The following is a 134,252-nucleotide window of genomic DNA, read 5'->3' as shown; positions in this document are numbered from 1 at the left end:
AGAATTTGATTAATAAACTGGATAACATTACAATTTTATTTGTTTATAAATAAAAATAAAATAGTGTAAAACGTCCTTATGTATCAGAAAATTCTGTTGCAGACCATTCACACATGTTGCTGGGACAGTTAGCTAAATTAACTCATCATAGATACTAGGATTGAAATTTCCATCGGTATATCACTGTGCATTCAATATACATAGCGATGCTTTGTATATAATCAGCACTTCCTTCATGCCAATCAGTATATGAACTCGCACCAAATGTTGACTAACAGTACAAGTTGCATGGATCACTATCTTATTAAATGAAGGCAACAGTAGTATACCGCGGTTCAAAAATCATAAATCGATTGAAAGAAAGCAAATCCGACTTACAAACTACAACCGCGAAAAACATATCAATTATAAGAGGAAAACAAGGAAACAACAGAAACACTGAAGTGCAACAGAAACAAACGACAATGCAACATACATAGAAACGAACTATTAGTTAACAACTGCCGTTATTAAGCGAACTTAAATAGAAAGATTTCAAAGATGTTTCTAGTTACAATTTAAAGATAATTTTACATTTGAAAATATCAGAAATGAGAAAAAGCAGATGAGTGGTAAGACCAGTGTTTCTTATGAATTAAAAGTAATAATATTTGATACTGTCCTTTCACGTTGTTATTTGATTTGGATCACTAATGCACAGAAACTATGCGCATGGCACAACACATTAATGTGGCAGCTTTTAATTTGGTACTTAAACTTTTGTTATCTGTAAATTTCATTTTGAAATTACAGTAAGATAATTTAAGATAAGATAATTTTTATAAACCAATCATGTTGCCCAAAATTTGAGCTATACAATTGAATGAATTACAAAATAAAGCACAGAAAATCATTAGAATGATTACAGTACATTTTAACAAAAAATAACCTGATATAAACCAAGTTATTGACAAAACGTATGTACACATCATCGTAAAATATAATTAATAAGGCCGTGTTCACATTGAACTAAACTCGGTGTTGTGTTAGTGTAACTCACACATAAACTAATCATAATTACGTTCCCATTGATAAAACTCAATGTTTACATGTAGTGTAAATCATGTTTTGTCTACATGCAGTCGATAGTCGATGTAGGCCTTGTGTACAGTAGGTTAAGTGTACACAAAACTATACATTCAGAACTTTAATTTTCCCCATGTATATTTGAAAAAGAAACAATTTTTATATAAAATTGATACTTATAACACTTATTAATAAAGTTCTTTACAGAAATATTTGTCTAAACTTGATATATTTATTTGTTATAAAAACGCTCTTCATAGCCTTATTAACCTCTTATCAAGACTCATCCATCATCACTGCCGATCAAATTAATTTGAAAAGGTCTTTCCGAATCGACTAGACGTACACACTGACAGAAATATTTGCCACTGGTATTTACTCAAACAACGATTCACTCATAAATGCATTACTGAAAAAGGGTGAGGTTAATTGTTTGCTTTTGTAGTATCTCAGATCCGTTAAAATTCAATTAGAAATAATAAAAAAAAAACATTACCCCCTCCCTTTGCCAAATACTCATTGGAGAAAAAATACCATTTGAAACAAAAAGAGAAGATAAAAATGTAGTGATCCTTAACATCTCAATTCTTTTTTTTCGTCTGTAAGCAAGCTGATGCAGCCTTCGTTTTTAATGCGTAATCGACACATCTTTGAACTACTGCAAATCATCCAAAATGACTTTCTTAAAGGAGCAACCACTTTACTTTTTTTTAAAGGGGGGGGGGGGTTCTGAGTCAGAATTTTTTCTCGCGCGAAAGTTTAGATTTAGTTTTTTTCTCGATGATACCAATTCAATATTTAACACTATAATGTATGGGGAATCTTTGGATTCAGAATAATTGTTCATTCTAATCATCTGTATGACCCCATTTTTTTTAAATCAAATTGTGGAAAATCCATCCCCCCTTTTTTTTATAAAGTCAAATGGTCGTTCCCTTACTGCTAGAAAAGTTGTTTGAAAATTTGAATTCGGTTCTACGTAATGAACATTTAAATGACATATAGTTTACAAGTGTGAACAAATCTTATGTACAGGTAGCTAAACAAAGTGTATAAATGTGAACAAATTTAATGTGAAACTAGTGTAGATAACATTAAACCAAATGTAAACATGTTTACTGTACACGGCATTTGGTGTGAACACGGCCTAAGACAAACTAATGTTAACGTTGTTCTATTGTTCGATGATTAAAACCGTCCTGGTATCCCATTAAATAATAAAAATTCTACAAAAGCAGTTGAAAAAAAATATATATCTTTATCCACTAAATCAGAGAACTGCAAAAAGATTTCAAGCTTTTACATTAAAACTTTGATATGTTGATTCTGCGAAAGTCAACACGAAGTCATGAAAGGGACTGCGTTGGAATAATCAGTGGATTGTCTCAATGGTTCAGACAAAGGATATTAAATAACAAAATACTAGTAGTTTAAAATTCAAATTTAAATTGCAATAAATAATTCGAGTACTGAAACGAAATGTAAATGTAAAAAAAACAATTGTGTAAACATTAATTAACTTTATTTCTAAACTAAGTATGTAACATATGTCTAAAGGTTAATGTTTAACTGCTATAATACTATGTGGTTCAGTTACCTATTGTTTAAATTGTAGACCTATATTGTAAAAAGAAATGTCAACCAGGTTTCATAAATGAAGGTGACCGTGGTATACTGCTGTGCAAAAGTCCTAAATCGATTGATAGAAAACCGGGTTACAAACTAAAACCGAGAGAGTCACATCAATTATAAGAGGAAAACAACAAATCAACAGAAACAATAAAATGCAACAAAAATCAAATTGCAATGCAACATACATACATAGAAACGAACTCTAATTTAGCAAATGCATGCCATTTTCCTGACTTGTTACAGGACAGTTTAAGAAAATATGGTGAGTTGTAGATAAGGGAGCAATAAACAAAAGTAATATAAATTAACGCGACAGTTGTTTTCCGATGTTCAAGTCTCGTAAATCGATAAGAAGGACAAATCAAGGTCAAAAATAAAAAACTGACAAAATCCCAAAAAATCAAAAAGGAGCCGGACCGAGTGCATCGACATGGCAAGTCTCCTATGTTATGCATGCATTATCCGTCTTGCGAACTTACACTCAGTAGAAATGTGACAATCGGAAAGAGGACACAATCGATAAAACTGCAGATCAGGTTACTAGACTGGTATATATTTTTGTTGTAATATGTCTTTTGATTGAGTCACGCTATTTCAATTGAACAGATTTTACACTAGTCCTTTTTGGGGCCCATTATAACTTGCTGTTCGGTGTGAGCCACGGCTCCGTGTTGAAGACCGTTCTTTGACTTATAATAATGGTTTATTTTTACAAATTGTGATTTGGATGGACAGTTGTCTCATTGGCACTCAAACCACATCTTTTTATATCTTTAAAAAAATCTAATCACGAAAACATGCTACTAGTAAATTGAGAAACGTATCGGTCTAATTATTCGTGAAGGTGACCGTACGACATCATTCTGTAGTTATACTTTAAAATAAATCTGTCGAAGCAGTTTTTGTGTGAGGAGCACACCCCTATTAATGCAGTACGTATAGCGTGAATATGAACGAGCGTGACGCGTACCGAGTTAACAGATAACAAAGTATATATGTATATTGACACATTGTGAACAACAAGTTGTGAGTAAGTTCGATAAACATGACTCCAATTGAATCGAACAGATGACATATTATTACATATTTCGATTTGTTGATATCACTACACATTGGACTAGACATAATTGTAATTTGATTTCAACATAATTTGGGTAGTTTTTTGTTTGAATTGTTTCACATTTTGCTATGAAGAGGCAATTCATAGCTCAATCACGATATAGAATTATTTTTGCCCATTGTTCAAGATCACATGTTGAACTATATTCTTACATTCATGTACTTTCGTCTATTGGGAGGTCGGTAACACAATATTGTGGGATTCTACTGACTTTGAACAGTATTATGTTATTTCTAGTAATGATGATATTTTTTTGTTTGAGAAACATAACCCAATAAGATTCATTTGATTTTCATAGAGTGCTCCTCTGTTGTATATTCTGAGGTGAACTGCCAGTATTTGGAAAATTAGGGTCATTCGATCTTTAAAAACACAATCGATAACACTATTCACGGGTAAAATATATTAAAAGCATTAAGACGAAGATTAAAACTTCGGTTTAATTTTAAATTAACAATACCTTATAAGTGTGTTAATACATACTAGAAAAGATCCTTTACATAATAATCTTAAGAACATGCATATTGTATACCAAAAGTCACAATTTCTTTTTTTTTAATTGGTTAGGTGAGATGGAGTTGTCATATCTGTTTATGTCACTCACGGCATTGTTTCCAAGAATAGAATAGACCGAGAAGAGGTTTATTTAATGCAAAATTTACAAACATTGCATCTTTAAGATTTTATGATATAACAACATGACATCAGGACTCCCTATAGTAGTTGGAGGGAAAGATCAAGCAAACAAGTATAGGAGAGCCCAGAGCCTGCGATGGACGTCTTTGCTCACTTTGAAGGTAAGAGTATACTTTTTTAAACCCAATCTTATCGAATGCATGAGCAAAGACTGTTACAGTCTTACCATCTTCTTGTTACACACTTTCCAGGTATGTTAAAAATGCAAACAAGACAGATGACGTGAATGATTTTCCAAATTTCGGTGCCATTATTTTTTAAAGATCCCCAAAAGGATCTTTTCATCAATTATTCGGAATGCTCATAGCCAAAACTTTAATTTTTCAATTTTAATACCACCATTCCTCGTGTGAATTGAAAAATTGTCTACATGAAATAACTAACTTTTCAATATAAATATGGTCACATACGCTATAAATGCATTTCTTATGATACTACTAGGCATATTTTGCTAATAGGAAACAAAAAATTAAGACATGCTACACAAAGCATTAATTCATCAATAGGTCGGAGTTCTTATTGAAAACATGATTTTATTTCAATTTGGAGGTATTCCAATGGGAACGAACTGTGCGTCTCTTCTTGTCGACCTCTTTTTATTTCCATATAAGACGGAGTTTCTTCAGACACTTGACAAAACATGAAGATGAAGGAAGACAGGTCAATCGATTTCACATGCAGATATATTGATGATGTTCATTCCATGATCAATCCAAACGTTGCTGATTGGGTTCCATTAATATATCTAATAAAAATTAAAGCAATAACAGAGATGGCCTTTTCTCCGCCACATGTTTAGACTGATTTCTCGAATTGGACATAAACGGCCATTTCTGTAACAGAATCTATAACAAAAGAGACGATTTGAATTTGAAAATTGAACATTTTCGCTCCATGAACTAGAAACTTACAGACCAGATATAATATGGAAATCAGAATTCAAACGGTAGCTATCGGGTAGATGTAACCCTTTGAGACTGATTGTTAACCTGCAGCGATATCGAATTTGGGACTGATAGTCAAATTGCATCGAAACGGACAAAGTGATAGTCAACCTATAGCTCACCCGACTCAATGTTAGTTAACAACCAGTGATACCGACCGTGCGGACTAATAGTCAACCTGCACCGATACTGACCCAGTGATATATAATCTGCAGCGCTATCGACCAAGTGATAGTCAACATATAGCTCACTTTACTAAGTGATAGTTAACAACCAGTGATACCGACCGTGCGGACTAATAGTTAACCTGCACCGATACTGACCCAGTGATATATAACCTGCAGCGCTATCGACCAAGTGAAAGTCAACCCCAGCGATACCGACCTTGGGGACTGAAACAGTAGCTACTAGGCAGAAAAAAACATTAAGTCTAATCGTTACCTGCAGCGATATCGACGATGTGATAGATAACATGCAGCGATGTCGATCATGAAAAAGTTAATACCAAGCAATACCAACCTTGGAGACTGGAAGTCAACCTACAGAGGTACTGCTTTTGGTGCATTTTGCAATACCGACCTAGTGATAGTTAACTTCAGCAACACTGACCTAGCTGAATGACAGTCAACATGCTGGCATAAAGACCTTGGGGACTGACGGTCAACCTGCAGTAATAGTCAATCTTGACGGAGCCGAACCAGTGCTAATCAATCTCGACGGTAGTCAATCTGGACGAAAACGAACCAGTGCTAGTCAATCTGGACGAAAACGAACCAGTGCTAGTCAATCTGGACGAAACACACCTAGTGATACCATCGTCAATCTGAACGGAACCACCCAGTGATGGTCAATCTGGACGGATCCGAATGCGTGCTAGTCGATCTGCACGGAACCGAAACAATGCTAGTCAATCAGCACAGAACCGATTTAGTAATAGTCAATCTTGACGGAGCCGAACCAGTGCTAATCAATCTCGACGGGATTCAATCTGGACGAAAACGAACCAGTGCTAGTCAATCTGGACGAAACACACCTAGTGATACCGTCGTCAATCTGAACGGAACAACCCAGTGATGGTCAATATGGACGGAACCGATCCAGTGATAGTCAATTTACACAGAACCGACAAAGGAATAGTCAATATGGACGGACCATATCCAGTGCTTGTCAATCTCCACGGAATAATTTAAACATTTGTTTTCATTTACAGTCGTATTCAATTACATTGTCAGATATTCTGTGTACTACTAACATAAATTACAAACAGGAGATAATATTGAGATTACGATAGAAGAAAAAAAAATATTGAGAAGTTAAGGATTATTTCTCATTGATGAATGATATGGAAATAAAAAAGGAAAAAAATGTTGATTGGATAGCAATTATATTTTAAGCCGAAAACGGTATTATACGTTAGTGTTCGCAGAGCACCATTTTGTGTTAGGCATTCACCAATCAGTCAACACCCCGGAGAAAAGGAACTAACGGAAAACTTACACTCATATCAATATAGGACCTTAATGCGTTAATACCATTATGTTAGAACTACAGAATAGTAACATCTTTTAAGTATCTAAAACTGTTTAGAGTAAGCGTAATTTGTTAAAAAAAAATGCTGTGAAAATGTCATAAGTTCCGGTGGTAGATTATTCATCAATATAGATATCTTGTTGTATTATCCACCAAATAATATCATCATAGATATCATGTTGTATAATCCACCAAATAATATCATCATAGATATCATATTTTACGTCTTGTATTCGCATTTCGTTTTAAAAAAAAATCACCAGTGATGTTAAAAAAATGTTGAAAAATGCCAAATTAAGTGCGAAGTTGAAAAAAGTAAAATAACAAAAATACCGAGCTCTAAGGAAAACTCGAAGCGTGATTCCCTTATCAAATGGCAAAATCCAAAAATCAAAATACAATGAACGATTATAAAACAACTGTCATATATATGTTTGACTTGGTAAAGACTTTTCGGCAGGCAAATGGTGGATTGAATAATGTTATATAGCTATCTAAACCTATTATGTACGTACCAATTGGTAGAATTTCATTATATTGACAACAATGTGCAAACAAAACAAAGAAAAACAAGGAACACTGTAGAAAAATATAACATTACAAAGTATACTCCTCGTATCAATTATGCAAGAAAAGGATAGATAAAAAATGTTCATTCTCTCTCTCGAAAGATTTTAAACAGTACATTTATACCAAAATATATATTACTCGTGGTTTAAACGCTTATATATATTAATAGGTTTTGTAAGTTTTTAGACTTAACGACCGTACCCATAATTGCCCTCGTTTTTAAATTTCTTTTTAACATGGAATATAAAATGTATTTAATTTAGGAACAATTCAAATCTTTAAAACTATTATGATCAAGGATTTGTCAAAACGAGATCAAAGTATTGTATGTGAATCGATCAATTTTGTAAAATCATTCTGTAGGTAGGAAATTTATTATTGAAAAATTGGATATACATACAGAAAAGATTTACAGATTTCCCTTTCAATGTTTGTTTTCAACTTACGTAGATACTTCGTTCATCCTGTTTGTTTACATTAGATAGTAAATGAAGTAGACTATAATCGTCGTGATGGATTAAAAACCCGTTAAATCTACTCTGAAAATATTCTTTGTGAGTTGAATATTGATGACATTAGTTATATCAAATCTCTAATCATATGTTAACACATTTACTTTAAACCTGAAAAGAAAATGAAGTGTGATGGAGATATATATCATTTTTAAAAACTTGGATGGAAAAATAATCATTCAGTGATATCAGAGAACCTTCTTTCTATAAAAACTTAAATAATGCCGTCTGGGGTGATGAGCTCTCCAGAATCTCCAGTGCGTCTTAATTCGCCAATGGCATATGTGCATCCCAGACTAACGGAAAGAGGATCTTATGTTCAAAGATGGAAAGCTTTACGAGACAGAAACCGGAATCTTCCTAAACTTGACTTCAATACACAAATTGCTGCTAGTCTACAAGTAGGTATTTTGATTAATTGAACCAACAGCAGTCCTTATTTTCGGTTTTATTTTGATTATATTCTGTATTCAGCTTATATTTAAGAGTGGGAAAATATTTATGAAATTCGACGCGTGAGATAATTTTCTTATCGATATTTGTTTCTTTCTAATACAATTAAAATTATAAGAATTCAATAAATCTTTTGCTTATTTAAAATGTCGGTAATTTTATTTTTCTAGTGCACATTTGTTTTGTTAAGAAAGCATTTAGTGTGTTACTTTATGGTAACAAGGACAATATGCGCATGGCAGCTTACTCAAAATTCTATGGATAGTTTATGAAGAAAAAAAAACAGCATAATTTGAATTTTACTGGAATAAGATATGTCCAGAAGTTACCTACAGTGTCATCATAACTACCACTACAATTAACTTCAAGATTGATTTATGCATTGACAATGAATAAATTCAACATATCAAGCTTTCTCTATAACACAGAATCAGATTGTTAAAAGGTCAAAGGCGCTATTTACAAATTAATGAGGTAAACCCCGTTAAGGATGTTAAGCTTTAAATTTGGTACAAATAATAGGTTGTACCAAATACGACTAAGGTTATCTTTGCCCCTTAGTCCTTAAAATGATTAACATGTTATACCGATATACAGTATTTCAGAAATGTAACGTATAAATGAAATTAGTATTTAATTCCAACACAAATAGTGTTGACTATTGGGTTGATGATACCCTCGGGAACGAAACGTCCATTAACAGTGTCATCGACCAAGTGATAATTATAACTCTGCAAAGACATCCATATTATAAATTGGTACGCCAGATGTACTCCTGGTCTACGTTGGACTCAACAGTGGCAATCGAAACAAAAAAATTGAAAGCTTACATTATTCGAAGTTGACGAGCGTATAAAATTTAATTTTCGAAGTTGTAACACATACGGCTACCATATCCCAATTGTACAATGTGTTTTCGCCTGACGGTGACATATTCAATTGTGTTCGTATTCTGAAGAGGACATGCTTAATTTACAGCAACTGTCAGTTATTCTTTTATGGACAGTGTTTTATAGATTCTTCAGAATGTATCAATATTTACCTCAAGTAACAATGCTTAATTTACAATACGTGTTACATTCTCTGACTGAATATAACACTTTGTCAATCTCGTTCTTTGGGTTTACTTGCCTCAGGAACGTTGAAATCATAAATTTGAAAGACAAGGATGTTATCGACCTTAACACGTTGTGACATCATTACCAAATGTGAAAAAATCTACAGTTAACTTGTTTTGTTTAGGGTGTTGAAACCTTAGTTTTTCTTAATCATGTCTGTGCCAAAGCACTGATTACTGTGCTGCTGCTACTATCATGACTAGTATTATCAGTTGTATCAACCTATTGCTGGTAAATAGAAATACTACTTTACCAATTTCGTACTACCTAAGCACTTTCCAGGATTTACTCTAATCAGGAAAGATCAAAACCAAACATGTGTAAGTCATGAAAGTATAAGGAGTTTTACATGTGAAAAGCAATATAAACAAAAGGGATCTTAATGATAATTACATTCACCTGTAGTCGACTTCCCTTTCATGTCTTAATTATTTCTTTGATTATCAACGGAGAATAATTTCTAATATTATATCAGTACCGAAGCAGTTCTAAGTTGATGATACCAACGATAACTAAGAGTTCACCAGCAACGGTTTCGACCCATTGCGTGGAAATGTAAATATGGAAATAACTCTTTATTGAGTTTATTCGTTGGAGTTTATCATCATAAATATATACATATTGCTGGTAAATGGAAATACCAATTTCGTCCGTCCGAGCCGCTTTTTTTAATTAATCTTCATCCAGAATGATCAAATCTGGAATTCGTGTTTTTGGTCTATAGGTTTCTGGTTTTCATTTAGTGGAATGACCATTGTTTGTCTTATTTAATTTTTCTTTTTTGTGCCACAGCACTGTCAATTTCTTTTCGACTTATGAAAATGAATAATCCCTTTGTATCTTTTGCCTCTCTCTCTTTGAATATGAAGGATGAAAAAACTTCTGTATTTACGATATATTCTATTCATTTCTCCAGTTCATGATTTCCTTTGTTCCTTATGCTTTTGGAAAGGGTGATCTTTCACTTGGTCAAGTAATATATAACAATTGAACAGTAAGTGCTGTACTGACGAAGCATTACTTTGGCTTGTATATAATACATCAGTTTTGTATCTGAACGTCTATTTACAGAGACAGAACACTAAAGCTCATCTTGGTATAACAAGGTCATTAACACTGGACAGTATGAAACTTCCTTCTATTTCTAATGGCAGCATAGCAAATGGTTCAACATATACTACAAAGAGTAACAAAGAAAGAGGATCAAAGAAAGTCGGATTACAGGTATCTTAATTTCATTATTTTCTATAAAATTTTTGTTAGAAAGAAATCTAGTAAAGAAATAATTACTTTCCGGTACCAAATCATGAATAAGACAGTTGTTGTCCATTCTTTTGATGTTTTTGAGCTTTTGATTTTACAATTTGGTAAGGGACTTTCCGTCTTGAATTTCCTGTGGAGTATTTTTTTTATTTTACTTTTTACAAGTACATCGGAATATGTTCTTAGTATTCTGTATTCGGAAATAACCAGTTTAATTACCAAAAAAAAAACCAAATTAAAACCAAATAAACATACGGTTAGTTGTGACATTCTTTCAATGGATAGATTTAATCATTTTAAAAGAAGAAAGGTAATAACTAGGATGAAGTCAATAATATTAAATGGTCTGTATGGAAATGGCATTATTTGCGAGTAGAATAAATCATAATCTAGTTATTTTTATAACCGCTAATCCTTCAATCATATAAAATAAGCTGGTATATTCAGAACTCCACTTTGTTTGTTATGTGTTTGTATTTTGATTATTCGAAATACAAGTTTTAATCGTTTAATATGATTACAATTTTTATTACATTGAATAAGTGACCTTATTTACAATTGTGTCGACATTATGTCATTTTAATCATAATTTTACATAAAGTGTTGATTTTATAAAGGTGCTGATTCATTATACGAGATGGCGGTATAGTCCAGTGGGAAAATCGGTATACGTTTTACTCTTCTTGTATTTTATATTGACTTTATTCATCTTTTTTGCTGTTGTTAGCTGGGAAAAGTATATCTATAGTTTCCCGTTTTTAGTAAGGACGTATTTGAGTGTCTACAAAGTATAATTATTGTACAAAATCAGTTTCTTTTGCACTTATCATTATTCTTTTTTTTTTGAGAAATAAACACATGCATAATGTGCAATTGGTCAATATTAATAGGTAGCACTTGGTATAGGCTTTAAACAAGGTCGGGGTATGATAATTCCGCGAATAAGAAACACCACTTATGTCCTTTCAGAGTACCATAATATGTACCAGTATAACACAAATCAACAAGCGCTTCCATTTGAAGACTATCAATATAGTGTAGTTACCAAATTAATTTTATTCTATATTCAAATGATTTTATATCGACGTGTCACTAACGATCAACATAATAACTTTTCTAGAAGAAAATTGACCAATTTTACATATTTAATACTAAAGGTCAATAAATATCGTTATACTGAGACATTTAATACCTTCAATCATAATTATCATTTTTAACGAGGTTTTGCAACTAAAAGTGACTATTTTCCTCACACATCTAAAAAAAAATTTGATTACTAGTATATAATAATTAGATAAATGGGACCCTTTAACAAGTTGTTTCCATGTATTCATATCTTTATAATGATTTGCTTTTTCATGTTTTCTATTTAGTATAGTTCCTCTCAACTCTCCTTCATCAAGAGACAAAATAGTTTCGTTATCTTTTGCTGACTTTCCTAATCTGCTTTATAATCCAGCATGTTTACTGTTTCTGATTCCCATATATCTGGTTTTTGGCAATATATTTTATGCTATGCATCTTTGTTTTCTTCTTATTTATATCTACCTATAAATTCAACATAGATACCAGGATTGAAATTTTATATTTGCACCAGACGCGAGCTACATCTACAAACGACTCATCAGTGACGCTCGAATAAAAAATGTTAAAAAGGTCAAATAAAGTACGAGGTTGAAGAGCATTGAGGACTGCAAATTTCTAAAATTTCCTGATAATTTAGAGGAACAACATGTTCATCTTCGGGGTTGAACATATTTCGCCAATTTTCAGCCTTTTGCAAGTCATTTATATTTCACAGATTTGCTTGCCTCTTTCTAAACAAATTTAGGTCTAGGACGAATATTTTCATCTCAAATATCTGAACATAATATATGTCCATTTTTCTAAAAGGTTCATAAAGTATTTTTTCAGATAATATTATCCTTGCGGTAAATTCAATATTCCTAAACATTTTGCTTGTAGTCAATACTGTACTTTTAAGCTGTTTTCAGTCGAATTATTTTGTTTAATTTTTGCGATTCTTTCAATTGTTTCATTAGTTATCAAAAATACCAGGATTATAATTTTATACGCCAGACGCGCGTTTCGACTACATAAGACTCATCTGATTCAGTGACGCTCAGATCAAAATAGTTAAAAAAGCCAAATAAATACAAAGTTGAAGAGGATTGAGGACCCAAAATTCCAAAAAGTTGTGCCAAATACGGCTAAGGTAATCTACTCCTGGGGTAAGAATATCCTTAGTTTTTCGAAAAATTCAAAGTTTTGTAAACAGAAAATTTATAAAAATGACCATATAATGTTACTTTGATGTGTCTTCTTGTCGATTTATGAGTTTTGAACATATTTAAACTAATGCTGCATAAATTTGACAGGTAAATAGCAGGAATTGGGAACCTCCAAAATGTAGATTGATTACATGTGTCTAACAAGTACTGATATTTATGAAATTGATAGAAAGTTTGGATACGACATATAGTTACTATACTTTAGGATCAAAATGGAAATTTGCCTTTAAAAACTTCAAAGATTAATTTACTTAAGTTATAATATATAACTGTTGTATAATGAAACATGATATCTATTGAAAATAAATCTTCAGTCAACAAATTAATGCAATATCTAACGCATAGTATATTATTGTAGGAAACAGAAAGTATTTTATCCGACACTAAATTAACGAATGGTACACTGTCCAAGTCATTACTGAATGGTACATTGTCCAAGTCATTACCAAATGTGGCTGATGTTGATAATGAAGTTAACAAACCAAGCAATAATTCTTCAAAGCACAGATATGAAAGAATAACGCAAAAGAAAACACTCATAAATCGGAAACCAGACAAAACAGAAAATGAGGACAAAGAAGGTCAGCCATTAGAACAATCTGGTATTTATCAATTTGACATTACTGGGGAATTCCCTACTTCTGGAGATGTTACTCAACGATTTTCAAAAAATACGATTGGAACAATTTTAGAAAATGAAACACTTTCGGGTCACAATTCTCGACAGACACGGTGCAGATTAGAAAATGATCGTATTGGACGTCGCAGTCGAAGGAAAAAGTGGCGAGATAATTGTAAATGCATGAGATGTGAGATTATGCATCGGCAATATGAAGAAAAAGATGACCATTATACAAAATGGGGAATTTACCCATGCCAACAACATTTAGCTAGACAAAAATATTTTAAACAATATTTTTACGATAGTGACTAATGAAATTTCCGGATTGATTTTAGTGCCAATAATGATAGGCAGTGCGAATTTTTCTTAACTACTGTATCTTATTTGGGTACTTCTGGATATTGATAGCATTAATTCATATGTAATTTGTTCCATTTACAATTTTTCTCAAACACTCGGAATAGATGATATACCGCTGGATTTGTGTTCCAATTTCTGACAATTTGATTAATTTCTGACGGTTAGGCATTGCCATTACTGATTTATAACTACTCAGATTTATACAATTCCAACTTTTATATCGCTATACAGATTTACGTATTTTTGGTACCTGATTCTTAAGTGATCAGTGTAATATGATTGGTTGTGTTCGATGTTACTAAGTATATACATTTTCAACGAATGGAAATTTAACAGACCTTTATCTCATTTAGTTCTTTTTTAAGAACCAAAGATACATATTGTTAATGTCCTTTCACTTTATTTGTTTATATATATATATATAAAGAAGTACAATACGATCATTGTATGTTTTTCGTGATTCGCTTATTTATCAAATGATAAATGATATCTATAACGATAATATTGTGTCGCATAAAACTGGGTTATGCTATTGATTTTTTTGGGTCAAAGTTGATAATCTTTAAAGAAATTTTTGATTTGTATTTTTACACGTATGAAATATTGATTATAAAACAATATCAATTGCTGTACAGCTCAGCACACTCTAATCGTTTATATTAAACTGTTAAGCTTTATGACTTGTATTAATAACCATAGAAAGAATAAAACCAGGTTTAATCCACTATTTTCTACTTAAGAAAATGCCTGTACGAAGTCAGGAATATGACAGTTGTTATCCATTCGTTTGATGTGGTTGAGCTTTTGATTGTGCGTTTACTTAGGGACTTTCCCTTTTGCATTTTCCTCGGAGTTCAGTATTGTTATAATTTTACTTTTTATCATTCTGTCTTTCACAATTAATCGTTTCAATAGTTTAAAAGCATTTAATTATTTCTATTACATTGATCTAAAATTAATTTTACTTTGAAATCTTTTGCAGGTACCTGTAAATAGGATAACTCTAACATTGATGTAACTAACAATCCTGCAACAAGGCACGAGGAGAATAATCACACTACTTAAATTTGTGCAATATTTAATAGAAACTCACACTGATTACATGTCATGCATCAGTAACTTCATATTCTACAAGTACATACAGTACACTGAATCGGATATTTTTGTGCATGTTCTGATTTTTTGTTCTCGAAGTTTATATATATAGTCATGTTAAACCAAAGTAACATGTAATGAAATTAAATGATAGTTATATGTTTGGTTTAGGTACTGTAAATGGTTATCAAAGGTACCAGGCTTATAATTTGATACTGTAAATGACACTCAGTCTTGTTGAATTGTGTGGAGTACCATACAAATACTCTTTAATAATTGCACATGCTCTTTAGAAAATAAACCCTACAGGTGAATAAATATTTACTGCGCCTAGAAACGAAGAGGAACATAGTCATACTTAGTCTATAAACAAGAATTTGTCCATAGTACACGGATGCCCCACTCGCACTATCATTTTCTGTGTTTAGTGGACCGTGAAATTGGGGTAATAACTCTAATTTGACATTTAAATTAGAAAGATCATATCACAGGGAACATGTGTACTATATTTCGAGTTGATTGGACTTCAACTTCATTGAAAACTATCTTGACCAAAAACTTTAACCTGAAATTTGCACTATCATTTTCTATGTTCGGTGAACCGTGAAATTGGGGTAAAAACACTTATTTGGCAATAAAATAAGAAAGATCATATCATAGGGCAAATGTGTACTGAGTTTCAAGTTGATTGGACTTCAACTTCATCAAAAACTACCTTGACCAAAAACTTTAACCTGAAGCGGGACGAACGAATGGAAGGACAGACCGACGGAAGGACGAACGAACGGACGCACAGACCAGAAAACATAATGCCCCTCTACTACCGTAAGTGGGGCATAACAATCATTTTAGATGTAGAATGTTCATGTAATACAATTTAAAAACATTTCTGTCTTTTTTAGTAAATTATTTTTTGTTAACATCTCATGTTTTTGAATATACACAATCCCCATGAATCACCGTAAGCTTTGGAAGGCAAGTGTAGTTCTAACCGTCACAGTTTCAACTATTTTTTACAGAAAGAAAACTGAATATCCAAAGATACCGATGTTTAACGAACGTGGTAGACCTCTTGTAATGGCAAAAATGTCCCCACAGTTAATGGATGTCACAATTTTAACATAAATCGCAGTTCATTATTCATTATTCAAAGACTCTGATGATCTGCAGGAGATTACTTCCCCAGTTTATTAGCACGAATGAAGAGCAAAATAATTAACGTTTTATTTTCTTTAAAGCACTCTTAATGAATATGACCTACCGAATTAGACTATTTACCGGATTTGTAATCACTTAAGCAACACGACGGGTGCCACATGTGGAGCAGGATCTGCTTACCCTTCCGGAGCACCTGAGATCACCCCTAGTTTTTGGTGGGGTTCGTGTTGTTTATTCTTTAGTTTTCTATGTTGTGTCGTGTGTACTATTGTTTTTCTGTTTGTCTTTTTTATTTTTAGCCATGGCGTTGTCAGTTTGTTTTAGATTTATGAGTTTGACTGTCCCTTTGGTATCTTTCGTCCCTCTTTTAATCTTCTCACACTGAACAAAATAGTATGATCTACAGTCACATAATTATCTTATTCAAAGAGGATGACAGCATGTCTGACCTTAGAACATTACGTTCATCCTTTCGACTCAACTGGTCCCTTACCTCCGTTTTTGTTTCTTACCTGTATCTGTTTCTTCTTCTTTGATTTATTAATGTTGAACATCGGTAAACTACTGCTGCCTAAACCCTTCATAGCCTGTACAAATGGAAATGACAAATTTTTGGTTACGTAGGCTCATTTTGTAATACGAGTACATTAATATTGTAAGCCAACGGAGATTTATATCTTATAAAAATAAGATGTGGTATGATTGCCAATGTGACAACTCTCTACAACAGACTAAATGACACAGACAATAACAACTATAGGTCATCGTTCGGCCTTCAATAATGAGCAAAGCCCATACCCTCCTGACTAAGGACAGACACATAAAGAATGTGGCGGGGTTAAACTAGTTTGAAGGCGTCAACACTCCCCTAACTTGGGACAGTGGTGTAACAGTACAACATAAGAACAAACTATCAAAAATATGTTGAAAAAGGCGACAAATAGAATTACATCTAACAAAAACAGAGTGGACGTGGACGGATACTTGAAAATAGCATAGAAAGATGACCTCTAGTATCATTCTGTAAAATCGGACGGTAAGGGAATACGCCATTTTAACCACAGCATTTTTATTTGGATTAATACCAATATGGTGTGTTCTATCATATTCCTTCGGAGACCACAATGATAATATAAAATCTTATTAAAATGAATTCAGGGTAATGTATAGTAGGGTACGTTATACTATATAGTTAGTATAATAGTGCCAGTGTGTTGATTTAAGTAAAAGAATTATCAGCACACGCCTTACAGTGAAATTCACACGAAGGGGATCTGACCTGACGTTTCATAGCAACGTGTTTGAGATACATTTAAATTAGCTGCGGAACCGCAGCTCTTAGGTCCTTATGTTATTTTTTGACTATTTGCGGACCATAGACTATTCTATGGTCCGCAAATAGTCAAAAAATAACATAAGGACCTAAGAGCTACGGTTCCGCAGCTACATTTAAATATGCTGATTGATGTGTTTACCTTAAGAATGAGAAACTTACAATTAGAAACCTATAGTAGCAGCATTTGTCATAAAGTATATTTTTCAATTATCCATCTGTATAAAAAAGAATTGCGATATGTTTTTCAATGAGAAACCCATCCAGCTGATCCCAAGAGACATAGATTGAAGAAAGTTTATGTCAAACAATAAACGGAAAACAAAAAAAGACTTGCTTTAACCAACGAAGATCCCAAGATGGCAGGCTCTTGACATTTGGACAGACACATACAAAATGTGGCGGGTTATATATGAAATAAGAGAAGGTGGTATGATTGCCAACAAAATAACTACCAACAAGATATCAAAAAGTCATCGTTTGGCCGTCAGAAAACCCCATACCGAATAGCAAGCTATAATTAAAAGGCACAAATATGATAAAGTTTAAAACAATTAAAACATGAACATCATTGACCATTTAATGTTCAAAATCAAAACGAAAACAAATAAGTATATATGACTAACAACAACAAACGACAACCAATGATTTATTAACTCTTAACTTTGGACAGACATATTTGCAGACGCCAACCTTCCCATATCCTGGGACAGTGGTGATATAGCCCTTAATAAAAACAAACTGTAAAATTAATTGAATGACTCAATATGATCGATACATAGTCCACTAAATCACAAAGTTCAAAACTGAGACTAATCGCAGTAACTGTGAAGCTGTTTTCAAAGCCAATAATAACTGTATCCAAAATATGTTTGATAGGGCTTATACCTCACAGCGCAATATACCAAACTGTAAAAATTAATTGGACATTGCTTGATTCATTATATTTGCACGAAACAAAACAAAATTAAGAACAAAAGACACAAATACCAATCTAAGAGTTACTGGAAGTTAATTTAACGTCAAGTACAATCAGAGGAGGTGGTATGATTGACACCAAAATAATCCCTTGACCTTAATGGTTTACTTTTTACTTATTGCAACTTGGATAGAGATTTGACTCATTTACACTCATACCACATCTTCTGATAACTGTATATAATAAATTATTTTGTATTTCTTACAAGCCATACTTTTTGATTATGCAATTGTGTGTCTTCAACATAAGGCACCTCAAATTGTGGCCAACATGTTTTGCACCATACTTATAGATATATAGTCTTAACAAAAAAGTAATACAATGAGGTATATTCCTACTATTGAGTTCAAGTAACTCCAAAAAATATTATTTCTTTTTTAATAGCATGGTTTATGTTTTCTCTTAATTTTGAGTGTAAATTCACATTGCGATAAGTTAAGTAACAAATTATTTGATCATTAATGTGTGCAAAAGTTTCATAGTCAATAAATTACTAAGCAAGGGGTCAAATTATCTATACTATTAAACGAGAAGACCTCATTTTTGGTGTCGCTTCTCTTCTTTCCAGAATAAATTAATCAACACGCCTCTGTGTCCTATAGGTGCAGTGCATAGTCGCATTTGTCATACATTCATATGATTATTCAGATTGACTTATTTTAGGAGAAAAACGAGAAAAAAGGCATCCGGATATTGTCCCGTCATTGTACGAAATTTTAAGTCAGATTAGTCTTCCGGTTTGCGTTTTTCTGTATACTTTGAACATACATATACTACGAATAAAGTGTATTTTCAGAATTTTATCTGCTATCATTTTCAAGTTTACTATCCACGGCGGTCACAGAGTTTATTAAATAGAGAGGGTCTGTATACTATATCAATGATCACCATGGATCGATTAGTAAACTTAGAATTGAAAGTAAATACGCTTTATTTATATAGTAATGAATGTTCATAATATACAGATAAGCGCTAAAATTATTCATGTGTCCTTTTGATACTTTTTCTGAAATTCTCCAGTCATTAAATGTTTTACAAAATTCATTGATTACATAAAAAAAGAAGATGTGGTATGATTGCCATGTTAAGACAACTCTCCACAAGAGACCAAAATGACACAGATATTAACAACTATATATATATATATATATATATATATATAGGTCACCGTACGGCCTTCAACAAAAAGTAAAGCCCATACCGCATACTCAGCTTCAAAAGGCCCGAAATGACAATGTAAAACAATGCAAACGAGAAAACTAGCGGCCTTATTTATGTAAAAAAAATGAACGAAAAACAAATATGTAACACATAAACAAACGACAACCAATGAATTACAGGCTCCTTACTTAAATAAATGTTCATAACATACTAAATGTATGTTCATATTGAAATTGATAGAAAACCAAAAATTGGGAACTTTGGAAATAAAGGTGGAGGGTAAAAAAACATTTTCCTGTCCCCAATAACCTATGACTTATGATACTTTTGCTGAAATTCTCCAGTCATTCTGTATTTTACAAAATTCTTCCAACAACACTTTACATACTTTAAACTACGCTCTGAATCGCCGCGATTTCGCGGGTGTGTTCTAGCAATCGTACAGTCCCTAATCAAATGGCAAAATTAAATGACAAAACACATCAAACGAATGGACAACAACTGTCATATTCCTGATTTGGTACAGGCATTTTCAAATGTAGAAAATATTTAGTGCGACAGCATGCCTTCAAGCACTTTCAAGACCTTTTAGCAGGTGAGACAAAGCCAGATACAGCATGCCTGAGTCTTGCTTTAATCTGTTTGTGGCTAGGGTGGCGAATCTAGAAAACTATATACATGTATTTAGCAAATAAATTTTTAACAAAATAAGTCTTTTTTATGTTTGCAAAATGTAAACATATAAAAAGTTAAATATAATCAAAGAGCTGAAAGCTCTGTAGAAAAATGACGCCACTGTCTCTAATATTGGGATAGTTTTTATGCAAGTCTTGATCTTCACATACCGTAATTAGTTTAACAATGCAACATGTCTCGTAAGCATATAATTGATATTCGTATATATGTGTGTGTGTGAAGTGAAGGTGACAACTGGCTGTTTTTTTTAAGACAAATGAATAGGTCAAGACTACCTGAATTGTACAAATAAATACCGTAGAAAGGCTTGTATATTTCTCACTGGTACATAGTCTGAATCCGGGTCCGTTCGGGCCCTTTCACTTTCACACCCTAAATGTTCGCACCCAATCTTAATTGGTTTTGTGTTTAATAACTCTGTAAGCAAGTGTTTTCTTATAAGTATAATTGTTGTCATTGTCTCAAAATAAAGTGAGACAGCATTTTTATTTGTGTTGAATAAATCTTAATCATGTTTTGGATAGCGTATTGTTAAAAATAATAATAATCCTTTCTAATTAAAGTGGTATAAATACGTAAGCGGCCTCAAGCTTATCCAAGGAGAATTTTGAGCTCTTACCAAATCTACGAAATAATCGTAAATACAAGACTTCGAAAGACTGTTTTTCGACAGAACAAACCTATGAAAGTGTAGTGACGTGCATATACTATTTAATTAGTTAAATTGAACTTGTAATTCATACAAAAATACGTTGAAAAAAAACATCCAGTAAATTCAATATGGCTACTGCAGGTAAACCACAAAATGACAGTGATGTTAGCCATAACACGAATTCATCCAAAACTTACAATGATGCAGTTAAACTAGGTCTTATACCTAAAGATTACCTGAATGGTGAACCTCATGTCAATATTCACGAAACTCTTAGCTCTGTAAAACCTGTATTTATTCTGGAAACTGACCTCTTTGGTGAGGTGAAACCCAGCCCAGATCAATTCCTTACACACCTCGAACTCTACAACTCCATTGACTCATGTATACCAAAGAGCCATCTGAAAGGCCTACAACGAGTAAGAGGTATGTGGCGCATCTACCCAGATTCTGATAATGACAGAGAAACTCTCATTACCAAAAAGATAATTGTACGTAACAAGCTAATTAACGTGTATAGTACAAACCCTAAATCAAGTGAATACTCATCACTCTTGTACCTACGTGTCAGAGTCAAAGACGTTCCGTGTTCTGCAGACGATGGTCAGATTTTGAGGGCCATTGAAAATGAAGGCAAATGTACCGTTCACAAATTAAACAGAGAACGACTCCGAGTAGATGGGTTGCTGACAGAATGCCAAACAGGTGACCGCATTCTTTTTTGCGACCCGTTAGAAAAACCCCTACCAAGATTTATCAGAATAGGAAAGTATAGAGCTACGGTCTTCCATAAAGATCAAATGCCATCAACAAACGAAAACTTAGTATGTAATAAATGTTTTCAAAATGGTCACAGATTTCGAGACTGTCAAAATGACTGGGTCTGTAAACAATGCAAACTTCCAGGGCATAAGCAGGCTGACTGTCCAAGTTTTGAAGCTCAAAACAAGGAGAGTAACAGCATGCCTCATGAAAATGAGCCAAAAAGCAGCAGCTCTTCTCAAAGTGATACTGACAGTGACGAATCTAACACTGAGTCAATTGATGATACACCAGAAGAAAACATGCATGTAGCAGTTTCAAAATCAGCAACAAAAGTCAATCCGAAAAAGTTATCAAATGTACTCGGAAAGGCCTCGAAGAAAATCACCAAAGAGACATTTTCATTCGAAAATAAAACCAATGATATTTTGGAGGAAGTGGAAAACCCCAAAAAGAAAAAAAAGAAAACAACAAAACGAAGGAAAAAATCAGGAGACGCTACAGCAAAAAAATCAAATATTCAGACAACAATGTTTCAATTTGGCGCGGGAACACCAGACTCTCGCAGTGAAAAGCGTCCAGCAACAACACCGACTGATGAAGTCCATGAACGATCCGTCCCTATTCAAAAACCAAAAGGGCATTAACTCATTTGAAGACGATATAATTCAGGTCAATGTATTATGATTAAAGAACAAATTGTATTTTTAATTCCCCCCTTTTTTTTGTGTGGCCAACACCCAAATATTTCTTTGTAAATATTCATGTGTGTATGTAAATTTATCTATGTTATTTTTGTCTCTTTTGTTGTTTTTATCTATATTATAAAAAATGAACAAAAAAACGGATATGGTATAATAGTAGATTATACATATTCCCATGAAAGAGTAATACAAAAATATATGTATACATGTAATTTATTTTTGATATTGAACATGTTGAAAAGCACTCATCTTTTAAAAATTCACAATCTATTTAACGGCAAACAAATTTCTATATATTTATCAACTAAATGTCATAATAAAAGCTGGATCACAACTATCAAATGTTTTGTAAACGTTATCCGCCAAAAAAACATTATGCATAAAAAGAGTTATGATACATGTACATCAGCAGTTCCTTATGCTAAGACACTCAGATTAGATCAGGAAAATTCTAGAATCACATTTTCACACAGACATAATCCAAATACTATCACAAATCCAATACTTTTATGCTTGTTAAATCCAATCAAATGTACATTATACACTGCACAAATATTTAATTTTCTTGTACACTTCCTTCTCAATATTCATAGGATATTCAAAATCAACATATTGTTGAGCAAAGAGAACAGGAAAATCCAGTCATCATGGTTAAGTTGTCATATCATTATGCTTCTACTTTATATCCAAAATCACAGTCTTCATAACGCTGTGAGAAAAATACTCCTATTTGTGTATCATGAAAATCCCAAAAGTAAATTTGCGCAAAATACAAAATCTCTTCTACATGTTCTATGCAACAGACACATCAACCTGAAAAAGAAAATAAACGTAATAATGATTTCTTTTTTCTTTTTCTTAAACAAACATGTGAACAAGTATATGATTATCACACACAACATAAAATTCATCATCATGATTAATGTTGGTTTTAAACACATGATACATGTACTATGTAATTTAGAAATAAAATTCAACTGTTATCTATATTATTTATATGTGTATAATTTATATGTGTATAATTTATATGTGTTTGTAAACAATTTCAGTGTGTATATTAACAATATGATATCAACTTATTTACTTTTTAAGTTCAACCTTCTGTCTCTATTGTATAATTCTGAAGATACGTGTATGACGTGTAATATAAAAATAATTAATCTCTATAATGAGTGAAAAACTAAATATATGTTCCTTAAACTGTCAAGGCTTAGGGCAAAAAGAAAAGAGAGAAAGATTAAACCTATGGTGCAAAAACCAAAAATGTAATATTTTATTCATACAAGAATCACACTTTATTGAAAAACATGAAAATGTCATAAACAATGAGATGAAAGGGAAACTTTACCATAGTTTCGGAAATTCACAATCAAGAGGCGTAACAATTCTTATAAAAGATAACGTAAAATATAAAACTATTAATGAAACTAGAGATAATGATGGAAGAATAATACTCATTAACATAGAACTTGATGGTAATATTTTCACGCTACTGAATGTATATGCTCCGAACATTCGTCGAAATAGAAACTCTTTTTTCAAAAAAGTAAACAATATCATTAACAATAACCGCTTAGGAATATTAATAATGGGGGGTGATATGAATGAAAGTTTAACTTCATTTGATAGAAAAAGTATTAGCCCTAATAATCAAAATAAACCTGTTAACAGTTTAAAGCAACTTATAAAAAAATATAAACTTATTGATATTTGGAGAGAACTAAATCAAAACAGCAGTCAATTTACATGGAGAAGAAAAAACAATAGAAGTGTTGCAAGCAGAATTGATTTTTTTCTAATAAGCCCAGATATAAGACCTCACATAATATCAGCAGACATAAGACCTGCACTAATATCACATACAGATCATCAAGCAATCTCTGTACAAATAAGACTTAAAGCTCAAAATAAAGGCAAAGGATTCTTTAAGATAAATAACAGCATACTGAATGATACAAAATACAAAGAAATAATAATTAAACTAATTGATACTCATCAAGAAAAAATACTCACCAAAAATAATGATCCTCGAGTTACTTGGGACATTTTCAAAACTGAAGTAAGGGAGGTAACCATTGCATACTGCAAACAAAAGGCTGCTGAAAGTAAAAATGAAATTAAACATTTAGAAAATAAGTTAAAATTCTTAAATGAAAAATCAAGTAATTCTCAACATCTTAAAAAAGAAATAAATAATGTAGAAAACAATTTACAAAATTTATATGTAAAAGAAACTAGAGGTGCACAAATTAGATCCCGAGTCAGATGGGCAGAGGAAGGGGAAAAAAACACAAAATATTTTTTGGGTCTTGAAAAATCAAGACAAACCAAGAAAACCATTTCCGCCCTTAGAAATGACCATGGTAATATTGTTACAGACGCGTCGGATATTCTTATTCTAGGGAAAAATTACTACCAAAATTTGTATAAAAGTACTAAACCGGACCCTTCAGAAATAAAAAATTATATAAGTCAAACAAAGATAGATCACTCACTATCCAATAGTGACAGTGAACTATTGGGGGGCAACCTAACATTAGAAGAATGTACAAATGCTATATTTAACATGAAACTAAATAAATCCCCTGGACTAGATGGTCTCAGTGTAGAATTTTATCGAACATTTTGGTCATACCTAAAAGAATCTGCAGTGAAAGTATTTAATACATGTTATGAAAAAGAAGAAATGACAACTCTCCAAAAAATAGGTGTTATCTCCTTATTATATAAAAAAAATGATCCATTATCATTAGATAACTACAGGCCAATCACTTTATTAAATGTAGACACTAAGCTTATGGCCTATGCTTTAGCGCAAAGATTAAAGATGGTGTTGTCCAAAATTATTCATAGCGATCAGAATGGATATATAAAAAATCGGTACATAGGTTTTAACATTCGCCAGATTCAAGATATTATAGACTACTCAGAAAAATTTAATATAGATGGGGTTTTATTGTTCATAGACTTTTCCAAAGCCTTTGATTCTTTAGAATGGCCCTTCATGTATGAATCTCTACTAAAATTTGGAATACCACACTCCTTCTTAAAATGGGTTAAAACGTTATACAATGATACTAAAGGATGCCTGTCTAATAACGGCTGGATTTCAGAAACCTACAGTCTTCACCGTGGTATAAAACAAGGATGTCCGTTAAGTTCTCTTATTTTTGTTATGGCAGTTGAAATCCTGGCCTGTAGAGTAAGACAAGATTCAAACATTAAAGGGTTTCAAATTAAACTTGATGAAAAAACGCACAGTTTAAAAATTTCCCAATTGGCTGATGACACAACACTCTTTCTCAGTTCAAAAAATGAAATACACCAAGCATTAAACCTAATAGAAATATTTGGAACACTTTCTGGTTTGAAACTGAATAAATCTAAAACAGAAGGTATATGGTTAGGTAGACTTAAACATTGTAAAGAAAAAATTGAAAATATACACTGGAGCAAAGAACCAATTAAAAGTCTAGGTGTTTACTTTGGATTAGATAAAAGTGAATGTGACAAATTAAATATTGAAAAAACAATGAAACAGACAAAAAAATTAATACTTGATTGGGAAAAAAGAAATTTAACCATGATAGGACGAATAACAGTTGTTAAGTCGCTTATTTTACCTAATCTTACTTTTTTGGCTTCGGTTGTTTCAATACCCCAAATGTACATAAAAGATTTTAAAAAACTTGTTTATAATTTTATATGGAATAATAAACAAGAAAAGGTAAAACGTTCAACACTTACCAAAGATTACACAAATGGAGGTCTAAAAATGACAGACATTGATTGCTTCTTAAATGCACTAAATATTTCATGGGTTAAACGATTAACGGCAAAAGAATTTGCTAATTGGAAAGTCATTCCAACATATTATTTCAATAAATTTGGTAAAAACAACCTTATATTTCATATGATGCCTGACAACATAAAATCATTACCTAATTTAAGTAATGTTCTACCTACATTTTACTTGAACATATTAAAGAGCTGGTATGAAGCATATAATACACCAACAAGTAATACACCTATCATAAATTTTAGAAATATTAGGCAGCAAATGTTGTGGGGTAATAAAAATATAAAATTTAAAGGAAAATGTTTAGTTTACCCAAATTGGATAAAAGATGGTATTATTTTCATTAATGATATAATTGACCAAAAAGGGCACATATCACAAAAACTTATATTGGAGAAACTAACCTCAAAAACCAATTGGATCTCAGAACTTTTAAAATTGAAAAATTGTATTCCAAAAGAATGGGTTAGTACATTAAAATCTGACAAATCTTTGAAAACTTCTGTAAAAACAAAATTAAACTTGTCCTTGATTGTTAACAAAAAAACAGAACTAATTGAAAACATGTCATCCAAAGATATATATAACTATTTAAATAACAAAAATGAGGAGAGACCACTAGGGTTCTCCAAATGGAAAAACATCTTCAATCTAGAATCAATCACTCCAATAAATAATGTGCTTCAATTTACTTTTACCTATTTAATTAATAACAAATATAAAATGTTAAGATGGAAATTACTCCATTTCATCCTACCATGTAAACAATTATTACTACAATGGCACATACAAGAAACAAGTATGTGTGACTTGTGTAATGTGACTGAAGATTACGAACACTTTTTTCTCAAATGTCAATTCTTTCATGAATTTTGGAAGAAAATATATGTACTTGTAAGCAAAATCAAAATTGGGTCACATATTTTTAATTTTAAAACTTTAGTACTGGGCTATAAAATACATGATCCTATGTATAATGATATAAATCTCTTCCTTACTGTCTTATTATATTCCATTCATAAAAGCACTCATATATCAAATTATAAACAAAAAGACATAGACGCTTATACAGTTTTCAGAAATGAATTTTTAAACACATACGAAATTAACATATATATTAATGCTAAAAACAGCAAATTTTTAAATGATGTAAAAAGATACATATGATCATGAATAGCTAGATACAATATTTTTTTTTATGTATAGAATTTGTGTAGCAAAAGTTGACAATATATCTGAGCACGTGGTAATATACCAAAACAGCATGCTTTGTGAAAATGTACAGAATTTTGTCTCAAAATACTTTTATACACACTTTATCACTTAATCAAATGAATTTCCAACTACAACGTCGAAACTTACCACATGTAATTTTTAACTAAAGTTTAAGTTGTTCGTGTGTATCAATAAACCATATAAATTAATCCGGACAATTGATCAACAAGCTTCAACGGTTTTCATCACTAAGGTTAAAGGTCAACGATCATAAAGTTTTAATCTTTAGAAACAAAACCGGACAAAACTGTACACTTTCCGTAATTATGAAACAATATAGTTTGTAAAATGTATGTAATAACCATGAACTGTAAAACTAACAAACTATGATCTTATATATTAATTCACTGAATAAATTCCCTGGTTATCCAGTGACTAATTCACAGGGATACTCGGCCAACTGCTGTAGGTCGAGTAATTTGTTACAACAGCAAAGAAAAGTGCAATAAAGACATTATTTTATTAAAAAAAAAAAAAAAAAAAAAAAGTGGTATTTTGTCAACGTTTTATTTTGTGTTGAATAACTCTTAATCATGTTTTGGTTAGTGTATTGCTATAACTTTGTTTCATCGACTTCTTTCAAAATGAAGTGAGATTCTGACTATGTTTTTTTCTGTGTGTTGAATAGATTTTATCATGTTTTGGTTATAATAGTGGATTGCTATATTTTGGTTCCTATATTTTATTGTTTCGTTGTTTCAGATCAAAGGGACCAAGCTGTTAAAAACAATTATCTTTTGTGTTTTTCCTTTAAAATCTTCAATGAATTACTCATACCAAGCTATAAATACATTCAGTATTTACACCAAAGCAATTTAAAACAACAATCATGATTTTCCAATTATTCAACTTGAATTTGAATTAAAATTGAGCGCGAATGAGTAGAGTGCGAACGGACCTTGGGTGCGAACGTGCGAGGTGCGAACCTGCAAGGTGCGAATGTGTATTGGGCGCGAACAGACCTGATACCACAAAATATTAAGTAAATAATCTTTTTGTTACTGTTATCAAAGGTCTAATGAAACTCAGGTAATTTCAAACATTTGTCAAAGAATTCTAGTCAAACCGGCACCTGGTTAAATTGGCACCTGGACAAATCAGCACCTGGTTAAATCGACACCTGATATAGTCAATTCGTCACCCATGTTAAATATATATTTTAACAGTATTTTAAGCAAAAAGAGTAAAAATAAGTAAGGGGTTGCCAGAATTTTTTTCAGTATTTAAGCAAAAAGAGTTAAATACTAACTTTCACATTTTTGGGTGTTCATTGTACATTTTGTATATATTTATTTTTCTCAACTAAATGACATTTTTGGTGTATTTTTAATGATATATATATGAGTAGTCAAAATAATTATTACGTCTGGCAAGGCTTTTTTAATTTTATTCTGGGACACCTTTCTATGACCGCAAGGCTATGTTAATTTTTTTCTGGGACGCCTTCCTAAGAAAGCCTTCCTACGAACTTTGTAGGAAGACGTCACAGAAAAAAAATAAAATAGCCTTGCCAGACGTCATAATTATTTGGACTAATACACGAGATATTGGATATTTTTATGCATTATTTAAACCAGTTGAGCATTTTACAGGATTGTTTGTTTAATGCTTTTTAAACTTTACTGAAGAAAAAAAACCACCTTAAATTTGCTTATTATTTGGCATGAAAGTTTGATTTATTGAAAGGGGCTCATAGTTTTCCATTTTTTTTTAATAATTGTCTAATTGTTAAAACAACAGCTTGGGTAAGGGCTTCGTTGTTTACCTTTATACACAACAACATAATTTCACTTTGGTTTCGTTGTTTACCTAAATACACAACATATTCACTATGTACTTGGTAACAGTTATTAATTAATTGAATAGAAAATATTATAACAAATATTATTGGATGCCGAATTGACGTCAAATAGGTGCCGATTTGACTAGATGCCAATTTAACCAGGTGCCGACTTGACTTGTACGTTTCAATTCCTCTGCGATCGTTTGCGGTATTTTCTTGAGAAAAACCTATTTTCCATCATCAAAGAGAAGAAGAAACTGCTTGAAAATGATTCTGGAACGCTTCATGATTGTTAAAATAAGTTAAATTCACTCAAAAAACAATTTTAAAACTTGCGATGTTTAAACAGGAAGTTTCAAAAGCGCGTGTAAAAAAAGAAATTAACCGGTGAGAGTGGAAATCCGTACATAACAGATATCACTATAGTACGACTTTGAAAGCAAAACAGTTCCATCCTTTTGTAAAACAGTCTTTAATATACCTATCACATTAATGTTTGAAGGGTCTTAAGCTTATTCAAACCATTAAAGTCGGTATGAAACACCAAAACGGAATGAACAATAACCGATTACGTTTTGTAGTTTACAAATTCTAAACTGGTTCCCGTCAAACTACAACACTTTGTCCGAGTGTAGTGGAATACAAGCAGAAACCAGTTAGTTTGTAAACTGGTTCCTGGCTGATTACTACACAATGACCTCTCATGCATAATTAATGATAACACAAGCAGATTCCAGTTTGTATAGAAAATAGTAAATACGAAACCAAGCGCGGTAGGCAGAGAAATGTAATGAAGTTCAGGTCGCCAGTAATGGAACAATGACTGCGTCATTTTCCAAAAAAATTATCGAACACCAAGGTAAATTTAAATAAAAAAGCCCCTTATCAAAAGTCGAAAAGGGAAAATCAAAAGCTCAAACAAATCAAACAAATGGAAAACTACTGCTTATTTAATTTCTTACTTGGTACAAGCATTTCCTAATAAATGGTGTATTAAACCTGGTTTTATAGCTAGCTAAACCTCTCACTTATATGATTGTCAAATGAAATTCACATAAATATAATGTTTGAACAAAGCAAACAGACATAATAGCTAAAATAAATGTCAAAAATAGTGATCTAGCAGCCAACATTGTGTTATATTCTTTATAGCTGTAAAAACAAACAAAATGACTGCATATAGACAAAGCACATAAGCAAAAATAAAAAACAAGAATACAAAAAATGGTCTCAGCACAACACCACATAGGTTGAAGGTATAAGTACCTAGCAACGCCAAAAAGAATATTACCAAAAAAGAACTAGACAGTAAAAGTTTATAATTTACAACAAAGACAAATACAAGAACACTATAGCTCGGAATTAAGATGATAAACAACGTCAGTACATAGAATCTATATTTCAAGACCATCATGCTTTTTTTTAGTGGAGACGGAATATATATCAATAAGGGCTTGGTATCTTCCGATGATTTTTTTTTTATAGAAAAAGGACTAGACGTTCTTTGACACAACACTCGTTCCTAAACTTTCTGCTCAGACACTGGTGACGTTTTATAACAAGCTTTTGGATACAAAATGAGTTTGAAAAGTATATAACCTATATGCAGGTAATATTGGTATATTGCTACTTAGGTAGGAAAATTGATAATTTCAAACTTAAACATGGTAAAATCGTCTCGTTTGTCATAGATTTTGGTACTGAGATGACCGCTTATTTCAAATTTTAGATATTAGGCCTAGGAAGCCCTGCATCTGTCTCTTGTTGCTTAACTATGTAGTTCTGGAGATTATATTAATGAAACCCAATCAGAATGTTTGAATTGTTAATGGAAAGAAATAAACTCATCATAGATACCAGGATTGAAATTTTATATTTACGTCAGATGCACGTTTCGTCTACAAAAGACTCATCAGTGACGCTCCAATAAAAAATTGTTAAAAGGCCAAAAAGTACGAAGTTGAAGAGCATTGAGGACCAAAGATTTCTACAAGTTTTGCCAAATACAGCTAAGGTAATCTATTCCTGAGGTAGAAAAGCCTTAGTATTTCAAAAAAATCAAAATTTTGTTAACAGTATATTTATAATTATGAACATATCAATGATTACTAAAGTCAACACAGAAGTGCTGACTACTGGGCTGCTGATACCCTCGGGAAAATAAATATCCACATCACCAATATATCTGAATGTGAAATTAAATTACCAGGCTTCTTTGATCTTCTGCGTTTTGACAAGTGTCTGAAGGAACTTATATTCATATAAAAATAAGAATTTACATCAAGGAGAGACGCACAGTTCGTACCCATAGGAATGCATAACAACATGTTGAAAATGTATATCTCAAAGATAAAAAAATGTGTTGTCAATAAGAAACTCCAGCATACTGATCACTTATTCTGTGTACCATATGTTACCTTTTTTCACTATGAACAAAGGATGCCAAAGCAATTTATGTATAGCCATTTATGCACCATTTTTATATTGAAAAGCATTGTGGATTATTGTTTTTAGACACATTTGAAATTTCACATGGAGAAATGGTGGTATACAGGGTTGAAAATCCAAAGTTTTGATTGAATTAATTTCTTTTGAAATTTTAGAATCTACATAGGGTTAATACCATTATATACATGAATTAACAGATTCACAATATTTCTAAGGATCTTTTTTTTCACTGGGGACAAATGTTATGTCAAACTTAGGAACAATTCTTTAGTAGAACATGCAGATGGGCCGCAATATACCAAATGTTTGAACGGAATTTTGTAAAGCCTAAGTATCCAATTCAAACAAGACAAGTCCTCGAATTAGCTGTTCAATGTAATATTCATTGAAGCCATGAAGGCAGGACTTATGATTTGCCAAATGATATGCTTTAGTATGTGGGACTATCTGAGTGCCCATTTATTTCTAATCTTTTTACAAGACACCCATAGTAGTAAGATTTACATACAAAGACAATATTATTTGAAGCTTTGCACTCAGGAACAACAACATATGAATCTTGAAGAGATGATAGACATTTCACCGCTTTTTGGTCTATAATATATACTAAAAAATTTAGAAAAATCAACATCATTAGTTATAGAGTTCACCATATGAAGGTGGTGTATACTCATGGCAAGATTCTAGTCCTCTTCTGTGAGCAAAAAGTCTATTTATACCTACTACATGTATATCATTAATCTTTAACCAAGTGATATAAAGGCAAATAGGTGTAATTCGCAAACCAAACCAGATGCTCCGTAAGGCACAGCTTTATAAGACCGCAGAGGTTGAACCCGGAACGGTTGGGGCAAGTATGGACACAACATTCAAGCTGGATTCAGCTCTAAATTTGGATTGTGATTAAATAGTTGACACAGCATAGGTTTCTGACAGAATGAATGTGGTCTAATGAACTTAAAATTTTTGTTTTGCCTTTGAGCAATTCACTATGCTGTTGAATATTAATCCTCTCAAAAAAATGTTTGAAGAAATTTTCTTTTTATTTATGAAATCTGAAATGAGAAAAAATTACCCCCCCCCCCCCCCCAATTTTTTTTTCACATCCCCCTTTCCTTTATTCCAAAACCAATCTCAATTCAAATTTCCAATGGAGTTTGCAACAATAACTACTCGTTTAAATACATCATAAAATATTAAAATGTAAAAAAAGTGCTTGTTATCACTGAATGGTAAAGATTGTTTTAATTTATCAGTTGGTAGTAAAAGTGAATATACATTGTATATTGTATAAAACAATGATTTAAGTTGATTCAACTACTATTCTGGACAAAGAAAGATAACTCCAATTGAAATTTCTTGCTATTGCACAATATTGTGCAATTAGATATTTCTTGCTATTGCGCAATACTGTGCAATTGAAAATACTTGCTATTGCACAATACTGTGCATTTGAAGATTTCTTGCTATTGTGCAATACTGTGCAATTGAAAACTTCTTGCTATTGCACAATACTGTGCAATTGAAGATTTCTTGCTATTGCACAATACTTAATATAATAATTTTGGATTCTGATTTGGACCAACTTGAAAACTGGGCCCATAATCAAAAATCTAAGTACATGTTTAGATTCAGCATATCAAAGAAGCCCAAGAATTCAATTTTTGTTAAAATCAAACTAAGTTTAATTTTGGACCCTTTGGACTTTAATGTAGACCAATTTGAAAACGGGACCAAAAATTAAGAATCTACATACACAATTAGATTCGGCATATCAAAGAACCCCAATTATTCAATTTTTGATGAAATCAAACAAAGTTTAATTTTGGGACCCTTTGGGCCCCTTATTCCTAAACTGTTGGGACCAAAACTCCCAAAATCAATCCCAACCTTCCTTTTATGGTCATTAACCTTGTGTTTAAATTTCATAGATTTCTATGTACTTATACCAAAGTTATGGTGCGAAAACCAAGAAAAATGCTTATTTTTTTGGCCCCTTATTCCTAAACTGTTGGGACCTCAACTCACAAAATCAATACCAACCTTCCTTTTGTGGTCATAAACCTTGTGTTTAAATTTCATTGATTTCTATTTACTTAAACTAAAGTTATGGTGTGAAAACCAAGAAAAATGCTTATTTGGGCCCCTTTTTGGCCCCTAATTCCTAAACTGTTGAAATCAAAACTCCCAAAATCAATCGCAACCTTCCTTTTGTGGTCATAAACCTTGTGTCAAAATTTCATAGATTTTTATTTACTTAAACTAAAGTTACAGTGAGAAAACCAAGAAAATGCTTATTTGGGCCCTTTTTGGCCCCTAATTCCTAAAATGTTGGGACCAAAACTCCCAAAATCAATCCCAACCTTCCTTTTGTGGTCATAAACCTTGTGTTAAAGTTTCATAGATTTCTATTCACTTTTACTAAAGTTAGAATGCAAAAACTAAAAGTATTCGGACGCCGCAGACGACGACGCCAACGTGATACCAATATACGACCAAAATTTTTAATTTTTGCAGTCGTATAAAAACCTCTAGTTCAATAGTCTGAAAAAATTATTAAGAATCATAACCCCGACATAATTCTTCGACTAAGAAGCAACAAGGTTTATAGAGTTCCCTGGAATACCAATACACATTTTTTACAAAACATTTGATTGAACTTTTGTGAATGTTGTTACATGCAGTAAACTTCTGGTTTAGGAATGAGGCAACCATCCATCACAGACCATAAGACATATATGTGAACAATTACAAGCCACCACACGGCCTCTTATAACAATAAATACACATGCCACATGGTAAAGTTATGAAGGCATGGGATGATATAATGTAAAACAATTCAAAAAGAATAAACAAACAGCTTGATTTATAATATAACATTAAAACAGTACTATAAGTTATAGTACAGGATCCCTCACTCACACTATCATTTTGTATGTTCACTGGACTGTTAAATTGGGGTCAAAACTCTTATTTGGTCTTAAACTTTGAAAGATCATATTATAGGGACATGTAATAAGTTTCAAGTTGATTGGACTTCAACTTCATCAAAAACTACCATGATCAAAAACTTTAACCTGTAGCAGGACAGACATATGAACAGACTGACGAATAGACACACAGACTGAAAAAAATAATGCCCCTAGGTCACTATGGTGGGGCATAAATAAAATTTTGGAAGAACCACCACTAGATTCAGGTTGGGACAGCATCATAATCATATTCATAAATGTTCAACCCTTTGCTATAAACCTGGGTCAGTTGTGTGTCTACACAACATGAAATCAAACTGTAAAAGTAAGTTTATATACCTTGATTCATTAGATCTGTATGAGACACAAAAGTATATAAAATAGGCAAGATAGACAAATTAATGACCTAAAAGTAACCAAACTTGCCAAAAACTAGTTACAGAAATGTATATAAGGAAATGCAAGATTTAAAAAAAAGTCATTTTTTCCATCATTTATTTCCATAAACACAACTGACAAATAGTTTTAAAGGAGTAGGGGCATTAAGGCCTGGTTTCGGCCCAAGAAAATAAAATTTTCAATCGAAAATATACTTAAAAATTTGACGAAAAACAAAGAAAATCACGAAATTTTACAAATTATGCAAACTAAGTCATGATTTGTTGCCATGGTAACTTGTTCGACGTCCAAAATTGTTTTGTTTTTCTGAATACCTTGTATCTTAGATATTGTACAGTAATTTAAAAATATGTATAATAACTTTTTAATTTACAGTAATTTTTGGGCCAAATAAGGGCCTTATTGCCCCTACTCCTTTAGTCATATAAATACATGTGATATTATTATCAAAAGGTTATATAAACACTGCTTTCTCACTTTAAAATTGTGATTTTAACAAAAAAAAGTTGTACTATCAACCAAAGTTTTGGCATCAGAAATATTTTTTGATTTTCATTTCTACCAAGGATGGTTTTAGCAGATGTTCTTATTTCGTCTTTCTTTTATTTCACAATGATGGAGTGAGATAACACATGTGACTACTGTCCCAGTCTATTGTTTAACTCAGCTATAGTTTTCTGAAGAAGGGAAATCTGATCATGCCACTGCCGACTACTTTGTTGTGCAGCCTTAACTTGTTTCTTAAGTCTTGTCAACTGTGCTTGGTTCTTTTTCTACAAATAAAATATAACAAAATGTTTTACAGCAAATGAAACAGAACATCCGTACAAATCAATATTTTTTATTTGAGAAATAACTCATATTAAATTATAAAAAAAACTGTTTACAGCGCCCTTTAATATTTCAGGAACTATATCACTAAAAGAGACCCCAAAAAGTATATCCAACCAAATTTATCTAAGATTTACTTTGACTGAGAAATTTCGAACATTGATTTCTTGGTAAAAATGTATTAATGTAAAAATGTATGTAACATAGCATTTTATAAGTGTGGAAGCATGGACTACTGGGCCCCAATGGGAACTACTGGATTCATTATTATTCTTAGGATACCAGTTTTCATGCATTTTGTGGGTAAAGGTGAACCAAGAAATTAATTATTCAATGAATGACAAATTTCCTATAGGATTCTATGGAAACTTTGATAATGCAAAGAAATTATATGTCCACGAAAATGCAAGTTTTCCTTAATCAATGAAAATTGGTACCCACAAAAATACCTGAATCCACAGTAACAGTCCTCCTACAGAAGTATCTACTCAGTGACATTTCAACCTGTCACCTGTAATATGTCCATACCAGGTTAGGGACCTTGTTGTGATAGTTTGTTGGTATGTAAGTATTATTTGTCATAATTAAGAATTGGATAACAATTTGGTAGTCGTTTTTAAAACTCACAAATAGTCTTGACTTGGGACTTGGCTTGACATATAGCATTGACAATTATGTTTTGCACAAAACCTTTGTTGACCTTTTTATGTATTTTCTGGTTTTATTGTGTTGCTGAGTTACAGTCTTAATGATCTCACATCTCTTTTTATTTATATGCAAAATGAATCAAAATAAATTATAACTATATTAGCAGCGCACTTTGCTTTGACAGAAAACTTACATGAAGAACATTTAAAGAAACCTGTGCTTGACTTTGCTTTTCTTTCTCTGTTTGAATCTTGATATGAAATATAAAGTGCAACATCAATACACATTAAAACATTGACAGCTTAAGGTGGCTCGGGACTATTCGACTGCGCATAGTTTCACGCATGAATTACAAAATATTTGTTGTAAATTAGATATATTTTTTTAAAATATTTTGATTGATTAGAAATGTTAAATCATTGTAGTTATGTGATTATAGAATATTTTCGTTATTATTCGTATTTGTAAAAGGGTCAAAATGACATTTCACCCATTTTCACCATTTTCCCGCCAAAATTTGGATTTTAAGGCAAAATATTTTTTTTTCCTTATCGGTGACCTATGTTTTTTATTTGCGCATTCTTTGAAGCTATATTTTAGCTTTTTATATTACAGTTTTGGACCAATTGTCATAGAACGTTTTTTTTATATTCCGATAAAAATATGTCAACACCTCTATTTTCCCTATCATTTCATTGAAAAATGGTCCCTTTAACATACCTGTTTAAACGTAAAATTTTAAGCTTAAATGGTCCGTGACCCCCTATTTTTTTCAACCAATTTGATTCACTTTTTGTAAAAAATAAAATAACAAAAAATACGGCAAGTCTGATAGAAACTTCGAATAGTCCCGAGCCACCTTAAATCATAAATATTTGCGCAAATTAGTATTTATAACATTCATTTAAGTTTTCCTGCCAATAAATATTTTGCAGTCTGTGTAGCATCTTCTTGGGCAAAAAAGTATGAACATAACTTTTGAGTTTATAACAATGTGCATTATTCTACATAAATAACTCTGTATACTCATAGGACTTTAAATTGATCCTATTATTATATGTAATGGAAATGATTCCATCGACCTTTCAGAAAGAAAGAAGTGAATATATATATTCATATAGAGTATTGCATTTCCTTTTTTTATATACTTTTATGTCAAAATTTACTTCTTTTTAATAATACCTAGGCCAAAACTGCTGATTGGTTGGCATCACATAAAACATTAAAAGTGTTGGCTACTAAATGTCTACTGTTAATTGCATGCATTTATTATTGCGATTTTGTCAATTTAGTATAAAATGCTATTTTAATTTTTGTGATATTGAGAAAAATCCTGTTTAATTGATATGCAAAATTTCAAAATGAGTGTTCAAATTCTTGGGATTATTACCCTGTCACATTTTTTACAACAAAAAATTACAATGAAAAAACATTACAATAATTTCTGAATAACAGTATATTCTTACCTTCTCTTTTGTTTCCTGAAGTATAAGTTTTAACTGTTCTACCTCATTTTGAACTGTCAAAATGTGTTCTTTTATTTTGTTTTCTATTTGACCAGATAGTAACCTCTCTGTATCACATTTGTTCCTCTCCCTTTTTTCACCTACAGATAAATTATAAATATTTCGTAAGTTCCTGAAAAAGCAACTCAATCATTTCATCAAATGAAATTTTATTTGAAAGATATACAATAAAAATAGACATCTGTTTTCTTGTGGTTGTTTTTATCTCTTGGTCAGCCAACAACACACCAAAATGAAAGTTCTTTTGAAAACTTAAAAAAAAACATCATTAAAAGGTGTGTTTAAATTCATTGTTTGTAATTTTCTGATTTATATATTTCATGTACACCAAATCTCTATGATAGCGGAAATAAAGTTTTATATATTATACATATATATATATATATTGGTAAACATACCATATATTTTTATTTTTACAGTCTTTGATTAATTGTTTGAACTTCCTGCTTACCGAAAACATTTTTTACTCATGATAGCTAAGTTTTCAGGCATATCAAAATCCTTCAATGTATACCCAATAATAATTTCCACTTACATTCAGTTTGTAGTTTCTTAATTTCTTCTTTGATTTGCAGGAGTTCTTTGTGTACCTCAAGGTTATCTTCAAACTCTGCCACCACTTGTTTATGTCGTGTTATCCTTTCTTTGTACTTGGTATATTGTCTGTAATTAATATTATTCTCCATGCAGTTTAATATCATAGTAGTAGAAGAAAGCACATTGATATTTATAAATTTTTCATATAGTATACTATAACAAGTGAAACTGTGAGCTACTGCTCACTGATGCTACCCCTGCCCTAATATTTGACGGTAAAAAGGAAGTTGTTGAATGATGAATCTGAAAATGCATCACACAGTATAGCTGACTTATATAAACCCTAAAAAAAAATTTAAATCCTTGAAATGTTTTGTTTCCTTTTAAAGCCTGGGTCTATTTTTGTTTAAAGCGGGGGTATAATTAGATCTATGATACAGAGTGGTATGGTATATACTATGGTTAAATATCATTTAGGTTACAAAAATAACTTCACATACTAGCTGCTATGCTTTTCCATGCATTGTTACTACAACAACTTTTTTATAGTATGAGATTTATGAATTGTAAAATATTTTGAAAAATAAATAGTATTTACCATACCACTCTGTATCACAGATCTAATAATATCCCCGCTTTAAACAAAAATAGACCTGGGCTTTAAAAGAAATATGTCTATGAAGTTTTGTGTTTGTTACAAATTTAAAATTTCAGGCAGCTGAACATGACTTTGTGATAACAGAAACATGTTTGAATATGCTGAACAATTCCTTGCTTCTCATAGTAGTTATTTCTGAGTAAAAGCATACTGGTACTTGAAATCTTATTGATCAATAACATACAAAATAAAAAATACCTACGCAAAATGTTTTTATTTATTTTGATGTACTAGAGAGTACCAAAAATATTAGATATATAACATTGATTAAACTATTCAAAACAGAACCAAGTGTTACACCTGTTTATAAAAGGTCTCAATAATACATGGTGTATCAAATTAAGTATTGTGTATCAATTTTCGTGGATTAAGGAAAAGTTGCTTTTTCATGGATATTTGATTTCGTGGTTTTGGGAATCTCTACATATAAAGCCTATAGAAAATTTGAATTTGTGATTCGCCTCTATCCACAAAACCCAATCCAAATTGGTATCCAATGAATAGTAATGATTCCACAGTATATGATAAACTATGAGATATTTCCACGTCATACTGTTTGTGTATTGGGTTCTACTTATTTGCCATAATCTGGTTTTTTTCTGCGTCTCTCGGTTTCTTCTTCATATATTAAGAGGAATTATTCGTGACATACAAAAATACTACACCCTCAATGTTTTTACCTATTATTTTCTTCTATATCTCCTTTTAAATCTTTAATACAATTTCTTTCTTTTTCAGATTCTATAACTAACTGTATAATTTCTGGAAAAAAATAAATCTAATCACAATTTTCTGATCATAATGAATGAAAAGATAAAATTATTCAAATGAAATAAGGCAGTTACCCTAAAAAGCATCATCAGTTTTAGTGTAAACTCCCTCGTTTTTTTTTTTTGGGGGGGGGGGAGTGGGATTTTAAGAGCAAAATATCAACATATCTATAACATTATCATTTTCAAGAAATTTGCAATACATGCAGTTTATCTTTGTCATTTGAACTCTGGTGGATAGTTGTCACATTGGCAATCAAACCATATGTCTATTTTTTTATTTTTCTGAATGAGAAAAATTTGAATGATAACAAATTCTGTTTGACAGGGGATACTACTTTGCTTTAAATACTGCTCCCTAATTATGTCTTAATTGTTACTGTAGATGCATTATTATTCGTTGGATACCAATTTTCGTGGATTTCGTGGGTACAAGTGAACCACAAAATTAAATATTCAATGAATAGCAAGTTTTCTATAGGCTTGTATGCAGAATTTGGCAAAATCACGAAAATAAATATCCACGAACATGCAAGTTTTCCTAAATCAATGAAAAGTGGTACCCCAAAAAAAATAAATGAATCCACAGTATATGCAATACAAACCACTATCAAATTCTTTACATTTCTTGGTACAAGTTCTCTTTTGCTCCTCTATAACATAAATCTTATGTGTCACACTAGTCAGTTCCTGGGTTACCTCCTCTTTCTTCTCTGTAACTATATAGTTATATAATGGTAAAACCAAGAACTAAAACTATCTATGTAGGCATTCAAAATATATCAATAGCAGAAAGATGTTAACATACATTTTTATCAAAAATTAAACAAACAAAATAACACACAGAGATATGTCCAGCCTGTATGTTATTTTGATGAAGTAATGCAAATGTTGAAATATGAATTGAAAATGTGAACTATACAAAACTTCCAAAGACAATTATGCATGATTAAAGGTAAGAGGCCTACTCTATAGATACAATGTATAAAGATAATACTGTGCTTTTACATCTGTAAAACAATGGCACATCAAAATCTTGCCTGCAGGACTTTGTTGAGGCTATACAAAAATAGAGATCTCAAAAAAATTGCAATATATTAAATTTTATTGTTGAAAGGTTATATCAAGTTGAAATATTAATGGTTGAAGCCCTAATAAACATGTCAACTTCAAAAAATATTTCTTTCTTTGATATAAAATACATTATTTAATCTGAATTAAAAAAATTGCAAATGTGCATCAGAGTATATATAGATTTTGAATCTAGTTTTGACTATAATCATTTCAGTTTTAATCTAACTTATGTTCTTCAATTTCTGAACTTAATTCTTTACCCATATCAATGTTATTTTAAAAATGAATAATGAAACATAACAAACAAATTTAAACAGTAAATAATCTATATAAACATTCACATAAGAATCATTAGTCATAAATATTACAAATTTAATAAATTATGTTATATTCAAACAAGACAAAATGCAAGAGGTATTGAATTTTCTTGTTGTGTTGCAGAATTATAGAACAACTAAGGAGGAAGGTTCGCATGCTCACAAAAACACTTTTCACACATTCTGTATGTGTCTGTCCCAAGTCCCAAGCCTGTGATTTGGTTGTTGTGGTTTGTTGGTGTATATCATATTTGTTTATCGTTTATTGTTCTGAACATAAATCAGGCAGTTTGTAATTCTTGTTTGAATTATTTCACATTCGTCATTTTGAGGTCTTTACTACGTAGTATAGTTTTTACTCAATTTTGATAGGCAGTACAGTGACTTTATATAGCTGCTAAAATTTTACGTCAGTAGGTCTCTGATTAAGGATTATCTTATTGGCAATCAACCCATAGCTTATAATTTTTATATCCAACAACTTGAATGTGGAAATTTTTCAATAAGTGACCAGACAACAAAATAATTTGTAAGTGAGTATAGTGCATGAGTGAATTTTCAGTGTTGTTCAGTCCAGAGTTGAATATTTTTTTATGTATCAATTTTTGGATTAGTTATTCTTTACACAACATAGATATTTATTGTAAATATTTAAAAGAAGAAAATGCAAGAAAAATACATTTTTTTTGCTTTCATTCTTGTTTTGATGCAACTTTGTTGACAATGTATTGAAATATTGATTTATATTTTACTGGAAATCACTGTATTTATTTTTCATTGAAAAACGATGAAATTGTGTGCTGAACTATTGTTTTCATGGTAAATGTATAAACAACAAGAAACATTGTGAACAAGAAACATTGTAAACAAGAAACATTATGATTACATTATATCTGTATACCTTCTTTAAATTTTCCCTGAAAACAAAAACAAAACAAAAGATATTGCTATTTGGTTTTATCTAAAAAAAACAAAAAAATGAATTTTAAATTTGATTTAAAATGTAAACATTCTCTACAAGGCTTTTTACCTGCAAAGTCTTCAGTAACATTTGTTGCTTCTGTATTTCACTGCTTTGGCCTTTTTGCATTTCAACCACTTCATTAAAGGCCTGTGGAAGACCCATTACACTATCTATTGCACTATCCACCATTTCACCTTCTAAATCAACACTTGTACTTTTACTGTAATCTGAAATCAGATATTCATTTTTATTAGGCCAACTAAAAAAGTATGTGTGTTTATTGTCACATGCTGAAAAAATTAGGGTGGGTTCAGGTAAGTGGTTTTTTTTTTATTGAGTCTATGGGAGCAACATTGTGACATTATGGCCAAACAAAATTTAGGGTAGGGGATAAAAATTAGGGTAAGTAGGGGTACAGTAAACACACATACTTTTTTATTTGGCATTATGAGTTCTGTTTCCCCCCCCCCCCCCCCCAAGGACCTAAAATCTGGAGCTTAAAATTTCTATGCAAAATAGACTTGGATTTGTACAAACAATGAAATTACAGTACAAATATACCTATGTACAGTGTACAATGTACTAGTATTCTGAAATGGCAAATTGTGAAATAAACAATGACAAGCTTTTCAATTATATTTTGCTTACCGCAAGTGGGTAGAAATTCTGTTTTCACAAATGTTTCTGTATGAGTAGAACTGTCAGAATTTAGCACTGGGATATGCATTTTGAAGTGTTCATTACTAGGCTTGACAATGCTGCCCATGTTTGGTATCTGCCTTGTGAAGTGTTCATTATGTTCTGAAGGGTTACACACTGTTTCTTCAGATTCATTCATGGAAGACTGTAGTGTCACCTTAGAATGTTTTTTGTTTTGCACTAAAATAAGATGTGAAAAAATCAATTTAATTGTGATTTTCTAGAGTTCTTAAATTTTTCATGTTATACAAAAGAATCACTCTCACACACACACACACACACACACACATACATTTACAAAGACATTTAAAATGATGTATCCAGCTTAAAATTTACTTAGTTTAATCTGATAAACAAACAATAAATAGAATGAACTTACAATGTAATTTCCCTTAATCTTATATATAACTTTTTATGGTTTATATAATTACCAGTAATGGTAAACACGGTAACCTGTCATAAATTAAACAATCAATTTCAAAACTCTAAAATACTAGTTCCATTAACATGTTTCTATTTATACAATTGCTTATGCCATATCATGATAATGGATACAAATTTAATAGATTGTGCAAAAGTCTATGCTACTGGGATTTTATAAAATATACAGGTACAGTTAATATGAAAACCACAATTCATTTAAAAATATGCATTTCATTAAGTAAAAATAAATATTATATACCTTCTTAGAATTTGAAGTATATAAAATCATTATAAAACCAATGTGGACCCTATCAAAACAATATTCCATTTTAATACAAGTATCAATTCAGAATAAATTATAAATAAAACCTATGGAATAATTGAAATACCTACTGTGTTGAGATGTAGGACTGACCACTGGGATTTGTCTAGGACTAACTATAGGAACAAATTGTGGTCTGTTTGTGGTTTGTATTCTAATCTGTGGCTCAACATGCTTTACTATAGGACTAATCTGTATCTCTCTTCTTAACTTTGGAGGGCTACAATGTAGAAACTCTTTACACTATCCAGCTTTCAGTGAAAGAAAAAACAAAATTGTCCTTCATCATAACCTTTTAGCTAAAATGGCTGAATTTACACCACAAGTTTTACTCTGAGAAAAGACAAACTTGTGCACCTGGAATAGTTTTAAGGCATGACAGGATCTAGATAATTAAGTGTTAAATGCATTTTATGCTTCAGAAAATTATAAACTTTTTTAGATTTTTCTAATAATTTTTTCATTCCTGCAGTAGGTGCCAAAATAAACTAAGTTAGGAAACAAATGGGACAAGGTTTGAGAAGTTCCCATCATATAAAAAAAATGGTGATTTTAACTGTGTACACATGTAACTAAGTCATATGAATGGGCTGTATCAAATGAAACTCATGTGTTTTTTTTACTTTTCTATCTTATGCAGACTGGGAACAAGAGGCTCTCAAGAGCCTGAATCGCTCACCTTAATCTTTTTGGTTAAATCTCTCATCAATGATTATTTTGGCTTTTCAATTTATTTAAATGTTCTTTGAATCGTCCTATTTTCTTCAAAAGCAAAAAAAAAATCATTTTCTCCTATGTTCTATTTTAGCCATAGGAGCTATGTTTCTGACATACAAGGAAATGAAATATAAAATGTATACTAGATACTATGAAACTCATTTAGCCTAAGTTTGGCTGAAATTGATACAGCAGTTTCAAAGGAGAAGATTTTTTAAAGTAAGTCAACATGATGAACAAATTGTGAAAAAAGTCTTTAAAGGGCAATAACTCCTTAAGGGGTCAATTGACAATTTTGGTCAAATTGACTTATTTGTAGATCTTACTTTGCTTAACATTTTTGCTATTAACAGTTTATCTGTATCTATAATAATATTCAAGATAATAACCAAAAACTGCAAAATTTCTTTAAAATCATCAATTCAGGGGCATTATACCTGAAAAACCAGTTACCCAAATCGGCTGAAAATTTCAGGACAGGTAGACCTTGACCTAATAAATACTTTAACTTCTTGTCTTATTTGCTCTAAATGCTGGAGATTTTGAGATATAAGCCAAAAACTGCATTTTACCCTGTGTTCTATTTTTAGCCATGACGGCCATGTTTTTTGACGAAATAAAAAATAAAGCACAAACTTTATTTTATACACCCTGCTGATCATTCAGTTGAAGTTTGGTTGAATTTGGTTTAGTAGTTTTAGAGGAGAAGATTTTTTAAAGTTAGCAAATATGATGAACAAATTGTGAAAAATTGTCATTAAAGGACAATAACCCCTTAAGGGGTCAATTGACAATTTTGGTCATATTAACTTATTTGTAGATCTTACTTTGCTGATCATTTTTGCTGTTTACAGTTTATCTTTATCTATAATAATATTCAAGATAATGACCAAAAACTGCAAAATTTCCTTAAAATTACCAATTAAGTGGCAGCAACCCAACAATGGTTTGTTTGATTCATCTGAAAATTTCAGGGCTGATAGATCTTGACCTAATGAACATTTTTACCTCATGTCAGATTTGCTCTAAATGCTTTCGTTTTTGAGATACATGTATAAGCCAAAAACTGCATTTGACCCCTATGTTCTATTTTAAGTAACGGCGGCCATGTTTTTTGACGGATCAAAAATCGAAGCACACACTTTGTGCAGGATAATCTAAGGAACAATCATGCTAAGTTTCATTCAAATCCATTCAGTAGTTTCAGAGGAGAAGATGTTTGAAAAATTGTTAACGACGACGACGACGACGACGACGGACGCCAAGTGATGAGAAAAGCTCACATGGCCTTTTAGGCCAGGTGAGCTAAAAAATGCACAACAAATTCCAGGTTAAGTTTTTTAATTTTCTGAAACATAAAATTGAGAATGGAAATGGGGAATGTGTCAAAAAAAAAACAACCCGACCAAAGAACAGACAACAGCTTTTATATATCTGGGTCCTGTCATGCCTTAAAACTTTCCTAGATCTATGCATCAGTTTGTCTGTAATAATAGTAGATTCTGTGGTGTAAAACAGTCATATTTTCAATTCCTTTTGGAAAAAAAAACAATAACATATACATGATATATATATATATTAAAGTTAAACTTTATTTAGCATGTCTAATTTTTCTATATCTTTTGTTTCTTTTTTTTTGTATTCTTTTTTTTTGGAAGCACATCCTACATGTACAGTAAAAGACCTACAATCATGATACAAGTTACATTGTAAGTACAAAGGAGATACTTCAATAGGCTATTTGCCAATTCCTGTTATTGACCCTGTAATAATTAGAGATCTGTTTTTTAGTTGTCTCCCTTAAGTTGGACATTAAATTTATTATTTACAATGGAGAGCTAGCAGAAAGAGCAAAATTACCTATGTGTAGTTTTGATAAAACTATATACATTTGATAACAGAATAGTTAGGGGTAGAATATGGGGATGAGAGCAGATTCTGTGATCATACTCCTAAATCCCTCTACTGTACTGCATGATACTATTTGTTGTGGCAGATAGTTCCAATTTATAATTGTTCGTGGATAAAATGAATATTTATAAAGTTCTTTAGATGTTTTTATTTGCCTAAATGAATGTGGATTGCTATGTCTGGTTTTATTGTAGTGGGATCAAAAGGTTGTGTGTAGGGACTGCAACAATTTCATGAATGATTTTGTAAAAGAAAACAAGTCTGTATCGTAAACGAGTAATTTCGTGGGTACCAATTTAAAATGATTTAGGTCTGTCATCATTTCAGTAACTGAGCTGGTGTTATGGAAGCGGTTGCATGAGAAGCGTGCTGCTCTTCTCTGATCTTTTTCGATTTGTGAAATTTGCTGTTTTTGATGTGGATCCCAGATTGTTGAGCAGTACTCTAATTTTGGTCGGACAAGAGCTTTAAATAATAGAAGAATGCTAAGCGGGAACGATTTAGATATGGTATACATTAGCATGTAAAATAAAATATATAGCCTAACAGGACGCAATTACGACTGAACACAATTACGAACGATTTTCAATGTTTGCCCTCTGAGATCATATTTATTTATATTTATCAATAAATGTTTTTATAAATAAAAACCCTATTAAAATTCCCTTGTTTTCATGATATTACAATTTATGTGCACTTGGTGAATGTTGATGACAATGACAAAATCAATCTGAAAATATTATAAGAACGGCAATTTGGCCTGCAAGTTATATAAAAAAAAACATAAAGGTAAGTGCATATTGCCTTTTATCTTGCCCAAAATAACCCCACAATTGACGTTTTTTAGACTCTTGTGACCCTATTTATGGTCAAATGAAAATATTTTTATTTTATCGAAAAGTCCAGAAAACCCCGAAAAAATGTTGACCTTTATAAAAAAAAGTTCATAGATGAATGATAAGTACACCACCGAAATGGATAAACTTGAATTTAGTGCTCCTTCAAAGGAGGAACTTACACAAAAACCAAAAAAAATCAGAAATCTTTCTTTATACATGACCGACATTTCGTCTGCAACCACTGCTGAAGTAATTGAAGTAAAAAACAAACTTGTGCATCTTATTTTCCTATGAAAATGTGTACGAGATAAAGATTATTGTACATGTATGCTTTATCAATCTAGACTTTTGTCATTGATTTCTTCTGCAAGATATATCAATAAAGTGCTGTTCGGAATTGCGTCCATATGTGGCTCTCTTGACCCGTAAAACGAGGTCACGCAAATCGTACTAAAGTATCCAAACGTGAATAAGAAATTATGTGGGATATGATGCAAAATGGAAAGCCTTCATACATCATTAATTCTATGGTATAAACAATTCAAGTAAAGTTGTCTACATAAAAAAATATTAATCACACTTCAAAAATCGTTTGTAATTGTGTCCGGTGAGGCTACCTTGTGAAATGTGTTTCCATGTAAACGTTGCAAAATTGTCAAAAATTGTTGTGAAAGTTTCTGGTCGGATTTTCTACCGGAAATTCTATTGAAGGTATATTCTTAAAACAAATTTGGAGAACTTATGTTTGAATTCCGGGAATTTGTTTTCATTGCTATACCATAGTTTAAAGCCCATTAGTGGCAAGGGTTTGGTAAAATTCCTCCCCTTGTTTATTTCGATCTCCTGTCAAATCGTGTAATTTCGCTGCCTCCATGAATGCCCGGCAATTGTACTATAATATAAGACTTCTGATGTTTATATCATTTACATTCGACGTTCAAGTTTATCGGATTTCTATTTCATAAACCGTTCAACATTTATAGTAAAAACAAAATCCAATAAAACGTTGAATGTAAATGATATGAACCTTAGAAGTCTTATATTATAGGACTACCATTTAGTTCTTTATCCTAACTAAATGTTTTGTGGTGTGTATTACAAAAATAAAGGCGGTGCCTTAAAAACACCGAAATGCCGTAACAATCCTACAATACTGGGCTGTTTACAGAATAAGAGAGAGATTTAAAGCTATCCTTTTCTCACATATTTGTTAGATATATGTTGAAAATATATCCAAATGTTGAGTACGTATATCCATCCCCTCTTTTTCAATTCATTAAACAGACAGCTCTGAAGAATATGCAATAATCGAACATTGATAATTTAGCCGACAATGAATTCAGTACATTTTTCCAACAAGTAAAGATCAATGAAAACATTTAATATGATTTGAAAACATGGTCAATTCAATTAACGTAGGGTAGGATCTTGTAGTTTCGTAGACATTAATAATTCAACATTTTCGATTTGCACTTTTCTTTATTTCATATACTAACATAACGTGTATATATTTTGTGATGCATCTGATGTATAAATCGAAAAGGATGATAGACAGTAGTTTTATCAAGAAGTTATGGAGATTGTTTCCGAATAAAATTCCTTAATAACATCACAGTGGATAAGAGACTAATGAGCCTCGTCAGCAAGCAACTGACATTCCCTACCTGTTACGCTGACAGAAAAGCCCCCATTTTGAAAGCACCGTTTTTAATGTTGTGTTATGTATCTGACAAGCAAATGTCTTGGAATTATTCTGTAGTACATATGCCGACCAAAAATAGGGGAGAGGTTAATGTGTCAGATTCTAGTCTGAGATTACAATTTGAACTATAGAAAGTAATATATAAAGATATGTAGGAGAAATAATCTATATAAATAAATTATCCCAATATAAGAACTGTGTTTTGTGATATAATTCCTGAGATGATATAGCAGTTTCATTGGTTTCCCCTTTCTCTTTGTTCAAAGAACAACTTGATCATCTGGACCCTTTTTTTAATATAAATTGGAGCCTTGTTCAAGAACAGTTAAAAGAACATATGCTTCATTTTTGTTTTCTTTTTATGACCAACATCAACATCATGGTAAATTTTAAATAAAACAGGCTGTATACTTTCTATCAAATATGCCAGTTATCCAGAAATACCCCAACAAGGTCTGTATTATATTCATTTTTCAACTTACAAAATATGTCAAAGGTTTAAGCATCCCCAACTTAACCATGTGACTTGGATTTTTGATTTGTCAATATTAAGCAAACTGTTGATATTTTCCAAAACATGATAATAGTTCGGTTTTTGTCAAGCCTTCGACTTTAATCGAAAAAGTGAGACATACATGATCTTCACCACTTCGTAAAGAATATATATATTTGTACGTACTGTGTATCGATGGTGCAATCAACACATAACCTGGTGTATCATTATTTACAAAAGAAACGTTTTTTTTTTAACTCTGAATTGTTACGGTTTAGTCAAATTATTCTTATTTTGTAAAAGTAGTAAATAGGTGGAGGGTGTCTTTTTTCCTTTCAAATAATGATGTATTTACTAATTGTAGTTGGGTTAGGTTAAAGAAATAACGGAAAAAAAATCGGTACTTTGTTTATTTTTTGAGAGACGGTCACTGAGACAGTCACATATGTCCACTTAAAGCCACTTGCTTACAGTCCATCCGATATTTTTATCAATGCATAAAGGGGATAATCATTTAAACAAGATCAATTGTGAAACGTAAGTGTATTGATATATTCTGAGCATTCAGATGTCATTGTACAATATAATGTGTGGTTAGTAGAGAGAACTACCCTATTAGTGTACTCCTAAAGCACAGTAGGTAGATTGGTGGTTTGGTTGGTAGATAGGTGGTTTGGTTAGTAGATTGGTGGTTTGGTTGGTAGATAGGTGGTTTGGTTGATAAATTTCTGGTTTGCTTGGTGAATTGGTGTTTTGGTTGGTAGATTAATTGGTGGTTTGGTTGGTAGATTGGTGGTTTGGTTGGTAGATTGGTGTTTTGGTTGGTAGATTGTAGTTTGGTTGATAGATTGGTGGTAAGGTATGCCATTGGTTCCGGGATCAGGTTTCACTCACCGTGTGGTGCAACTGTAGTTTTTAAAGGAAATCCTATTCTACTGATAAAGGTCTAAATGTAGGTTAACAGAATCCAAAAAACTAGACTAGAGAATAATGGGGTGCAAAAGTATAAAGAATAAGTGTGTAAAATAAACAAAAAAACTAAGGTTATAAATTACTGATTAGAAAAATTAATGACAAACGGAATAACCTTATAATTTACAGATATTTATTAAGCTTAAAAGAGAATTTTGCAGAAGAAGTGATAATTTCGTTAAAAAAAAAGAAAAATGTCCCAAAAAATTAAAGAATACAGAAACAAATGTGTCTCCCTCGCCTCCACATCCACCCTCACTGATCCACTACAATTTGATACATCTTGACAAAGCCAATTCATTAGCATAATCGTTAACATGAAATTATATCAAACATTTTTATTAAAACAACTTGTAAAAAATGTTTTGAAAGATTTGTCGTAGCTGTAAAATTAACTGGAAATATTTTGCGCCGTTACTTTTTACAATAGCTCCTGGAATTTTGCCCAGCCTTCTTCAAGAGTGTCAGCAAATCCAAGATATTTTTCACAATACGTAGTAAGCCCATCGGCACGTTCTTTTATAAAATAACTAGCTAATTCCAGTCTTCTTTTCTTCATTCGTTCACGATCGTTCAAATCTGTTCTTTTCTCTCTTTTCTCATGTACAGAATCTTGTTCTGGTGTTGTTAGATCTTCCTTAACAATGGCTTGTGGTATAACTTCCCAAGCAGCATCGCCATCAATATGATGATCAAATGTACTAGTATCGTTATGTAAATCCACCCGGAATAAACCAGCTGAATCTGGTAATGGAAAATTAGCTGTGTTAGGATCACCACTTGGTATCGAAGGATGTTGAGGAATATTGCCACAACATTTTTCATATAACTGAAAAAATCTAGCTAGTAACTCTAAATACTGAATTTGATACACAGTTATATCTTCGTCCTGTTTTAACTCATTTTCAATCCCTTTAGCATCTTTAAAGATATCTTCTGTGTATTCTTTATCACTGTATTCATTCAGTCTCCCAACTTTACTTCCTTGATCATGTCCAGCCGGTTGACTTTCCTGTCCTAGAGGAATAGAATCCGTCGTTCTAGGCTCCTCCTGATTGTAATTCAGATCATGTTTCAAAACTTGCCTATTTGGAGACTTTATTCTTGTTTCTGTAACTGAACTTTGCCCACATCCCATAATTTAAATATATCTGAAATAAAACTTGACCTCTATAATAGACAGTGACTCAAATGTTTAAATTGAAAATAAATCTTTAAAAAAAATACAATATATATCACTGACTGCAGTCATTTTACATATAGCGAGCCTTTTACATATTTTATATGACATATACGGTACATGTTAAAATTTGCTGTCCCTTCTAGCTCACCTGGCCCTATGGTTTGTCATCAATTGACGCCATTGGTTGTCGTCTGTCGACGTCGTAAACGTTTAGAAAAAATATTTTCCCATGAATCATTTAGTCCAAAATCAGAAAAATAGTTAAACTTTTTTATGTCAACCTTTTATAGCCGATTATACGGTGCGAGTTTTTCTCATTGTTGAAGGCCGTACGGTTGCCTATAATTGCTAACATTCATTTCATCTGAACTTTGCTGGATAGTTGTCTCATTGGAAATTAAACCACATCTCCTTGTTTTTATATAGCAAAAAATGATAAGCGTTACCGTAACAAGATATAATTAATTAAGACAGGTGAGCGATTATAACTCTTATGAGCCTTTTGTTGCTTATTTTGTTTTAGACTAGAATTCTATCAAAATGTGATATGGAATGTTTACTTCTCAGCCAGTATACTAGCCTGGTTTCATAAAATATGTGCAATAGCAATGAAAAAATTGATAACAGGTCTATAAATGTATAGAATACATGAATGTAAAACCTGACGAAAATTAGTTTAGTGCTTAATGATGAGTATATTAAAGGGATCAACTGACTCGTTGTTGCTTACCAAATTCAAAAAAATTTGAACTTGAAGCTTGACGACGGTACGCTTTTTTGTCCGTTTCACTCTGCAAATCGAAACATATTTTTTTCTACTGAAAAACGTAATCCGGTGACCCAATATATTTTTATATAAAAATTCAAAATTGTCGTTTCTAAAGCAATTCCATATTTGTACTAAAATATTTTGACAGGTTTTTAAAAAAGGACCTTTTAGTGACAAAAAAAATAAAAATTTCGCCGGTTGTCGACGCACATTCTATTTTTTCATACATCTGTTCACAATTTTTTAATTGAACATATCACTGACATATCCCTGGTATCATTTGGGCTTGAATATCCCCCCCCCCCCCCCCTAATGTGGATATTCAGAATAGCTTCAACGAGTTCTTATATAAATGCAAACCAAATTTCTTGAGAATCAAAAAAACTGCCCAATAATGGTTACTTCACCTTAAATTACATCTAAATATCTTAAATGTCTTTTAATACTTGCATGTTCAAGTTTATAAGAGATCCATCTACATTCAACTCGTCTTTTTGCAATACAGAACGTTCTAATAGTTAACTTATTGACATGTTTTAGCAGTATGCAAGAGTTAACAAAGAATTTAAAAAACATTTCGCAAGTATTGATATAATTAAATGACCAAGACCAATAATGTGTTATGAAATTTTTTAATGTTAAGACTTATTATGACGAGTTGCTACAACAAACCAGAAATCGAGTGTAATTCTGGGTAGACAAAGGTTAAAAAATGGAAACAGTCATATATATTTGCAATCTGTCTCTAAAATTTTAAAGTAAAATTTAATGAAATTTTATTTCAGGTAATTAGGACGTCAGCTATTTTAAGGTTGGATTTTTTTTTTACAAGGGTCGATTGAGGAAGTATAATTACCTGAATACACAAGGAGCAATATGACTGTAGGAAGCTAGTTAAAGAGAACAGCTAAATTATTTGGTAGAGTCAACTTTGCCTGAGGGAGTTAGAGCCTTTGTTTCTTCTATTTAAGACAAGTATGTTGTAAATCATGACTTTGTATAAATTCAGTGCGTCCGACGCGCTTTTGTGTAATAACGTTTACCAGGAACGATCAACTTCATAAAAAAGCATGATTGAAATAACAAAGAGGGGAATACAAATGCTTGCATATATAAGTAAATAATATAGAAGTATTAGATTTTCGATATTGCAAATTTTTGAATGCTTGATCTCAAAAAGAAATTTCAAAGTTTTGTCCAGATCTAATATCTTTTTAAAATGCATCACGTAGGTTTTCTTTTCCTTTTTAATTGGTTCTTGTAAGTGATATATTAATTTTATAGATACAAACAGATTATAACGTTTATGATATATATTATAGAGTTTGACGTTTCCAAGCGCAAAAATCCAAGCAGAATAGTTCATTACGTCATTATTGTCCAATGAAAAATAAGTTGGGAAAAGTACGGGGAAAATGATGATAATACTATTATAGTTGGTGAAACTATTGACTGGCAAATAGTCTGTTGAATAAAATAGCACAACTATTTCATTATTTTCTATATAGAACTAGAGGCTCTAAAAAGAGCCTGTGTCGCTCACCTTGGTCTATGTGCATATTAAACAAAGGACACAGATGGATTCATGACAAGATTGTGTTTTGGTGATGGTTAGTGATGTGTTTGTAGATCTTACTTTACTGAAAATTCTTGTTGCTTGCAATTATCTCTATCTATAAAGAACTTGGCCCAGTAGTAACAGTGGAAAATATTTTGTAAAAATTTACAAAATTAATAAAAATCATTAAAAATTGACTTTAAAGGGCAATGCTTTGGTTTCAAAGATATGAGCCAAAAACTGCACTTTACCCTATGTACTATTTTTAGCCATGTCGGCCATCTTGGTTCGCGGGCGGGGTCATCGGACACAATTTTTAAATTAGATACTATAATGATGATTGTGGACAAGTTTGGTTAAATATGTCTCAGTAGCTTCAGAGGAGAAGATTTTACAAAAATTTACAAAAAACTGTAAAAAAATTACTATAAAGGGCAATAACTCCGTAAGGGGTCAAGTAATTGACCATTTTGGTCATGTTGACTTATTTGTAGATCTACCTTTGCTGAACATTATTGCTGTTTACAGTTAATCACTATCTATAATAATATTCAAAATAATGACCAAAAACTGCAAAATTTTCGTAAAATTACCAATTCAGGTACAGCAACCTAACAGCATGTTGTTCGATTTATCTGAAAATTTCAGGGCAGATAGATCTTGTCCTGATAAACAATTTTACCCCTGTCAGGTTTGCACTAAATGCCTTTGTTTCAGAGATATAAGCCAAAATCTACATTTACCCCCTATGTTCTATTTTTAGCCATGGTAGCCATCTTGGTTGGTTGGCCGGGTCACCCGACACATTTTCAAACTAGATACCCCAGTGATGATTGTGGCCAAGTTTGCTTAAATTTTGCCCAGTAGTTTCAGAGGAGAAGATTTTTGTAAAAGTCAACGACGACGGACGACGGACGCCAAGTGATGAGAAAAGCTAAAAATCATACTAAGGTGTAAAAATTTATTGTATTTCGGTGGATGATCGAAAGCAAAATAAAATGTTGAACGTAAAGATTTAGTCGGTTCTAGTAGCTCCTATTTATAGCTGTCCAAAGTATGTATTTGGTTTTGGATTTTCATATATTTTGACTTTGAACTTCACTCAAGGGACATTAACTATTTTTACATGAGGGGGGGGGGGGGGTCTTGCATGGTGAATAAATTACGAATTACTATTTTCTTTTCATATTTCATAATATGGACAGTTATACGAGATCACAGACGCACGTATTTCAACTACAATTAATCAGTAAACTTATTCAGATGAAGGAAGTTTGTATTTCAACCCAAACGAATGAGTAAACAAACTTTGTCGATTGAGATCGTACGCAACATCATCATTACAGCTTCCTGGCAATATAACACACTAATCAGTCTAATGGATTACAATATGTGTGATTCATAATACACATGTCTGGATGACATTTCTTTATTACTCAGAACGGACATCAAAGCGTGAACAATTTGCCTATCGTTCTAAGTAATGTAGTAAGTATACATATTTACATTTTAACTGTCCATATACTATTAGTGACATATTAGTTACATGATGGTCATTGGTGTGTTAGTGACCTAATACGATATACAGATAAAGGTAAATTTAGGTTCAGTCAAAACTTTTGGAAATTATTATTCAGCTTTACAGTTTTGTTTTGTTTTCAGGATGAGAACTAGTCCAAATAATATTTGACGACTTACTTCGAAGTAATTAAGGCGTCAAAGAAAAAAATTATAGCCTTTCAAGACGTCATAATTATAAGGACTAGATGAGAACCTATTATCAATTGAAATCCCCGTTTGTCATTACTAAAATTCTGACCTCCATGGCGGATCCAGCCATTTTAAAAAGAGGGGGTTCCCATCCCAGGACAAAAAAAGGGGGGGGGGTTTCCAACCACATGTCCCCATTTAAATGCATTGATCGTCAAAAAAAGAGTGGTTCCAACCCCCGGAACACGCACCCCCCCCCCCCCACCCCCCCCCCCCCCCCTGGATCCGCCACTGGCAGCGGCTTATGACTTTTGTACCAATTTTGAAATTCCAAATATCAATGTTTTCATTTGCGCCAAAGCCAAGTTTTCATTGCACTAATTATCAATTTTTCATTGCGCCAATTATTACAACATGATTAATTTTTCATTACGCCAATTATTTATTTTTCATTGCGCCAATTATTATAATTAATTTTTTCATTGCGCCAATTGAATTTGAACAGGTAAGATCTTTTTACACTATAAATAAAAACAAACAACGACCCTGAATCGATTAACTCGCACTACCACCGAATATTTTCAATTTTATTGATGGCATACCGTAAGAAAATCAATATATAAGGGCATATCCAGACATTTTCAAAAGATTCATTGATAGACCAACCCCCGGAATCCCTCTTTCTGGTTCCGCCACTGAGATAACAACGTATGTAAAATTTATTGCTCTTGACATTTTAGAAGCCGGAAAAAAACATGATCATGTGAGTAAAAAAATAACTTCGTTAGTGAAATGTATCGGATGTATGGTAGAAAGGATATCACAAGGTTGCATTTCATCAGACATGTTACATACTCAGACTTGTGCTTTTGACGTTATTTGTTATAAAGTGTTGTTTTACTTGTCAATGCTTGTATTATATAGTTATAGAAACTTTTACAATAAACTCCCAATTCGAGCAAGGGCACGACTGAAGGGGAACAGATTTTGTTATTATGTATATATTTCATAATTTGTGTTCACCTGAGTTGAAATTGGCGTAATTATGACGCCTGGCAATTGCTTTTTCATTATATTTAAAAGTCGAAGATCAGAGGGCAATGAATTTAATAAACATTATCGAGTTTATTGAAATATTAAGGGTTTTTTCCTAATCAAATTACTCAGAACAGTTTACCTTCGTTGATATCTTACTGCATGTTAAACACATGCATGGCTTTAAGTGTCATATACGCGATAGTTTACAAAAATCTCAAGCAGGTTGTAGCAAACAAGAAACCTATTATGCGATATATATACAGTTTTGATCCCGTATTTACATTTTGATAAAAATTTTCATATAGACTATAAAAAATATACCTTCATGAGCTACTTTTTGAGTAAAATGAGGTCGAAATTTTGTATATTTGCTCAAAATTCGGATTTGTGGCCGTATTTTCTCTTTCAAAAGAAAGACATAAGAAACGTCGCACGCTACTGGTGTTACTTTGGTAAAATCACGGACAAGACACATTCATCTTACTAATTTTTAAACATAAAAACTGATATTATAAAGTGTTGTATATCATTTTAAAGCTTTTAAACTCTTCTTTCAGATTATTGCAATTTTGTATATGTAACAGACCATTTTCATTAATTAAAACTCAATAAAACCTTTATTTTGCAATATGATTTCCTTGTCCCGCGTTACACTTTTAGTTTTGTGAAATTCTGAATACCGTAAAAAACATATAAATTTTATTACCAAACGATATAAAAGTTTGTCTAGAACAAACAATTCATAATGGGCGATGACGTAATGTCGATTTTTTTCTCTCGAAAATACGGAAATATAAAAAAAAGGGATCAAGATGATACAAATTATTTGTCCCATGCACGAAAGGTTGCCGTAATTTTTGTTAAATTGTCTCAAAAAAGGGAATTTCAGAGTAATCCCCATGTCGAAAGTAAATAATTTTTATACTAGTATTTTGTACAAAGATCACACTTTCGCCTCATGCAATAATCAGGATTTTTTAAAATAAATTCTTATTATTCGAGTTGAATAGCAATGTCCGACATTTTGTCCCCTTCAAACTAAATTAAACGTATGGTTACGTTTTCTGTTTTTTTCATGATGTTTATTTTATACAGTGCCATTCGCTACATAAAACAAATTATAATGGATAAAAGTACAAAAAATTAGCTCTATTTTGATATTAAATTCCCATAAATTAAATATAATATACGAGATATCAGATAAAACTAAAATGTCCGATACAATGTCCCCACATACGATTTTGACGTTATTTAATAAAATATACTTCTAACGTTCCGTCTAATTGTCATTATTGCGGTTTTCACAGACGATTTGGAATACGGCTATTTTATTTTGTTGCTTAATACGAAAACTTTAAAATTAATGTTTTATGTGGAAGCTCTACCGATTCATAAAGAAGGGGTTGGGAGAGATTTTCTCGCGGAACTGAAGTGTTTTCCGGACTATAATAGTCGGATCCGCTATAATACAAATTAATAGAAAAAAAAAACAGCAATAATAATTGTTCCCGCTAATTCCCTTGCATATATTTGTGCAGAACTAACATGCTAGATATGCCGTAGTCCTTTCGCCTTGACATTCTGGAGTGCAAAGATGAGTGCATTTGCAGTGCATAGTTTATCCATAAAAAAAGTAATCGATTGCCTTTATAATTAAAATGTATATTAAAACAAATGGTTTCAATTCAAGTTACTTTTTTATTTTTAATTTGTTAATAAAACTAAAGCTTAACATCTTTTATCTAAGAAAAACAATTAATCCTTTCTTAGGAAAAAAATCAATCCTTTAAAATTTATTGTAAAAAGCCATCTGAACAACATCCATTCCAACGTTTTTATTTTGGCTTACGTCTTTGAGTGTGTAACGTTAGGTGACACCAGTATCGTGCGACGTTTCTAACTTTTTTGTTTTGAAAGATAAACACAAATTGTTTTTTGTTGAATAATTTGTATTTTCTGTATTTTATAAGTATCCTAAAAATTTATACATTTTTTTATTCAGAAATAACTCATGAATGGAGAAAAAAAAACATCATTTTTTCCTGTATATTTATCAAATTAAAAAAATTTGCACTATTTACGTTTTCATGAAAATTGGCACACATAATCTTCTAACTTAAACAAACCAAATGGCATTTTAAAAAAGAGGGGTCCATGAACTCGTTTTCAAGTTAAATAAGTTTGAATGATAAAAATCAGTCGAAAACTGAATCTTTTCCCGATAAGTCATAGTTTGACGTCGCGAAAATAATAATTTACGTTAGCAACGTCATTACCTCCCCTGTAACTGTATCGTATGCCCTTAATAAACCGAATTAGCGGAGAATTTCAGAATTCATCTTGTCAACAGTGAAACATATACCATTTACGTGCGACGAATCTGGACACCGTTAGATTTACGTTGAATTTGAAAATGTAAACATGTGAAGGAACTTAAAAGAATAAGCCAAACTTGGACAGAAGTTTGTTTAGGATCATAAGATCATAGTTTTCAGAAGTAAATTTTGTAAAAATAAAATTCCATTTTTTCTGTATTTTATATATAAATGGACTTAATTTTTCTGCTGGGAAACATTAAATTCACTCTGTGGTTAAAGTTTTTAAAATTTGAATAACTTTCTTAAACTATACTGGATTTCTACCAAACTTGGACAGAAGCTTGTTTATGATCATAAGATAGTATCCAGAAGTAAAGTTTGCAAAAATAAAATTTCTTTTTTCTGTATTTTACTTATAAATGGACTAAGTTTTTCTGCGGGGAAACATTACATTCACTCTGTGGTTAAAGTTTTAAAAATTTTAATAACTTTCTCAAACTATCCTTGGTTTGCACCAAACTTGGACAAGCTTGTTTATGATCATAAGATAGTATCCAGAAGTAAATTTTGTAAAAATATAAATCCATTATTTCCGTATTTTACTTTTAAATGGACTTAGATTTTCTGTCAGGAAACAACACATTCATGCACGCTGTGGTTAAATTAAAAAAAAAATAATAACTTAATTTCTTATACTATTTTAAATTTGTACCAAACTTGGACAGAAACTTGTTTATGATCAAATACTAGTATCTAGAAGGAAATTTTGTTATTATTTTGTACCTGTGTATCTGTATTTTACTTATAAATGGACTTCCAGTTAACATTACATACAGTCTGCAGTTAAAGTTTTTAAAACATTTATTAGATTCATAAACTATCCTGGATTTTTACCAAACTTGGACAGAAGCTTCTTACAATCAAAAGATAGTATCAAGAGGAATATTTTTATTGATTTGTTTCCTCATTTTTGTTAAGCCTGCGATTTACAGCAAAAGTAGGCGGGACACTGGGTTCCGTGGAACCCTTACAAATTTTTCTAAACAATAATGCATATTTTCTTAATTTCAGATATCAATATGAATATAAATGACGTGCCGTCAGATATCATATTGGAAATTTTTACCTACCTACCTCAGCCTGTCTTAGTCGCCACCATTAGACTTGTTTGTCACAGATGGAACGAACTGTCGTCTGCTCCAGGTTTATGGCATCAACTTAATTTGTACCACTCTTCAATATTTCTATCGGCGTCTAAACACAAATTGGATGCTTTGCTGCAAAGAATAGGTCATCATGTTAAAGCACTTAAAACCAGAGTTCCGTGCGTTTATACAAAGTTTGGACCGAGGTTCTTTACAGATTTAAAATCTTTGCATATCAGAATGTATGATAATGATGACATTGAAAAGTTTGAAGATATTATCGACTGTTTTAAAGATCTGGAGACATTTAAACTTGACGTATCAACGTTTGAAAGATTAACTAGTATTATTTCAATTGTCAAGCGACTCACAAATCTTCGAAAGTTTCATTTGCGCCATTTCTTTTGCAATCATTCTTCAAATCTCAAATTGATGCCTCATGTTTTTCAAGTTTTATTTCAAAATACAAAATTACTAACCCATGTCACACTGAGTTGTGGAGATATTTATTTGGATTTAGCAATTCAAACCTTATCTGAGAAAAATCCTAATTTAGTGGAGTTAAATTTGAACAGATGCAGTGGACTTACTAGTACTGCGTTCACAAGATTACAATTTTCTAAACTGAGGTCACTTGTTCTCGATCGAACGCCTGTTGATGATCAGGCCTTAAAACTTGTAGCGGAAAATTCGCCTTTCTTAGAAACTCTTTCGATTTCTAAATGTAGGAATGTTACAGACAAAGGACTGTATTATATCGGTATGAAATGCAAACGGCTCCGAAAAATAACAATCAATATGTATTCATCGGGTCTTGATCAGTGTTGTCAAGTGACCAATTCAGGTCTTCTAAGCGTTGCCGAGGGATGCAGTGATTTGCGACAAATAATAGGAAACTACCACCCATATATTAATGGTGATATGTTTTCTAATATAAGCCAGTTGTGTTCGAATATACAAGTTCTAGAATTTGAAAAGATTAACAACGTGACAGACGTGGCTCTTGTTGCCATAGCAACACATTGTACATTATTACAATGTGTGAATTTCAGTGAATGTGACGGTGTTAGCGGTTCTGGTGTGAGCAGATTTCTTCTAAACTGTAAATGGCTGAAGCAAGCGAAGTTTAATTCATGCATGGATGTTGCTAACATTTCACTAGGTTCCACTATATGTCAAGAATATAACGACACACAAAGATCTGAACAATGTGGAAATAGTTTGACAAAATCCAACTCATATATACAAGTATTGCATTTTCGATATTGCAAATATTTGACTGCTAAATCTTTAATAGAAATTTCACAGTTTTGTCCAGATTTAAATGAGTTACGATTAGCCGGATGGACTGCTGCTTCTGATACAGACGATGCGTTGGTACAACTTTTAACTAACTGTCCCAACCTTCAGTTACTTTTATGTTCAGGTATTCAAGATACAGAGGAAACAAATTTCACATCCAGAACCATAGAAGCAATAGCCAACTATGGACACAATATAAAGCAGCTTCACTTTTCATTAAACTATTTTATCACAATCGATGACCTACAAAAGGTCTTGTCTATGTGCAGCAACCTTGAGCAAGTAACCTTCTATGTAAACGAAAACACTGCACTGTATTTCAGAGACATTGAGCTTCTTATTGCCAATTGTGATACGAAAAAGATTGGTCTCAATTCTTATAAACGTTTGATGACAACATGCTGTCAGATTTCTATTAAAAACTGACTATTTTTGTCTTTTCTACATGTATCTGACACGTCGCATATTCGTATTCGTCTGGGTCAACACAACTTTTCTATACATAAATCTGTGTACCATGATTTCCAGATAATTACAAGAACAAATTAATATCCCAAGGACAAATTGATGTGTCCCAACAACATGATTTTACATGGTGTTATACTCTTAAACTTGTATAATTATAAGGTCTGAGACGTTTTGGTGGTAAATACTCAATATAAATCTGGCATTTAAGGAAGCAACCATATAACTTCAAATTGGAAATCAGAATATTTTTTTGAAAAAAAACATACAACCCCACCACAACCCCCTTGAAGTTAAATGGTCGTTCACTTACCACTATGTTTCTTGGAATTAGAACTTGTTTCTTGTCATATTTTGCCGCCGATCGGCAGCCATATTTTTCATCGTTAAACTTTACTGCTTTTTCAAGTAATTTTCCTCACAGTTTTCAAATCAAAAATAGTATTTTCTACATCATATAAAAATAAATCAATATAAAAAAGAAGATTTGGTAAGACTGCCAATGAGACAAATCGCCACAAGAAACCAAATTGCACAGAAATTAACACTTACAGGTCGCCGTACGGCCTTCGACAATGAGCAAAGTCCATACCGCATAGTCAGCTATAAAAGGACCCGAAATGACGAATGCAAAATAATTTAAATGAATAAACTAAACGGTCTAATTTATGAATAAACAAAAAATGGTTGGGAGCCTGCTAACAATTAACCCCGCCACATTATGTATGATATGCCTGTCCCAAGTCAGGAGCCTGAAATTCAGTAGTCGTCGTTTGTTGGTGTTTCATATTTGTTTTTCGTTTATTATTTTATAATTCTTATATGATTTGCATATCAATAAATACTTGAATGGGATTGGTCAATTAGAATTTTTCTCTAAGTTTACACTTCGATAAACCATGTTTCCGAAACTACTTTTGTAATCTATTCGTGCGCGATACACAAGCTTGCAGTGATCCCGGGATTTTCAGCAAATTGAGATTAAAAAACAATTGCATAACAGTTGTGACTATTCTAGTGCATATATAACAAAAAAAGAAATAAATTTATTGCACTAAAGCTTCGAAAATGTACAAAAATTAAATTTAATAAAATTCCGCGAAATTTCATGAAGGATTTGGCGAATTTACGTCATGGCAAAACACGACGTCATACGAATGGAATTTTTCAAGGGAAAGATTATTTCGTTACGTGTACGCGTCAAATTCGGATTAAATTTAATTAAAATGAAGTTTTTGAGGTAGGTGCTTTTTCATTTAAGATTCCGTTGTATTTATCGGACATTTATGGTTTTTAGAAAGTCAAGATGGCGGCGTACTCCTTAGTTACGACTTGCCATTGTGCTTTTGATCAGTGGTAAATATATATAGTAGCCATCAACAAAAAAATGTTTGGCTGAAGAATTATAAGGATTAAACACATTTTTTCTAGAGGTTATTGATGTGTAAACCGGGGCGATTGACTCACAAACTGAATAAAAGTCCTTCGACTTTTATTCAGTTTGTGAGTCAATCGCCCCGGTTTACACAGTCCTTCGACTTTTATTCAGTTTGTGAGTCAATCGCCCCGGTTTACACATCAATAACCTCTAGAAAAAATGTGTTTAATCCTATAGAAGAATAAGAAGTTCAAAACGTTATGAACAATAACCGCGCGTAACGTCGCACAATGTTATCCCGACATCTCAGAGGGGAATGAGGCCCCTCATGGGGGGGTCCTAGTAATCACATAATCACCATTTTTTTGCCAATATAATCACATAATCATTAAATATTTGCTTATCTTTAGTAATCAAATAATCATAAACTAAAAATACAGTCCTAGGTAATCAAATAATCATGAAATATTTGGCTTAATAATCAAATAATCATTAAAAAAACGGCCAAGTAATCACATAATCAAAAACCCCATGAGGGCCCTCGGGAATATGACCCTCAGAATTAAATATTATACAGATATTTCCCGTGCCTGAGGGAAATATGAAGATTTGTTCACCCAAGAAAAATCATATTTCACGAAGGCATCGCCCGAGGAAATATGACTTTTCGAGGTTGAACAAATCTTCATATATCACGAAGCCAAGGGAAATGAATGTTTTATTCCACTGCCATACATTTTTTTTACTTTAAATTTACATAATTGTTTTCTTATCCGTTTGGTTTTATAACTAAACTTAACATATACAATGATAATCAGTACCAATTTAAAGTTATTAAATAAATTGTTCTTTTTTTCAATTTGTTTTTAGATTTGAAATAATTTTTAAAACAAACCCTATCAAAATATTTTATTTAAACATTAACCGTGTGTAACGACGCACAAGGCAATCCAACGTTCAGAGGGGAATATGATACTCAGAGGGGAATATGAAGATGTGTTCAAATTGAATGATACGTGGGATAGTCTCACCAACCAAATATGGGGGCCTCAAATATTGTTTAAACTGTCAATATGTATAAACAGTGGAATAACATATTTCATAACAGTAATGCCAAGTCAATACGTCAAAATAAAGAAAATTGTATATGGGAAACATGTCACCAAAAAAAAAACCCAATGAGAAACAAGAAAAACTAAAGTCATATGAAACCTCAAATTAAAAAAAATAATGCATATGATTTTATAACTTAATGGATAGTTTTCATTATTTTATATAAAACTAATGTACATATACTTTTTTCTGAAGAAAACTCTTTCAATTGTCCACATTCAGAAGAAGTTTACTTTATTTTGGTTGCTTGCTTCCAGGAAGCAATTCGCAGACATATTTTCCGTATATGCAAGTGACCTCGTAAAAATCCGGTGATTGCAATACAGATGAATCTGTCAATAAAATAAACAAGTATCTGATTGAATTTGTGAAACACGTGTTCAATATCCATGCGTTTTAAACGACCGCAAAAATTAAAAAATGTTTGGTCGTATATTGGTATGACGTTGGCGTCGTCGTCGTCCTCGTCCGAAGACATTTGGTTTTCGCACTATAACTTTAGTATAAGTAAATAGAAATCTATGAAATTTAAACACAAGGTTTATGACTACAAAAGGAAGGTTGGGATTGATTTTGGGAGTTTTGTTCCCAACAGTTTAGGAATTAGGGACCAAAAAGGGCCCAAAAAGGCATTTTTCTTGATTTTCGCACAATAACTTTAGAATAATCAAATAGAAATCTATGAAATTTAAACACAAGGTTTATGACCACAAAAGAAAGGTTGGGATTGATTTTTGGAGTTTTGGTCCCAACAGTTTAGGAATTAGGGGGCCAAAAAAAGGGCCCAAATAAGCATTTTTCTTGGTTTTTGCAAAATAACTTTAGTATTAGTAAATAGAAATCTATGAAATTTACACACAAGGTTTATGACCACAAAAGAAAGGTTGGGATTGATTTTGGCAGTTTTGCTCCCAACAGTTTAGGAATTAGGGGCCAAAAGGGTTCAAAATTAAACTTTGTTTGATTTCATCTAAAAATGAACTATTGGGGTTCTTTGATATACCAAATCTAACCGTTTATTTAGATTCTTAATTTTTGGTCCCGTTTTCAAATTGGTCTACATTAAGATCCAAAGGGTCCAAATTTAAACTTAATTTGATTTTAACAAAAAATGAACTGTTGGGGTTCTTTGATATGCTGAATCTAAACATGTACATATATTTTTGATTATGGGCCCAGTTTTCAAAATGGTCCAAATCGGGGTCAAAAATTCCACTTTTGTTTAATTTCAACAAAAATTGAATATTCGGGGTTCTTCAATATGCTGAATCTTGCCATGTATTTAGATTTTTATACTTTTGCGGTCGTATATTGGTATGACGTTGACAAGTTTTGGTCCTAACAGTTTAAGAATTAGGGGCAAACAAAGGGTCCAATAAGCATTTTTCTTGGATTTTCGCACAAAAATTCTTAGTATGTATAAGTAAATAGAAATCTATGAAATTTAAACACAAGGTTTATGACCTGACCACAAAAGGAAGGTTGGGATTGATTTTGGGAGTTTTGGTTCCAACAGTTTAGGAATTAGGGGCCAAAAGGGGCCAAAATTAAACTTTGTTTGATATTAACAAAAATTGAAATCTAGGCGTTCTTTGATATGCTGAATCTAAACATGTACTTAGTTTTTTTTTATTATGGGCCCAGTTTTCAAGTTGGTCAAAATTGGGGTCCCAATTAAACTTTGTTTGATTTCAACAAAAATTGAATATATGGGGTTCTTCGATATGCTGAATCTAACCATGTATTTAGATTTATGATATTTGGGCACGGTTATCAAATTAGTCCACAGTGAGGTCTAAAGGGTCAAAAAATGAACTTTATTTGATTTCATCAAAAATTGAATTCTTGGGGTTCTTTATATGCTGAATCTAACCATGTATTTAGATTTTGGATATTGGAATACCACTATAAGTTATATGGTTCGCTACTGACCCCATACGGATCCATATAGAGGGTTAGTAAAATTCATAGGGGGTGAGGCCGGAGGCCGAATCCCCTATGGATTTTACTCACCCTCTATGGTCCGTAGGGGTCAGTAGTTAACTGTATAACGAATTTATCGCACGCTGGACTATTTCTGCTGCGTTATGTTGAAAAATGAACAATGAAACACAACATCAATAGATGACGTCACCATTTACGCGTCATGAACCCCCTATGAAATCTACTAACCCCATATGGTCTCATAGGGGGTCACCACGTGACGGCGTTAAACCAATCACAACGTGATATTTTACCCGCGGTGCGATGAAAAGGGATGGTCAGAATTGTCTTTGGGAGTTATGGCTCAAACCGTTAAGGAATAAGGTGTAAAAAAGGTGGGAAAAGGGTTTCCAGGTTAATGGACAATTACTTAAGTACAAAACATAAATTAAAAGCAGTGTAAGGTTGGTAATTGAAACTCATTTGAATATCTCACCTAAACTGCTTTTAAATTATGTATATTGGAAATTTGCCAAAAACTTTATGATTAATAAATTCCATTGGAAATTTGCCAATAACTTTAGTTTAATGAACTTCATTGGAAATTTGCCAATATAAAATGTTGATGATGGAGCTTTTTTGTTTATCTAACCTAAACTGCTTTTAAATTATGTATATTGGAAATTTGCCTATAACTTTAGTTTAATAAACTTCATTGGAAATTTGCCAATATAAAATGTTGCTGATAAAACTTTTTTGTTTATTTTTAGCCATGATTATTATTCTTTGAAAATTGGAGTTATCTTTCTTTGTCCAGAATAGTAGTTGAATCAACTTAAATCAATGCTATGTACAATATACAATGCAATATTCACTTTTACTACCAACTGATAAATTAAAACAATCTTTGCCATTCAGTGATTACAAGCACTTTGATTACCATTCTAGGGTTATGTGTCTTTACAAGTGGAAAAATTGAAGATTTTTTTCGTTTCTGTTCTCTTAACTTAAGTTTGTCTCAACTAAATTTAATGAAATGTTTATATAATTCTTAGTACCTCTAAACTCAGTTCAAGTTCAATTTTTGGCAGCTTCACTTTTACAGTTCTTGAGTTATGTCCCTTTTAAACGTTATATGCTATATGCTATTTTAAGTTTTTAAGTTTAAGTTCTTAGACCACATTCATTCTGTGTCAGAAACCTATGTTGTGTCAACTATTTAATCACAATCCAAATTCAGAGCTGTATCAAGCTTGCATGTTGTGTCCATACTTGCCCCAACTGTTCAGGGTTCGACCTCTGCGGTCGTATAAAGCTACGCCCTGCGGAGCATCTGGTTGTTGATTATTTACTATAAGGTGACAATCGGTAAACTTCGGCTTCAAAACACGGCAATTAATAAACTGCCATATTTGTTAAATCATAACAGACAGAGAGAAATAAAATTGACGCTTATACGATATCTTAACGTAAAAAATGATGAAATCTTGCACAGAAGACTAAGTTTATGATATATACATGCATTGGTTCAAGAATTAGAATTTTCACCAGCCACTCGTTTTATATGACTTTAAACCATATGTAAGATCGATCAGTATACATCCAATAGATTTAGTTTCAAGACGTCATTAATGGTCTGAGAGGGGGGAAAAAGAGGGGAGAAAGATACAAGAGGGAAGTCCAATTTATTTATGATAACTATGTTCATAGAAACTTTAGTATGAATATAATATTTCTTTCTTCACTTTGCTTGAAGAATTTAGGTTTTATTCTTTTTTTTTCTTCAGTTAAAACGAAATATCCAATAGGAATATGAATATCATGCCATATTTCACAGTTTATCGAAAAAATGAAATAACAAAAAAAAAACCAACTCCGAGGTTATTTAAAACGGAAAGTCCCTTTGACATGACAAAATCAAAAGCTCAAAAACATCAAAGGAATGGATAATAATTGTCATATTCCAGACTTGCATGGTACAGGCATTTTCTGTGTAGAAAATGGTGGTGAATCTGGTTTTAAAGCTAGCTTAACCTCCCACTTGTACGATAGTCGCATACAAATTCTATTATATTGACAACAATGTATGAACTCTGAAATAAACAGACATAATAGGTATTAATGTCAAAATTATGGGTACAGCAGTCAACATTGTGTTATAATCTTAATCACGACACTAACAAAAAGACAAAGCACATTAGAAAAATAATTTCAACAACAGCATGCTTTATGTCTGTATATGGTGATGGTGGATATTTTGGTCCTCCATATTCTAACTGGATCATTTATTACTGGTATTTTTGTATGTTTGTTGTATATCATTTATAAGTCACATATGTCCTTAATTTTGGTTATTATAGTAGAATTCGGGCTGCCTGTTATTTTTTGTTTTTGCTTTATACAACTTGCTAAGATTTTCCAAGATATGTCTGTTTGACCCAGACTTGGTAAAAATAGTATAATGGAGTTCTGTTATAAATTTGTATTCTTCTTTCCCTGCATTTGGTGCAAAACATTGATTCCTTCTTTCTTATATTTGTTTACTTTTTGAATTTTCACATAATTTGTAAGAAAAGAGCTGTACATATAGTTGATGAGTTAAATAACCTATAAAGAATACTGGTTTGTTTGTGAAATACACTTGGTGGCAATGTCCAAATTAAAGTGGATCCTTTGGCAAATAATGTATTCTTTTGCTTATTTAGACTGTATATTTAGTGTTTATTATGATTAATAAGGCTTATTTTTGTTGTTTTCCGGCAGCAATTTCATCTGATCATATACATGTATATAGATGGCACTCAAAAAAAAAAATCCAGAACTTGTCAATATTTAAAAAAATTAATTGTGTGGTTATTAACATTACTAAGGTCAGAGACATATAATACATATGCCTCTGCTAAAGTGCACCAATGTGCCAAATTTGACTGAACTCATTTAATTTGGTAGAGACTGACATTCGGGCGGTTTTGCATGGTTTTCAGTCTGGCAGATTCATTTGGCTCTTAAAAGTAAATACACAAACTGGATAATTTAAAGCCGAGTTGTTGCTTGACTTGATATGATAAAGTATTTTAAAACAGGATTAACTGAGTAACGTAGCCATAGCTAATAGGTCCAATAAAATAATGATATAATATAATTTTAAATCATCAGTCCATTTATATGTTTTGGAAACTGTTTGATTTAAAATATAAAAAAAATCCCTAAATACTTGTCTGCTTGAAAAAGTGTGTACGCGTTATGACCTGCAATTTTATTCGCCAATGCAAGTCTTAACCTGCATTTTAATTTTCATAGGTGGACAGGTGTGCACACTATATATAAGTTCGTACTTTGAAAACAAAAAGAAGAAGCTACTTTGAAATCACATCCATCCACTACGCCCTCGGTCAATATCATCTGAACAGTTTCATATATAATAATATAAAGCATTTATCTGGTCAAAAGTCCATGATTGATAAATATATTTAAACAAATGAATTATGTTTTTTTTTTTAAAGTTACATCTTCATATATTTTTATAATCTTTTATATTGGTACTGCGGTGCTCCTAAATATAGGATGACAAGCATATAAATGAACCAAAACATATCGTTTCACTCCCCACTACCAATATAATCCAACTGCGAAAATAGTTTGTTTACATTTATTTGTATCCTGTTTTAATAAAAACTCACACACCTATAGAGTAAAGTAGGAGAAAAAGTTAGTACACATTGAGTCTCCAGTAACAACAGTGGGATTTCAGACTAGAATGAAGTTTATTTGTGCAGTAAGTTTGTTTATAATTATTTATTGGATTCCCCTGGAGGCTCTTCTTCCGGTAAGGAGTTGATTGATTTACTTACTTACCGACCGTGCAAGGGCTGTATAGCCAGTCAAGGTCGTTAAAAACTTCCATTTGTTGTTGGCTTGTTTAGTGGTTCAGACGAGGTTTTACCGATGCTATCCTCGTCTGACGTCGACCCACTAGTAAACAAGCCCCTGTGATGTTGACCTGAATTTAGAAATGCTCAATATTAACTTAAAACCTAAATTTAAACAGGCATTCAAATGATTTAAAAATGGTATTAAAGCACACATATGGGCGTTTTTCAATAAAAACGTATTTTCTTGTCCCAGCCACTTTAAAAAAAAATGTGTTTGATCTTTGCAAGTAATTTTTTGTGCAGTCAGTACATTGAATTAGATTTAACATTTTAAAGCAGAGAAACAGTTTTTTTTTTAGAGGTATTGATAAGATATTGACTCCTGAATGGTCCAAAACAACCAAAATGGCATGTCCCTAGACCGCCTATTCATGAATTCTAGTCAAATCGGCACCTGGTTAAATCGGCACTTGGTCAAATCGGCACACAGTATAGTCAAATCGGCACCTAGTCAAATTGGCACCTGGTTAAATCGGCACCCATGTTAAATTTGTTTAATATATGATGTGTACAAAATATAACTTTGTACAATTTATAATTTGTACAGGGTTTTTGTACAAGTTATAAGTTTTTTGACACACATTTTCTTACACCAGGTGAATGAGGTGATACAAGTTTATCTTTAAAAATGTTCTAGTTCAATCTTTAAATTCAAATTTATATACTTTAACCTAAGATTTCGTGCTATTATCCTTGTCCTCACAATGGAAATGAGGATACCTGAATAGTTTACATTCGAATTTTAATTTCTCCTGATACCACATATATCCATAAAAAGTCTTTTTGTGGTCTAATCATGTTTGTGTATTAATTCTCGCTATTAGATTATATCATATAGTTGTGAAAATATGACAGAAATATGCGAAAAGCTGGTGTTACATTGTGTTTTCACTATGTACTTGATTTAAGTTATTTATTAATTGAAAAGAAAATTTATCAAAACCATGAAAACATCAGTCACATAATGTCATGAATGTTGAGAAAACTTTAAATGATCAACTTTTGTATTTTTACAGCTTGATGCTTTTTAACAAAATAAATCATGATCGAATTTATACATTTTTAGAAATATCTATATATATTTGGGACTATTATGCTAGTATACTTAAATTACTAACTTAGCATAATAGTCCCAATCCCATATATTATATCAAATATTATTGGATGCCGAATTGACTTTAAATAGGTGCCGATTTGACTAGATGCCGATTTAACCAGGTGCCGATTTGACTTTTTCTATGGGTGCCGATTTGACCAGGTGCCGATTTGACTTGTACCCCCTATTCAACATTCATACTCTAAAATATCGTAAAAAAATTAAGAAATAAATGTTTTTTTACTTTACATAAGTTCTTTAATAATTCAAAAGTATGTTCAGAGCCAACATATTTTAATAAACAGCTTTCAATACAGTTTTTTTAATTTCAGAAGGTGTGTATCTCACAAAATGTCCACTACGAAACGTAGTCATTAAAATTTGCCAATAAACAGTTTTAAAAAATCAATGTAATTTTTGTTTGCAAGAGATATAAACATTAGGGTCTTACAAAAGAAGTGATGCTTTTATAACGGCAATTAAATTGTTGGTAAGAAAAATTGAGCACATCAAATGGACAAGAGTGATACCGTATTTTTGATAATGTCCACTACGAAACGGGTCAAATCTCCTTCAGTATCTGGTTTTAAAATTATGAAAAAAATATCAGTTTACAGCTTGATAAATGCTTTGATGAATATTACAATCAGTCTTGTTACTATTGCAATATAGGGATTGTGGGGAAAAAATAAAACATGTGAATACGTCCCTTACGAAACGGTCCCCTACGAAACAAGAATGGGAGAAAAACGTTTCGTAGTGGACACTATCACTACCATGCAGTCTTTTTTTAATCTTTTTTCAATTATATTCGTGCAAAACAAATAACAAGGGTTAGTTTCATGTAATTTTTATTATGTTTTTATTAACATATAAAAGGGTTGATGTCAACTACGAAACTTTTTGTCCACTACGAAACGGTTTTGTCCACTACGAAACGCATCAAAATGTCCACTACGTAACATGAGTTGAACCTTCATATGTGAAGTACTGTCTAATCTTTATCGATAATTATAGTATAACTAATCGCCGTATTTGAATATCAAAAATAAGACAACGCGTGACCGAACGACGCATGGATTAAACGAGTGCGCGGCGTTCGGTCACAAGTTGTCTTATTTTTTATGGCTTTTTTTATGAAATTAATGTAGAAAATGTAAGGAACTATATCTTTTTCCTACTCATTGACAATTTGTTTTGATCCGACGTTATCGACGTCTTGACAACGCCTATTGTTGTATGACGTCAGAGAGTGAAATAACCACGTTTATTTCACATGTGAAATTATCGGTTTTATCTAACTGGGAAATCAATGTAATTCATTGCAACCAATGTAATAAAAATGGTTTTCCAAGTCAGAAAAAAATTATATTTTTTCTAGTATTTAAAGTAAACAAACTGGAATGTCTATAGGAAACATTTAAAATTGCAAAAAATATGTGTGTTTAGAAGAAGTTTCGTAGGGGACAAAAGTCCCCTACGAAACAGTACACAAATTAAGAAAATAACATCATTTTAAAGAATATTTAAGATTGCACTTTTTGTTTACAAACAGGTCTATTATAGAGGTATTCAAAATAACTCTTGAAATTAAATTTTAGACAAGTTGATTTTCCATTTTGTTTAGGTCTGAAATTTACGCTTTTATTGAAAAACGCCCATATATCAATTCAACCAATGCAGTAGGGTAACGTCTACAGTTTTCGATCACTTAATGGTAAATTCGATTGTGACGTCAGAGAAAAAACAATGGTCATCTTCACGTTACAAGTGAACATCTTTCATTTTTCTTTACATATTGGCCATTACTTTTGTTGAAGACACAATACTTAATTTTTGATAATTGCATTAGTAATGACTATTTTGACGTTGTTAAATATTTGGGTATTTTCGACCATGTTCGGGTATTTTCGACCACGGTCGGACATTTTCAACCACTTTATAATATATCCTTCTGTCATATCACTGATAACATTATTATATTATGGTTCGACCCCAGAATCAATTGGTCATGGAGTGTTTAATTGATAATTATTTGCCATCGTAAGTGGGGACAAACGGCCATTTTACTTCTCAAAGTGATACCGTTTCGATATTCACATGAACGTTACAAGTTTTGATCAGCAACTGATATTATTAAGGCAGGCTTTCAAGGAAAAAAAATCAATGTTGAGTTTCTAAAAATTTCGAAATACATGTTTGAAGCGGATTTCAGAAGAAGAAATGAACCTCTACAACTGCCCGCACAGGGCTTGTGAATACCTGTGCGTATTTTAATTAATTGTCGTGACCTGTATTGGTTATAACAGAGACATATAATACAATTGTATTATATGTCTCTGGTTATAAGATCACATTGTCAGATGAATAAAGTGCTCTTTGTGTGAATAATCATAGTGGTGCACGTGATATTGTTCATTCAGTGTGCCCTTTTACGGTCCATGATTGATTAATAAAGAACATGAGTAGAACATGCATTGAACTCCATTTATTTTTTAAATGGGATCGGGCTGCGGCACACTAGGTATACCATGGACATTATTTTTGTTTGTACATGTATTAAGGCTCTTTAGGGCCATTGGAATGAGTGATATTCGATCTTGTCTTCCAAAATAGATGGGACAATGTCCTAATACAAATAAGACTGTAAAAATTGGCTGATTATTATTGGATACTAGGATTGAACTTGAACAAAAAAAGACAGGACCAGAAATCATGTTAAAAACATCCAGCACGAGCCGATTACAAGATAGCTTCAAAGCGCATAAAAGTCTGGGTAGAATTTCCAGTGGAAAAAATCTTGATCTAATACACATTATCACTAGTTCTATAATATAAGCCTTCGTAGGTTAATATTGTCTTTATTCGACATTTTTTATTGGTTATTTTTTTTACTATTAATGCCGAACCAGTAATAATAATATTCGATAAAAAAAACTTCGAATGAAGACGATTTGAACACAAGAAGGCTTATATTAATGGACTAGCATTATCCCCCTCAACCAAATAAAAATAAAATAGTTTCTCAGTGTAGTGATAAGTGAACACAACAGGGGTCCAGTTTACATGTATACTGTACTGACGTTACGCGCGATGTTCATACCTCATTGGAAATTGGTGTAGTTGGCAAGATGCAAGTCCAAAATATATAATTCTGTGATATCATATTAATTGCTATTGTACGTATTTTAAAATTGTAAAAACGAAAAAAATAATTGTTGAAACTATGTTTTATACTGCATGCGACAAGCTACATTTTTAAAAAATCCGTGATTTTTAGGTTGTCCCGCGTAACATATTTCATTAATAAACAAATTATTTATTATTTATTTATTTCATTTATTGTAACCACTAAACTATGATTTTCGTCAAAACTATTTAATATTTTGAAAAACGTTTTTTTCCATTATTAAACAGAATGGTTCCTTCAGTCTTTTATGCATTTTTTATGATGTTATGCTGACGTCAGAGAAAAAAAACCGCATTCCATTACAAGGGCAAATCTGTCCCGCAGGGAAAAAAATTGGGATTCCAGATTTGAGAATCAAAAAACATTTATCTAAAATGAAAAAAGTTTAGTTTTTGTATTTACTACATCAATGTTAATTTGCTTAATTTTATGAATTTAAAGACAAATATCCTGAAAAATGATATATGGTAATTTATGAGCGATTTTTGAAAGGCTTACAAGTTTGTCGCACCGCCATTTTTTGACGTAAAAACGAACTGAACTCAAATTTACGTCATTTGTTAGCTTATCACTGATCTTATAATGTTGCACTTGCTTGAAAACAATGTTTCAGTCGAATTTTCGGTTTGAACATTACGAAATATTCGCGACGTTGTGTTACGCTTACATGTACGAACATCGCCCGTAACGTCACTGCATTATCTGTTGTTATTTTCGACCAAAAGCCGTTTCGGGATCGGAATGATAAAAATTTTAAAGAATCGGAAACAGTAGAAAGAAGATGAACAGGAAATGAAGAAAAGCGTAAGATTGACAGAGAATTAAAACGCAAACTAAAGGAAGAGGAAAATGATGAAAAGGAGGAGAAGAAAAACGAAAAAAAGAAAAGAATGGCAGAAAATAAGAAACGTAGTAATTTATCAAAAAAACCAAAAGAAATCGGAGAAATCGACTACTTCCAGGCTTTGTTCCAAGTGTTTACTTGAAACAGACGATGATTATATATGTTGCGAGATTTGCTCCTCCTTTTAATTTATCATGCAAAATGCCCTAGTGTTGACTTTTCTTGTGTGCATATTGACGACATCGTTAGCTTTCCATATGAGTGTGATGATTGCCTCTAAAAAGCGTCGACAAAATTTTCACAATGAATGTATGACTTGTTACAAATTTTATATATTTATTACTACAGTGTAATGTTTAAAACGAAATAATATTGCTACATGTATATAAACTGGTCCGCCGTTCTAACTATAGCTTCGCACCGAAATATAATTGTCCAATCTTATGTAATAATAAGCTGATCATTGTCCTCCTGCTTAACTTTATAAAATAGCGATAATTGCTTTTTAAGTTCGAGTGTTAGATACGTGTATTATCTCTCGCACTTTTGACAGCCATCGGATTAAGTTTAAAATAGTAAATCTATAATCTCTTTGGATATTTGAAATAAGAAACATTATATTCAAGAAAAAGAGAACAAGAAATATTCAACTTAAAACTAAAATGGGAAATATTCAACTTAAAACTAAAATGGGAAATATTCAATTTAAAACTAGACTTCATATAAATATTTAATTTAAAACGAGAGTTCATATAAATATTCAATTCATAACGGGAGTTCATATAAATATTCAATTCAAAACAGGAGTTCATATAAAGCACTTTGCGAATTATTGTTAAAGTTCCTAAAGTCAGTTTTCTTTCGGTTATATATATTTGGAATGTTAAGGGACAAAGATGAAGCAAATAAAACAGACAGAAAAAAATCAAACCGTAGCAACTGAGCTAGGGCATAAAATTAAATACAAATATGATTACACACTTTCGAAAATACTTATATAATATAAACAAACTGTCCAGTGTTCTCCCCAGGATTTTTGGATAGCGCTGTGGTAAGCGCGTGATTTTCGACAATTCTCAGTAACTTTGTCATGGCACGCGGTTGGTTAGTAATTGATATGTTATGTGTTTTTCTTATATTATGCTATTGATGTTTTCTCTTGTAATGATGTCCTTATCATGCTCATGGAAGTTACCCTTTGTTTGCTAATGTTATTGTCTGGATATAGACATGATAGAATTCTCGGGCGCACTACGTTTGCGCGCATTTGGGGATTAAAATATTTTACGTTTGCGCGCAGCTTTTAATTACATTTGCGCGCATTCATTTTACAGGTAATCTCAGGTAAAAATAATAATTCATATATATTAACACACTGATTAAATTATAAATGACTATACTTTATTGGTATTTTAATAATAAATATGACTATCAATTATTAATTTTGAACATGGCATAAAGTTGTATCCCACTTAATTTATTTTTTCACCTTCAACAAGATCGGAAAAAAATGCCAATTAAAATCCACAAAAGATTTTATTATTTTGAAATATAAATTGCATTTAACTTTGATGTTATATCTAGTGGATGTCGGGCCTAAAACATTTTTCAACTGGACAGGTAAGTCTGTTTTCAGAATATATATTTCCTCCAATAATGAATGGCATTAGTTAGATCGATAGTTAAAGTAAAGCTTGAAGATACCAGTCAGGATTCTACTTCGTCAAAATTGTCTCCCCATTACGCCAGTTCATTTTCACAATCGTAGAAATGGAAGCCATTGTAGGGATGACGCGCTGCCAATTTTGCTCTCGGAAACCGATAAATTTATCCACATTGCACCATTACGATCCTTATATGTCAGTTGTATTTTAAAAGACAAATGTATCAACTAGCTAATGAGCATCAGTTAATGATCTTGTCTGCATTGATTCAACTCAAAAAACTATTGTCTGATCGGTTGTCAGGTGGTATTTTCGAAAATTCATAAACATTTAAAAAAATTCTAATTAAATATTTCGTGGAAGGGCAGACTAGATTTTTTTCGTGGTTGAAGACTATAAACCCTGGTTATCACACACAAAAAATTATAATTTTTCGAAGATATGCATTCTCATCATCCAACTTGAAAGACTGTCGTCAAGTACTTTCAGTAAAAAAATAGCTATTCGAACACACCTACTCTGTTTTTGTGATTCATTAGATAGGTATTTCACTTGACCGACTGAGATATTTCATCTTTTAGTACTGTGATTTTTTTTATGTTATAAAGTCAACCTGTAGCTTTGATATATAAAAATGATAGAATCTGAAGCGAAACGATGTATGAAATATTCTTGCTTTGTACGATATCAAGACAAAATATTCAACTCAAACACGCCCTAACATAAAAAGGTTCACTCGATGCTCTCTTTTCGATACAATTGTTACCCATTTTTTGGAATTTTTTCTTGAGTCACATAATGGAAGGGCAGACACGAACATTACTGAATTAATAGATTGATATGTTTTCCGTTCGTGTTAAATATTTTTTTTAAATCGGAGGTTATGCATTTTCTACATCCAACTTGAAAGATACCCATGTCTTCGACTTGATATCTAATTGTTTTTCTTAACTATGTACTAGATAAATTGAAAACTTATGCAAATGGTGTTTTTAAAATAAAACACTTCGTAATTGAGAAGAAAATTGTAATTTTGTTTGTTTCTATTAACTTTTAAATTTTTTGTCACTACAGTAAACATTACAGTAAGCATTTATCGCCTTCTCTAACAAAGAGCTTCGATTCTTTTGTTCTATTTCAACCGGGTTTCCGACTGATACGACAGTATATGTACATACAATATATCAAAATTAACCTTTACATAAATATATAAACGTGAAGAATGCGTAACAAGAGAATAAAATTAAATGTTTATCAGCCTAAGAAAGTAGCAATGTTCACACAGTAGAATATTTTACACAACTAATTGTCTAATATGTAGAAATTGTTCCATTCACCCAATTTAAGGATTATGTACCCTTGTTTTATTCAATGCTAAACATATGTAAATTTTATAGAAAATCCACAGCCTTGATCCTTGTCATATTTGGCAATTTGATGACTGACAGATATAGGATAATTGCATGCAGTGCTAGCATTGATTTCCTAAAAACAAGTTTATTAATGTAGTTATTGGTTAAAACAAATAAAAATATGGACCAAATCAAGTACACCTTTTAGGGTGCGCTCGACCTTAGTGACTCAGCACGAGGTATTTTGGAATTTACAGATTGGTTAGAATTTTTTGTAAAAAATAATCACTAGCACATCATAGAAAAGCAAGTGAGTAATCTATGTTTCAAATTTTATAACACAAATCTCTGTATTAAAGGCTGTGGATTTTCTATAAAAATCTTAGTTTATTTGCCACAAAGTACTCTTTTTCTTTTGAATGCAATGAAACAGTAAATTATAATGCTTTCCACCAAGTTTCCCCCTAGTATATGTGCAAAATGACCTGGCTCTATTGTTCATTTTATCTGTAGTTTTGATACAATTGATGTTTGAAAAATTCGTACAAAAATGGCTACAGAAGGGCTCATAAACCTTAAAGTCATTTAATACATACTAAAATGGTGCATAAACATTTTCTGAAAATATGTGATCTTTTCTATATAAGATGAGAGTCATAAGACAGTCCTGGGAATAACATAACAGAATTTCATTTTCAGTAGAAAAGATAACTGAATATTGCACAAGTTGATATTGAAAAACATATAAGCTGATTTAGTTAAAATGGCAGATAGTTCCACACAAGAGGGTAAGTACTATTAATTATCCAAATATTTTTTTTACAGACAGCAACAGCTGTGCTATTTTTAATAGAAGCAACCTGAATGTCATTTCTTAATTTCATCTGATTTTCTAGAGGATAAAATATAACCTGTATGGAGAATCCTTGACAGTCAGATATTGTCACCCGATCTGGAACCCATTTCTTAGATGGGTAGGTAAACTTTTCAGGATGAGGCCCTTTCCTCAATATTAAAGACTTGGTTACACTTCTGTTAAATTTAGAATGAGATAAACATAACAACAATATTGATTTATTGATTATTAGATTTTTAACGCCTTTTTAAGTGCCATTTGGACTATTTTCGTGGCGGCCAGTTTTTATTGATAGAGGAAGCCGGAGTGCCAGGAAAAAAACCACCCACCGACCTTCGATATAAAAACTGACAATCCTAGTCAATTAGAGTTGAGTACACGTGCAGGTTTCGATCTCACAACCTCAGTGTTGACTGCCTAGAGATTACAGTAGTAGAACTAATTAGACTACTTGGCCACCGAGGCTCCTCATATCAACAATATACAAAGAAAATCTATCTTGTGGATTGATCATGGAAACCTTATATTATCATTACCTAAGTTAATGCTCAACCATTCAGAGCTCGTATTTTACCAAAATCAAAGTGTTATCAACCGTTTGGGATCCAAAAATAATAAATTCCACATCAATAACAGCAAATTTAAGAAATTGAAGGTACATAAATTATCAGCCTGGAATATGTGAATACAAACAAATAACATACAAAAAGCAATTGTAAATACACGTTATACTTATGTGCAAATAAAAATAATTCTATATTGGGTCTGTTGTTTGACAGTCATAAGTTGTTACATGTAGCTCTTTTGGGATCTGCCAACTTCCTATTTGCTGATACTTTCAATTTTCAATATGTTAAAAAAGTTATCACACGTATATCTCAGAAGGTTCTAAACAAAATGACTTTGTATTTGGTCAGAGCTCAATAAAAAGTAGTCAGATGGCTACTCAATGTATCTTATACATTGGATTCGCCGTTTCAGAATCTAATAATTCTGGGTAAAATTTCAAAACCGTACACCAAAACGTTGGGATTGGTTTAAAAAGTTATAAACAATGGAAATTCAAACAATGCCATTACATTAATTTTGTTTTGATGTTCAAATAAAGAGATTACCAATTGTCCTTTATATTTCGAAAAAGTCGATTTACGAGTGGGGTTATGCTTTGCTGATCATCATAAACATTCTTTGACATAGGAAGATGTGGTATGAGTGCCAATGAGACAACTCTCCATCCAAGTAACAATTTATAAAAGTAAACTATTATAGGTCAAGGTACGGCCTTCAACTTAGAGCCTTGGCTCATACCGAACTTGTTCACTTTGTCATTGCCACGGCATGAACAGAAATCACATTTATTCGTAATAAATCAGTTGAAAATTCATGATGTATTCTTTATACATGTACATACTAATTTCTTAAAAATTCAAAAGTGATTTGTTATTGAAATAGGTAGTTCAAGCTCATTAGATAATTTCAGCAAACAATGTCAGGTCTATGTAGCTTTTATTGTTGTCTTGCAGGTTCAGATAGCAAGGAAGTATTTCAGAGGTTTATGATAATTGGTATTTTAGAAATAATATTTGGCAGTTCCTTACTGATTTGTGGAATAGCAGGTGTTGTATATGGAGATGGAGGATATTTTGGTCCTCCATATTTTACTGGATCATTTATTACAGGTGTCTTTGTAAGTACTTTAAAAAAAATATCCTATTTGATTTTTACGTAAAATACCCTTAATTTGGTGAATTTTGGCATGCCATTTCTTATAAGTTATATTTTCTAAAATGTAGCTCTTAGGCCCCAGTCACACAAGACCACGATCGATCCACGCTCACTGCGTTCTGAAATGAATTCAGATGGTGGTGAGGTCGCTGTATGAACGGCATGAAAATGTAGATTTTCGATGTTTTCACGATGCTTAACGTTCTCATTACGCTTCTACAACGGTCCCGTGACGATTATACCACGTTTTCTCCACGATTATTCTGCGACCTCACTACTATTATCACGATCTAACTACGATCATCAGGTTCTAACTGCGACCATACCACGATTTATCCGATAGCAACACGATCTTACCACGCTTCTTCTTCAATTATAGCACGCTCTTACCAGGATCAGTCTACGATCTTACAACGTTAATACAGTGATCTAACTAGTTATACGCTCTCAGCAATAACGTCAACATCATGTTCCATGTAAGTACTGTTCCATTCCTTCTAGTTGTCATTAATACATAAAATTCTCAAAAACAACACAGACATGCCTTCAAAATCTACCAGAACTCGTGGGTTTTGTGGCAGGGTAGAGGTAGAGTCAGCGGGTCCTTTGAGAGATGTTGGATCAACCAATCCCACCTGAATCACAACTTATTGCTGATCAATCAAGAGCAAATGACGATATTTTATTGAGCAATAGTGAAAATGATACAGATGTGTCAAGCATGGATGAGCTGTCGGAAAGTCAAAATAACATACAGACAAAAAAACCTTGAGAGCTTTTATATATTTTATGTGACAATGAGCATGGCTAGAACTCTAATTAAATGGTCGTATTATGAACGTAGTCAGGTCGTAATACGAGTGTAATAAGGATGACATGATCGTGCTTAAATCGTACTTTGGTCTTGATTAGCGTAGCATAAACGTGATATAGTCGTAGTAGAAGCATTGTTGGGTCGTGTGGTGAACGTGATTGTCGTAGTGAGGTCATAGTAACGTCGATGTGAGATCGTAGTGTAATCTGTTGGGCAATACTAGTACTAGTAATCGCGCTTTCACTACGCTCTCGCTATGGTGGTACAGCGATCTTTGCGATCTTACCACGACCTTACTGTGCTCTTGATACGCTTCTACTACGACCACGATTGTTTTGAACATGTGTTAAGTTTGCCTCGCTCTTCACGATTATGAAGACCTCACCACAACCGTACCACGACCTTACTGCGATCTACAGGATTGTGTTACGATCGTCAAAATTTGCATTTTTTCAGAGATCGTAGTGAGATCGTGGCCTAGTGGGACTGGGGTATTAATTAGATTAAAATCCCGTCACACTAAACCACGATCGCACCACGCCCACCACGATGTAAATTAAATTCGGATCGTAGTCATGTCAGTAGCAGCATGAAATTGTACGTTTTCGTTGTTTTCACGATGCTACTACGTCCTTATTACGTGTCTACAACGATCCCGCTACAATTATATCACGGTTTCACCAATCTTAATCTGCGACCTTGGTACCATTATCACTATCTAACTACACTCATCACGTTCTTACTACAACCATACCACAATTCATCCGATTGCAACACGAACTTACCATGTTCTACTGCAATTATAGTACGTTCTTACCCAGTCGTATTACGATAATACCACGTTCATACTGCGATCTTACTACGCTCTCAGCAATAACACCAACATTGTGTTCCATATATAAACTGTTCTTTTCCCTTCATTTCTAATTAATACGTAGATTTCTCATTAACACAGTCATGCCACCAATATCTACTAGAACTCGTGGATGTGGTGCTACTGATAGAGGTAGAAACAGAGGGCCTCTGATATGAATCGTGATCAAGTAGAGGTGTCTGATGTGCCTATAGTATTCCGAGCAACGTTTAAGAGGGGGCAAGGGGGGTCCCAATAACAGCAAAACAGCAAATTGATTTGGCTCATAACAGATAACAAGGAATTAAAATGGACAAAAACAGATAACAGTAAATGAAATATTAAAATAATATGGTCTTTGACAAATCAGTATTTCTTATTATCGCTCGTCCAACTGTCTATATCAATCTGCTCAGCTCTTAATAAAACTCCATATCACGGCTTTGTGACGTCAAATACGTTGACCTGGCCTTAATAACTTTGACCCCGACAAATCAGCGACGTCATAATGCTTGAACCGACGTTGATAAGTTTGACCCGAACTTATCAAGTCAACTTCCGGTTGCTGGTGAAACTAAGACAATACTTCCAAAAGACGCAAATACAGCCCGATAAATCGATTATCAGGTTATCGGCATATTAATATTGTAAAATATCAGCTGCTCGACATAATATGAAGGCTTTTTGATCTCGTTCGCTGCGCTTACTCGACAAAAAGCTTCATATTATGTCTCGCAGCTGATATTTTACGATATCAACATGCAGACAACCTGATAATCGGTACTTACGGACATAATCCTTTGTAATGCATTCCATTTTCTATGACTATGTTTTTAGTATTAAATTATGTATCTAGAATGTGTTTAAATTACTACTCAATATATTATAAAAAAAATTTATATGCTCGTTAACGGAACATATTATGGTACTGTTGTCCGTCTGTTGTCAACATGTCAGACATTAACTAAAAAACTCTTTAACCAATTTGCATTAAACTTTGGGAAATTGTTTATATCTATTTACGTGAGCTCCCTTTTTTTCTTTTTTTGATAAATTTTAGATTTTAAATTTTTGGGTAATGGGTTTTTATTCAATAAAATTGTTTTTTTTTCCCAGTTTTTTGATAATATCTCAAAAATGCTTTCACAAAGCAAAAAATTTTGGTGAATTGTTTATATCTATTAACATGAGGTCACTTTCATTTTTTTTATAAATTTTAGATTTTACGTTTCCGAGTTAACGGGTTTTATTAATCAAAAAGGGGGGATTTTCCAGTTTTCAGCAGTTCCCATGAAACTTTGCTGAAATGTTTATATCTATTGTTGTAAACTCCCTTTCGATTTTTATTAATTTCAGATTTTAAGGGATTTTATTCATTAAAAACTCAAATAACTCAAAAATGCTTTCAGCAGTTCTCATGAAACGTTGGTGTATTGTTTATATATATTGAGTGAAGCTCCCTTTGTTGCTAATAAAAAAACTGACCTAAAAGAGTTTGAATATTCTGACTTTTTCTAAATGACCATCTAATGAGGTGTGTGAATTTTTCTTAATAAGACTATGAAGCAAAGTGGTATATAGGGTAGAAAAATTAAAAGCATGCAATTTATCAAGTACTTCGAACGAATTTTGACACTCCAAAAGCAATTTATTCCACTATTTTCAAAGGCCTTATTTGAACAATTTTTTATCAGGTTTTTGATTGTACCAAGTGTACTAGTAAATATAATACATAGTTTAGTAGGGAAACAATGGCTTGAAACGAAATAAATCTTTGTTTGTAATGAGTTATGTGCAGCTTCGGACCCAAGTACATGGTTGGAACTTTCATTGTACAACGTATTTGGTTCTGCTTTGAAAAGAATCACAGAGCTGAGTCTATGTACCATATTATATAAAAAATTAAGTGGTTGTTAGGACCTAGTCCTTAATTGAGATCCTTGTCAGATATTCCTGGCCATATGTTTTCCTTTTTGTCATATTAAGAATTGTTTTAATTTAATATGTTCGTAGGGGAAACAAGGAACATTATTCTCATACAAAAAATTAAGATAATTCTAAATACACATTCATAAAAAAAATGGAATTTATTACAAAGGATAATCATAAGATATACTTGAATTGTCCTGGACCTCACTTCTGTGATGGGTATATGTTAATGGAATCCTTCTCTGAATACGGGACAAACATATTAGTAGTTGTAGACCCAAATGTTCAATGATCTTCAATTTATACCGAATATTGACTGTAAAAAAAAATGCTAACATTCCAATTTTCAATAACAGTTAACAGCAAATACATTATCACAATAACAGATAACAAAAAAACTAAAAGCCCAATAACAGCTAACAAAGAATAAGACAATAACAGCTTACAGCAAATATATTTTCAAAATAACAGATAACAAAGAATTAAATTGCCCCATAACAGCAAAACAGTTAAACCCCTTGCCCCCTCTCTTTTAAGACATACTGCAAGGTGGTATACTTGTAACCCGTAGCTAAATTTCTGAAAAGAGGGACGACAGATACCAGAGGGACAGTCAAACTCATAAATCGAAATTAAACTGACAACGCCATGGCTAAAAATGAAAAAGACAAACAGAAAAACAGAAAAACAATAGTACACATGACACAACATAGAAAACTAAAGAATTAGCAACACAAACCCCACCAAAAACTAGGAGTGATCTCAGGTGCCCCGGAAGGTTAAGCAGATCCTGCTCCACATGTGGCACCCGTCGTGTTGCTCATGTTATAACAAATCCGGTAAATAGTCTAATTCGGTAGGTCACATTCATGAAAAGAAAAGGGGATTGAAGTTACGACGTAAGGAACATATCCGATATCATCTGTGAAACGGTTATTTCATAACGGTCAACCAACTCGTGAAGACGTCCGTAAAATTTATGAAGGGATGATTTCAACTTCACCATTTGGAACTCTTGGTTTAATAGCTTCCTTGTGAGCAGCAACCCTCTATCAAGAAAATCATGATAGGAAATACAAGCACTGGAATATCGTATTAATTTGGAGATATGTAGGTGCTGCTGGCATGTTGCTACTTAGAAATGGAAAATTCGCAATTGGAAAGTTGAACTCATATCTTTTGTCGAAAAGTTTTGTTTTCAACCGACCCTCATTGTCAATTTCTAGATGTAAGTCAAGATATGGGGCCGACTTAACTGTATCTGTAGTATCCTTTATCTATAGTTCGATGGGATAGATGCGTTCAACATAGTCACCAAATTTTGAATTATTTAGTGAAAGAACATCATCTATATAGCGGAAAGTAAAGTTAAAGGATATAACTCCTTATCTTTCTTCCTCAGAAGTTCATGTATGAAGTCAGTCTCATAATAATAAAGAAAAAAGTCGGAAAGAAGAGGGGCACAATTGGTTCCCATTGGAATGCCGACAGTCTGTTGAAAAACACGTCCTCCGAATGTAACAAATATATTGTCAATCAGGAAATCAAGCATCTTGATAATGTCAGTTTCAGGATTTTTTTTTTTTTAATTAGAGTGATCCTTTTCAAAGAAGGATGTATCCCTCCCTAAGACAAGATACTTGTATCTAGGTTGGCTATTCTTTTTTATGAAACAAAGCAATACCAACTCTTTCAATTTGTCTTTTAATTTGGAATGTGGAATACTTGTGTAAAGTGCAGAAAAGTCAAATGTTTTAATACTATTACAAGATGAGAGAGAGTTAGATTGTATGTACTCTAAAAGATATATGAAATTTTTCAGTATCCACATCTGATTTACGCCACCTCTAGAATAGGCAGTTTCACAATAACTTTGAAGCCCGGCTTTAATTGATGATAAAATACATGTTAATAAATTAGAAAGAGGTTTCGTGAAGCACTTGGAAGACCCAACAATATAGAGGGGGGATAGGACCTTTATCGGGACTCCGGGATCGGGTGTTTTTAAGCTCGAGATTTCGAGATTGACCCTTTCGGGATCCGGGAATTCTTTTACGAATTTCGGGATGTCGGGATTTAAATTTATTTAAATTCGGGACCTCGGGATTTCGTGTTCTTAAGCCCGGATTTCGGGATCAGGACCCCTCCTACCCCTCTCAATATACCATTGTTTGTAAGGACACTTATGCAGTTTAGGTGTCCAATACAGTGATGGAAGATCCAGTTGTTCATCTTTGGTTGAAATTCCAAAGGAACATAGCACAGACCTATGATTATCCATGATTTCCTCTTTGGTAAGTGTCGTGATGGTATATGTTGAGTTTCCAAGTGAATTGTCAATACCTAATTCGTTTATCAAGCAGGCAATGTAATGAGTTTTACACACAAAAACGATGTTGTTTTGGGCTTTATCTGCTGGGACAACAACATATGTGTCATGGAAGTAGGATAAGTGTTTTGCAACATTGGGGTCTTTAAAGATTGACGTAGCATGGGCATTGATAGACCCATTTATTTTCTTAATTCTGATTTGTACCAACGACCTCACAGCCTTGATCCATGCGGAAAGAGTGTCTTTGCTTCCCTCTCGCGCTTAGCCCATTGCCTGGCATAATCCTCGACTGAATCCATCAAAATTTTGAAGTTGTATTTCCAATTGATGGATTTAGGCTAACGATATTTCGGACCTTTCGATAACACGTTTCGCAGGGAAGTGTTATTGATAATGTTGAGGGCACCGGTATTAACGCGGCCAGCCGGATAAATATGTGAATTGGGAACTAGCACAAGTGCAATCAGGTGGTTATGACTTGAAGTCGTCAATATTGAGATCCTGCAAAACGTGTTTGTAATTGAAAATTTTATTTGCAAAACGTTTGGTATATGTATAAGAAATGATTGGTACAGACTGATCTTTGAAATAAGGAGGTATTTTCGACTGAACTAAGTTATGATGAAGGATAATGCCTAAGTTGACGTCATCGAGACCTTTGTTGGCAAAGGAAAGATTAAGAAAAGATCTCTTTTTCATCTTTTCCAATGCAGACTGGTTTGAAAAGTCTGTGACTTGCTATATCGGAAATGATAGCTGTAAGTTTGCATTGGTTTGAATGAGGGTTTGTAACAGTGGATTCAAAACATAAATTGAACAGATAATGAAGTTTTGAAAGGGGTAATGAATAAAGTTTCTTGTGAATGTGATGAATATCTAACGGCTTTTGTATAAATGGCAGCAAGTCATTAATAGAAACATCATGCAGAGTAGGTGATGTATAATGACGATGACCATGACTGCGTCTACGTCGAGGAGTAGAGTTGAAAATATTCATCACATTCACCGAGCTACACGAAGGTCCCAGTTGTCTAATCCAGTAGTCCTCTTTTTGTCTACTGAGAGGCGTTGCAGAGGGTTTGTAACAGTGGTTTCCAAACATAAATTGAACAGAGAATGAAGTTTTGAAAGGGGTAATGAATAAAGTTTCGTGTGAATGTGATGAATACCTAACGGCTTTTGTATAAATGACAGCAAGTCATTAATAGAGACATCATGCAGAGTAGGTGATGTATGATGACGATGACCATGACTGCGTCTACGTCGAGGAGTAGAGTTGAAAATATTCATCACATTCACCGAGCTACACGAAGGTCCCAGTTGTCTAATCCAGTAGTCCTCTTTTTGTCTACGGAGAGGCGTTGCAAGATGAGGATTGTTAGTGCTGTGGTATATTTTTTTTCGATAATGCGAACTGTCATAGAAACGATGGAATGATCTGGCTGATTAAAATGCTGGTAAAGAATGTCGTTTGCATTGAGGTTAATGTCTGATCTATGACCGCACATACGTTTGTTTAGCCTTCCTTTCGTTTCACAGACGTCTACATATCCGCAAAGGTTACACTCTTATCCGTAGACGACATTGAAAGTGATGGCAAGTTTACGACCAGACGACAGGCCTCTTCTAAATAGAGTATCTGATGAAGGAAAATGCTTAAGTTGACGTCATCGAGACCTTTGTTGGCAAAGGAAAGATTAAGAAAAGATCTCTTCTCTTTTTCATCTTTTCCCATGCGGACTGGTTTGAAAAGTCTGTGACTTGCTATATCCGAAATGCTGGCTGTAAGTTTGTATTGGTTTGAATGAGGGTTTGTAACAGTGGATTCAAAACATAAATTGAACCGATAATGAAGTTTTGAAAGGGGTAATGAATAAAGTTTCGTGTGAATGTGATGAATACCTAACGGCTTTTGTATAAACGGCAGCAAGTCATTAATAGAGACATCATGCAGAGTAGGTGATGTATAATGACGATGACCATGACTGCGTCTACGTCGAGGAGTAGAGTTGAAAATATTCATCACATTCACCGAGCTACACGAAGGTCCCAGTTGTCTAATCCAGTAGTCCTGTTTTTGTCTACGGAGAGGCGTTGCAAGATGAGGATGGTTAGTGCTGTGGTATATTTTTTCGATAATGCGAACTGTCATAGAAACGATGGAATGATCTGGCTGATTGAAATGCTGGTAAAGAATGTCGTTTGCATTGAGGTTAATGTCTGATCTATGACCGCACATACGTTTGTTTAGCCTTCTTTTCGTTTCACAGACGTCTACATATCCGCAAAGGTTACACTCTAATCCGTAGACGACATTGAAAGTGATGGCAAGTTTACGACCAGGCGACAGGCCACTTCTAAATAGAGTATCAGATGAAGGATAATGCCTAAGTTGACGTCATCGAGACCTTTGTTGGCAAAGGAAAGATTAAGAAAAGATCTCTTCTCTTTTTCATCTTTTCCAATGCGGACTGGTTTGAAAAGTCTGTGACTTGCTATATCCGAAATGATAGCTGTAGGTTTGTATTGGTTTGAATGAGGGTTTGTAACAGTGGTTTCCAAACATAAATTGAACAGAGAATGAAGTTTTGAAAAGGGTAATGAATGAAGTTTCGTGTGAATGTGATGAATACCTAACGGCTTTTGTATAAATGGCAGCAAGTCATTAATAGAGACATCATGCAGAGTAGGTGATGTATAATGACGATGACCATGACTGCGTCTACATCGAGGAGTATAGAGTTGAAAACATTCGTCACATTCACCGAGCTACACGAAGGTCCCAGTTGTCTAATCCAGTAGTCCTCTTTTTGTCTACGGAGAGGCGTTGCAAGATGAGGATTGTTAGTGCTGTGGTATATTTTTTCGATAATGCGAACTGTCATAGAAACGATGGAATGATCTGGCTGATTAAAATGCTGGTAAAGAATGTCGTTTGCATTGAGGTTAATGTCTGATCTATGACCGCACATACGTTTGTTTAGCCTTCCTTTCGTTTTACAGACGTATACATATCCGCAAAGGTTACACTCTAATCCGTAGACGACATTGAAAGTGATGGCAAGTTTACGACCAGGCGACAGGCCACTTCTAAAAAGAGTATCTGATGAAGGATAATGCCTTATTTGACGTCATCGATACCTTTGTTGGCAAAGGAAAGATTAAGAAAAGATCTCTTCTTTTTTCATCTTTTCCAATGCGGACTGGTTTGAAAAGTCTGTGACTTGCTATATCCGAAATGATAGCTGTAAGTTTGTATTGGTTTGAATGAGGGTTTGTAACAGTGGATTCCAAACATAAATTGAACAGAGAATGAAGTTTTGAAAGGGGTTATGAATAAAGTTTCGTGTGAATGTGATGAATACCTAACGGCTTTTGTATAAATGGCAGCAAGTCATTAATAGAGACATCATGCAGAGAAGGTGATGTATAATGACGATGACCATGACTGCGTCTACGTCTAGGAGTAGAGTTGAAAATATTCATCACATTCACCGAGCTACACGAAGGTCCCAGTTGTCTTTTCCAGTAGTCCTCCTTTTGTCTACGGAGAGGCGTTGCAAGATGAGGATTGTTAGTGCTGTGGTATATTTTTTTTTCGATAATGCGAACTGTCATAGAAACGATGGAATGATCTGGCTGATTGAAATGCTGGTAAAGAATGTCGTTTGCATTGAGGTTAATGTCTGATCTATGACCGCACATACGTTTGTTTATCCTTCCTTTCGTGTCACAGACGTATACATATGCGCAAAGGTTACACTCTAATCCGTAGACGACATTGAAAGTGATGGCAAGTTACGACCAGGGGACAGGCCTCTTCTAAATAGCGTAGTTGGTTCGCAATGATTATGTAATGGCCTGACCATTAAGTATAACCGACGATTGGGCTCAAGCAATAAGAATATCAGGTACTGACAATTTATTCTCAAACCAATCTAACAAATGGTAAAAAGTTAAAAAACAATTGTTGTACTTTCAAGAACGGTTACATTTCCAGTATTTCACGGAGAAAACGTTCAATTATACGAAAGGCAATTTGAAGGCTTTAAATAAAATGTTATATAATTAACTCACTCTGTGGTTAGCCACGAATTGTGTCCAAGATGACGTCTCGACGAAATGTTCCTCGTGATCGTAATGACCTTGCAGTTTTCCTGTAACGGATACGTGTGAGAGAGGGAAAGGTATCGATGATACGATGTTTTAACGTTTTAATAAGGTTAAAGATGAATAATCCTTCCAGACTGGAACACATAAATAGATTAAGAATATAATGAAACGAACTATATAAATTGAGGAACGGCGTAACAGAATAGATAACATGATGGTCGTAGTTACGTCGCTGTGAGATCGAAGCACAGTCTCTTCTTATAGAACGGCGCTTTCTGTACGCTCTCGCTATGATGATACAGCTACCTTTGCGATCTTACCACGAGCTTACTGCACTCTCACCCTCCTTTTACTACGAACTGATTTCACCACGACCTTTACATCATAAAACTAAGCTTGTTGAAACTTACATTGTGTACTGATTAGGATTTCTAACCATTCATATCGCCTCGGTGGCCGAGTGGTCTAAGTAGTTTCTACCGTAATCACAAGCCAGTCAACACTAATGTTGTGAGTTCGAACCCCGCTCAAATCTAACCATTCATTTACCTGATGTGTTCCTTTGACAGAGGACTAAGATAAGTGATTCATTTAAAAAAAAAACAAACTTTTATGACTTAATAGGGTATAAAAATTATCTTAAAAGAGGCAAAATATACTAAGGTGACATTAGCATGCCATTAAATCAATGAACCTGTTATATACTTATTATATATTAATTTACCTATAATGGTTTACTTTTACAAATTCTGACTTGGATGGAGAATTTTCTCATTGGCACTCATACCACATCTTCGTATATCTTTCCCAGTATTGAAATCATCACTCTTATATTTTTACTCAAGATAACGACATGATGTTAATAATGTAGCTTTTTAAGATTATACCTCGGGACGTTATCGCTCCAATCCCTTGTCATGTTCAAGTTTTCTCAAATATTTAAAGAACGATGAATAGAAGTTTAATCATCACTTGTCCTTTGCCTGTTAACTTTTTAAAAAAGATACTGCGCTAAAATTATTAGGCTAATTGGAATACAACACAACCGCAATCTTCCTTTTAATTAAGTTTCTAATACTCTAAACACACTGGTCCAATCTTTAAACATATAAGGAATGAAGATGTGTGTGGTGATTGTATACATGTTATTTCATCAACAATTAAGATGTGAATGAATTTTTATGCCCCACTTTCGATAGTAGAGGGGCATTATGTTTTCTGTTCTGTGCGTCCGTCTGTTCGTCCGTCCGTCCGCTTCAGGTTAAAGTTTTTTGTCCAGGTAATTTTTGATGAAGTTGAAGTCCAGTCGACTTGAAACTTCGTACACATGTTCCTTATGATATGATCTTTCTAATTTCATAACCAAATTAGACGTTTGACCCCAATTTCACTGTCCACTGAACATAGAAAAAGGAAGTGCAAGTTTCAGGTTAAAGTTTTCGGTCAAGGTAGTTTTTGATGAAGTTGAAGTCCAATCAACTTGAAACTTAGTACACATGTTCCCTATGGTATGGTCTTTCCAATTTTTTATACCAAATTAGATTTTTTTACCCAATTTCACGTTCCATTGAACATGGAAATAAACTCATATAGATACCACGACTAAATTTTGTATATACGCCAGACGCGCGTTTCGTCTACAAAAGACTCATCAGTGACGCTCGAATCCAAAAAAGTTTAAAAGGCAAAATAAAGTACGAAGTTGAAGAGCATTGAGGACCAAAATTCCTAAAAGTTTTGCCAAATTCAGCTAAGGTAATCTATGCCTGTGAAAATGATAGTGCGAATGGGGCATCCGTGTACTATGGACACATTCTTGTTTATTAGTTTTTTTGAGAAATTTGTTTTTTTCATTTATACTGAAGCATTGCCAATGAAAACATGGGGGCTTAATTAAATGTAACAATATTTTGCATAGTTGCCAATCACATTTATAAAATATTGTCTCTGTGTAAAGCAATTTAATTGAAACTCTATTTGATACATTATGTACTGGCAATGCAGTTCTGTTGCTTTGATTTCAGTTTCACAAGGACAAAACGATTTTTGTTTTATTTTCAGTTTCTACTGAAAGGAATGTATTTCATTAACTTATACAAGAAAGGAACATCAGGTTCAGCGGCTCTAGCTCAATTGGTATGAACTATTCTTATAGTTTAAAAGTGAAACAAAAAGCATCTTTTTGCTCTCTATTTATTTGCGTCCATAAAACATTGAAAACAATGATTTAGCCTATAAATGAAGCATTTGACTGACCATATAATTGTAATTAAAACTAAGGCAAAGACAACACCTGATAGAATTTCAAGTTTCTGCATAATAGTACATTTTAAGAGAAAGCTTTAGCTGTTTATTATTTATAAGATTTTAACTTTTTAACAGCAAATTAATTACATGTACTTCGTTTAATCATATGACTTCATATTTCTTATTTTAGTGATTCTTATTTGTTTGTCATATGAGTGATCAGTAAAGATACATGTAGTAAATGTCAATGGTTTATTAAGAGGTAATGATGAACATAAAACTGAAGACAATTTTCTTTTTTTTCCTGTTTTTTTTTCAGTTATCTTGTAGTACAGCTATAATTATGTTTGGTTTCATGGCCTGTATTATGGGGATTGTCTTTTCATCTATGTCGGGAGTATATTCAAGTTGCGATAGAAGCTGGTTCCCAGATTCAGACATAGCATGTGATTCTAATATAGGAAAGTATAAAAGTGTTGCTATACCTATATTGATTCTTGTGATTCTTTGTGCAGTTTTGAACATTTATACACTATTTTATCTATGCTCAAATCAAAGTAAATTTGGTGTAAACTTTCGTATGGGTAGAATGACCACTCAACAAATGGCACTGAACAACCAAGTCATAATGATGCAAAACCAGGTGTTAATGCAACAAATGGCAGCTCAAGGGCAAGGTGGACATATAGCTGGATCTGCTTATCCAATGGGAACTAATCCTGGTTACCCCATGGGTCCTGCTGCAGGCTATCCTATGGGTTCAGCTGCAGGTTTTACTATGGGTCCAACAACAGGCTATCAAATGGGTCCAACAACAGGCTATCAAATGGGCCCAACAGGTTATTCTATGGGTCCGACAGCAGGTTATCCAATGGGACCAGGTCTTCCTCCTCCCGAGCAGCAGTTTCCTGGACCGTATCCACAGCCAGAAGCTTCATACCCATCAGGACCAACTGGACTATCATCAGATGTTAAAATTGATTTAAATCAGCCACCAGAACAGCCATCTGCTCCTCCACCATCTTATGATAGTGTCACTAAACAGTGAGACACAACATGAACATTTACACTGTTTTAAAAAAAACCTAACTGTTGTATTTGATAATACTTATTAGAATCACTTTGTTATAAATCATTGAAGCGTTTCAAGGAAATTCACTGACATAAGAGGCATTTACAATAAGCAGTTTTGAGTATTATAAACCTCAGTAAGAAACACCATGAACCTTATTCTAGAGCTACAGCTAAAATACTTGAAGTATGAATGACAATTAACCTAATATTATTTCAGTGAGAGATACTATCAACATTAATTCAATTGGGAATACCCCAAACATAAGTTCAGTGAGAAATACCATTAATCATTCTAATGAGATATATCATTATCTTATTCCAATGAAAACATTTTTATTTATCGAAAAGTGAAAGTTGAAAATTAACATAGGTTGATTATTATTTATCCACATTTTTTATACGTATAAACTGTAGAGTTAGAACACCTAGACTTGCCATCCTTCTGTTGAAAGTCCTGACTTCAAGATAAATAACGAATCATATTACTTGATAATTAATCATTTTTAATACCTGTATGTCTGTCACAAAATATGCTTGAATCTATGTCTTATATGAAAGGCTAATTTTATATACCCTACACAAGTAAAGTTGACAAAGGAAAAGTAAAATAGCAAACATACCGAACTATGAGGAAAGTCCCCAGACAAATGGCAAATTCAAAAGCTCAAATACCGTGGCATCAAACGAATGGATAATAACTACCATATTCCCGACTTGATGCAGACTTTAAATACTATGCAATAGAAGAAAAAATCAAACCACTATGTACATGAAAAAAACACTTTTAAAAGGATATGTTCATGTAAGAACCAGTTTTACATTAAATGAAAGGAATCTATGTTAGTTTGGTTCTTGACAATAAGATGGACCTAAATCTAGAATATAAAATATTTGTGTCTGATGTTTTCAGGATATTTTGTTGGGTTTCTCAATAACATGTTAAATTTTATATAAACTTTGATATATAAAATGCATGCTAATGATGAAATATTTTAATTGCAATTATTTATTATATTTAGTGTTATAACTTTTTTTTTTATATATCTCATAACATTTATATATTAACAGTGCAATAATGAGTTTTAAGTTGCTTTAACATACAACAACAAAAATATTTGCAGAATGCAGTTGAATTTTTCACTTTTTACTTTTAATATACACATTAATACATGATTTCGTCACTCATCAAATAAATGTATCAGCTATATATATACTGCATATATTATATACTTATACTGCATATACTATATTATAAGCATTACTGCTCCAAAACAGCATTGCTTTCTACCACTTTCTAAGCTTTGTGCAAGTAGAATTTATATTTGGAGACAATGTATGGTTATTTTATGTTTATTTTGGTTTCATGTACCTAAATAGCTCCAGACATTTAAGATATGTTTTTATTATCGGGAAAATAAAAACTTCGATAGCATTATTTGTTTGTAACTGTTCCTGAAATCATCAATTTATTGCCCAATTTGTCCATTATTTGACCATTGCAATAATAAATGCTCACAAATATTTCTGAAAAAATAGTGAATCATGTAGTGATGGCCATATCAACTAACAGCTTTGTAAATGCTGTTCTAGAAACTACCCTGAGAGCATATATATTAAAGTAAATGCAACAGTATAGATATCGATGATTTAGCTGAGGTCATTCTTTATTTTAAGGCTTAGCATGATGGATCCAGGATATCATTTTCAATTACTGGTAGCGCATATAACTTTAATAGATATGAAAAAAATACGGCTTTAACCAAAATATGTAGTTGCTATAATATGAGGACACTTAATCTGGTTTTAAACTTTTTTCTTTTAGTTGAAATGGCTATATATGTTGGATCTGTATAAACATACAAATGTGATTCAAGTACATACGAATTCGATGTTTTATGATAGTTTATTTTTAAGCACATTTACAGATATGTTGTGATTTTACTGCATTAGACTTTCAATTATGATCTGTATTTTTTTATTTTGTTATATTTAAAGTGGAAAATAGTTCACTTGGTTTTTTGTTTTAAATGAATCTCATTTGTTGTAAAAAAAAATGTTATTTATATTTACTTTTACTAGACTTTCAAAATTTAGAATATACTTTTGAAAGATATCTATACAGCTTACATTTGCAGGAACCCTTATCACTTTAACAGTTGCTGTATTTATACTGTTTTGAGCTTAATATAATAAATTGTATCAGTTTGATTTAAAAAAATCATGCTTCAACCCATCTTTGATAGCCATCTGTAGGACTATCTCTCCGGTCACTCCTGCTCCACTAAACTGACCACCACAAAGTAGCACAATCATGTTAGACTGAGTGGTGTAAACATTTTTGAGATTCGTTTAAACAGTATTTATTAATGAAAAATTATAACAATGACCAGACGATAGAAATTCTTTATGCGGTACATTGTATGAATTTATTGCCCAATTAGTACATGTTATATATACATGTACTATGAAAAAAAGAACTATTCTAGAAGATAAACTACAACAAATCATAAATATATAAAAAAAGAATTATAACACAAATATGGTTAAAGACTCAAATGAACCTACAACTTTATGAAAAATGTTTTTTTACAGTATGAAAAATGTTTTTACAGTATGAAAAATGTTTTTACAGTATGAAAAATGTTTTGATAGTAAATAAAATGTTTTCACAGTCTGAACCCAAATGTTACAAAAAAGACCACATTAGTTAGCCATAGCGAAAATAATACAATTAAAAGTAAAAAAAATAACAGATACCTATGAATAATTGTTTACTCTCTGAGTTGGGGGGAAAACCAGAGAACAGAGACTTAAAGACAAACTCTTAGCATGAGCCTAGACTCCGTATTGGAGACCGTACCTTGACATTTAATGGTTTACTTTTATAAATTGGTACTTGGATGGAGAGGTGTCTCATTGGCACTCATACCACATCTTCCTATATCTATATAACCTTTATTTAAAGAACATTAATGAAAAATAATTGAAGATATAATAAAACACCACAATTATTGTCCCCCCGAAACATTAATTATATGGACTAGTCACAACGGTATCGTTAACGCTTTAATGTGTTCAATTCTTTCCAGATTTTTATGAAACTTCTATCATGTTTTAATGAGCAGTATCTCGAGTCCAAAAACAAGTTTCGATCAATTATTTTTAAAAGAGTTAAGCCCCTTCGAAACATTTATTATATTGGAAAATTGCATCGTTATCGCTCTCATTTGTTCATTTTTTGCCAGATGTTTATGAAACTCATGTGATAGGTTTAGATTAGTGATGTCTTTGACTAGTTTGAAAATCAATCTGATCATGCCCTTTTGAAACAATAATTATATGTAAATATGTATTTGTAGCGCTCTCATGTGTTCGATTCTTGCCAGATATTTTTTAAACTTTTATCATATTAAATCAGTAGTATCTGTTACAAAACTGTAAATCAGTGACGATCAATTATTTATAAAAATTATGTCCTTTGGAAATATTGGTTATATAGAAAATTGATAGTTCCTTAGATAAAAGCTGAGCTGTTCAATAAATCGTTTCTTAAACTCCTTATGTGTTTATTGGTACACACAAATCAACATAAAGCAATAATCAATATAATACAACACTCAAATCATGAAATGGGAGTAGCCACTTGCAAAAGATAAGTACTATTTTATTCAGATAATAAATACACGAATTCTTTTTATATCTCAATGAAAAATGTTTTGACTGCAATGTTTCTCATGACTTTCATTACTACCAAACTACCTGTGCATGCAATTCTATTCATTCCTTTATATATTGTGTCTTGTGTACTATTATTTTTTAGGCCATGGCGTTGTCAGTTTATTTTTCGAGTTTGGCTGTCCCTCTGGTATCTTTCTCCCCTTTTGAATATAGACCCATCTATAAATGCCACCTCAAAACCACAATAATCTTGTATCGGTTTATGAACAACTATGATAGATATAACTATTTGTTTCTGATTATTTAAATTTGCATATTAAACTTTTTTGTCAACATGTACTTCTATAGCAGTTTTATTTTTTATAATGTTACATTGAACTATTTATATGTAACAACTATGTGTAAGTATCTGTAAATATATAGTAATTTGTGTGTGAGAATCTCAAGGAAGATTATTTTATTAAAATTAACTGTGTTTATTCTATTATTATAAAAATATAAATATTATTATTGTTATTATTATTGTAATCATCATCATTAAAACGAGCCATGTAAACATTTCTTGCATTGATTTTTGTCATTTGGTCTTTTTCACACATTTTTTGTACTAATGAATTTGATTATCTCAAAGGTTTCGTTGAAATTAGTTCAGTTGTTCCAGAGGAGAAGATCTTTGGATTTTTTTTTATAATAGACACGAAACACGGTGCGATCTCAAAGTGATCACAAAGGCAAATTTGGTATTTTTAACTAGATTAGCTTAAAATAATCAAATTTTAATAAATCCAGCAAGACTATTCAAATCAAAATTATGGTGTTGTATTGTTAATTACGTAAGATACCAAGAGTAAAATGACAAAAATACAAAACTCCAATGAAAATTCAAATAGGAGAGTCCCGATTCAAATGGCAAAATCAAAAGCTCAAAGACATTAAATAAATGGATAACAACTTATGTAGAGATTACACCTTAAGCCAAAATTCTCAATTGTATGACAGTCGCAGAAATTTTTATTAAAAAAATAAATAAATATGTAGTATGAGTACCACGGAGACAACTCGCCATCAAAGTCACAAAAGTAAACATTTATAGGTAAAAGTACGGCCTTCAACACAAATCCTTGGCTCACGCCGAACAGCAAGCCCTAAATGACTAATGTAAGACAATTTAAACAGGAAACCCAACAAACACTAATGAACCACACAAACAAACGACAACCTTAGAACAACAAGCTCCTGACTCAGCGGGTTAATTGTTTAAGAGGTGACAACCTTCGCTTTATCATGAAACAGTAGTGAAAGTTACATAATAAAAAGACACTTTGAAATATCATTTAAAGTAGCTATCAAAAAGACGTATTTAAAACAAAAACAGTTCAACAAATACTGAACGAATCAATTTGATCTATGGCAATATAAATAAACTCATCATAGATACCAGGACTAAATTTATTATATACGCCAGACGCGCGTTTCATCTACAAAAGACTCATCAGTGACGCTCGAATCCAAAAAAGTTAAAAAGGCCAAATAAAGTACGAAGTTGAAGAGCATTGAGAACCAAAATTCCTAAAAGTTTTAGATGGCGTTAAATAAAAGTTTACAATTAAATTTAGAAATAATATTTGATTTTGCTGTTCGGAAGTATGAATTTTTTAAAGTGAGAGGGTTGGCGCTGTAAAACCAGGTTTAATCCACCATTTTCTACATTTGAAAATGCCTGTACCAAGTCAGGAATATGACAGTTCTTGTCCATACGTTTTTGATGCGTTTTGTTATTTGATTTTGCCATGTGATTATGGACTTTCCGAATTGATTTTCCTCTAAGTGACAAGTGGTTTTCAAAACAAGTTCTATTCCCAAGGGGTCACAGTGCCCCTATACAAAAATAAAATGGTAAAGTCTGAAAACTACATGTAAAAAACTATGAAAACAGTGTGGTGAACTGCACAAAATGAATAACAATTATACCAAGTATACCAAGTATTATTGTCAAATCAAAATAAGAGGGACAATATGGCCAAGAAAATATGAGGACAACAAATCCTTAACTTATTCTTTTAACAAGTTTTGATGTTCAGAATAGGAAAAAGTAGTGTATTATGTATAACTGATTTATGCTTTTGCCTTCTACATTAACCTGATTCATACAGCACATAGATTTGGCTTGAATAGTTGATAGATAAAGGCAACAGTTGTACACAGCTGATAAAAATTCATCAATCGGTTAAAAGAAAATAAACCTGGGTTACAAAATATATAGAAACTGACTTTTTAATGATAACTGCCATATTCCTGACTTGGTACAGGCTGTTTTAGAAACCATGATGGGTCGAACCTGCTTTTATGGCTAGCTAAACCTCCAGCCTTTAAGCAATGTTAAAAATATTGCTGAAATGACAACACTACGTGTCAGGAATACAGTACAAACAAACGGAGGAACACAAGATACAAGCGTACTTATATAAGAAAAATGCATGAATACATAAAAGTATAAAAACCGAGACACGTCGTATACCAATGCAAATCTACACTCGGCAAAACAGTCCTTTTCGGGAATATTCGACTCTTAGAAGACACACGACGTGGATGGTAAACCACAATCTAAGACGTGATAAAATTGATAGCGAAAAAATCAAGCCTTGCATGCGTGATGTTGTCTGTTAAAGCTTTTATAAAAGTCCATAATGATTACACATTAAAAATGCCCATTTTGTAAAAGTAAGCCTGAATTTATAAATCATTAAAGGGAAACTTCGCAAAAATTCAAAAATTGATATTATGTCCATTCTGTATAAAAATGCTCAAATTTATAGATATTAAAGTATTATTCCGCTAGATAAGAGATCACCATCGATTTTAAATTTTGAGTATCAATTGTCTGCGTTCCGCCATTTTGTCATCTTCTCCGATTAAAAATCACGATATGTCTATAAACCACAAAGGTCCAAAACTACAGTAACCGATGTAGTCGTAATTGCGTGTCGATATCTTGTCAATCGTACGGTTGTTTTATCTGACTATTATAATATAAACTAACTTGATACGGAAAATGTTCTTATTTTTTTTAAAATAACCATAGTCTGTTATTTTTAAACTGTTAATATTGGAATTAGTTAAAAAGTCAAAGTTCAAATCATAAATAAGTGTTCCGTGAAAATTGTTTTCGAAAATCTAATTCGTTCATAATTCTTTAAAGTAATAAACTTTATTCAAATAAATTCGGATCTTCCTTCATCTGATCAGCAGCATGGCTAAAGGTATTACTCCCAAAGGTATTGTGAGGGGTGTGAGGTGACACGACCAGGTATTCAAGCGATTTCCTGTCGGGCTTGCAAGTTCATGCATCGTTTCCCTTCTGTAGGTATTGGTCAGTGTACACGGCCGATAACTTATAACTTTTCATTTTGAACTATCAGGTGTATAATATACATCTCTGTCTTGCGTGTCCGAAAGTGATATAATATACTAGTCATTACTTAACTCATACGCTTGTTTATAAATAACATTTCTGGTGTGAAGAATATTATTTATAAAAATATAATAATACCCCAAAAAAAAAAAAAAAAAAGATTTGAAGAAGTAGAAATCTATTTACATATTTTTTCCAAGGGTTAATTTGGAAAAATGTAATATACTCGTTGTCAAAAGTAAAGGACAGATTGGAACATACCAGAAATATTGATTTAAAAAATGTACGCACTTGTCGACGATTCGTTTATACGCCTGGATATAAAGTTACGGAACTATAGCGCAATTTAAAATATATACATGTATACATTGAACATAAGAAAGGAACATACATTTTGTGTAAATTGGGGTTAAAGTTTTGTAAATAGACTAGTCCATGTATGCCAACGGTATGTAATCAACGAATTCGATAGACTTTTGTATACCAAAAGAAGAAAAAGAGAACCAATTTGATTTAAATACAGGTCGATATATAACTTGCTTTGGTTCATCGAAGTTATGAACATAGTAAAATCACAGATTTATATATCAATTAGATTGTTCTCGAATAAAGGAAGAAATTCGCCATCATCACAATTGTTCCGACATTCATATATATATATGCAACTGGAGGTACACTAATAATCCCCAAGGGATGTGAATATTTTCTAGGAAAACTAATGAGTATTACAGTTTCAAATCAATTTCGGGATTTATTTTCTTTCTTGATATTCAATGACTGCAATTTAAAGAATAAACTGCTTGTCCGCTTTAGGGGTATTCTTGCCAGTTGAACAGTCTTATAATTACATTCAAAAATAGGGAAAGATGACATTAAATTCGTTGTCTTTTGTTTTTAAGTAAAAGTTAATTGAATCATCAAAGTTAATATCCTTTGGTAACTAATTAATGTGTTTTCATAGGCTAGCTCAAATCCTCATCCAAATAATACAATCTATATGTAAATCCCTTATTCCGTTGTTAAAAAAAGCTAGAGAGGCTGATGTTAAGGCAGTGTTAATTCGGGATAAATTAGTTATTGGAGATGTAGTTTATTCAGGTGGGCCAATTGAAGTGACCATTGAAAACGCTAAAAAGAGGAAATTGAAAAAACAAACAAGTGAGTCTGTAAATATTGGAAACGACACCGTTGCCGCCGGTAGTGAAATTCATAGTGATATGATCACGGCATAGGATCCGTCGGAAATTTCAGTTACAAATAAATGTTTATCATGGAATGTAAATGGTGGGTTTGAGGCGAAAATTAAAGATGTAAAATTTAAAAATTTTGTGTGCACTTATGATATTGTGTTTTTAGAAGAATGTTGGATAAATAATACATGTGATGTGGAAATTGATGAGTTTATTTGTAAAGCAATCCCATTGTCAAAAAAGAAATATAAACAAGGTTGTGGTCTCTTTGTAATGATTAAAAAATCAATTGCTTCATATGTGAAAATAATTGAAATATCTTATGAAACATTTGTATGGGTGAAAATATCTAAAGAACTAACTGGTACTGAAAATGACTATATAATTTGTAATGTATATTTACCACCATATAGATCTTCCTTTTTCAAGGTACATGATGTGGACTTATTCTATGAACTGGAAACACAAATCATCAAGTACTCAGATGAATGTCCGAACATTTTTGTTTTTTGTAACTTTAATGCAAGAACTGCTCATTTAAATGATTTTGTAGAAAATGATTTATTACATGATAGTATTTTAGATAGGGTTGGTGAATTGTTTGCTTATGTTACTGACGAGACTTTACCAGACCGGAGTAATCCTGATCCTGGAACTAATGACTATGGAACAAAACTCATCAACCTTTGTAAATGTATTATTACTACCTTCATGGCGGCCGTTAAGAATTCGGAGACCATTACATTTACAAAGGTTGATGAGTTTTGTTCCATAGTCATTAGTTCCAGGATCAGGATTACTCCGGTCTGGTAAAGTCTCGTCAGTAACATAAGCAAACAATTCACCAACCCTATCTAAAATACTATCATGTAATAAATCATTTTCTACAAAATCATTTAAATGAGCAGTTCTTGCATTAAAGTCACAAAAAACAAAAATGTTCGGACATTCATCTGAGTACTTGATGATTTGTGTTTCCAGTTCATAGAATAAGTTTGTTTTAGATTTATGAGTTTGACTGTCCCTTTGGTATCTTTCGTCCCTCTTTTGATGAGTTTTGTTCCATAGTCATTAGTTCCAGGATCAGGATTACTCCGGTCTGGTAAAGTCTCGTCAGCAACATAAGCAAACAATTCACCAAGCCCAAAAGGTATGAGCGTAATAGACTATTTATTAACTAGATCAAGTAATTTCGACATTGTGTCAAAATTCATAACTTGTAATTTTACTACATACAGTGACTATGCACCTTTGCATATTCAATTCAAGACTAATTTTTCTATTAAATGTAATGGTGTACAGTCCAATTTTGTGGATGCTGAAGCATCCAAATTCTTTCGATGGAATGAGGAATATAAGGATATGCGTCGTAATGCACTTTTAATAAACTCTGACAATATAAAGTCGACACTCCAGAATATAGAAGCCGAGTCTCAGGATGAAATGGATTCATGTGTGAACGATTTTACCCATCAGTTTATTGACATTATGGCGCCATTTTTTCAACAAAGTCAGAAAAGTGGTACTGAAATGAAACGAAATCATAAGCAGCACTATAAGCATATTGATAAGCCTTGGTTCGATATACAGTGTAAAGAACTTTATGTTAATTACTGCAAAACGTTATCTATATTTAATGGAAATAAATCAAAGAAAAACCATATTGAATTAAATCGTGTGAAGAAGACATATAAAGACTATGAACGTAAACGTAGGCGTAAATATATGCGACAAGAAGGTGATACCCATTGTAAATTAAGGAAGAACAATCCTAAGAAATTTTATTCTGTATTCAAAAAAAGGAGAAAGGTCAACTGTGATCTAACAGTAACTGATTTTTTTTTAAATATTTCAAAACTCTAGTATCTGATAGTAAAGAGGGTAATTAAAGTGAAATTTGGACATTTTCGAGTACAACTTCTAATGTGCGTTCGACTTTTGGGACAATGTTCAAGATTGTTTTAGTTATGATGTTTGTTTAATATTTGTTGCAATAATTGTACACGTTGGTATCATAGACAAAGAAGGGAGTACATGTTTGTTTTTATGAAATTGACGAAAGGTTGGATCTTTGATTTAAAAAATAAATATGTATTATAACTTTATTTTTCTGATTTATTACATGATAATTTAGAAGGGAACTTATACCTTGTATAGTTAGAACTAGAATTTTCTTTTGATGCGTGTATAGTCGAGTAGACCTTTTTTGATTGTTGTATACTTGATATGTGTCATAATTTATTTTGCATTATGTCTACGAATACAGACTTTGATTTTTGTCAACTTTGTAGAATCGCTTTATGACTGTTAGATTTTTGTTTCTTTTATTTGATTTATATGGCTGGTGTGTTGAAACTTAGACATTCACTGATAGGGAAGCTGTAAATCCCGGTTATCCTGTAGTGCGGTCGCAAGGGGAGCCGATATCAGATTCAAGTTTTGAATAGCTTAAAAGGAATAATATTTTTATAGATTACTCTGTAGAGAAACGTGTTGAAATATGAGTATGATGGTTTAAAAAGAGGAACGGTGAATAGTGTGATGGTGCTGACAGGGAAAGATATACAACTGGAAAATGTCTGAATGCTATTGCATTCCAACCTATAGTTGATGCATCAAAAGGGAAGTCTTGAAGAAAACATCTAATGTACAAACGTGATCACCGAGTACGGCTGCTTAAATTGGTGGTGGGACTGCGGCAGTTTCATTCTTTACTATAACTTTCATGTCGTGTTTACCTACCTTTCTACAGAAAGAGGTGCATAGCTTACTACCACTGTGTTGATGACAAATGCAATGAGTTAATTGTCATTCAGTTGAACATTTACAGACACGAGTAATGTTGCTGGTACATTTACATGATTGTATGTTTGTTATTAGGGGTATGGTCAGTAACTTTTAGATGGCTTGATGGTTCAATTAGATATTTTTAGTATCTTGAATTTGAGGCCGATAAATTAAACATTGATCAAACTTGGCAGTTGGACAACTACAACATATTTTATTTATGTTAATAAAATAAAATAGTGAAAGGGAAAACAGTGCATGACATAGCCTGTTGTAATGTTTGATATATGTAAAAATCGATTTTAGATATACAAAACTTGCAGAATTTTACCCCCCCCCCCCTCCAAACTATTTGATTTAAGTTTTTTATCCTACATCGATCTTTTGATGTCGTCCCTTATGGAAGAAGAAATCGATTTCGTCTTTTTTATTTCCACTAGAACACACCCGTGATATCGCGGGTCTGTGGCTGAATTAAAGAATATAACTATGCGTAAGCCTTATTTTAGTATTGGTATTGTCATCTGATAAAGTCATGCCGATTATAAGATGCACAGTTTTCTCTGCTTTCAACATCTTTCTGTTTGAACCCGTCGACCTGGAACTTATCAATTATTGGTATTATTATTTATTTTATTTAGAAAACAAAAGTCCCTGGAAAGGAGTATTTTTTTATCAACAGCATTGTCCTTAATGAGTTATAATTAAAGTTGAATTCTTTGATTCTCTGTTTTACGTCATTCCGGCTTACAAATTGAAAACTGTACATGCTGAACCTATACGCCTTATTTTAAGTCCAGAATTATATTATTCGTATTGTCATCTTAAAAAGTCATACTGATTAAAATACTACAATCGGGAACAATGTGACAATGATTGAATTTAGTAGTGTCAACCCTGTGATTACGACCCGTGTATATAGCAAAATCCTAAATACAGCGTTTGGTGGTGCGCCTGTCAGATGCGGAACGTACAGATAAGGTAATAGGTAACAGGTGAATATACTATTGGTACCGGAACTTCTTATTTATTGGCAATATTAATTATGTGGGAAACAAAGGGGTCTGGAGTGGTGTAATTTTTAATCAACAGCATTGTACTATATTAGTTAGATATAAAGTTGAATTCTTTGATTCATCGTTTTTACGTGATGACGGCTGATAAATTGGACCTCGTAATTTTAGTATTATAGATTTAACAAGTGAAACTGCGAGCTTCAGTACTGCTCATTGATGATACCCCCGCCGCAAGTGGATAATATTAATAGTGTAAAAATATGCAAGTGTTCGGTAAACAGGAAGTTGTCGAGTGATGAATCTGAAAACGCATCACACGGTATAGCTGACTTATATAAATCCTGAAACCAAATTTCAGAAATCCTTGTATTGTAGTTCCTGAGAAAAATGTGACGAAAATTTTCAACTTGGCTGTCATGTGTAAAATCATACAAGTGTTCAGTAAACAGGAAGTTGTCTAGTGATGAATCTGAAAACGCATCACACGGTATGGCTGACATATATAAATGTTGATACCAAATTACAGAAAGGGTGGATGTGTAGTTCCTGAGAAAAATGTGACGAAAATTTTCAACTTGGCTATCATGTGTAAAATCATACAAGTGTTCGGTAAACAGGAAGTTGTCAAGTTATCAATCTGAAAACGCATCACACGGTATAGCTGACTTAGATAAACCCTGAAACCAAATTTCAGAAATCCTTGTATTGTAGTTCCTGAGAAAAATGTGACGAAAATTTTCAACTTGGCTATCATGTGTAAAATCATACAAGTGTTCGGTAAACAGGAAGTTGTCTAGTGATGAATCTGAAAACGCATCACACGGTATGGCTGACACATATAAATGTTGATACCAAATTACAGAAAGGGTGGATGTGTAGTACCTGAGAAAAATGTGACGAAAGTTTCATGGGACGGACTGACGGACGGACGGACGGACGGACGGACTGACGGACGGACGGACAGACAGAGGTAAAACAGTATACCCCCCCTTTTTTAAAGCGGGGGTATAAAAATAATTTAGATATGTGGGTTTTTTTTCGCTATTTTTCATCTTGACAACATTTGTGATATTTTCTCAAATGGTTAATTATTGTTTTTGTACAAAATTGTATATGAATTGAAAATTTAAACTTATTATTTCTTCTTCAACACATTCAGCAAGCCTGAGGCTAGCTTTTCAAAATATAATTAATTGACCAATATAAACAAGAAGATGTGGTATAATTGCAAATGAGACTGACAACTCTCAAAAAAAGCCCAAACGACAAAGAAATAAACAACTATAGATGATAGATCAACGTACGGCCTTCAATATTGAGCAAGACTACACCACATATTCAGCTATAAAAGGCCCAGAAATTACACATGTAAAACGTTCTAAACGAGAAAACTAACGGTCTAATTTATGTACAAAAATTAACGAAAACAAATATGTTACACATCAACAAACGAAGTATATTTTATTTTATTCCGAAGAACTATGAAGATGTGGTTCGATTGCCTAACAGTCTGACCTGATTTTATTTCTCCGTATACTGATCAAGATTGAACAAAATCCATCACCGTATTAGTGAACAATAGAAAGACTTAGTCCTAACATGACAAAAGGAAAAATAATTTGATCGAGAATACCAATATGTTAAACAGAGAACAAAAACATGTATTTTCTATACAGAAATCAAAACCAACTGAATTACGAGCGCCTTCTTTTTCGAACTGTCAGAATCTATTATCAGGTCTTCTGCTTTTTATTTAAGCTTGTATTACATATATTTTGATTTTTCAAACAGTATTGGTCTCAATTTCTACGGATATTCTGTTTTTTCTCTGTCTATAAGATCTCGCCATTAATTAATGTGAAATGATTTGTTGTTACATTAAGGGTAACATATGTTATGCAAGTTCAGGACGAGTATGAAATAAAAAAGGAATTGTAGACCCATTGGTAGCCTTTGGCTGTTATCTGTTCTTTATATAGCCGGGTTGTTGTCCCATATCATTCATTCTAAAGCCAAGTAAGTTATTTACTATGGTACTTTTTGGACATCTTTCTTTCAACCAAGAACCGGTAAATATCGCGAAATGCACAAGTCGATACCCTACAGACAAACTTTTCAAGGAAGGATTCAGAGATTTGACAAAAATCAAATGCTTTTTTTGTGATGAAACAAGCACTTTTATACAACGATAAAAAAAATACTAGATTACACATTATAATACGATTAAACCATGTAAAATAAACACTAAAATATGTGATATGATTGCCAATATAAGACAACTCTTCATCAAAGACATCAACTGGAAAGCTATAAATGCCCATTATGTTACAAAACTTAATCTAGTGTAAAACAAAGCAGACGGGGGAAATCAACTGCAAAAATAATGCAATCACATAACACTTTAAAAACAACAAAGAGAAGTCCAGATAATGCTTGCCCCAGTAATATTACCATGCGTTATCCGATAATTAACTCGAATAATTCAAGCCCTCTCCGATTCTCTCCACCTTTTGAGGTTCGATAGGGATCGTAATATATATAACGACTGGATTATTCGGGTTATCCGATAATCATTAATGTGCGAACTCGACATGTGTTCTTACACTAGAAATCCCGCTAGATTTGCCTCCCTTGATATGATACCAGAGTTACACCCCTTTAAGAAGTACAAGTTATTTCCCCTAATAACCGAACTAATAGTTCAGTTAGGGGGGTAGGAGGGTCCTGGTACCGAAATCCCGGTTTAAAAACACGAAATCCTGAAATCCCGGGCTGAAAAATACAAAATCCCGAGGTCCCAAAATTCGAAAAAAAGACTTCCCGGATCCCGAACAGGGTCAATCTCGAAATCCCGAGCTTAAAAACACCCGATCAAAGGTCCTATCCCCCCTCAGTATGAGTGGGTAAGGGATGTTTTGGAACTTAAATTATCAAAGAAATTGATTATAAAAACCGCAAATACATGTAATGTTTGATTTTACTTTAACTGCTAAAAAAAAAACCTATTATATTTGTCATCAAACGCAGCTCCGCGTTCCTTCCTTCGAAATAATTTATAGAACTTTAATAAATCGTAGGTCAGTAGAAGTATAATCAAGTTTATTCTGTTAAACTGACTTTTTTTTATATATATATTTGAATGTTAACTTAAAAAAGATGTAATGGTCTCTTCTGATACTTAAATATTAAGTTGAAAACAACCCATGCTGTGCAAATTTTAGGGGGGGGGGGGCGCACGCCCGCCACGCCACGCCTAAATCCGCCCCTACATGTTCATTTTTAGCGTAAAAAAAACCCAAACAAAACATATAAATTTTAACAACCTGGACGGTAACCCAAGTGCACCACGAGAACAAAAAAACACAACAAAGAAAACAGGTAGGGATTGTGGACAGGGGGTGGATCCCTGGGATAAGGGAGGCGATAATTGGGACTAACCGAGACGGAGAGTAAACAAGAGGCTCTCAAGAGCCTGAATCGCTCACCTGAATTTTTTTGGTTTAATCTCTCATCAATGATTATTTTGGCTTTTCAATTTATTTAAATGTTCTTTGAATCGTCCTATTTTCTTCAAAAGCAAAAAAAAAATCATTTTCTCCTATGTTCTATTTTAGCCATAGGAGCTATGTTTCTTGACATACAAGGAAAGGAAATATAAAATTTATACTAGATACTCTGAAACTCTGAAACTCATTTAGCCTAAGTTTGGCTGAAATTGATACAGCAGTTTCATAAGAGAAGATTTTTTAAAGTAAGTCAACATGATGAACAAATTGTGAAAAAGTCTTTAAAGGGCAATAACTCCTAAAGAGGTCAATTGACAATTTTGGTCAAATTGACTTATTTGTAGATCTTACTTTGCTGATCATATTTGCTGTTTACAGTTTATCTTTATCTATAATAATATTCAAGATAATGACCAAAAACTGCAAAATTTCCTTAAAATTACCAATTAAGTGGCAGCAAACCAACAATTCGATGTTTGATTCATCTGAAAATTTCAGGGCTGATAGATATTGACCTAATGAACATTTTTACTCCATGTCAGATTTGCTCTTAATGCTTTCGTTTTTGAGATATAAGCCAAAAACTGCATTTGACCCCTATGTTCTATTTTAAGTAACGGCGGCCATGTTTTTTGACGGATCAAAAATCAAAGCACACACTTTGTGCAGGATAATCTAAGGAACAACCATGCTAAGTTTTAACCAAATCCATTCAGCAGTTTCAGAGGAGAAGATTTTTTAAAGTTAGCAAATATGATGAACAAATTGTGAAAAATTGTCATTAAAGGACAATAACCCCTTAAGGGGTCAATTGACAATTTTGGTCACATTAACTTATTTGTAGATCTTACTTTGCTGATCTTTTTTGCTGTTTACAGTTTATCTTTATCTATAATAATATTCAAGATAATGACCAAAAACTGCAAAATTTCCTTAAAATTACCAATTAAGTGGCAGCAACCCAACAATTGGATGTGTGATTCATCTGAAAATTTCAGGGCTGATAGATATTGACCTAATGAACATTTTTACTCCATGTCAGATTTGCTCTTAATGCTTTCGTTTTTGAGATATAAGCCAAAAACTGCATTTGACCCCTATGTTCTATTTTAAGTAACGGCGGCCATGTTTTTTGACGGATCAAAAATCAAAGCACACACTTTGTGCAGGATAATCTAAGGAACAACCATGCTAAGTTTTAACCAAATCCATTCAGTAGTTTCAGAGGAGAAGATTTTTTAAAGTTAGCAAATATGATGAACAAATTGTGAAAAATTGTCATTAAAGGACAATAACCCCTTAAGGGGTCAATTGACAATTTTGGTCATATTAACTTATTTGTAGATCTTACTTTGCTGATCTTTTTTGCTGTTTACAGTTTATCTTTATCTATAATAATATTCAAGATAATGACCAAAAACTGCAAAATTTCCTTAAAATTACCAATTAAGTGGCAGCAACCCAACAATGGTTTGTTTGATTCATCTGAAAATTTCAGGGCTGATAGATCTTGACCTAATGAACATTTTTACCCCCATGTCAGATTTGCTCTAAATGCTTTCGTTTTTGAGATATAAGCCAAAAACTGCATTTGACCCCTATGTTCTATTTTAAGTAACGGCGGCCATGTTTTTTGACGGATCAAAAATCGAAGCGCACATTTTGTGCAGGATATACTAAGGAACAATCATGTTAAGTTTCATTCAAATCCATTCAGTAGTTTCAGAGGTGAAGATGTTTGAAAAATTGTTAACGACGACAGACGACGACGACGACGACGACGTCGACGGACGCCAAGTGATGAGAAAAGCTCACATGGCCTTTTAGGCCAGGTGAGCTAAAAAAAGGGGGCCGGGTTAGGGGGAGTGAGAACAGGGGGGTAAAGGGGAGGGATTATTACCTCAAGTTGATATTATTAGGAAGGGAAGTGGTGATTGCTACCTCTTTTTGGGAGGATAAACGTCTTCGGTTTTTCTATTGACACGTAGACAGATTGATATGATTTCGCGGGGAAACAAAATAAGTTTGGACTATACAATATCTTTCAAACGCAGACTGCATTTTGATCTTGTTGCTCAGATAATTTTCTTAAATCTCAAGCTCAATTCAAAAAAAGTTTTCATTTTCTTATTTTTTAAAGCTAGTAAAAAAAATACAATCAGTGTATCCTACATTCCAAAATATCCTTATATAATGTCCTTCTGACGATGACATTGTCAATACAAGGTGCCCGATTTCGTTACATCATTTATATTGTGACGTCACTGTAGCCTTGAAAAACATAAACAAAGCGTCCATAGTGAGTAACAAAAACTATACAAGAATGGTCGAAAATAGGCGAAACATGTGTGAAAGGGATATATAAGTTGATTTTAGGGAAAATATTTTTTAAAATGCGTCTTTTTTATTCATTTATTTGTACATTTTTATTCTCAGGAGTTTAGCGAACAGTGTCGTTAGGTTTTCATGCTTGAACAGTAGGTGTTTTTACTGAAATTATTTGTTGAAAGACAGTTATTTTTTAACACATGACTTAAAATGTTTGTTTTTATCATGGCGAGAAGTTCCACGACAACTGTGATAAATTGTGTAACTTACTACTTCTTTGTAAGTCCAAATAATTATGACGTCTGAGAAGGCTATTTTATTTTTTTTCTGGGACGGCTTCCTACAACGTCATAACGTAGGAAGGCGTCCCAGAAAAAAATTAAAATAGCCTTGCCAGACGTCATAATTATTTGGACTACTTCTTTGCGTGAATTGCAGCTAACCTAATCTTCCGTGACAAATATTTAGTTCTGCAGATCTGCACCTGAAAAGGATGCGGAAACAACACCTCGCGTGCATGAAGTCGCTCCCGAAATGTAAGGTGGTCGAAAACTGCCCCTGGTCGAAAATACCCGACAGTACTCTGGTAGATAAGAACACTCATGACAATACACCTCTTATTGATCCTTATTGCTATTTGGAAATCTGAGAATCTGTTAAAGTTATGCTTGAACTATTGATGTCATACAACAATCACTTTTCCATTGTGGCGTCAGATATTTTGTATTGTGATGTCAAAATTTTATGGGAACTTTGTCATGTTTGTGATGTCTAGTAATGGTGGGAAAATAGCGATAAGATGTATACACAAGAAGCATATAAGCACACGTGCATATAAGGTCTTCTATATGGAACGCCAGGACTGCCTTATGTTAATGATCAGCATTATATTCAGTGCTCACAACATTATATGCAGTGCTCACACCATTATATGCAGTGCTCACAACATTATATAAAGTGCTCACAACATTATATTAAGTGCTCACAACATTATATTAAGTGCTCACAACATTATATGCAGTGCTCACATCATTATATGCAGTGCTCACAACAATATATGCAGTGCTCACAACATTATATTAAGTGCTCACAACATTATATTAAGTGCTCACAACATTATATTAAGTGCTCACAACATTATATGCAGTGCTCACAACATTATATGCAGTGCTCACAACATTATATGCAGTGCTCACACCATTATATGCAGTGCTCACAACATTATATTAAGTGCTCACAACATTATATTCAGTGCTCACAACATTATACGCAGTGGTCCAAACATTATATGCAGTGATCACAACATTATATGAAGTGGTCAAAACATTATATGAAGTGCTCACAAAATTATATGAAGTGATCACAACATTATACGTTTTTTGTTGTATGATGAGATCATTCGGTAAACTTCGTTTTTTAGCGGAAATTACCGAATCCATAATTGGTAAATTACGGTAAATTAATGCCCGGCAAACAAATTTCAACAGTTATTATTATATATGTTATCATTAAGGCAGTATACAATATTTAAAACTGATTGAAATAAGTAAATTAAGAAGTATGATCAATTTAACACAAATTTATTCCACACCAGGACAGTTTAAACTTATGTTGAGGATCAGTTTCACCATATTCACAACTTAATATGTATATAAAATTATATTTAAGTCTTAATTAAACTGCTTCGCCGAACGCAGTTGGATACGACCGCAGAGGTACAACCCTGAACCGTTCGGACAAAAATGGACACACTATTCATGCTTGATTCAGGTCTGAATTTGGAATGTAATTAAATATTTGACACATAATAGGTTTCTGACACAGAATAATTGTAGTCAAAGAACTAAAAATTGGTTATATAATTTGAATTTATACTTAATTTTTTGCTTTTGCACTACGCTGTTGAGAATTGCCCCCACCCCCTCCAAAAATTAAAAAAATACCATCGTTTTTTGTTTTGTTTTGTGCAATATACTATGCTATTGCATACTGAACCCAACCTCAAGAAAAGAAAAATGTATCCCCCACTTTTTTTCTTTTCAATTTCTGAAATCTGATATGGGAAAAAAAAATAAATCTTTACACATAATTTTAAAGCAGTGTAAGGGAGGTATTCAAACATGTCTGGATTACCTTAATATATTTGAATTACCTTCCTTACACTGGTTTCAAATTGTCTTAATTGACCATTAACCAAGAAACCCTTGTATTTCCCTCTTTTTTGCCTCTAATTCCTAAACGGTTTGAGCCATAACACCTCCACCCACCTACCCCTCCGAGCCAATCATAATCATCCCTTTTGTAGTTTGGAAACTTGTGGTATAATTTCAGAGAGATTCATACACTTAATGACTGGAAACTACAAAAATGTTTATTTCAACCCCCTTTTTGGTTCCTAATTCCTAAACAGTTAAGACCATAACCCCCCCCCCCCCCCCCAATCAATCCCAACCTTTCTTTAGTTGTTATAAACCTTGTGTTAAAATTTGATTGATTTCTATTTACTTAAACAAAAGTTATTATCCGGAAAACATCTGTCTTCGGCGACGCTGACGACGACGACGTGATATACGACCACGTGATATACGACCATTTTTTTTTTCATTTTTTCTTGCAGTCGTATTAAAACATGTAGATTTATACACATATATTGTGCATTTCTGAATAAATATATTCAGATTACTCGGGATTGTAATTAAGATATGTTATGACCCAGTATTTTTCAAGGAGAACCAAATATCTGTCAGAAGTATACTGTTCATTGCATTTTTTTTTATCAATGTTGGTCAGCAATTGCAAATAGAATTTTACTTTAACATTTACGATTTTCAATCATATTTTAAAAAGGCATGTCACAGCCATGTTTGGTGCAAAATAACAAGTTTGTGAATTTAAATTCTTTTAAGAATATAATTCGGACTATGCTATACATAAAAGTCAAATTAGTTTTGACAATTTTCCAATTTTTTTTCCGTGAGTGATCCATATCCATGAGAAAGAAGCCCCACAGAAACAATCAAGATCCGTCGTCAAAAGTAACTTTCCAGATAACGAAAAAAATATTCAGATATGAAATTTTCAACCTTTTACATTGATCCTAACATGGGATATGGAAAAAAATTAGTAGCAAAAATAACAGAAATCCCCAGACTACATGTATAGACAAGCTTGTATGTGAGAAGATTTATATAGAACGCCAATAACAACAACGAGAAGAATTCACAGTAAAACAATACTAGAAGTTTTCCATTAATATAATTATATTACAATTATATATTGACATAATAACGAGTATCGTTTTTTTTGTGCTTCTGTTACAAAATAAATTGTGTGGACTTAAAATAAAATCAAAGAAGTGCTCAGCAATAAATAGCATTCCTCTTTTATGTGTTGTTGCTATCATCTGGACCTAAACACAAATTTGAATCTTTTTTCGAGGTCCATTGTTATCAAAGAAGTGCGATCTAAAAGATATTATTCTTCTATGACTTGTAGTTGATTATATTTTGTATCTTAATGTACCTTAACCAGAATTAATTTAGGTTAAGTAGTTATCAAAGGTACCAGGATTATAATTTAGTATGCCAGATGCTCGTTTCGTCTACATAAGACTCATCAGTGACGCTCATATCAAAATATTTATAAATCCAAACAAGTACAAAGTTGAAGAGCATTGAAAATGACTCTTTTTTCATGGACAATCGTTACTATCCAATAATAGTAAATCATTCTTTTTTACTCAGTTTGTTTCAATCTTTACCTAAATGCAAAACTTAGATGCATGTTTTTTTTATTAGTTGTTAGTGGCTTTGAACTAGCTGTCAGTAACTGCGAGTACTCTCAGATCAGTACTTATAGTGTCTTTTTGTTGTTGGAATATACAAGTACCCGCCCACGTCCACTCTTTTCTTGTTAGATGTATTTATATTTGTACCCATCTGATGAGTTAAGCCTTTTACAACTGATTTTCATAGTTCGTTCTTATGTTGTTCTGTTACGCCACTGTCCCAGGTTAGAGGGAGGGTTGGTATCCCGCTAACATGTTAAAACTCGCCGCACATTCTGTATATATGTGGCTGTCCCAAGTCATGAGGAGCCTTTATTTCAGTGGTTGTCGTTTGTTAATGTGTTGTATACATGTTAGTTTTTCGATCGTTTGTTTGTACATAAATTAGGAATGTTTTACGTTTATCATTTCGGGGCCTTCTATAGCTGACTATGCGGTATGGGCTTTGCTCATTGTTGAAGGCCGTACTGTGGCCGTTTAGTTGTTAATTTCTGTGATGTCATTTTGTCTTCTGTGGAAAGTTGTTTCATTGGCAAGCATACCACTTTTTAGCTCACCTGGCCTAAAAGGCCATGTGAGCTTTTCTCATCACTTGGCGTCCGTCGTCGTCGTCGTCGTCGTCTGTCGTCGTTAACAATTTTTCAAACATCTTCTCCTCTGAAACTACTGAATGGATTTGAATGAAACTTAGCATGATTGTTCCTTAGTATATCCTGCACAAAATGTGCGCTTCGATTTTTGATCCGTCAAAAAACATGGCCGCCGTTACTTAAAATAGAACATAGGGGTCTAATGCAGTTTTTGGCTTATATCTCAAAAACGAAAGCATTTAGAGCAAATCTGACAGGGGTAAAAATGTTCATTAGGTCAAGATCTATCAGCCCTGAAATTTTCAGATGAATCAAACAAACCATTGTTGGGTTGCTGCCACTTTATTGGTAATTTTAAGGAAATTTTGCAGTTTTTTGTCATTATCTTGAATATTATTATAGATAAAGATAAACTATAAACAGCAAAAATGATCAGCAAAGTAAGATCTACAAATAAGTTAATATGACCAAAATTGTCAATTGACCCCTTAAGGAGTTATTGTCCTTTAATGACAATTTTTCACCTTTTGTTCATCATATTTGCTAACTTTAAAAAATCTTCTCCTCTGAAACTACTGAATGGATTTGGTTAAAACTTAGCATGATTGTTCCTTAGATTATCCTGCACAAAGTCTGTGCTTTGATTTTTGATCTGTCAAAAAACATGGCCGCTGTTACTTAAAATAGAACATAGGGGTCAAATGCAGTTTTTGGCTTATATCTCAAAAACGAAAGCATTTAGAGCAAATCTGACATGGGGTAAAAATGTTCATTAGGTCAATACCTATCAGCCCTGAAATTTTCAGATGAATCAAACAACCAATTGTTGGGTTGCTGCCACTTTATTGGTAATTTTAAGGAAATTTTGCAGTTTTTGGTCATTATCTTGAATATTATTATAGATAAAGATAAACTGTAAACAGCAAAAATGATCAGCAAAGTAAGATCTACAAATAAGTTAATATGACCAAAATTGTCAATTGACCCCTTAAGGGGTTATTGTCCTTTAATGACAATTTTTCACAATTTGTTCATCATATTTGCTAACTTTAAAAAATCTTCTCCTCTAAAACTACTCAACTAAATTACACCAAACTTCAACTGAATGATCAGTAGGGTGTATAAAATAAAGTTTGTGCTTTATTTTTTTATTTCGTCAAAAAACATGGCCGTCATGGCTAAAAATAGATCACAGGATAAAATGCAGTTTTTGGCTTATATCTTAAAAACTCCAGCATTTAGAGCAAATAAGACAAGATGTTAAAGTATTTATTAGGTCAAGGTCTACCTGTCCTGAAATTTTTAGCCGAATTGGATAACTGGTTTTTCAGGTATAATGCCCCTGAATTGATGATTTTAAAGAAATTTTGCAGTTTTTGGTTATTATCTTGAATAACATTATAGATACAGATAAACTGTTTATAACAAAAATGTTAAGCAAAGTAAGATCTACAAATAAGTCAATTTGACCAAAATTGTCAATTGACCCCTTAAGGAGTTATTGCCCTTTAAAGACTTTTTTCACAATTTGTTCATCATGTTGACTTACTTTAAAAAATCTTCTCCTTTGAAACTGCTGTATCAATTTCAGCCAAACTTAGGCTAAATGAGTTCGAGAGTATCTAGTATAAATTTTATATTTCATTTCCTTGTATGTCAAGAAACATAGCTCCTATGGCTAAAATAGAACATAGGAGAAAATGATTTTTTTTTTTTGCTTTTGAAGAAAATAGGACGATTCAAAGAACATTTTAAATAAATAAATTGAAAAGCCAAAATAATCATTGATGAGAGATTTAACCAAAGAAATTAAGGTGAGCGATTCAGGCTCTTGAGAGCCTCTTGTTTATATATATTAACCGTGCAAACTGACGAACAAACGTAGTAAACGTTTTATTTATCCCCACAAACTCAGTTTTCATAAGATATGATAACTTTAAATGAAGATGTTAAACTGGGTCTTGAAAAGGTAAATTTTTCTTATGAAAGTTTATATTTCTATATAGGACTGCTGATAATACTTAGAAGACAAACTACATGGCGTGCTAAAAAGCTTGTAAAAAATATGGAATAATTGATGTAAAGTTATGTTAAACACCTACAATGAAATGCTTTAAACTGCATTTTCCATATCTGTTAGATACTTATTCATGTAAAAATGCCAAATTCTGAAAATCGATGCCAAAAATGACTCTATCATGACATATATAAGCTAGCGTAATATGGCACTTATGTGTTATAGAAAGCTGACTGTTTTATTAAAAAGGTAATTAAGCTTTTTAAAACTGAGTACGGACTATAAAGTGGCAACTTGCTAAAGTTCTTCAGTAGGAAATGAACTCGAGGAATATATCATTTAACTTACATTTTGCCATTCGTATTTCTTACGACGAACAGAACTACTTCAATCATTCACCTCTTAGTTTCATCTTTTCCTTACTTATTTCAATCAGTTTTAAATATTGTATACTGCCTTATGATAACATGACTTTAATAACTGTTTAAATTTGATTGCTGGGCATTACCGTAATTTACCAATTATGGATTCGGTAATTTCCGCTAAAAAACGAAGTTTACCGAATGATCTCATCATACATCAATCTCATCATACATCAATCTCATCATACATCAATCTCATCATACAAAAAAAAACGTATAATATTGTGACCACTTCATATAATGTTGTGAGCACTTCATATAATATTTTGACCACTTCATATAATATTGTGACCACTGCATATAATGTTTGGACCACTGCGTATAATGTTGTGAGCACTTAATATAATGTTGTGAGCACTTAATTTACATCCCAGCTCCTTTGTTCTAACAGGGGTGATCTGAGCCGGATCACCCCTGCCAGATCACCCTAGTTTGAGTTTCTTTGTTAGGCATGCTTTCCGTTGTTCTGTAACATTTTGGCGGGAATGTCAAATCCACTATAAAACTTATAATTAATTTTACGGAAAAGACTATCTATCAAAATTCACGTAGAAAAAATCCAGCAGATATCCTGGGATTCGAACTCAAGACCTTTAGCATATCAAGCCACGACACATACCACTACACCAGGACGACTTGATACGAAATAATAGTAATTTGACATACTTAAAGGAAGCAAGATATTTTTATTAGTGGGGCGAGTTGTCAAACCTTTATTCGGTGGGTTTTTAACCTTTTACGTTAATTTGTGAGTTTTCAGACTGATTGTTCAATTTGATTTTACACTTTTTCAAAGTGGGGCAAGTCGGTAAACAAGATTGGGACGATATTTTTATAAAGTGGCGATATAGCGTGGGCCGATTGGCAAGTGGAGCGAGTTTACATTGTTTGATATCTACTCATCGTGTTTGGGGGTCAAAAAGGGTATACATCATATAGTAATATATAAAGTATATTGTTATGGTTGTGTGGCGTTCTAAACTAGATTTTATGAATTGTAAATGGTTTTTCCTCTTATCTAAAACAGCTGGGATGTAAAATAGTTATCCCAGTCGGACTTGGTGTGTCAGTGTTAGATCACCCTCTGGCCTCCGGCCATCGGGGTGATCTGACACTGACACACCGCGTCCTTATGGGATAACTATTAAAGAATGTTGTGATCACTGCATATAATGGTGTGAGCACTGCATATAATGTTTTGAGCACTGCATATAATGCTGATCATTAACATAAGGCAGTCATGGCGTTCCATATCTTCTAGTCCAAAAGTTTCAGGACTATTTAGAAAAGGTTTCAATAAAATTTAAAGCTTGTTTTTCATAGCCAATAAGATGGTTTTCAAGAGTGAAACTGCTGTATATATTCATTCTGTGAAATAATAGATTATTTGTCAATTTTCCATTTGTACTGAATAATGCCTCTAAAAATCTGAAATTGGTTTTCAAAGGTTATACAAATAACCACCAGTACATAATCATAACAATTGGACAAATATGATCAAATATGGCTGTATTTACACCTCAAAAACTACTCTGTACAGTTAAAAAAGTTTGAAGATCTGACATCCACTATATATATAAAAGACTTAAAGTTAAATACATTTTGCATTTCAGAAAGATAGTTGCATTTGATATTGCCCACTGTTACACCTTTTAACTCACCTATAGTTGTGTAGATTTCTATTGTATGTCTATTGACTATTGTCCATGCCAATCAAGTTTGAGTTTCTTTGTTAGGCATGCTTTCCGTTGTTCTGTAACATTTTGGCGGGAATGTCAAATCCACTATAAAACTTATAATTAATTTTACGGAAAAGACTATCTATCAAAATTCACGTAGAAAAAATCCAGCAGATATCCTGGGATTCGAACTCAAGACCTTTAGCATATCAAGCCACGACACATACCACTACACCAGGACGACTTGATACGAAATAATAGTAATTTGACATACTTAAAGGAAGCAAGATATTTTTATTAGTGGGGCGAGTTGTCAAACCTTTATTCGGTGGGTTTTTAACCTTTTACGTTAATTTGTGAGTTTTCAGACTGATTGTTCAATTTGATTTTACACTTTTTCAAAGTGGGGCAAGTCGGTAAACAAGATTGGGACGATATTTTTATAAAGTGGCGATATAGCGTGGGCCGATTGGCAAGTGGAGCGAGTTTACATTGTTTGATATCTACTCATCGTGTTTGGGGGTCAAAAAGGGTATACATCATATAGTAATATATAAAGTATATTGTTATGGTTGTGTGGCGTTCTAAACTAGATTTTATGAATTGTAAATGGTTTTTCCTCTTATCTAAAACAGCTGGGATGTAAAATAGTTATCCCAGTCGGACTTGGTGTGTCAGTGTTAGATCACCCTCTGGCCTCCGGCCATCGGGGTGATCTGACACTGACACACCGCGTCCTTATGGGATAACTATTAATTACATCCCAGCTCCTTTGTTCTAACAGGGGTGATCTGAGCCGGATCACCCCTGCCAGATCACCCTAGTTTGAGTTTCTTTGTTAGGCATGCTTTCCGTTGTTCTGTAACATTTTGGCGGGAATGTCAAATCCACTATAAAACTTATAATTAATTTTACGGAAAAGACTATCTATCAAAATTCACGTAGAAAAAATCCAGCAGATATCCTGGGATTCGAACTCAAGACCTTTAGCATATCAAGCCACGACACATACCACTACACCAGGACGACTTGATACGAAATAATAGTAATTTGACATACTTAAAGGAAGCAAGATATTTTTATTAGTGGGGCGAGTTGTCAAACCTTTATTCGGTGGGTTTTTAACCTTTTACGTTAATTTGTGAGTTTTCAGACTGATTGTTCAATTTGATTTTACACTTTTTCAAAGTGGGGCAAGTCGGTAAACAAGATTGGGACGATATTTTTATAAAGTGGCGATATAGCGTGGGCCGATTGGCAAGTGGAGCGAGTTTACATTGTTTGATATCTACTCATCGTGTTTGGGGGTCAAAAAGGGTATACATCATATAGTAATATATAAAGTATATTGTTATGGTTGTGTGGCGTTCTAAACTAGATTTTATGAATTGTAAATGGTTTTTCCTCTTATCTAAAACAGCTGGGATGTAAAATAGTTATCCCAGTCGGACTTGGTGTGTCAGTGTTAGATCACCCTCTGGCCTCCGGCCATCGGGGTGATCTGACACTGACACACCGCGTCCTTATGGGATAACTATTAAAGAATGTTGTGATCACTGCATATAATGGTGTGAGCACTGCATATAATGTTTTGAGCACTGCATATAATGCTGATCATTAACATAAGGCAGTCATGGCGTTCCATATCTTCTAGTCCAAAAGTTTCAGGACTATTTAGAAAAGGTTTCAATAAAATTTAAAGCTTGTTTTTCATAGCCAATAAGATGGTTTTCAAGAGTGAAACTGCTGTATATATTCATTCTGTGAAATAATAGATTATTTGTCAATTTTCCATTTGTACTGAATAATGCCTCTAAAAATCTGAAATTGGTTTTCAAAGGTTATACAAATAACCACCAGTACATAATCATAACAATTGGACAAATATGATCAAATATGGCTGTATTTACACCTCAAAAACTACTCTGTACAGTTAAAAAAGTTTGAAGATCTGACATCCACTATATATATAAAAGACTTAAAGTTAAATACATTTTGCATTTCAGAAAGATAGTTGCATTTGATATTGCCCACTGTTACACCTTTTAACTCACCTATAGTTGTGTAGATTTCTATTGTATGTCTATTGACTATTGTCCATGCCAATCAAGACCAATCAATACGATACAAAACAGTTGTTACCTGAGAGGGAGTGTCTCAAAGTTGTATCCCAACTTAATTTATTTTTTCACCTTCAACAAGATCGAAAAAAAAATGCCAATTAAAATCCACAAAAGATTTTATTATTTTGAAATATAAATTGCATTTAACTTTGATGTTATATCTAGTGGATGTCAGGCCTAAAATATTTTCCAACTGGATAGGTAACTCTGTTTTCAGAATATATATTTCCTCCAATAATGAATGGCATTAGTTAGATCGATAGTAAAAGTAAAGCTTGAAGATACGACAGTATATGTACATACCAGGGGCGGATCCAGGATTTTGGAAAGGGGGGCGAAGTCACTAAAAATCGCCAAAAATTTTTGGGACCTTTTTTAGACTAAAAACATAAAATAAGTGTAAAATGCACTTTTTAAACGGTTCTTGACTTTGGGCATGTATATTTTATAGTTGCTGTAAAGTGTAAGGGTTGGACATTTTTTATGCCGTATTCTCCACATTAATTATCTATTATAAAATGATGGGATGATCCAAAGTTATGTACTAATATATTTGATGTGGAACTTGCCAGTTAAAAATGGACATGGGAAATTCTCGTTTGTTGTATGTTTAGTTAGTATCAAGATATACGCCGGGCTATTCGATGAAATTTACAATACGACCGACACGAGTTAAGAAACAAACAGACAATTTTTATCCAAATGTTTGGTAGAAATGTTTCCGCCAACACGGAAGTGAGGGGTTCCAAATCAACCAAAGGCTACGAATGAGTCTGAAATGACAACGAATTTATGAATCGGACGGTCGAAAAATGGAGACATTAAGGCAACACCCAGCAGGCAGGTTGCAGTCGGGCCTTGAACAAAGTATTCAATAAATCAGTTCGGCGAAACAGACATTCCGGTCAGATATGGCATTTACATGCAAAACCCCGGCCACCAAAAAGTTACGCCCGTTTATTAATCATCATGTTCATTTAATTCTAAACAAAATCTGAAATTTTTTGGCTGTGTAAATAATATTGCTGTGGAACTTTTTTGTTCCTGACATTATTATAGAGTATTACTTTCTGTTTGGTGGAATTGTGAAATAGAATTCAATACGTTCTTGCTCAATCCTTGTCACTTTGAAGGTGTCATTCTTGTCACTCTCAGCAGAAGCAATTTGTTACTGTAATTTGATTTTCAAATTGGCATAGTGACGTTTTTTCGACGCACTGGTTTACTCCACCGTAGCGAATCACAGGACTTTGACATAACCAATAATATATTACAGTAAATACGAGCGAAAAATATCTTTATAAGTAAAGAATTGCCACATAAAAACTAATTACACGGGAAATATCAAAGTTCACGAAGTCTTGTCTGATTAATCTTTTACAAAAAAAAAAAAAAAAAAAAAAAATCCAAGCAAAAGGGGGGAGGGGACGTACGCCCTCTACGCCCCCTCTGGATCCGCCACTGCCATACAATATATCAAAATTAACCTTTACATAAATATATAAACGTAAATAATGCGTAACAAGAGAATAAAATTAAATGTTTATCAGCCTAAGAAAGTAGCAATGTTCACACAGTAGAATCTTTTACACAACTAATTGTCTAATATGTAGAAATTGTTCCATACACCCAATTTAAGTCATTTAATACATACTAAAATGGTGCATAAACATTTTCTGAAAATATGTGATCTTTTCTATATAAGATGAGAGTCATGAGACAGTCCTGAGAATTACATAACAGAATTTCATTTTTCAGTAGAAAAGATAACTGAATATGACACAAGTTGATATTGAAAAACATATACAAGCTGATTTAGTTAATATGGCAGACAGTTCCACCCAAGAGGGTAAGTACTATTAATAATCCAAATATTTTTTCACAGACAGCAACAGCTGTGCTATTTTAAATAAAAGCAACCTGAATGTCATTTCTAAATTTCATCTGATTTTCTAGGGGATAAAATATAATCTGTATGGAGAATGTTTTTAAAAGACCTTGACAGTCAGATATTGTCACCCGATCTCGAACCCATTTCTTAGATGGGTAGGTCAACTTTTCAGGATGAGGCCGTTTCCTCAATATTAAAGACTTGGTTACTCTTCTGTTAAATTTAGAATGAGATAAACATAACAACAATATTGATTGATTGATTGTTAGAATTTTAACGCCTTTTTAAGTGCCATTTGGACTATTTTCGTGGCGGCGAGTTAAAAAAAACACCCACCGACCTTCAATATAAAAACTGACAATCCTAATAAATTAAGATAAGAGTTGAGTACACGAGCAGGTTTCGAGCTCACAGCCTCAGTGTTGACTGGCTAGAGATTACAGTAGTAGAACTAATTAGACTACTTGGCCACCGAGGCTCCTCATATCAACCATATACAAAGAAAATCTATCTTGTGGATTGATCATGGAAACCTTATACATGTATTATCATTACCTAAAGTTAATGCTCAACCATTCGAATTCAGAGCTCGTGTTTTACCAAAATCAAAGTGTTATCAACCGTTTGGGATCCAAATAAAATAAATTCCACATCAATATCAGCAAATTTAAGGAATTGAAGGTACATAAATTATCAGCCTGGAATATGTGAATACAAACAAATAACATACCAAATGCAATTTTAAATACACGTTATACTTATGAGGAAATAAAAATAACTATATTGGGTCTGTTTTTCGACAGTCATAAGTTGTTACATGTAGCCCTTTTGGGATCTACCAAGATCTGCCAACTTCCTATTTGCTGATACTTTCAATTTTCAATATGTTAAAAAAAATATCACACATATATCTCAGAAGGTTCTAAACAAAAAGACTTTGTATTTGGTCAGCAGCTCAATAAAAAGGAGTCAGATGGCTACTCAATGTATCTTATACATTGGATTCGCTGTTTCAGAATCTAATAATTCTGGGTAAAATTTCAAAACCGTACACCAAACGTTGGGATTGGTTTAAAAAGTTATAAACAATGGAAATTCAAACAATGCCAATACATTAATTTTGTTTTGATGTTCAAACAAAGAGATTACCAATAGTCCTTTATGTTTCGAAAAGTCGATTTACGAGTGGGGATATGCTTTGCTGATCATCATAAACATTCTTAGACATAGGACGATGTGGTATCAGTGCCAATGAGACAACTCTCCATCCAAGTAACAATTTATAAAAGTAAACTATTATAGGTCAAGGTACGGCCTTCAACACGGAGCCTTGGCTCATACCGAACTTGTTCACTTTGTCATTGACACAGCATGAACAGAAATCACATTTATTCGTAATAAATCAGTTGAAAATTCATGATGTATTCTTTATACATGTACATACTAATTTCTTAAAAATTCAAAAGTGATTTGTTATTGAAATAGGTAGTTCAAGCTCATTAGATAATTTCAGTACAGCTCTTTGTAAGAACCAGGCAGAGTGCGATACATGATGGTTTCAGATTTTATCTATGCTTGGCCTAGTAGAAGCAGTAAATGAATACTTCTAAAAAAAAATTAAGTTGGAAAAAAATAGGGGTTGCCATGGTAACGGACAATCTATTTTTTGGTTTTTAAGCGTGGTAAAATCTTTGAAAAATCAGCTTAATCACAACAATTCAGAGCCTGATTATCAATAGAATCATGCATTTTGCATTAATGTTTATATGTAACATTGATACAACTTGGTTTAAGCTTCATTTTAGTGAAGACTGCATGTCAACCAAATTTGTAAATTTTTTTCATTTTTTTTCTAAAAAATGCATATTTTCAACTTTTCTGAAATTGGGATTTTTGCGAAATTATAAATTTTTCTCTGGTGTTTTTCAGAAGAGTGCAAATGTGTACAGAATAGTTAGCACTGTAGTTATGAAGTTTGGATACTACTTTACCAAATTAAATAGAAAAATGCGTGGAATTTTCTTCAGTTTGATCACCATAGCAACCGATAGTTTCCTTGGAAACGGAGTTTTTTATTTGCAGAATATTGCAGTTTAAGAGCTTAAGTGTCCTGAATTTTTTCATAACCGATAAGAAAATACATAAAAGCTAACGCAAACTTTAAATTACTATCATCAAGAGTTGTTGACTTCAATTGTTACCACGGATACACATATTATCCATAGCAACATCCACTCAAAAACTGCAAAAATAGAAATTTATATAAAAAACTACACATATATATATAGAGAGTTTATTTCAAATTGGAATATGACTTCATTTTTTGCTTCACTCAGTCTTGTCTGGGTTCTTTTCTTCAGATTTTTCAATAAATATAATATATAATGTGACATTGGGGTTAGGGGTTTGGAAGAAGGGGGAGAGGGGGTATGTTTATTTTTTAAATAAACCATACATGTAGATTCTTGAAAAGATAACGTTTGGTCGGAGAGCCTGATTATAAATATAATCCATTTTTTTTCTTCAGAAATTTCATATTTAACATCGATTTAACTTAGTTTTAGCATCAGAGCTAAGTTAAGGTACATTTTATTTCGCTTGTCAAGTTTTGGGATTTGTCAGATTTTGGGCAATAATATACTTTATTAATAAACCTCAGACACATAGGTGTACAAGAGGACATCGTATATACACGTATACACATGTTAATACTTAATACATTCACACTAAACATAATAATGCTACATACATGGTAAAATATAGCAAAATGTCAATTTACAAACTACCATAACATTCAACTAAAAAAAAAGACTAACATAAATCACAAGTATCGTGTAAGAATTTTTAAAAATATTGCTAAGTTTTTGTAAAGTTCTACATGACAAAATGTTAAAAGCTGTTTCAATTTGTACTCCGTTGGATTTGCAATATAATATTGTGGTATATATTTATTTCTAAGCAGTTTTATTTCCTGTTTTTGACATTTATAAAGATAATGAAATTCATCTCCTATTCCATTTCCACAGAGATGACAAATTCGTGCATTTTTTGGAATTCCGGACCATCTTCCCGTTTCTACAGGATATTTAAATTTGAACATCTGAGTTTTGCCATGAAATCCTGTCACACAGCTTCAACTTTATCAAATAGGTTTCCAAACGAAATTCCTCTTTATAAAATGATTAGAATGCACGTCTTGCTGAGTTATTCATTTGTGAAAACCAATGTTGGATGCATTGGTCATTCAGTTTTTGTGAAATAATGTTCTTTAAACCCAGTTTATCCAATGGAAGTTGATTTTGCCAAAATATGGATTTAAAGTATTTAATTTAAATTTTGTGGGGTTTTGAAAATGTAATTTGAGCATTAATTTATACATAATGGAAGATAACTTGTTATTCTCCGATTAAATGGCAATAATAAGTTATTCCAAAACAACACCATTTTACGTTTAGCAATGGTTTCCAAAGGGAATCTTCCGAGTTCCCCATACACCATATAATTTGGTGTACTGCTTCTTAATTTCAAAATGTTTTTGCAAAATTGAAGGTGTATTTTCTCAATGCTTTCTTTATTTTCAAATCCCCATACCTCTGAAGCATATAATAAAACAGGACTTACCAATGAGTCAAAAAGTTTTAGCTGCAAATCGACGGGAATACATATATTTTTTATTTTTCGGTATAAAGAGCATACAATGACTTCTCTGCCTGACCAAGAAGTTTTTTTTCGTGCAGTACAAAAGCTACCGTTGTAATTGAAAAGTACACCAAGGTAGCAGTAGGAATCAACTATTTAAATTTTTCTCCATATATCATAAAATTCTGATTTCTTTCTACTTTCCTTTTACTAAAAATCACTGCTTTGGTTTTGCTTGTGTTAATCTTAAGTTTCCATTTTTTTCAATATTCTTCAAAACATACAAGGTTTTTTTTGTAATCATTCTGCACTTTCAGACAATAGCGCAGTATCATCTGCATACAGTATAATAAACAATTTAACATACATTTCTAATGATTCCAAGCACAGCTTTGAAATATTCAAGATTTCAAGATTTTATTGTAAAGCAACGCTCAGACACATAAATGTGTAACATGAGGTACATATATACAATGGTAAACATGATTTATAATACAAAGGTAACATTAAAAAAAACAAAATAAAAAACAATATAATTTAAAAAAAAAAAAAAAAAAAAACAAACAACAATAAAAAAAATAAAAAAAATAAGACAAATTAATATACATATCACAATAGGTTATTCAGCTTTTTGATAAAAGATGCCACCTGTCTATATAAATTGACATTACAGTAAGATAACATTACAGATAATTTCTGTTTACTTGGATGCTTCGTATAATAACTAGGGATATGTTGTTCTCTAAAAGTAACCAGTTGAGGAGACTTGCATATAAAAAGATAGTGAAATTCGTCTCCTACACTTTCTTTACATATGTGACATTTTCTGTCCTCCGCCGGAATATTGTGCCAACGCCCAGTTTCAATGGGAATTTTTATATTAGACGTTCTTAATTTTGTCATCCAGATTCTTGCATTTTCCGGTATTTTTATTAAATAATTTTCAAATCCAAAACAGTTTTTATAACTAGAATAAAATACACCTCGGGAAGATAATTGGACATCTTGATGCCATTTTTGTATATATTGGTCTTGTAAAACCTGTTTTATCAGATGTTTGTAGTCAGCACTATCTTGATTGACAAACACATATCCTAGTCCTGTATCATTAAATATTGATTCTATAAAGTTCAGCCATTTGAATGATTGACCACTATTTTGCATTAAACTTAATAATAATCTATACATATTACTACTTAATTTGTCACCATGCATTATCCTTCTCCAAAATGATGTCATTCTTATTTTGACTTTTATTTCTAATGGAAATCTGCCTAATTCTCCATATACCATATAGTTAGGCGTTGAAGATCTTACTCTTAGAATACGTTTACAAAAATTTAAGTGAATTTGTTCTAAAATTTTCAGGTTTTCGTATCCCCAAATCTCACACCCATATAAAAGAATAGGCTCTACCATGGCATCAAACATTTTAAGCTGTAAATCCAATGGGATGGCTTGATTTCTAATACTTTTGTACAAGCTGTATAATGCTTTTTGTGCTTGATTAACCAATTTTTTCTTCGCCTCATTGAAAGTACCATTACATTTAAATATGAGCCCAAGATATGAGTAGGTATCGACTAATTCTATATTTTTGCCTTGTAATTTAAATTCAAATTTCCTTCGCACTTTGCCTTTACTAAATACCATACTTTTTGTTTTTGTAACATTAACTTCAAGTTTCCATAATTCACAGTAGTTCTGAAAAATATTTAGTGCATTTTGCATACTTTCTGCTGAATCCGCCAGAATGACGGTATCATCAGCGTACAGTATGGCAAACAGTTTCATAATTGAATTTAACTCATTTTGACATTTTTCTTTAACTATCTCAAGGGGACATCCACCTAAATCAATAAAGAATTTTTCTAAGTCATTTAAAAAAAAATAGAAAAGAGAAAGGGAGATAGATTTTCCCCCTGTCTTACACCAGTTAGACAGGGAAAATATTCTGACTGTTGGTTGTTGTATTTTACACATGATTTAATATTGTTATACATATAAATATTTTCCCTTTTATACCACTGTTCTGTAGTTTTTTCCACAGACCACTTCTCCATACAGTGTCGAATGCCTTTCGAAAATCAACAAACGTACAAAATAGTTTTTTTCCAAAAGATTGATAGAGTGATATTAAGGCATGCAATACGAATAAATTATCGGTTGTAGAGTGACCTTTTCGAAATCCAGCTTGGTTGTATGAAATTAAGGAAATTTCATTTGCAAAAAAGGTTAACCTAGAATTAATTATTGATGTAAAGACTTTTCCTAAACAGCTTATTAATGTTATTGCTCTGAAGTTATCAGGATCCATGGTATCTCCTTTGTTTTTAAAAACTGGTCGTATTATACCAATAGTCCAGTGCTCTGGGATTATTCCGGTTTCTAAAACAATGTTAAATATTTTACAGTAAATATGTACCAATGCTGGAGTTGAATGTTTTATATACTCATTTAAAATATTATCTAATCCTGGTGATTTGTTATTCTTTAAATTTTTTATTGCATCAGTTATTTCAGCTTCCGTAATCTCATCGTTCAAAATTGAATCATACAAAGCATCATCACAAATAGAGTTAAAATCAATATCAATAGCATCATCAGCTGCATCGTGTTCATATTGATTCAATTTTTTAAAATATTCGTAAAATGTGTCAATAGGAATTGGAGGGTTCTGTTTAGTTTGACCGGAATATTTTTTAAGAGTCCTCCAAAAGGCTTTTGTGTCAGATTTCGAGTGGGATCTAAGCTCAGCGGCACATTTTTCTTGATACTTACCAAAATTTTGATTTAGTGTTTTCTTATAATCTTTAGCAGAAGTGCTTAAAAGTTGTTTGATCTCTGCAGATTTTTTATGCTTATATGTACTTTTAACCCGATGAAATGCATTTCTTTTTTCTCTGCACTCGTTATTAAACCAAGGTTTTGTATTTAATTTAGGTGACCTTTTAGACCTATTATTTTTGTTATCACTAAAAGCGTCAGTGGCGCTATTTACTAAGAATTTACAAAGGTTATCAATAAAACTATTTATCTGATCGACATTAACCTGTGTGTTTTCATTCATTTTATTCAACATGATGTTAAGTTCATTCAATGAGTTATTGGGATCATCATTTATTTCTTGAATAAATTCATTTGTTTTATCTGACCTCCAACGAACATGTTGGTCTACCTTTTGATTAAAAGTTAAGTTTTTCTGATGATTATCGTTATCTATTTTCATTGTAAAATGGACTCTATTATGAACATCAGAAAACATTGGGTTAAAATCAATTATTTCAAAATCTGTAGTTATATTAAAACTATTAGGTGAAAGTAACAGATAGTCTACCATGCTAGCATCTTTACATGTTGTATGGCCAATACCATTGTCTGAAAAAAGACGACCATTTGCTATAAATAGGTTACATCTTTTACAAAAATCCAATAATTTTGTTCCATATTTGTTTACACGACCTGTATCTTTATTAAATCTTTGTAAAATATTATTTTCTTTTAGTATAGAATAACTCGAAGTATTATCATTAATGATATCTTCTTCAATTTGTAGTATTTCTTGTAAATTTATATCATCATCAACATAATCCTTCAAAGAAGAAGTTCTAGCATTGAAATCCCCTACAATCACAATATTTTTGATACCTTGAGAAAATATTAACAATTCTTCTTCAATTTCAATGAATGATTCATCAGATGAATATTTTGAGAACTCAGGTGGAACATAAGTACAACCAAATAGAGTATGTTGATCAAGGGAGGATATTTGGTTTGAAATTTCAATCCATTGAACAAATTCAGAATCCGACTTTAAAAACCGTAAATATTGTTTGAGATTTTTTTTGAAAATAATAAGGATACCTCCTGATTTGTTTTTAAATTTCCTTCTGTTTTTTGCAAAGTAATCATACTCTCTGGGTAATTCCAGCACATCAAGGTTATCCAATTTAGTTTCTGAAAACACTAAGATATCATACTTTGTAATAAGCTGGTGAAAATCAGGGTTCAGTAATTTTGATTTTATACCACACACATTAAGATGAGTTATTTTAAGTTTATCAATTCGCTCAGTATTGTTATCTAAGCGTTGCCAATGTCCTATCTTGATTTTTCGGCAGTATCCGATTCAGTACGGGTTCTTTTTGATCGTGGTGGTATGGGTGGACTGTTTGCTGCTTCTCTATGTTGTGGCGTACTAGGAGTTCGTTGATTGATAATTTCTCTGTCATTATTTGCTGGATTGATATTGATGTTTTCGGGATTGAACAACTGACCATTTATATATAGTTTGTCGCGAACAAGCCTCGCTTGTTTCCCTAAACTTTTTTCCTTTTTAAATATCGGATACAGTTTTCGGCGCCTTATCTCTATTTCCGGCGGGAATTGCTCGTTGATACCGAAGTTTGTATTTTTAAGACGATAGGCTTGTTTCAGCACATGTTCCAATTCCTTTCTATAAACGAATCTTGCAACAATTGGGCGTGCTCCGTTTCTACCATATTTACCGAATCTGTGAACATTTCCTAATGTAACCATGTATTCGATTCCTAATTGTCTATTAATGAAATCTTGTAACTTTGCCTCACAGTCCTCAGATGGATGATACGTTAGACCGTTGAATACCAAATTGTTTTTCATGCTACGGCATTTCAAGTCTAGGACCCCTTTCAATGCCAAGACCAAAATTCAAAATTGCCAAGACGTTACAAACGTAACAATATTACGACGTCATCGATAGTTTCCGATTTCCAACGTTGACGTTCCTACTGCTTTCGTCAGCTATTGCTACTCTTTTTCAATGCATAGGACACATACTATTTATTCATTGCACGCTGTGGCGATTGTGGATGGTTGCGTATCTTTAGCGGGAGGAGCAATAATCATTAGTAATATAGAAATTAGTTGAATATTGGAGCATAAAAAGAAAAAAGAAAATATTGCAAAAAACAACAGTAAACTAACAAAACAATGCAAGTTAGAAAAGTCGATAGTTTCAAAAAAAAATATGACAGAATAATGGGCAAGGTGTCTAACCATTTGATTGTCCTTTCATGGACGTATTTACCACATCTACTTTTATTCATCATTGACATATTTACCACATCTCATTTTATTTATCATTGACTTATTTAGCACATCTCCTTCTATTCATCATTGACGTATTTACCACATCTCCTTTTATTTATCATTGACGTATTTACCACATCTCCTTTTATTCATCTTTGACGTATTTACCACATCTCCTTCTATTCATCACTGACGTATTTACCACATCTCCTTTTATTTATCATTGACGTATTTACCAAATCTCCTTTTATTCATCTTTTACGTGTTTACCAAATCTCGTTTTGTTTTGTATTAGTTGGTTTATATATCAATGCTTACGTGGTTTTTTACATGATTGTAAGCTAATAAAAACCACAAGAAAAAAGAACATATACACGTAGTAAATTTATGAAGAATCCG

The 134,252-nt window shown here is 32.5% G+C and overlaps 6 protein-coding genes and 1 long non-coding RNA gene across 15 annotated transcripts in view; 5 read left to right on the top strand and 2 right to left on the bottom strand.

Moving 5' to 3' along the window:
* The first annotated feature begins 4,425 nt into the window (after positions 1 to 4,425).
* On the top strand, positions 4,426 to 14,241 carry LOC139519358 (uncharacterized). 3 transcript variants are annotated; one of them, XM_071311365.1, is made up of 4 exons: positions 4,426 to 4,614; positions 10,712 to 10,864; positions 11,521 to 11,568; positions 13,553 to 14,241. In XM_071311365.1, exons 1-4 carry the CDS (start codon positions 4,516 to 4,518, stop codon positions 14,126 to 14,128), a joined length of 876 nt encoding a protein of 291 aa, XP_071167466.1. In that variant the 5' UTR covers positions 4,426 to 4,515; the 3' UTR covers positions 14,129 to 14,241. The 3 variants fall into 3 exon arrangements, with proteins under 3 accessions (XP_071167466.1, XP_071167464.1, XP_071167465.1); XM_071311363.1 differs by lacking the exon at positions 4,426 to 4,614 and adding an exon at positions 7,748 to 8,470; XM_071311364.1 differs by lacking the exons at positions 4,426 to 4,614; positions 11,521 to 11,568 and adding an exon at positions 7,748 to 8,470.
* A 7,809-nt stretch (positions 14,242 to 22,050) lies between these two features.
* On the top strand, positions 22,051 to 22,659 carry LOC139521330 (probable DNA-directed RNA polymerase I subunit RPA43). The gene has a single exon (XM_071314809.1). The coding sequence runs from the start codon at positions 22,051 to 22,053 to the stop codon at positions 22,657 to 22,659; it is 609 nt and encodes a 202-aa protein (XP_071170910.1).
* Positions 22,660 to 35,860: 13,201 nt separating this feature from the next.
* Positions 35,861 to 48,360, bottom strand: LOC139519357 (coiled-coil domain-containing protein 122-like). The gene is made up of 11 exons (XM_071311362.1): positions 48,246 to 48,360; positions 44,233 to 44,381; positions 43,366 to 43,596; positions 42,784 to 42,944; positions 42,655 to 42,670; positions 40,968 to 41,081; positions 40,273 to 40,354; positions 38,933 to 39,060; positions 38,338 to 38,477; positions 37,065 to 37,121; positions 35,861 to 36,165 (listed from the first exon to the last, which is right to left on the bottom strand). Exons 1-11 carry the CDS (start codon positions 48,263 to 48,265, stop codon positions 36,031 to 36,033), a joined length of 1,233 nt encoding a protein of 410 aa, XP_071167463.1. The 5' UTR covers positions 48,266 to 48,360; the 3' UTR covers positions 35,861 to 36,030.
* A 2,546-nt stretch (positions 48,361 to 50,906) lies between these two features.
* On the bottom strand, positions 50,907 to 60,640 carry LOC139519356 (uncharacterized). Of its 3 annotated transcripts, none has more exons than XM_071311359.1 (2): positions 60,506 to 60,640; positions 50,907 to 51,946 (listed from the first exon to the last, which is right to left on the bottom strand). In XM_071311359.1, exon 2 carries the CDS (start codon positions 51,931 to 51,933, stop codon positions 51,217 to 51,219), a length of 717 nt encoding a protein of 238 aa, XP_071167460.1. In that variant the 5' UTR covers positions 51,934 to 51,946; positions 60,506 to 60,640; the 3' UTR covers positions 50,907 to 51,216. The 3 variants fall into 3 exon arrangements, with proteins under 3 accessions (XP_071167460.1, XP_071167459.1, XP_071167462.1); XM_071311358.1 differs by lacking the exon at positions 60,506 to 60,640 and adding an exon at positions 53,198 to 53,331; XM_071311361.1 differs by lacking the exon at positions 60,506 to 60,640 and adding an exon at positions 53,194 to 53,280.
* Positions 53,577 to 62,251, top strand: LOC139519355 (F-box/LRR-repeat protein 7-like). Of its 2 annotated transcripts, none has more exons than XM_071311356.1 (2): positions 53,577 to 55,793; positions 60,443 to 62,251. In XM_071311356.1, the coding sequence occupies exon 2, from the start codon at positions 60,451 to 60,453 to the stop codon at positions 62,242 to 62,244; it is 1,794 nt and encodes a 597-aa protein (XP_071167457.1). In that variant the 5' UTR covers positions 53,577 to 55,793; positions 60,443 to 60,450; the 3' UTR covers positions 62,245 to 62,251. The 2 variants fall into 2 exon arrangements, with proteins under 2 accessions (XP_071167457.1, XP_071167458.1); XM_071311357.1 differs by lacking the exon at positions 53,577 to 55,793 and adding an exon at positions 56,761 to 56,778.
* An 8,042-nt stretch (positions 62,252 to 70,293) lies between these two features.
* LOC139519351 (uncharacterized) lies at positions 70,294 to 98,735 on the top strand. Of its 4 annotated transcripts, none has more exons than XM_071311350.1 (5): positions 70,294 to 70,472; positions 79,475 to 79,563; positions 81,155 to 81,318; positions 93,459 to 93,533; positions 93,964 to 98,735. In XM_071311350.1, the coding sequence occupies exons 2-5, from the start codon at positions 79,539 to 79,541 to the stop codon at positions 94,690 to 94,692; spliced, it is 993 nt and encodes a 330-aa protein (XP_071167451.1). In that variant the 5' UTR covers positions 70,294 to 70,472; positions 79,475 to 79,538; the 3' UTR covers positions 94,693 to 98,735. The 4 variants fall into 4 exon arrangements, with proteins under 4 accessions (XP_071167451.1, XP_071167454.1, XP_071167453.1 ...); XM_071311353.1 differs by lacking the exon at positions 79,475 to 79,563 and adding an exon at positions 79,672 to 79,749 and having other exon boundaries at positions 70,311 to 70,472; XM_071311352.1 differs by lacking the exon at positions 79,475 to 79,563 and adding an exon at positions 79,601 to 79,749 and having other exon boundaries at positions 70,311 to 70,472.
* A 13,810-nt stretch (positions 98,736 to 112,545) lies between these two features.
* Positions 112,546 to 134,252, top strand: part of LOC139519353 (uncharacterized) — a 36,025-nt gene continuing 14,318 nt past the window's right edge. Inside the window, exons 1-2 of the long non-coding RNA XR_011663572.1 lie at positions 112,546 to 112,606; positions 125,012 to 125,102. This is a non-coding gene — a long non-coding RNA (uncharacterized lncRNA). The remainder of the gene's footprint in view (positions 112,607 to 125,011; positions 125,103 to 134,252) is intronic.

The sequence above is a fragment of the Mytilus edulis genome, chromosome 4, assembly GCF_963676685.1.
Source record: "Mytilus edulis chromosome 4, xbMytEdul2.2, whole genome shotgun sequence".
Lineage (NCBI taxonomy): Eukaryota > Metazoa > Mollusca > Bivalvia > Mytilida > Mytilidae > Mytilus > Mytilus edulis.
The sequence above is the reverse complement of the archived record's forward strand: the minus strand, read 5'-3'. Positions and strand labels throughout refer to the sequence as shown.

Excerpts from the sequence above, each read along its gene's own strand:
- LOC139519358 (XM_071311363.1), top strand. The coding sequence starts at position 8,291 with ATGCCGTCTGGGGTGATGAGCTCTCCAGAATCTCCAGTGCGTCTTAAT. Across the intron at positions 10,865-11,520 it reads CAAAGAAAGTCGGATTACAG|GTGCTGATTCATTATACGAG; the intron begins GTATCTTAATTT and ends GATTTTATAAAG. Across the intron at positions 11,569-13,552 it reads ATAGTCCAGTGGGAAAATCG|GAAACAGAAAGTATTTTATC; the intron begins GTATACGTTTTA and ends ATATTATTGTAG.
- LOC139521330 (XM_071314809.1), top strand. The coding sequence starts at position 22,051 with ATGCCATCAACAAACGAAAACTTAGTATGTAATAAATGTTTTCAAAAT.
- LOC139519357 (XM_071311362.1), bottom strand. The coding sequence starts at position 48,265 with ATGGAAACACATTTCACAAG. Across the intron at positions 40,355-40,967 it reads ATGTAAAGAATTTGATAGTG|AAATTATACAGTTAGTTATA; the intron begins GTTTGTATTGCA and ends ATTTTTTTCCAG. Across the intron at positions 36,166-37,064 it reads TTTCTTTAAATGTTCTTCAT|AAAAAGAACCAAGCACAGTT; the intron begins GTAAGTTTTCTG and ends TTTTATTTGTAG.
- LOC139519356 (XM_071311359.1), bottom strand. The coding sequence starts at position 51,933 with ATGGGATGTGGGCAAAGTTCAGTTACAGAAACAAGAATAAAGTCTCCA.
- LOC139519355 (XM_071311356.1), top strand. The coding sequence starts at position 60,451 with ATGAATATAAATGACGTGCCGTCAGATATCATATTGGAAATTTTTACC.
- LOC139519351 (XM_071311350.1), top strand. The coding sequence starts at position 79,539 with ATGGCAGATAGTTCCACACAAGAGG. Across the intron at positions 79,564-81,154 it reads AGATAGTTCCACACAAGAGG|GTTCAGATAGCAAGGAAGTA; the intron begins GTAAGTACTATT and ends GTTGTCTTGCAG. Across the intron at positions 93,534-93,963 it reads CAGCGGCTCTAGCTCAATTG|TTATCTTGTAGTACAGCTAT; the intron begins GTATGAACTATT and ends TTTTTTTTTCAG.